The sequence below is a fragment of the Papio anubis genome, chromosome 5 (assembly GCF_008728515.1).
Source record: "Papio anubis isolate 15944 chromosome 5, Panubis1.0, whole genome shotgun sequence".
In the NCBI taxonomy this organism is placed as follows: Eukaryota; Metazoa; Chordata; class Mammalia; order Primates; family Cercopithecidae; genus Papio; species Papio anubis.
This window is the reverse complement of record NC_044980.1, coordinates 170269389-170413068: the sequence shown is the minus strand read 5'-3', so window position 1 is coordinate 170413068 and position 143680 is coordinate 170269389. Positions and strand designations below refer to the sequence as shown.

Below are 143680 nucleotides of genomic sequence, written 5' to 3'. Positions count from 1 at the left end.
CAGTGAGAAACTGGCTCTCATTCACCTCAATATATTTAGCTCTGTGCACCTTATGTGCTGAGAAAAACCAATCTCATATCCACACCGTGTGTGTTGTCTGCCTGCATCTCACGTTCTGCCAATACCTCCACATACTCGGGTGCTTGCTGGATTGCAACCAACATGCCTCCATGGGGCTCTCTGTCCCCCATCCCACTCCCTCACTATTGGGAATCCTTGGATGCTGGTGGATGCACCACTAACACACACCTGCTCTGCCCACTGTTTCCCTCACTGCCCTGCCTCCTAGGGTGCTCCAACCCCACTACCAAGGGAGCACAGCAACCAATGCCAACTCCTCCATGGCCAGGAACAGAGGGAAGGAAATGACAAGCAGTCCAAGAAGAGAGAACGGAAACAGAAAGGGAAGAAGAAGATTTTCTCTGGATATAAAGCTCAGGGATGAACATTCCTTTCTTTCCTGTCACTACCCCAAGACTGCATGGCTCAAGGGGCAGAGCCAGAGTTCAAATATAGATGGGTCTGATGGCAGTTAGTAAATATAGAAGGAATGATGAAATTAGAATACCACTATTTGGCAATCACCGTAGAAATAATAAATTAATCACGTTTGACATCTATTTTCATATCACTATACCCAGGTTAATCTCCTTTTCTTTCATCCCACAAAAGTAATTTTGATATATTTAATTTTTGTGACTCTAAGTGAATTACAAATGCTTACAGTGGGTTCACATGCCCTAGACAAGCAAAGTCCAATGAAATATCTCATAAATTTTGTTATGAAGAAAATTTTGTCATTTAAGCTGAAAGGTATAGGGCGACTTATGTATTTTCTCCTACAGACTTGAGGACAATAAACCTCACCCATCGAGGGCCTCTTCTCCAACAGAGGGGAGCCACGGAGGCAGAAGCTGTGTCCACTTTCTAAATGCAAGGGCTTCTCAAGACAGGTCAAGCAGATAGGATGTTGGCTTGGTTCTTGCACTGCTCAGCTGCACCACATTCTGGGGACCACGGCAAGAATCTCCCCTTGGTGGTACATTCCTTGGTTCACCATCCCCTCTTCCCAGTGCCAGATTCAGCACCTCCGGCCCTACATGTCTGTGATGCTAAACAGGCCACGGGAGCTCCTTTTGGCCCTGCCACCTGGCCCCCCAAAGGTCATGGCCGCATCAGTGACAGGGATGAAGCTCCTACTTTCTTCATTCCTCAGACTATGGGAAAGTACAATCATGAAGTACTTTGTGAGATATCACACTGTTGTCTGTCCAAAGAGAGTGTCTATAAATGCTCTGCAGGAGGACTGAACCCAGCCACTCACATGGGCACCTCCAGGGCACTGGTCACCCACATGCTGAAACAGAGGCAGAGGGATGGGGGATCTTAAGGATCAACAGGCAGAGTCCCATGCCCTGGGTCCTGGGAGGAGCAGGAGGTCTGATGACACAAGTGAGCCTGCCCCTCCACCCGGACCCTCCGTGCCATCCAGACAGAACGACTCCACATTAAATGTGCACAGCTTCCTGCAGCATGTCATTGTTGTCCCCTAATAAGACTTGGTCCTTCCAACATCCCCACCAACCCTGCCACCCTGTCTGTGCATTTTAATTTTAAAAATCATATGCTGTGCTAAAACAAATGCTCTCACTTTAGTATATTCTAGCACCAAATGCTTACAGAAGATACTCCTTTGTAAAGAGTAAAAAGACTACACAAACACACACACACACACACATATATATCTGTTTTCTTTTTTTTTTTTTTTTGAGATGGAGTCTCACTCTGTCTCCCAGGCTGGAGTGCAGTGGCACGATCTCGGCTCACTGCAAGCTCCGCCTCCCGAGTTCACACCATTCTCCTGCCTCAGCCTCCCCAGTAGCTGGGACTACAGGCGCCCGCCACCTCGCCCGGCTAATTTTGTTTTTGTATTTTTAGTAGAGACGGGGTTTCACCGTGTTAGCCAGGACGGTCTCGATCTCCTGACCTCGTGATCTGCCCACCTCGGCCACCCAAAGTGCTGGGATTACAGGCGTGAGCCACCGCGCCCGGCCTCCATCCTCTAGGTTCTCCATCTCTTCCCCTGGATGCAACACAGGAGACTTTCTTGCGATCTGGAAGGAGGAGAACAATTGTGCATGTCTGGGTGGGGCCCAGCGCTTCGGACCCCAGCCTGGCCTCCCCACGTGGGCCATTCAGGGTTGCTTAGCACCGTTCAGTGCTGCAGCCTGGGGACCAGAAACCACGGCAGTGCCAAGAAAGTGCGGGGGAGGGCTGCGGAGGGATTTTATAGACACTGAAGACCCAAGGACGTCAACTGCCGAGATGAGAACAGGTCCCTCAAGAAGACAATTATAAAAGAGGGGAAGAAGGAGGGGGCGGAGCTCAAAGAGAAGCCCACGAGTCAGAAAGAGAGGATAAAAAGAGGAGAGGCTGGGTGGGCTCACGCTTGTCATCCTAGCACTTTGTGAGGCCCAGGCAGGCGGATTGCTTGAACCCAGGAGTTCGAGTCTTGCCTGGGCAACATGATGAAACCCCGTCACTGTTTAAATTTTTTTTAATTAAATTTTTTTTTAAAAAGAGGAGGTGGGCCTGGTGCAGTGGCTCATGCCTGTAATCCCAGCACTTGGGGAGGCCTAGGCGGGCGGATCACGAGGTCAGGAGATTGAGACCAATCTGGCTAACACAGTGAAGCCCCGTCTCTACTAAAAAAAAAAAAAAAACACACAAAAAATTAGCCGGGCTTGGTGGCGGGTGCCTGTAGTCCCAGCTACTCAGGAGGCTGAGGCAGGAGAATGGCGTGAACCCGGGAGGCCGAGCTTTCAGTAAGCCAGGATGGCACCACTGCACTGCAGCCTGGGTGACAGAGAGAGACTGTCTCAGAAAAAATAAAAATAAAAAATAAAAAAGAAGAGGGGATGAAGGAGATGAAAGAGGAGACAAATTACATTCCGATGGTGGCCTCTTCTGTCGGCATTAAATTGGCCATATGACCTTCAGGGTGTCCGGAGCAGCAGCGGTGATGGGGCAGCCATGGGAAGGAAAGGGGAGAGTTGGAGTCAGGGGGGCATTTGGGCCCCTCTGTCCTGGGGCTGTGACGCCAACCCCAGAGGCTCTAGTGTGCTCTTCTCTAGAGTCCCGTCCACAGTCTGGATCACCTCCTCTCTGCAGCGAGGGAGGGCCCTCGGGTTTCCCACATGCTTTCCTGGCCCTCAAATTCCATAACTGTGCCCAGGGAGAGGAGGCCCGTGGCATCCCTTTCCCCAGGAGGTGGCCACTGTCTCCATGATGCTCTGTGCCTGGCACGGACTTCCCTCTCTGCTCTAACCGTCAGAGCCTGATTTTGTTCTCCTGATTGATGCCCATTTCCTTTCTCCTTGTCAACCTCCACCAGTGCTACTGGTCTCCAACAGAACAATGTTGGAAAGAAGGGCACGGCACTGCCAGTCGGCCAGGCGCGGTGGCTCACGCCTGGAATCCCAGCACTTTGGGAGGTTGAGGCAGGCGGATCATGAGGTCAGGAGATTTGAGACCATCCTGGCTAACACGGTGAAACCCCGTCTCTACTAAAAATACAAAAAAATTAGCCGGGCGAGATGGCGGGCGCCTGTAGTCCCAGCTACTTAGGAGGCTGAGGCAGGAGAATGGCATGAACCCGGGAGGCAGAGCTTGCAGTGAGCTGAGATCGTGCCACCGCACTCCAGCCTGGGCAACAGAGCGAGACTCCGTCTGAAAAATACAAAAAACAAAAAACAACAACAACAACAAAAAGAAGGGCACTGCCAGTCCCTCCGGTAAATCCATGGATCCCAGCCTAGGTCGGGGATGTGGCCACAGGCCTGGGTTGTGTTGGGATCTGTGAGAGATGATAATGACCAAAGCCTGGGATGACCTTGGAAATGTGAAATATTCAAGCCTCACAAGAATCCCACTAGCATCTCAATGGTTGGCAAGGACGAGCGGGATTCCAGGGAAAGCCCCTTGTCCCATTGCCTTAATCCGCAGTTGAGACTGCGTTGTTAGCACATGAATGAAGGGGTCCTGCCAGGGTTTGCCTGAGCTGTGGGAGGACTGGGCGGGAGGGCACCTGACCGGCCCATCACAGGGAACAAGCCGGGCCTCATGGCAGCGTGGGGAACAGAACAAGGCTGTCGGGCCAGAGCAAAGGGCGTGACAAAAAAGTGACCCCTGTGCCAACTGCCCAGTGGGCCTGTCCTGCGTGTGGTGGATTCCCGGAGCCAGGTCACGGGAAGGGTGAGAGCCAGTGCCTGCAGCGACACAGCAGCCCCTCCACGCATGTCCCCTAGGATTCCTGCTGGCCATGGAGGGCCTTGGTGACAGCTGGACACTGACTTCTCAAACGAAACCCACTTCAGGCTTCATTCCTAACCCAGGGATTTGGTATTGGGTGAGGAGTGAAGGCCAGCAATGTGCTCAGGCATGGGTTTCCGCTCGTGTCTCTATGGTGGGGGGCGGGTACATATTAATCCCAGAGGAAGGATTCTCTGCATCATCCAACCCTGTGAGCGCCCTTCAACCTGGAGCCGATGGTGAGGCCGGGACAGGAAGGTGCTGCTGCTGGTCCCAAGAGTGCAGAGGGAGAGGGTGGACTCCTCCCACCTCGTGACACACACATGGAAGACTTTGTCTCCAGGGAGACTTAGGGGCTGTGAGGGGCTGGGTCCCACATCACTCCCTGCATGGCACCAAATGCCACACCTACATACTAATCGCGTGTTCTGCATTCACAAAGGATGCCAACCCATCAAAACCCAAGGATTTAGTGTTTTCTGTGGCACAGGCAGGAAAGGTCTGGTTTTCTGCAAAAGATCATCTTAAAACACCAGAGCAAGAAATGAATACGACAAGCAGAGCACACACAATGTCCGTGCAAACACAACCTCTTAGGACTTGGTCTTAATTAAAATATCAAAGGAGGCCGGGCTCAGTGGCTCATGCCTATAATCCCAGCACTTTGGGAGGCCGAGGTGAACAGATCACTTGAGTCCAGGATTTCAAGACTAGCCTGGGCAACATGGCGAAACCCTGTCTCTACAGAAAGTACAAAACTTAGCCAGGCGTAGTGGCATGCACCTGTATTCTCAGCTACTCTGGAGGCTGAGGTGGAAGGATTGATTGAGCCCAGGAGATGGAGGTTGAGCCACAGTGGCACCACTGCACTCTAGCCTGGGTGACAGAGTAAGATCCTGTCTCCAGAAAAATAAAAGGAATAAATCAGACTTCTGCACCTACACCTATTTCCTTTTCCATTTACTGATTTCATAGTCTCCATCCTACTGACCCACAAGAACCCTCTGCACGGGCCCCACCTGGAGTGCCTTCTCTACCTGAAGAGGCTTCATCCTCATGGCTGCACTCAGGCAGGCTGTTCTTGAGCCCATCTGTAGAGACACAAACCTCAGCAGAAAGGTGATTCCAGAAAGTTACTCACCCAGCTCTTCTACTCTGTGTGCAACCACGTGGAGGACACAAGGTCCCCTGCTCTGTCCTCTGTGTCCTCAGATTCTCCCTGTGCTCTGTGGATTCAGAGGCTGTCAACAAGGCACGCTTCACAGTTGAGAGCCTTCAGGTGAGAGGGAGGAGCTGAAGACATTTCCTTCCAACTTTACACTTCCACTGGACCATTACGGCTCTCACCCGCAGTCCGATAACCCTGAAATTCCAGCTTTGATGCATGTGCCTTGAGCTAGATGAGTTCAGTGAACAGAATCGATGTCAGGCTCACAGAAGCTGCATGACAGAAGGTTCTGGGAGGATGGAAATGTTTTCTGCGGTACAGACATATGGCTACTGTGTACTCAAAGTATGGCTCTGGTGAGGAGGTCCTGAATTTTAAATTTTACTATTTTATTTTATTTTTGAGACAGAGTCTTGCTCTGTCACCCAGGCTGGAGTGCATTGGTGTGATCTCAGCTCACTGCAACCTCCGCCTCCCAGGTTCAAGCAGTTCTCCTGCCTCAGCCTCCCAAGTAACTAGGACTACAGGTGTGCACCAACACACCCGGCTAATTTTTGTGTTTTTAGTAGAGATGGGGTTTCACCATGTTGGCCAAGCTTGTCTTGAACTCCTGACCACCCACCTCGGCCTCTCAAAGTGCTGGGATTATAGGCGTGAGCCACTGCGCCTGGCCTCCTCCTGAAACTTGTACAAAACATTTTGTTGACCAAGAACAGTACAGAAATTTTGTCTCCAATATTCAAATATGCATGTCAAGGAGGAAAACAAACTCTAAAGGAAGTTTTTAAAAAGGCAACTACCTGAAAAGTTGTGATAAAATATGTATAACGTGAAATTTCCCATCGTCATCATTTCAAGTCTTCAGTAATGTTAAGAACCTTCGATTAGAGTGTGCTACCATCACCTCCATCATCTCCGGAGCTCCTTCCTCATCCCCACTGAAACTCTGCCTGTTATAACAGCCACTCCCCTTTCCTTCCTCCCTCTAGCCCCTACTTCCTACCATACCTAGTATACTTCAAGTATGCCCCTGTATGCTTCACAGAGACACATTCTACTTTGTGTCTCTATGAAGTATACTAGGTACCTCATATAAGTGGAAACATACAATATTTGTCCCTTTGTGTCTGCCTTATGTCACTCAGCATGGTCCTCAATTTTCATTTATGTTGAGGCCTGGGTCCAAACGTCCTTTTTTTGTAAGGTTGAATAATATTCCATTGTATGTACATACCACATGTTATTGATCCCTTCGTCTGTCCATGGATATGAGTTGGCTCCCACCTTTTATCTACTGTGAATAACACAGCTATGGACATGGGCGGGCGAGTGTCTCTTTATTTCCTTGCTTTCAATTTTGGGGGGATATATACCCAGAAGTGGAATTGCTGGAGCGTCCCTAGGTGTAATTTCTCGAGGAACTGCCATACTGTTTCCTAGAGGGGCGGCGCTATTTTACATTCCCACCAGCAGTGCACAACGGTTCCAGTTTCTCCACATCCTCACCCACATTCGTTATTTCCTGATTTTCTTTGTTATTAGTCAATGTAGTAGGAGTGAAATGGTATCTCATTGTCATTTCCATCTCCCTAATGATTAGTGATGCTGAGTATGGAGAAATGTCTGTTCAAGTCCTTTCCTCATTTGCTTTTTTTCTTTTTTTAACGACAGAGTCTCACTCTGTCACCCAGGCTGGAGTGCAGTGGCGCGATCTCGGCTCACTGCAACTTCCACCTCCTGGGCTAAGCAATTCTCCTGCCTCAGCCTCCCGAAGAGCTATTACAGGCACATGCCACCACGCCCTGCTAATTTTTGTATTTTTAGTAGAGACAGGGTTTCACCATGTTGGCCAGGCTGGTATGTGAACTCCTGTCCTCAGGTGATCTGCCCGCCTTAGCCGCCCAAAGTGCTGGGATTACAGGTGTGAGCCACTGCACCTGGCCTTACTCATTTCTTAATTTGATTGTTAGGTTTTTGTTGTTGACTATTTTTTTTAATTGAAGTATAATATACATACAGAGAAACCACCAATCCCCAGAGGGCAGCTTAGTAAATTATCATAGAGTGAATACGTCTGGACACCAGCCCTCAGATCAAGAAATAGAATATTACCAGAGCCACCCTCCCCCAGAGCACTAAGATAATTGCTGTCCTGACTTCTCACCAGATGTTTCTTTTGCTTGTTTTAGAGCGTCACAGAAACAGAATCGTGCAGTCCGCATTCATTTGTGTCTGGCTGCTTCTGCTCAGCATTATGTTGCTGAGATTCACCAACTGTGCATGGCAGCTGGTCATCCATTTTCAGTGCTGTAAGAATTTTACTCTATAAATACACTGAGAGGTACTTATCCATTCTCCTGTTGGAAGCTGGGGCTACTGTGAATTGTGCTGATAAAACACTCTAGTGCACATCATTTGGTGAACACATGTACAGTGCACAGTTCTTTTGGGTCTATGCATAGGAGTGGAATGTGGGGATCACAGGTGTGGTCTCCTTTAGTAGGTATTACCCAAGGGTTTTCCAAAGTAGTTGTGCTATTTTACATTCCCAAAAGCAGTATATGAAGTTTCAGTTACTCCACACTCTTGCCCAAACGTGGTATCAACCGTGTTTTTAATTTTAGCCATTCTGGTAGGTGTAATATTGGTTTCTCACTATGGTTTAAATTTGATGGCTTACGAGGTTGAGCATGTTTTATATGCTTTTTGGCCATTTGGATGTTCATTTGTTCTTTCCTCTCGCTTCCTCCCTCCTCCCTCCCTTTCTTCCTTCCCTTTTTTGTCCCTCTTCATTTATTTCACCCATTGTCCTATCGGTCTGCCAGCTGTTTTCTTAATTTTTTAAAAAATTTTATTTTACTTTAGGCCGGGCCCAGTGGTTCACACCTGTAATCCCAGCACTTTGGGAGGCCGAGGTGGGCGGATCACGAGGTCAGGAGATTGAGACCATCTTGGCTAACACAGTGAAACCCCGTCTCCACTAAAAAATACAAAAAATTAGCCAGGTGTGGTGGCGGGCACCTGTAGTCCCAGCTACATGGGAGGCTGAGGCAGGAGAATGGTGGGAACCCAGGAGGCAGAGCTTGCAGTGAGCCGAGATCACACCACTGCACTCCAGCCTGGATGACAGAGCAAGACTGACTCAAAACAAAAATTATTTTACTTTAAGTTCTGGGACACATGTACAGAACGTGCAGGTTTGTTGCACAGGTAAACATGTGCCATGGTGGTTTGCTGCACTTATCAACCCGTCACCTAGGTGTTAAGCCCCACATGCATTTTTCTTATTAATGTGTAGGAATTCTCTTTATACTCTACCCGTGATTTATCTTTTCACCCTTCTCCAGTCCTGCCTCTTTTTTTTTTTTTTGAGACAGAGTCTCACTCTATCGCCCAGGCTGGAGTGGAGTGGCCGGATCTCACCTCACTGCAAGCTCCGCCTCCCGGGTTCACGACATTCTCCTGCCTCAGCCTCCCGAGTAGCTGGGACTATAGGCGCCTGCCACCACGCCTGACTAGTTTTTTGTATTTTTTTTAGTAGAGACGGGGTTTCACCGTGTTAGCCAGGATGGTCTCGATCTCCTGACCTCGTGATCCGCCCATCTCGGCCTCCCAAAGTGCTGGGGTTACAGGCTTGAGCCACCGTGCCCAGCCCCACCTCTTTTTTTTTTTAAGAGACAGAGTCTCACCCTGTCACCCAGGCTGGAGTGCAGTGGTACAATCATGGCTCACTGCAGCCTCAACCTCCCAGGCTCAAGTGATCCTCCTGCCTCAGCCTCCCAAGTATCTGGAACCACAGGCATGCACCACCACGCCCAGCTAATTTTTCATTTTTGATAGAGACAAGATCTTGCTAAGTTGCTCAGGCTGTTCTCTAACTCCTGACCTCAAGTGATCCTCCCACTTTGGCCTCCCAAAGTGCTGGGATTACGGCATGAGCCACCACACCCGGCCCCATCTCTTTACTCTCTTATTGATGAAAAAATTCTTAATTTTACTATCGCCCAACGTATCAATCATTTTCTTTGGGGATAGTGTTTTGTCTTATTGAGGACATTTTTACATGCCTCCTAAGGAGCCTTAAAAATCGCCATATGCCCACAAAGTCCCACTGTTCTAATGCCTATTTTGTGCTAGAAAATAAACGAGGCACTGTCCCAGAGGCTACGTCTATCTTGTGGGAAAACTGTCTTCATCATCATTTGCCAAGCCAGGATATGATCAGGATGAGGACAATTTCCATGGCTCCCGGCATCTGAAACGCTTCCTGCATTAGAGAGAGTGGGCCTGATGCCACTGTGGGCCAGGCGGGTGCCCCATCCCAGCCTCACCTGCACCCCACAGGGACAGGGCATGAGGAATGGAGAAGGTGTGGTGTCCTTGGGCAGAGCCAGGCCAGACACGTGGTTCTGCAAACAGAATGAGGGTACAGATGAGTCTGCCTGCATTGCCATGGGGCTCCAGGGGCTGCAAGAGGTGGGAGAGAAGCAGGTAGAGGAGGGATCCAGCAGGAAGAAGAGCAGAGCATTCTCCCTGGGAAGGGAGAAAGAAGGATGCACCTGGCCAGGCGTGTTGGCTCAGGCCTGTAATCCCAGCACTTTGGGAGGCAGAGGCAGATGGATCATGAAGTCAACAGATGGAGACCATCCTGGGAGGCAGAGGTCCCAGGAGACTGGTTACACCCCGTCTCTACTAAAAATACAAAAATTAGCCAGGCATGGTGGCGGGCACCTGTAGTCCCAGCTACTCAGGAGGCTGAGGCAGGAGAATCGCTTGAACCTGGGAGGTGGAGGTTGCAGTGAGTCGAGATTGTGCCACTGTACTCCAGCCTGGGTGACAGAGCGAGACTCCATCTCAAAAAAAAAAAAAAAAAAGGATGCACCTTTCGTTTAACAGCTCAGTGTTCCGGGGACCGGAGGTGAGGTCGCACCTGCTGGTTCCACAGCGCCTGTCTCTGGCATGAGTTGTTTAGATGTCAGAATTGGTGAAAAGTTTGAGATTGTCCCAGCTGGTCCAGGAAAGGTAATAGGGGAGCTACAAAGCTTGTAGAAGGGCAGTCAGGGCTGTCCTGTGCACAGGGGCTCCAGGGCACGTGAGCCACACTGTGGTTAGGGCCGGCCTCCCAGGAGTGACCCAGACCAGCCTTTTCTTTCTCATTCTCTCACTCTCTGAATTCAAAAGCTTACGCATGCCATGAAAGTTCCACTGGATAAAAAGAAAGTATTTGCCTCCTGGGCTCAGAAATGGTATTAAGGAAATTGCAAATCTACTGACTGTGACAGAAAGCAAATCAGTGGCTGCTTGGGATGGGGTGGGGTGGGAGGGGCTGTAGGGAGGGATTCCAAAGAAGCTCGAGGAAGCTTTGGGAGTCGTGCTGCTCTTGGTCTTGACTATTGTCATGGTTTTGCGGGTGTGTACGTGTGTTAACACTGATCAAAAAAGAAATTTTTTCTTTTTGAGATAGAGTTTCACTCTTGTTGCCCAGGCTGGAGTGCAGTAGCGCGATCTCAGCTCACTGCAACCTCCGCCTCCCAGATTCAGGTGATTATCCTGCCTCAGCCTCCAGAGTAGCTGGAATTACAGGCATGCACCACCATGCCTGGCTAATTTTTTGTATTTTTAGTAGAGACGGGGTTTCACCATGTTTGTCAGGCTGGTCTCGAACTCCTGACCTGAAGTGATCCACCCGCCTCGTCCTCCCAAAGTGCTAGGATTACAGGCGTAAGCCACCACGCCTGGCCTTGTTCTCTTGTATGTCAGTTACCCCTCCGTGAGGCTGCTAAACATCCTCCCGGCACACACACGCACAGACACACGCCTGCACGCCCTCACGCAGTTTGCAAGGCAGTTGTTCAAATTACACGTTAATCCCTCAGGCGTGCTCATCTTGCTCTCCGAACCTGCCCTCTTGCAGGATCTATGGTTCTTCCAAGTGCCCTGGTCACAAGGCAGCTGGATCAACACTCAGAGGTACAGAGCAGGGCACAGTGTGGTCCCTGCATCTGTCTCGCCCCCACGATCTTGACACACAGAGACCTTCCCAGGAGCTGTGACTTGAACTTCACAATCTGCAGGGCCCACCCAGGAGCCGTGTCCTCCTCACAGGCAATGGGATCCCCTCCTCTCTCCACCTGTGTGGGAAGATTGGAAACAAAACATAGAGAACATGGGAGGAAAACACTGAGGGGGTGGATGGGCCACACCTGAGGGTCCCCAGGACAGAGGGAAACACTGAGGGGGTGGATGGGCCACACCTGAGGGTCCCCAGGACAGAGGGAAACACTGAGGGGGTGGATGGGCCACACCTGAGGGTCCCCAGGACAGAGGGAAACACTGAGGGGGTGGATGGGCCACACCTGAGGGTCCCCAGGACAGAGGGAAACACTGAGGGGGTGGATGGGCCACACCTGAGGGTCCCCAGGACAGAGGGAAACACTGAGGGGGTGGATGGACCACACCTGAGAGTTCCCGGGACAGAGGGACACACTGAGGGGGTGGATGAACCACACCTGAGAGTTCCCGGGACACACATAAAAACTATTGGGATAGACCAAACCTGAGAGTCCCCAGCATGAGGTAAACACTAAAGGAATTAATAGACACACCTGAGGGTCTCGAGGATGGAGGTAAAACACTAAGGGGATGGATGGGCCACATCTGAGGGCCCAGGACAAAGGTAAACACTAAGGGGATGGGCCACACCTCAGGGTCACCAGGACAGAGGTAAACACTAAGAGGATGGATGAACCACAACGGAGAGTCCCCAGAACAGAGATAAAACACTTTGGGGATCGACCACAACTGAGGGTCCCAAGGCAGAGGTAAACACTAAGGAAATGGATGGACCACACCTGAGGGTCTCCAGGACCGAGGTAAACACTAATGGGATGATGGATGGCACCTGAGGGTCTCTAGGAAAGCTGTAAAACACTAAGAAGATGGATGGATCACACCTGAGCATCCCCAGTACAAGAAAAGCACTAATAGGATGGACCACTAATAGGATGGATGTTTGGAGGATCTCCAAAACAGAGGGAAACGCTGAGGGGGTGGATGGGCCACACCTGAGGGTCCCCAGGACAGAGGAAAACACTGAGGGGGTGGATGGGCCACACCTGAGGGTCCTCAGGACAGAGCGAGGGACGGCTGTTGTTGGGATGATAATTCCACATCTTTGGAGAACAAGAATTCCAGGTAGTTCTCTTCTCTCCAAACAGCGTGGTTATGAACTAGCTCTCACTCCAGGAGGCTTTAAAGCTTCAGATAACATCTGTAGTAATAAAGGAAAACAGGCCAGCTGCCATGGCTCACACCTGTAGTCCCAGCACTTTGGGAGGCCAAGGTGGGAGGACCACTGAGGCCAGGAGTCTGAGACCAGCCTGGGCAACATAGTGAAAGCCCATCTCTAAAAATAATTTCAAAAATGTAAAAAAAAAAAATAGTGGTAACTGTCACAACTAACATATTGTTACAAACAAAAATTTACATGAAGGTGAAAAAAACCAACTTTTTTTTTTTTTTTTTAACCAGAACGATGCCTCAGTCTAGGGAGCGGTGTTTCCTCTCCGGAAGCAGCTGAAGCCCTGAACTGCTGTCCACAGGCGGACGGACTCTCCCGGAGCCCCCAGTGGGCCTCGGCTCCTCCACATCAGCTCCTCTCTTGTCCCTCTGCTGGTCCACGGGGGCCGCTGCAGCTGGCCAGGTCTCCTGGGAGTCAGAGGGGGCCGTGGTTCCACCCCAGGGCCCACCTCATCCGCACTGTGCTCTCACCATCTGAGCACCAGCCCAGAGGAAAAGGAGAAAGAAAGGGTGAGGCTGATCCCCCAAGCAAAATGGAAACGCCTCCACCTCCCACCCTCAAAAGCACCCAACAATGGGCCCTGGGCACAGGGGGCCTCACAGGGAGTTGTTTGCATCACAGTAAAATCTACAACGTTCCCACGGCGTGTGAGTGGATGCTTCCTCAACACAGGCATGTCCGGCTGCCCCAAGGAATCTCCGGTAATGTCGAGATCTTTGAATAGGAGCAAGGGATCAAGGCCGATGGCATCTCTGAGGGCCTCAGTTTCCATCCATGAGGGCAAGCTCCCCTTTGGGAATCTGGGTTATGGTTCCCGAGATGGGGACAAGAGGCCTCCACTGACGGCTGTATTTACAAAAATCCATCACGTAAACACGCCTGTGAAAGTCCAAGCAGCACAGGAGCTCATTGGAAAGGTGAAAGTTTCTCATCATCACACCCATAGAGATAATGGGGGCGGGGTGGGGGCAATCCCATCGCACGTGTGTGCTCTGTGCACTCACAGCCGCCCCCTCCTCTGCTCTCTGGCTCCCGATGTGCGTAGTGAGAGGCAGACACCAGGCTTGAATCAGGAGGGCCAGCGCCTTGTCCCAGTGAGTTTGGGTCTTGAGACAGTGAGTAGCAAGGGTGCAGAGAGGAAGGGATTTATCGACAAAGTTATCTGACTTTGATTCTCGAGCTCAATAGGGAGAGTTTGAATAACAAGGGACACCGATACTAATACACGTGTTAAACAGAGAAACTGCTTCTCATATTTGATAGGCAATAAATGTCGCATTTATTTACACTTCTAAGCAAAGTCTCATTCTCACTTGCTCATTTTCAGAGAGTGAGAAAGCCCAAGATCTCACGGCCCTTCCCCTTCCTCGGGTTATGGACACCAGGGCCCTGGGGACTGCAGAGCTGGGGAGGTCTCCTGGGAGTCACAGGGGGCCATGGAGGAGAGCGGAGGAGAGAATGCTGTTCTTGGGTGTGATTAGGTGGCTGTCAGATCCCCGCTCCTACATTCAGTAGGGAGTGACCTTCGGAAAATTATGTAACCTCTCTAAGTCTCGGTTTTCTCATCTGAAAAATGGAGCTGATGGTAATAATCCTCATCCAGGAGAACAGTATTTGTTGATCATCCTCATGGCATTCTTTTTAAGAGCTTCACAGCACTCCATTATATGGGCATTAAATCGTTAATTTATTGTGTACAATCTCAGCTCACTGCAACTTCCACCTCCCGGGTTCAAGTGACTCTCCTGCCTCAGCCCCCCGAGTAGCTGGGATTACAGACATGCGCCACCACGCCCGGCTAATTTTTGTATTTTTAGTAGAGATGGGGCTTCACCATGCTGGCCAGGCTGTTCTTGAACTCCTGACCTCAGGTGATCCACCCACCTCAGTCTCCCAAAGTGCTGGGATTACAGGCCTGAGCCCCACTCTGGGCCCATAGACCTAAATATAAAACACATTTGTTGAACGCCACGAAACCAGCAGCTTTGCTGTCACCACCAGAGGGACTCACATGATTTGGAGAATTTTCAAACAGGGATATTGATGCAAACAAACAGGAAGGACCAGTGGCTCTGCTCATCTCCCCAGAGACCAGAACCTGCCCAAACCACCCAGCATCCCTGACTGATGACAGTGCCTGAGCGCATGTGAAGAGAAGACACGGCGAGGGGAGATGCCTGTGGAAAGCAGATGGCCTGAGCTCTGTGTGCACGCCCCAGTCCACGGGGAGATCCATCAGCAGCAATGGAAGCCTCACCGACTCAAGGTGTTAGTGCACAAATTCACACAACTGTTGGCGGAATACCATGCATGCAGATAAAGGAGCGGTTCCTGGGAAGCCATGCATAAGAACAGAAACAAACAAAAAATGAGCAGAGGCGGCTGTGGCTACACACTGCTGACCGAATTTACAAATTTAGTACAGGCAGGTTACAAACAAATGAACAAAACAGTAACAACAATTCTCAGGAGAAAAGAATCAGAATCCAGCGTAGAACAGTCTATAACCTAAAGCATCCAGTGTTCAATGATAAGTTACAAGACTAGGCTGGGCAGTGGCTCACGCCTTAATCCCAGCACTTTGGGAGGCTGAGGCGGGCGGATCACGAGGTCAGGAGATCGAGACCATCCTGGCTAACACGGTGAAACCCTATCTCTACTGAAAATACAAAAAAAAATTAGCCGGGCGTGGTGGCGGGCGCCTATGGTCCCAGCTCCTCAGGAGGCTGAGGCAGGAGAATCGCTTGAACCTGGGAGGCAGAGGTTGCAGTGAGCTGAGATCGGGCCACTGCACTCCAGCCTGGGTGACAGAGCAAGACTCCATCTCAAGAAAAAAAAAGAAAAGAAAAGTTACACAACAAAAAGAAACAGGAAAGTGTGGGGGGAACCAATTACTAGAAACTGTCTTTACGTGTCCTTAGATGTCACACTTAGCAAACAAAGACTTCAAAACAGTTACTGTATGTTAAAAGAACTAAAAAAGGGCTGGGCACGGTGGCCCATGCCTGTAATCCCAGCACTTTGGGAGGCCAAGGCAGGTGGATCACCTGATCTCGGGAGTTTGAGACCAGCCCGATCAACATGGAGAAACCCTGTCTCTACTAAAAATACAAAATTAGCCGGGCAGGGTGGCGCATGCCTGTAATCCCAGCTACTCGGGAGGCTGAGACAGGAGAATCGCTTGAACCTGGGAGGCAGAGGTTGCAGTGAGCTGAGATTGAACCACTGCACTCCTGCCTGGGCAACAAGAGCGAAACTCTGTCTCAAAATAAATAAATAAATAAATAAATAAATGACTTATGAAACATCAAGCATATGTGGAATGAGAGTCTCAGAAAGAAAGAAAAGAAGAAAGAATTATTTATAGAAATAATGGCTGAAAACTTACCAAATTTGATATAAAACATTAATCTATAGAATCAATGTTTACTTTTAGTAAGATAAAAAACGAAGATATCCACTCGTACACACCTTGTGTCAAGCTATGAAAAGACAAAGAGTAAACATTGAAAACAGTAAGACAAAAACTTCTCTTGATGTACAAGAGCACCACAATAAAATTAGCCACTGATTTCTGATCAGAAACAATGGTGAGACCAGGCACAGTGGCTCACGCTTGTAATCCCAGCACTTTTAAAAAGAAGCCAAGGCGGGTGGATTACCTGAGGTCAGGAGTTCGAGACCAGCCTGGCCAACACGGTGAAACCCCATTTCTACTAAAAATACAAAAAATTAGCCGGGCATGGTGGTGGGCACCTGTAGTCCCAGCTACTCAGGACGCTGAGGCAGGAGAATGGTGTGAACCTGGGAGGTGGAGCTTGCAGTGAGCTGAGATTGCACCACTGCACTCCAGCCTGGGCGACAGAGTGAGACTCCAGCTCAAAAGAAAACAAAACAAAACAAACAAAACAAAAAGATATGCCTTCGCCTGGTCGATTTCCAAAATTCTGGTATCTCTTTTGTAAAACAGTCAATATCAGATTGTTTGCAGGTGGGGTAGCCCAAGGGGTCCTGCACAGGAAATGTCCAGTGCTAGACAAATGTAAAATGGCCAGTACTGGGTCATTGCCGAACGTGTAAAATGGTAACCCCTTGGCGAAGGGCCTCTGCTTTAGCCTAAATTCAAATGATCTGGTTTCAAACCGGGACTTTGGAAATGCCATGCATTCTTCCCCAGTCTCAAATATGCTGGTTGTGGTAAACCACACAGAGATAAAAACCACTGTTGAGATGGAGTCTATCATCGCTTTGTCAGTGGATCCCTTCAGAGGAGATTTCAATATTACTACACAGCGTGGCCAGCTATACGTCAGTCCACAGAGTGTTCCAGCTATACGTCAGTCCAGAGTGCTCCAGCTATACGTCAGTCCACAGAGTGCTCCAGCTATACGTCAGTCCACAGAGTGCTCCAGCTATACGTCAGTCCACAGAGTGCTTCCGTGTTGTTTTATCATGTCATGAAGTCCCTTAGTCACGTGACCAACACATTAGCCAGCCGTGGTATCCTTTAACACTCTAAAATTGGATTACATTAATACATCCATATTTGTACAGATTCTCCTGGCCCCCTGAGGCCAGTATTTTGACTTCTCAGACAACCACCCAGTGAGACCCTGTTACTTCATTAATGATGAATGTTACTAACTTGTGCCCAGACTATATCTTCATTTTTTCCTATATTAAACAGCAATTCAAGTATATTCCTAATGATGCAGACATGATGGGCACCACTTTAGTTCTTCTAGGTAAAGACAGTCTCTCAGAGGTTATACATTTTTTCCAAGTGAATTCTGCCGTAATAAGGAACCGATCCTAGGGACCCGGCATGTTTTTGCAGATTATTGCCTATGTGTGGCAACTGTTTTTAAGTGATGCCATTTCAAGGAAAATAAAAATTACCACTGACTGATTCTTCAAATCTAAGGCACATATCCATTGTAATAAGCCTAATTATTTTATATACCATGAAGAAAGAAAAACTCTGACAATTGAACTATATCAACATAACTTAGAATTCTTCCTAAGTACTTATTGAAAGAGATCTTTTAGACTTATTTAGATCTGGATTTTACCATTATGCTTTTTTTTTTCTTTTTGAGATGGAGTCTCACCGTCTCTCCCAGGCTGGAATGCAGGGGTGCGATCTCAGCTTACTGTACCCTCCACCTCCCAGGTTCAAGAGATTCTCCTGTCTCGGCCTCCCAAGCAGCTGGGACTACAGGCGCCACCACCACGCCCGGCTCATTTTGTACTTTTAGTAGAGACGAGGTTTCGCCTTGTTGGTCTGGCTGGTCTCAAACTCCTGACCTCAGGTGATCTACCCACTTTGGCCTCCCAAAGTACTGGAATTATACAGGTGAGTCACTATGCCTGGCCACCTTTATTCATTCTTGTATGTGCATAACAGGAAAACAGAAGTGAAATTAATTGGTTAAGATATCCCAAAAACAGCCAGACGTGGTGGCTCACGCCTGTGATCCCATCACTTTGGGAGGCCGAGGCAGGCGGATCATGAGGTCAGGAGATTGAGACCATCCTGGCTAACACAGTGAAATCCTGTCTCCACTAAAATTACAAAAAATTAGCCGGGTGTGGTGGTGGACGCCTGTAGTCCCAGCTGCTGGGGAGGCAAGAGAATGGCGTGAACCTGGGAGGCGGAGCTTGCAGTGAGCCGAGATCGTGCCACTGCACTCCAGCCTGGGTGACAGAGCGAGTCTCTGTCTCAAAAAAAAAAAAATATATATATATATATATATATCCCTAAAACTTTTTCACACATCGAATTTGAATCTTCCAAATCACTTCAACTCAAAATTGTTGGTGTCCATGTGTTTTCAATTAGTAATGTCCTCTTGGGACATGGCGTTTTTTGAAAAGAGGACTCCACCACAGCCACTGACTCTCACTCTGCACGTTCTTAGGACGGCGCTTTCTTGGTCTTACCAGAAGCGGCCAAAAAATGGTTTCCACAACAAATACAATGTTCCTTCCTCAAATGAACCTAAAAGAGCACTTTGGGAGGCTGAGACGGCCAGATCACGATGTCAGGAGTTCAAGATCAGCCTGACCAATATGGTGAAACCCCGTCTCTACTAAAAATAGAAAAATTGGCTGGGCATAGTGGTGCACACCTGTAGTCCAGCTACTCGGGAGGCTGAGGCAGGAGAATCGCTTGAATCCAGGGGGCAGAGGTTGCAGTGAGCTGAGATTGCACCACTGCACCCCAGCCTGGGCATTTTTTGAAAAGAAGGCTCCATCACAGCCACTGACTCTCATTCTGCAAGTTCTTAGGACGGCACTTTCTTGATCTTACCCGAAGGGGCCAAAAAAAAAAAGGTTTCTACAACCAATACGAATGTTCCTTCCTCAAATAAACCTAAAAGAGTTTGTTGACTGGAACATAGAAGGGTTGTAGTTTTCCAGCCAGGCTGCCAGTACTTATATCCAACTTCGCAAACATGTGGACAGTGACTAGTCATTCTGGCCTCTCTCTGGCTGTTCACAACTGTAAAAGGCCTTCCATTCATTGTAAGGTACATCCTGACCTCAGAAATCACAAAATGTGAAAAAGGATGCTGTGAAAACTGATCTGGAATCAGTAAAATATGGCATTAACTACTGCGTGCTGGACACTTTAAACTTTCACATAGGGTCAGATGTGCTCATAGTTTTGCAGAGAGCTTGGCATTACATTCCTAAGGCTCCCAGAGATTACGTAATTTTCCTTGGGTTGGCTAGGATGAAGAGGATTCAGGATGCAAGTCCAGGTGTGAAGTAAAATGTTTTATAAAACATTCTAAGGAGTCCTCCTTTACACCTAATAGTGACAGTTTCATAAATTCCTATAATGGATGATAAATCCTTTCATTCCACCAAAGCAAAGATTTACTACCACTTTGGGTAACATATTAATACCTTGGTGTGATACTAGGTAAATATGCTTGCTCTTGAAGAAGTATTTAATTACTAAACCTACTTTTAAGTTGGATGATGATAATGTCCAATCTTTTAGAACAATTTAGCTTATGCCAATTGTCCTGGTGTATTTCTTGTGTTTTAGAATCCTCTTTTTGGAAACAATCACGAACTTACACAAACTTACAGAAAAGTTCTAATTACTCGGGAAAGTAATTTGCCAAACTGATGACCGTAATTTCCAAAAACATCTGTGAGTATTTCCTACAAACAAGGGCATTCTCTTGCATAACTACAATACAACCATGAAATTAGGAAATTAATATTGATACGCTACTGCTTTCTAATCCTCAGATCTCATTCGCGTTTTCCCAAGTAACCCAAAAACGTCCTTTATTGAAAACAATTCAGTTCAGAATTGTTCACTGCATTTATCACGTCTCTTTAGTTTCATTTTTCTGAGATAGTGCCTCAGTCTTTCCTTGACTTTTGTCGCCCTGACACCTGTGAACAGTACAGGCCGGCTATTTTGCAGAATGTCTCTATCTTAGTTTGATGTTTCCTCATGATTAGATTCAGGACGCTCATCTTTTGCTGGACCGTCGACAAGGTGGTGTTGTGTTCCTACTGCATTCTATCAGATGGCACATGATTTAGACTTGTCCCCTTACTAATAGTATCCACATCAGTCACTCAGTTATGGCTGTATATGCCAGACTTTTGTATTGAAAAGTTACTTGATTTTGCTTTGCAATGAGTAAGTCTTTTGTGAGGAGTTGCAGTGAGACTATGTAAGTATTCTGTTCTTAACCGAACTTTCAAATTTTTTCCACCGCGACAAAAGCATTTCTTTCATATAAATCCCAATGCTTTTGATCAGAAACACTGGCAAAATCAGTAATAGGATTCTGTCTGAGATAAGTTGGCAACCCAGGAGGCAGAGGTTGCAGTGAACCAAGATCGTGCCCCTGCACTCCAGCCTGGGCAACAGAGCGAGATTCCGTCACTCTGTCTCAAAAACAAAAGAAACCAAAAACATACAAACAGAAACCTGTGGCAATGCCAGCAGCTACCTGGTTAAGGTCACCTTTTCTGATTGGCCTTGCCCTCTACACACTACCCATTCATGTTTCTTTAATAAGTGCTTTTTAAATAAGCATTAAGGCAATGTGTTTAGATCTGACTTTGTTACACCATAAGTTTTTCTCTTATTATATAAATGAATGGCCGGGCGCAGTGGTTCATGTCTGTAATCCCAGCACTTTGGGAGACTGAGGCGGGCAGATCACGAGGTCAAGAGATCAAGACCATTCTGGCTAACATGGTGAAACCCCGTCTCTACTAAAAATACAAAAATTAGCCGGGCGTGGTGGCACACGCCTGTATTCCCAGCTTCTTCGGAGGCTGAGGCAGGAGAATCTCTTGAACCCACGAGGCAGAGGTTGCAGTGAACCAAGGTCACACCTCTGCACTCCAGTCTGGTGACACTCTGACTCCAAAAAAAATAATAATAATGTACATTTTAGGGAATCTTGATAATACAGAAACATTATGAAGAAGAAAAAAGTCACCTGTTAATTCCACCTTACCATTCACAAGAGAGCGATGTTAACATTTGTTTGTATTCTGTTCCATGGTTTTTTTCTATGCCTTTTTTCACTGGACTCAAATTTTGTATTTTGCTTTTTTGCACTTAACTTTGTAACCTGGCATTTTTGTTTGTTTGTTTTTACGAAATAGCCCATAAGCATAATTCTTTTTAAAATTTTATTGTAAATTAACAATTTATAGTTGTATATATTTATGGGATAAAAAATGATTTTATGATGTATTAGGCTTGATACCTGGGTGATGAAATCTTCTGTACCACAAACCCCCATGACACAATTTACCTGTATAACAAACCTGCACGTCAAGTGACCCTGAACTTAAAAGTTAAATTAAGTTTTTAAAAATGTATATTCTGTCCAGTACCATGGAATCTGTTCACTGAAATGGATATTTAACACTAAAGGTCCAATTAAAGCATTTCCAGAACTTAGAAAACAAATATTTTTCCTTTAGTTAAGTTCTATAGCAGAAAAAAAGACAAATAAATACAGTTAAATTTTAATGTATACAATGAAATAATGTTTTATAGTATTATTTAAAACATACCATTGTCTAATAAAATATTAATAACTGTATAAGAGATTTTGGCTATTCTTGCACCTAGTCTCAGATTTTTAAATAAGCCCTTTTTAGATTTAATAAATAACATTGAAGGAAGGTCTATAAGAACTTACTCTCAGAATTAATATAAATGGCCTCATGATCCACCCGCCTCGGCCTCCCAAAGTGCTGGCACTACAGGCACGAGCCACAGCGCCTGGCCTGCACATTCTTTATATACCTAATTTGTTGAGAGTTTTCATCACTAATAGGTGTTGAATCTGTCAAATGCTTTTTTCTGCATATATTTAATGCTCACAGAGTCATAAGGTTTGGATCTCTGTCTCTACCCAAATCTCATGTTCAATTGTAATCCCCAGTGTTGAAGATGGGGCCTCGTGGGAGGTGACTGGGTCATGGGGGCAGTTTCTCATGGTTTAACACCATCCCCCTTGGTGTTTTCTTGGCAATAGCAAGTTATCATGAGATCATGTTTGAAAGTGTGTCGTGCCTGCCCCTCCTCCTGCTCCAGCCATGTGAAGTGCCAGTTTCCCCTTCACCTTCCACCATAATAGAAGCTGAGCAGATGCTGCCATGCTTCCTGTACAACCTAGGGAACCATGAGCCAATTAAACTTCTTTTCTTTGGAAATTAACCAGTTTCAGGCATTTCTTTATAACAATAGAAGAATGGACTAGTGCCAAAATTGGTGGATTGAGTAAGCAATTGCTCTTTGAAGATACCTTAAAATATGGAAGCAGCTTTGAATCAAGTAATAATCTGAGGCTGTAAGGGTTTAGAAGGCTCAGGAGACAGGAAGATTAGGAAGAAAATTGAACTTCCTGGAGACTTGTTAAATTGTTGTGACCAAAATGCAGATAGATAGTGATATGGACAATGAAGTCCAGGCTGAGTAGGTTTCATATGGAGATAAAATCCTTATTGGGAACTGGAGTAAAGGTCACTCTCGTATGCTTCAGCAAAGAGACTGGTGGCATTGTGCTCTTGCTCGAAGAATCGGTGGAGCATTGAACTTGAGAGAGGTGGCTTAGGGTATCTTGTGGAAGAAATTTCTAAGCAGCAAACCATTCAAGATTTGACCTAGATGCTTCTAAAAGCCTGTGATCATATACCTGAGTAAAGAAATGACCTGAAACTGGAACTTATATTTGAAAGAGAAGCAGAGCTTAAACATTTGGAATATTTGCAGTCTGGCCATGCAGTAGATAAGAAAAATCCATTTTCATGGGGAAGTAGTAAAGCAGGTTGCAGAAATTTGCCCAAGGAAAGAGGAGTCAATTGCTAATCGACAAGACAATGAAAAAACAGCCTCAGAAGCATTTCAGAGACCTCCGTGACAGTCCCTCTGATCATAGGCCTGGAGGCCTAGGAAGACTGAATGGTTTTATGGGCCAGGCGCAGGGCCCTGCTGCTCTGTGCAGCCTCAAGACATGATGCTCTGCACTTTGGCCACTCCAGCTCCAGCCACGGCTAACAGCGATCAAGGAAAAACTTGGGCTGCTGCTTCCGAGAGTGCAAACTGTAAGCCTTGGCAACTTCCATGTGGCGTTAAGCCTGCAGGTGCACAGTGAAGCTTAGGAACCTCTGCCCAGATTTCAGAAAATGTATACAAAATCCGGAGAACCTCTAACTAGGACGGTGTGGTGGGGAGATGTGGGGTTAAAGTCTCCATATAAAGTCCCCACTGGGGCACTGCCTAGTGGAGCTGTGAGAAGAGGGCTACCATCCTCCAGATCCCAGAATGGTAGATCCACCTGTTACCAGAAAGGGGTCCAAATCCAGACCCCAAGAGAGGGTTCTTGGGTCTCATGCAAGGAAGAATTTGGAGCAAGTGCACAGTGAAAAATGGAAGCAACTTTATTAAAGTAAAGGAGTGAACAAATAGTGACTCCATAGACAGGGTGGGGCATTTCCAAAACTATGAAGAGAAAAGCATCCATCCTACTAGGTACAGTGCATATTTAAAACTACAAATGCTTTTGTTCTCAAAGTATCAAGACATTCCTGGGTCTGTTAAGTCCTGAGTGTGTTTAGGAAACATTATTAATCTGTTCCCTCAACTGTAAACGTCTTAAGGCTAGGAAAGTTTAACCTCCTGGGAATGCAGCTCAACAGGCCCCAGCTTCATTTTTCTTAGCCCTTGTTCAAAATGGAGTCGCTCTGGTTTGAATGTTTCTTACATATTTCCCCCCTCCCTTTTACAAGAGGACCCTTAATCCTAGGGGTTGCAGAAGGATGAAGGTCCGTCTTCTGTAACTTCTTCATGCTGAACAGGGGCGATGACATTTCCACATAACTATTAGGGTCTCTTGTATCCAGGGTAGAGAGGAGCTCAGTCAGAAAGCGTTGGTACGTTAAGCATCGTTTGCAGCTCTGAGTTCCAGCAAGAGGTGAAACCTGGAAGATTAATAAGTGTCCAATTTAAGAAAGTAGCGAGTAAGGTTATCTTGTGTTCCTATACAAAGAGTACAACCATACTCGACAACATCAAAGAAAAATAAGTAAAATTATCCCAGGTAAACTAACAGGAAGGTTTTCCAAAGACTGGGCAGTTGTTGGGATGAAGCCGACATGGAGTTGGCTGACGGTGCATCAGTGGCAGAGAGATACGAAAAGGGTTCTAAAGCTTTAGCCTGCAATATTGGCGTGAATAGTCCTGAAACATGCTGCAACATTTGGTTTTGATCAAAGCACAAGTTCTCGAGCGGCTTTTAAAACGCCTTTGCCATTCGTTTGGTAAGGCCACCTGCCTAATCTTGAGAAGTATCCTCAGGAGGTAAGGGCATGGTGCGACATTTCTAGCTGCAGCCGTGCTTGGCCCAGACCAACTTGCAGCTCAACATTGATCGTGGCTGCCTGTGAAGATGTATAGCCATCTGCGGAAGCAGATGGCTTTGTATAATGAGCCTTTAAGCAGCTTTCCAGTTAGATGGAAGTCGGTTTAATTCAGTATGATACATCCCAGAGGATGTTACCCACCCCTACATACACCTCTTCCAGTCCACTTATAAGGTAAGTGTGACTCAGCTGTATTCCCACACAAGCCCATAACTACCTCAAAGAAGAGGCACTCAGTTTTTTGTGAATTACGCTGGCCATCCCACCTAAGCATCTTTGCTCTGTTAAACATGGTCTTACTCCAAACTTGGGAAAACTACAGCCACCATTTGCCGTGGTCTGCAGCCTGGGCCTCAGGCCAGTGCTATGCTGAGGCCTCGGAGATGAATCTGTGAAATATGGGGAGTCCCCCAAAACCCACCTTACAGTGCACACAAATCCCATTTCCCTTAGGCCTGGCTCCTTTGAGGTGCCCACCTTGGCACAGGAGACGGTGTGACACCTAAGGCTGGTAGTAATTCAAAACTAATTTCTGTGGGGTCTGCTAAATCCACGGGGTGACTGACTGAGAATGAAATCACCTGAGATGCCCGGAATGACCCACGTTCTCCCACAGCCTCTGTAAATCCTCTCGGCTGGCTTTTTGTGTACCAGGCCGCGAGTGTGAGGTGGCATGACTCCTCCTCTCAGCAGCTCCTGTGGCTAGGACAGCATGTCAGCTACTCCTTTGGCAGCCTGGTGGAAGCAGGATCAGATTTGGAATATATGTTAAACAAAGGCTGAATCTAGATGACAGTGCCATCTCAGTTTTCTTCCAGTTCTGTGGCAACTGAGCCTCCCAAATTATGTCTGTTACAACAAAATTGTCCTCCAAAACATTAATTTGGGATCTCTCTCCCTATACATGTAAACAGGATTTAATCTATTTGTCCATATCTTTGATTAATTTTACTGTGTTCCACTCCTAAGAGGGATTAATCCTTCCAAAAGTAAGAGAGAAACTGTTGACAAACTCAATCGAATGTCTGGAGCATGATCCCAAGGGTGGCAGAGGGTTTTACTCTGAAGAATGGACTTCACCTTTTAACACCACTTCACACTGAGGTCCAAATGGCTGCACAGACAGTTTTTAGATCCTGATAGAGAAAGAAATCTGAGTTGAAGATTCTGAATTCAATTATTTTGTCAACTGTTTTGTGTATTTCCTTTGTCCAAAGGACCTTAGCTAGGTGCTGAGGACACAATGATATTCCCACCCTTAGTGCTTGTGCTCCAGAGAAGAATATAGGCAAGGAGAGAGACGATCCAATGCCATCTGCACAGGGGGTGTGAGCGGCCATGGTGCTACAAGCATGCTGTTCACGGGAAATCTGGGAAGAGTGGAGGAAAGCTTCCCAGAGGGAGCCAGCCCAGGGAAGCCGTGGGCAAGCATTCCAGGCACAGGCGTTCACACCGGTGCAGGCAGGACTCTTCTCTTCTTCCCTAAGATCCTAAGAGCAGACTGAACACACGAAAAAGTACTGTAGCCCAGGCAGGGGCAGAAGCCATTGTGTCTCCGAGGAGAGGGCCCTTGAAGCAAGGGTCACCCAAGCAAGCTTGGTACCCTAGACAGGGGAGCTCTGGCTGGAGGCTGATATTCACTTGGGATTTGGAAGCCCAGAATTCACGGGCCCGTAGAAGAAATGGAGAAATACAGCTCAACAGCTGACAAAATCAACAGTTTCTGGGAGAATAAGAAAAGTGAAGGAGAAAAATCAAAATTGTTGTTTCATTGTTTACTTTTGTCAGAATATACTTAAAATAATAATTTCTTAATATCTATTCAGCTGGTTTGAAAGGAGATTCTCAGTAACAAAAAGAAGAAAATCTGAAGCTAAATGAAAGAGTTTACACAGATTCATGGCATCTATTAGCAAAAGTAAGATGTGGACTTTGTCATTCAGATGGTGGGTTTTGAAGCACATCCAAGCGAGTGGCTGTTTTGAGAGATGAGTAAAACCTTGTCATTATACACATATTTATGTTACCTTCCCCCGCAAACTTGGGGATCCTTTGGAGAAAAAGAAACTACAACCTCCTGTTCTTCTCCAGGTCTAATGAATAGATTCTCTGGATCCACTAAAGAGGGACTTCCTCATTCGGGGACCTAAATAGTGACAGAATCATAATTAAATGCTGACTTAGAAAAACGCTGCTTCACTCAGTGACTCCTGCCTTAGATTCCTTTCTCATTTACCAGGAGAGGCTATTTTTCCCTGTCTCCCAGTCCATCACAGGCTCAACTCATCCTGTTCTCTTGGAAAGCTCCTCTCTTCCTTCTTTTTCTTCTATAACAAACCTGATGTCCCACAAACTGCACCCCCAATTTCCTGTCACTAACGCACCCTCACTCACCTTCAGGTCTCAGAAAAGAGGTCAAAGTGTGTGGGTCACTATTCCCCAATTCTAGCCACAGGCTGACATGCACATTTTTCAGAAATCAATCTAGAACTTGCTTTTCACATTCAAGACATTGGAGTCTACACTGAGAGCCCCATAGCATATACTTCATGCTAGAGAAACAGCCAGTGTTTAAAACTCTCAGCGATTCCATCATCTGGTCCTCAGCGCACCCTGAAGGGGCAGGCGGCCCCGGGACCCTCAGAAGGCAGGGAACCCTTCCAGTCTCAGGAAGGACTACCTTATGGTGCTCTGACAATAATTCATACGTTGATATCTAAATAAACTGCAACATTCCCAGCTTTTCTCAGAGGTAAGGGCTGTTTTGTGGATGGAGCCGTGCTGGCCACCAAGTGCATCATCTCGAAGATGGAGCGAGACAGACCTTTCAACAATCTGTCACCATGAAAGTGACATCAATCTGAAAGCAAGACAATGAGGCAGAGGGGAGGACTGAGAGTACCTGGAAGTCTCTGGGAGCAGGAGTTGTAGCTCCTTCTGCCCCTTCTTGGAGATCAACACTTCTCAGAACCGGTGGAGGGTCTGGGCTGTCACCTTTTATGTCAACTCTCGCCACGAAGTCTCCTCCTGAGTCCTGAATCTCTAAAATTCAAAAAGATTATTCTTTCAGTTCAGAGACCAGACACACTGAATTGTACATGCCATCAGCAGTCCAAAACAATGTCTTTAGGGGCCACAGAAAAATGTAGGCAAGAAGATTTTTTAAAGAATTTAAAGAAGACTGGAAATGAGTGGAGAAGCAGAAAAAGCAAGAGCACATCCAACTGATACACGAGAGGAGATCAGTTTAGAGAAAACATCCCAATAGGTCCTCAGTGGTACTTGCTGTGGTCATGCACATTCACCTAGGTTTGGCCCAGAACAGCAGGCATCTGCCTCATCGTCAGAACAGCATAAGATACTTAGCAGATGACTGGAAGCATTCACATTTACTGGCAGAGGAAATCAGTCTCAAATTTGTGGTCTATTTAGACATAGAGAAAAGCAATTCCCAGAAAACATAAACATGATACCCGAAAAGCCGAGTTGCTTCTTTGGATTCTGGAAAAGAACCAAAATTATCAGAAATTCTGGACCTTATGAAATACAAATAAAAAATTGTTATACATTAGTATTAAGATGAAATCTGAATGAAAGAAAAGCAGTTTGGAAAACCTTACCGTTTTTGTTTTGTTTTGTTTTGTTTTGATGGAAAGCCCATCCTCTCCTACCTGTCCCTCATAACAGGCAGGAGCCACGTGGTTGATCACAGAGCAGCCTGCCAGCCGAGGGACCACATCAGTGCAGGGAGCAGCTCCCACAGGAGCTCAGCCGGGTTCCTTGGAAAACGTCAGTCCTTGCCAGGCCACGGTGCTCTGTTCAGAAAGAGAAGGCTCAGTTTCAGTAAAGCCAATAGCAATAAGAATGTGAAATGTGTTAACAAAATCTTTAACAAAAATATTTCAGTTCATAGAAAGAATGTATTGTGTGAACAGCATTTTTTCCTCTACGTTCATACTCACAACACTGAGAATCAGCTTGATTGGTAAGTGGTGTGTGTCCGGTTCATTGCTTTTATTGGCAGGGACCTCCAGCCTCCACAACTCCAGTCACCAAAATCAAGAATGTCTTTCTGTTCTGTTTCTACCTAATTACAAAACAGAAACTGATTTTTAAAAAGCAATATATTAATAAACAGCACTACTTATGTTCATATCACTGCCATTTCTAGCCACAAATTAGGAGCCAGCATGAAGGAGAACTTTCCAATTGCTTATTTTCTACAAAGATAAATGTTAAACTCTTTTTCTGAGGTCTTTTATATACCCAAATAGACCAGAGAATTAAGCTGCTGCTGCTTGGAAAAGACTATATAATCTTCAGATGAAGTGACAATTGTATAAATTATATAGACCTCCTCTCTATTATTAGAAGGTTTTAACAATGAGTCCTACTATTACAATAATGACTTCTCCATTCCGTTCAAAAGTATCCCTTGTATCTTGGCATTGTCCGATTTTATTTTAAAATGTTTAAAATGTATCAAAATAGACGTATTTAAAGGTTACAAAAAGGGCCTATGACCTATTTAAAGATTACAAAAAGGGCCTATGATCGTGAAGAACTGACTTCCTTAATCAGGGGCGACCAACGTAACTGAGACCCCTGAGACCCTCACATACGGGAACATTTGAAGACATGGGAACACCACTGGACACCAGAATCTGCACAAGTCCCTGACATGAAACGGCACAGTACCCGCCTGCAGCCTAGGCACATTCTCCTTCATACTTCAAATCCTTCCTAGATCACTTACAATACTTAATAGAGTGTAAATGCTACGTAAATAGTTGTTATACATGATCGTGCAGGGAACAACAACAAGGAAGAAATGCCCGTACCTGTTCAGTACAAATGCAACCATCTTTTCTCTGGGGCGTGTGGATATTTTTCACCCAAGCTTGGTAGAATGTGAGGATGCAGGACCCACAGATCCAGAGGGCTGAATATATTTAGCACACACACATTTTGCTTTGTCTTATACAACCATAAAATAAAGGGAAAGCAAAGGCCGCCTGGCAAGAGGGAGCTGACTGCCATGGTGGCTCAGCAAGGTCTTGGGTCCAGATTGACCCTCAAGATGGTAAAGCTTTAATACCTTCCAGAGAACAATCGATGTGACTTCAAGCTTGTTGTGGACAGGGAGAGGCTAAAATGAAATTTGAATTCTATACATAAAGCCCAGAAATTCACAGAAGTGTTCTTTTTTTTTTTTTTTTTTTTTTGAGACAAATTGTCGCTCTTGCCCCCCAGGCTGGAATGCGATGGTGCAATCTCACCTCGCTGCAACCTCCGCCTCCTGGGTTCAAGCGATTCTCCTGCCTCAGCCCCCGAGTAGCTGGGATTACAGGCGCCTGCCACCATGCCCGGCTAGTTTTGGTATTTTTAGTGGAGACGGGGTTTCACCATGTTGACCAGGCTGGTCTCAAACTCCTGATATCAAATGATCCACCCACCTCAGCCTCCCAAACTGCCGGGATTACAGGCGTGAGCCACGGCGCCCGGCCCATCTTTATTTTCTTGACGAATTTCCTGGTATATCTATTTCCACCCTTTTGTTTATAATAAAGATACAAAATTAGCCAGGTGTGGTGGCACACGCCTGTAATCCCAGCTACTTGGGAGGCTGAGGCAGGAGAATCACTTGAACCCGGGAGGCAGAGGTTGAAGTGGGCGACATTGTGCCATTGCACTCTAGCCTAGGCAACAAGAGGAAACGCTGTCTCCAAAAAAAGAAAAAAAAAAAGAAAAGAAAAGATGATGCCTAATATTAACACCAGACAAAATTGACTCTAAGACAAAAGGGATAAAGAGAATTTTTATTTCTTTATTTTATTACTTTTAAAGTCTTTTAGGGTCACAGTCTTGTTCTGTCACCAATGCTGGAGTGCAGCAGTGCAATCCTAGCTCACTGCAGCCTGGACCTCCTCAGCCACCAAGCCTGGCTGATTTTTCAAACTTGTTTTTAGAGACAGAGTCTCACTGGGTTGCTCAGGCTGGTCTAAAGCTCCTGGCCTCAAGTGATCTTCCCCACTAGGCCCCCCTAAGTGCTGGAATTATGTTGCTATGGGTTGCTATGTCTGGCCAAGAATTACTTAAAAATTAACCATTCCACACAGAAGACAAAACAATCCTAAACCTAAACATCTGTAACAATATAGCTGTGTAATACCCAAGAAAAAAATGATGGATGTATAATCCTCCTTGTAGGAGAAATTTCAGATCTACAACCATCTCTCAGAGGCTGAAAGGCTAAGCAAACAAAAATATGAGTAATGATTCCGAAGATTTGAACTACAGAGAAATAAGCCAGAGCTAAGTACATGTAAGAGCTCTGCACCCGCGAGAAGAGTCCTTCCAAGCTCACAGGAGACACTGACATCAGCTGACCATCCTAGACCACGGAGTCAACCCACCTGCCTCCGTCCCACACTCTGACCATGAAGCGGGAAATGGGGGCCGGGGAGAAAGCTCAAGTAGGACAAAGACTCATTTACAAGTTGTCACCTTCATAACCTGACTCCCCACAGTAACAGTGAAGCAATAGATATACAAGGAAACTCGTAAAGAAAATAAAGCTAGCAGGCCGGGCGCGGTGGCTCAAGCCTGTAATCCCAGCACTTTGGGAGGCCGAGACAGGCAGATCACGAGGTCAGGAGATCGAGACCATCCTGGCTAACACGGTGAAACCCCGGCTCTACTAAAAAAAAAATACAAAAACTAGCCGGCAAGGTGGCGGGCGCCTGTAGTCCCAGCTACCAGGAGGCTGAGGCAGGAGAATGCATGCGGAACCCGAGGGCGGAGCTTTGCAGTGAGCTGAGATCCGCCACAGACTCCAGCCTGGGCGACAGAGCTGGTGACCGCCTGAAAAAAAAAAAAAGAAAGAAAATAAAGCTAGCATTTGGCAGTGGAACCCAAATGCTAGCTGGAGTGGACTTCACCTTTTAACACCACTTCACACTGAGGCTCAAATGGCTGCACGAATATTTTCCAGATCCTAACAGAGAAAGCAATCTGAATCGAAGGTCCTTGTAGCTAATTATTTTGGCAACTATTTTCTACATATTTCCTCGGCTCCAAGACAGCTGCCATAGGTGCTGAGGATATGATATTCCCACCCTGAGAGTTTATGCTCCAGAGAAAGATAGAGGTAAGGAGAGAGACGATCACAAAGCCGTCTGCACAGGGGGTGTGAGCAGCCGTGGTGCTACGGGAACACTGTTTATAGGAAGTCTGGGAATTCCGAGTGGAGGAAAGCTTCCCCGAAGGAGCCAGCGCAGGGAAGCTGCGGGCAAGCATTCCAGGCACAGGCGTTCACACCGCTGCAGGCAGGACTCTTCTGTTCTTCTGTAAGGTCCTGAGAGCAGACTGAGCACACAGAAGAATTCTGTGGCCCAGGCAGGGGGAGAAATCCCGTGTGTCTCAGAGCAGACTCCGCTTTAACCAGGGGTCACACAAGCAAGCTCAATATTCTTGACAAGAGAGCTCTGGCTGCAAGCTGATATTCACTTAGGATTTGAGGGCCCAGAATTCATGGGCCTGGAGAAGAAATGAAGAAACATATCTTAACAGCTGACAAAGTCAACTAGTAGTTTCTGGGAGAAAAAGAAAAGGTGAATGAGAAACATCAATGCACAGCACGGTGGGGACAGAGAGTCAGGCCCATCACTGTGGTCCCGCAGCTCCACCCCACCCCGACTGTGATGACAGCTCTGGCCACCTCTCCCTTGTCATGCTCAGCGGGGATCTTCTCTTCTACTCCCTACTGCCAAAGACAACACCGCTTCATTCCCAGACTCCTGGGTGTCCCTAAGAAGTCTTCACAGCCCACCTTTCACCCTCAACCCTTTCCTTCAGTCATCTGCTTTTCATCTAAGCTGAGGATCTGAAAGCACAGGGGAAAAGCCAGGAAAGGGGAGGGGGGAGGGCATCTTATTTTACCAGGTAAACTAGAGTCACTAAGAGGCACATGGGAAGACTAAACCCACCCACCAATGCTAGTTGGCAAGTAGCAATCACAAAACCGGGATGCTGAGAAACAGTAGCTGCTGACCCTATTCCCCTCCCCACTCCCTGCCATTCAGATGGTCCTTGTAACCAGGAAAGGAGATGGGGAGTCTGGAGTTACAGCAGCTGCAACTGAGTACGTGAGAGACCCTTGCCATCAGAGTTCATGTTAAAATTGCATTTCCAGGTATTTCAAAAGCTTATGTAAGAAAGTCATCAGATAAATTAGTCAAAAAGAACTCCCCTTTCCAAATGAAGGCATAGCCCCAAGATTAACTTGTTTCTCTCCTTCTCTCTTGTGATAAATGACAATAATCTACATTCAGCCCCATTTTACAAGATTAACAAGTAGAGGGACCAGGACCTCTGAGCTTTCAGTGATTGTAATCATAGTACCACAAACAAATTCATATAATGTTATAAATAAATAATAATGAAATATAAATCATGACAGAAAAAGCAAAACATTCCGTTTTCACTGTACATTTTAAGCACTACAACAAAATGGGGCCTGAGAGAAGATTCCATGGCAATGCCGGCGTGAGGCGGAAAGGGGTAGGGAGAGCCTGGCCCTGAGAAGGGAGAAATCAAGCACTGACTCCTAGTGCAGCTGTCACATCCCAGGAGCGCGGCCTAGAAAGCCGGCTTTTCCCCACTGACACTGATCTGAGGACCCCGATGCTGACCTGCAGCCAGGGGTCGGCTGCACTGAGCACAGATGAAGATGAAGGCGGGTCTGGGAAGCCGTCCCAACACCACAGGCATCACGAAGCTTCCACTCCTCAGACAGATACTCCCTGGGTGAGAATAAGGCACAGTCCACGATGCCAGTGACACCAGAACCCTGACTATTCGCTCAGTCGGTTCAGTGGCAATGAGTCTATGAACCGCCTGTTTGTAGCTCAGAGCTCCAGTTCAAAGCGCCCCAGATGCAGGAGTCCCTGCCCCTGCCTGAGCCTCGGCAGAGCCCTGCCAACATTTTCTTCCTGCTTCCATCCAGTCCAGGAAAAACAATTAAGATTAGATCAAACTCACCATTATAGCCACTGAATTGTTTGATGTTACTGTCATGGCTTCCGTTTCTGTCTCACAAATCATAAGCCACCGCTTAACCTAAAAGAAAACCGCAGAGGCTCGAACTTTCCAGATGTGGAGCCTATCCGATTCTAATACTACCACCCGCCTTTGCCCCATCCTCACGCAGTTGCTCTGGAGGGCAGAGAAGACAGCACCCCGGTAGCATGTGTACCATGTCAGGAAAAGCATCGGTCCCAGCTGTGGGGGCACAGTGACCGTCAGCAAGAGAGAAGCGGCCTCACGGATGCACCTGAGTGCTGCCTCTCCATCACAGCCACCCAGAGACTCACAAGCTGGAAGCACTCGCTCACTCTAGGAATCAACTCTAAACCGGACATTTCCTAGATGAAATCATCACAAAACTGCAACAGCAGAGCAAAAGAGAGGTAAGGAAGACAAAGCCACAGGCAGCCTGTCACTTGCATAGGTGCTAGGGGTGTTCTCAGCCATCTTCGGGAACCCTTGCACAGAAATAGATTGTGGTGGTCTCAGTTTAGGACAAAGCACAAAACTTACAAGAAATTAAGGCCAACCAGTAACTCCTTGAAACAAACTAGCTTTGTGGGGTTATTTGAAAAAATTCAACTGTGAAATAACAACAACAGAGCAAAAGCATCTCACCCAGTACTGATGTCATTCCTGAATCCCATGGTTTATTTCCAGTTTGCACCAATAGAATGCACAGGAAAAAGTTTCGCTGCGCTTAGCAGGTTCCGCTGTGAAGCATTAGAATATGGGTTGCAGATGGAAGAGGTACCCATCCATCCAGAGCAAGTATTTGGTCCCAAATTCCACAGCCGCAGGGTTCTGCACATGCTCTCCCATGACAGCTGGACAGGGACGGCCTCCTGAGAAGCCACAGACTGTGGCCCTGCCAGCCTGGCACTGAGGCAAGGTGACACTTCCAGCTGAAGGTAGTGTTCTTAAATACCTCTGGCTGAAGGAAGCTGTGCTGGGAGGGGTCACATCAAGAGTGCAGGCACCGCAGCAGGCATGTTCTGATCTCAGCTGCAGAGTCATGAATGGCTCCGCTGGGAACAGGTCCTGGCCTCTGAGCTCACTACTTGCAGTTGACGTAGCTTTAGTGATGGATCTTTCATCATCATCTACAGTCTCCTGGCAGGACACAAGGAGGTGTGAGTGGCTGATCCTGTCTGACGACTCAGACCTGACTTGCTCAGGAGAGCCAGCCTGATCGGGTCTACTTCCTTGAGGTTTGACGTCCAATCCACCTCACTGGGTTCCAACAGATCTCCACTTTGGAGGAAGATCTTCACTTGATCTAAGGTTAGGTTTTGCATCTTTAGGCTTGCTACTCAGAGTAGTTGCAGTCATGTTTTCATTTCACAGTTGTTTGCAATCATAGATGGTAATGTTCCTTTATGTTCCTTTTACTATATTCTGAAATGGAACTTTTTCTCTCAATTTTTCCACAGCCTATTCCTCTGACGGGGCTGGGCTGGCTTGAAAAATTGTGGTGCCCATCTCACTAGTGGTATCACTCTGAGTGTGACAAGATTTTAAAAATAATCAGATAAACTGAATACAACAAATTCAAGTCATGCTGGTATAAACTCAGGTAATAAAGGAATCTGCGTGGGTTATCTTTCTGAAATAGATGTGGTCTACACATCTATTTATTCTGCAACTGGGAAATGCAGGTTATTAGAAAATTTATGTTTGTTCCTTTCTAAAACATATAATATGAGGAAAATAAACAGGAGGTATACACCAGTCATATCTGAAGTTTACATAGATAAAGGACAAGAGTCAAGTAAGTTTTTGAAAATTTAAGGGACTTGTGTAAACTTTATAATGAAAACCTAAATATATTAGTCACAAGGCAGAGTGGGGATCGGAGGTGTAGCTGGCTCACAGGGCCCCACCCCACATCTGTCCCTGCTGCTGCCTGTGCTTGAAGAGTAAAGATGTTAACTCTTATGTGGACCCATCCCTTTCCTGTGTCTAAATGCATGTGGCTCTAATAATACATGACTTATCGCGGTAATTCCACACCACTGGACATTTGGGAGAGCTTAGTATAAGCGGTGGGTACTCACAATAAGGCTGGGCTTGGCAGGCCAGGGAGCACCGTGGCTCCTTCCAGTTACAGAGGAGCCCAGGCCCTGCGGTTGGTGGCACAGCGTCTTCACAGGCTCAGGCTCAAAACGCCACGACCCACCGTTCTGCAGACCTAAGCCAGGCTGTACTTGCGCTGTTAGGATTATGATGATCAGCTTCCCTTAATGCCCTTATCCCTTCGGATTTCATTTACCCTTCGTGCCACTTTTCTTCCATCATTTCTATCACACTTCTTAGCCTGTACTCTAAAATGGGCTGGTGTTTACAATGACGCATTTACCAGAACATTTCTTTTGCTCAGGACAGAATTTTTAAGGTGGACAAGCAAAGTCGAAAGTCCCTTCCAGCCCTGCAATACTATGGGGTCTGCACAGAAGCAGAAGAGTGCTCTTCTCACTCAGTGGCTTTGCTTCAAGAAATGGTTCGGCTTCTACAGTGGTGAAGACCAGCTCACTCACACCTCGGTTCCTGTGAAAGTAACTGAAGAGCTTCCAGAATACAATGATAGTCCCAAAGGGATCTGATGTGGCTGAGCAACATATACAGGGCAGCCTCGGAAACGCCATCAGAAACGACGAAAACCACACAATAAATGAGCTCATCCACATACTTACAACCAGATCCCAAGTCTCCAGACGTCTCATCACATTTTGGTTGCTGGTGAAAGATGTGTGACAGGCGAGGTCCATGACCCGTCTGCCCTCTTCATTGTCATAAACCACATTCTGTGTGAGATTCATTTCTAAAAAACAAAATTCCAAAACTATCCGTTGACACATGTAACAACTAAAATGATAAGACATTCTCACATAATTGTTTTATCTAGATGACTGCCTTAGTTATCAACAGCACTGAAATCTGCCCAAAATTTGTTGGAAAAAGAAAAATCCATTTACCAAAATGAAAGTATCTCTTTGATGACAGACAAGCCAGCTGTGCTCATGAAAACAAGTCAATAATTGAGACTGAGAAATAAAGGGAAGAATGCTAGGACATGGAAAGGTATGTGTCCACTGGAACTCTGATGAAAGGTACGATTTCTGAGCAATTCTCCCTATACTAGTATATTGGAAATTTTGTTTAAACTATAAAACACTTAAATATTTCAACTTAAAAGACTGACACAGTCCACATGAAACTATACCCTATCCAAAATGGACAAATATCTGTTTCTTTTTTTATAGTTACAATGGCAGTTTATTGTAAAGGATACAAACGAACAGCCAGGTGAAGATACACTCAGGGCAGCAAGGTCTGGAGGGGTCCTGGGTACAGAGCTTCTGTGCCCTCTTCAGCTCATCTGTCTGTCTAGCACATCAATAGATTCACCAGCCAGGAAGCTCTCCAAGCCTTATTGCAGAGAGTTTTTAGCTAGATTTCATTTTATAGGTATAATTGTTTAAATCACTGACCATGTGATGGGGCTCCATTCTAGCCCCTTTCCTATCCCCAGAGATTGGGAGGGCGAAAATTCCAACCCTCTAATTACAGGATTGTTTTTTCTGGCAAACAGCCTTTATCCTGAAGCTATCCAGCCAGTCGCCCCCGCCCCACATCCGGGAGCCATCTTGCTGGCGTAAATTCATGTATGGTCCAAAGGGGTTTGTATGAATAACGAGAGACACTCTTATTCAGGAAAATTCTAGGGTTTGTGAAGCTCTGAGCCAGGAACTCGGGACAAACCCTAAATGTACTTTTAAAAATTATACCACAAGCTTGGAATTTGGGAGTGGTTAGTACCTATTGGAAGTGGTTGGTATCTATCTAAAAGCCTCCGTCAAAAGTGAGAGGAAGAATATGATTTTAACGTCCTATTACACCGTGAAAGTGCAACAGAACTACTGCAACATAAATGTCAGTTCGGAGAGGACAAATACGGCCTTTCAATGTGGGCGTGATGAGTTTTAAATGTTCTTGGATTTTTTTCACCAAGTTAGGTGTAAGTGAAAGGACATGATGCGAATCAGTGAAACTTGCTGAAACTTGTTGAAAAATTACCTTCCTGGTAACTAGAGACATATTTTTCATGTTTGTTGTAAACACCCTGTAGGTACTGCCTCCGGTGAACCAATTTAAATAAGATTCCCTGGGTCTCGAAACCATGAGAACAAGGGAATATATTGAGAAGGATATTTTCCTACTTTGAAAGGTTTGTGCTTGGAATCTATGCGCTTGTAAATCTTAAAAGAAGTTAGGAAGGGAGTAACTTATCTGTTAATAGGAATACCGGAGTCATCCGCACTTCTGGTGGGGAAAAAGGGAGTGAGCAGAGAACCACTTAATGAAAGTGGAAAAACCGTAATAGTGTTCCTCTGAGACACATTTTTACTGAAAGTATGTTTTCTTTTTGTTTGAAAATCAGAATCAAAAGCATATTTACAGCAAAAACAGCTGTTTATAATCACTGAGTCTCTCAAATGTGATGTTACAAATTTAGATAACATAATACAGTTTCTTCAAAGTAATATAAACCTGATTGTATTCACATGTTTACAGATGAGCAAAAGTGTTTTAGCATCTAGTGACTCATTTAGGTGGAAGGCAGCTATTCCTTAACTGTATCGTTTTAACCTTGATCAAAATGAAAACTTGTGTTTCTTTTATTCTGTTTTTTCAAGGCCACTTACTGTCTTTTTTCAATGGACTCGTGACATTCACATGTTCTCTTTTCACAAGTTGGTGACTGAAGGATACTAGTGGAATTAATTCTATGGTCACTAATAGGCTTCAGAGACACTGTGTCCACATTTTCTTGAACGGACGCTGAAGGGATCTCAGTGTGTAACATCCATCCATGTCCAAAACTGTCTCCGCATCTGATGCCACGTGCTTATGCTGGTGAGGAGACTGTGCCTCCGCGTACAGGGTCAGTCAGGTCAAAACTGCTTTTGTGGGCATTTGTGTCATGAAAGTGAACAGAGCTGAGTGTCAAACTAGCTGCCTGAGGGTCTTTGCTGCAACAGCTTTTCTTGCATTTTCCTTTAAGAAAGAATCAGTAACAGAGCAATAGTAAATTTTATGTTTCATAACTCATACTAAAATGTATGGGAAAAATTGCATAGTTGATATAAAAGTTGTATTATATGAAGGAACAGTATACGCTATTTACTGTATTCCAGACCACATGTGAACCAAACACAAGCAGTTGACCAAAACCAAAAGTTATGACGTGGTCATGAAAAATGTTCTTGGGCGGTAGGGGGGAAGATAAAGGCCAAAATCAACACTACATCTAAGCATATTATTTTCAAACTACATAAAATCAAAGATAAAGAAAAATCCTAAGGAGAAGCCGTGTGGCGCGGTGGGGAAGAAATCACCTTACTTACAGAGAAACAAAGAACTTAACACCTGAAATCTCCTCAGAAACTATTCAAAGCAAGAATTGAGTAAAATGAAATATTTTAAAGAGATGAAAGAGACCACCAGCCTGTAATTCTGTTCCGTAATAAATTATCCTTCAAAAGTAAACAAGAAAAGACCTTCTCAGACAAGCAAGATATGAAGGTATTTGTTGCCAGTAGACCTGCTTTGCAAGAAATGTTTTCAAAAAGTTCTGAGAGAAGAAAAATAATATAGCTCAGAAGCTTGCATTTACAAAGAAAGAATGATCATCAAAGACAGAATAAATAAAGAATAAAACATGGCTGGGTGCGGTGGCTCACGCCTGTAATCCCAGCACTTTGGGAGGCTGAGGTGGGTGGATCACGAGGTCAGGAGATCAAGACCATCCTGGCTAACACAGTGAAACCCCATCTCTACTGAAAATACAAAAAATTAGCCGAGTGTGGTGGCAGGCGCCTGTAGTCCCAGCTACTCGGGAGGCTGAGGCAGGAGAATGGCATGAACCCGGGAGGCAGAGCTTGCAGTGAGCTGAGATCCCTCCACTGCACTCCAGCCTGGGCAACAGAATGAAACTCCGTCTCAAAAAAAAAATAAAAGAATAAAACATAAACTTGTATTTTTCTTATTTTTAATTGGTCTAACAAATAAAAATGTGTGCAAAATAATACTGGCAATAATGTGTGCAATTATGTAGAGTTATGTGTTTATGTGTGTACATATATGAGGGTGGGTGGGCACAAATATATGTGTGTATCATATATATATGCTTATGTACACTTGTAGGTCAGTAAACTGAATGACAGCAATGATACAAGGAATGGTAGAGAGGAATTAGAAATCTTTTGTTACTATGAGGTACTCAAACTACTGTGGAAGCAGGATAATGTTATTTGAAAGTGAGCACAGATTAATTGTAAATGTATATTGCAAACACTAGAGCAACCACTAAAAAAGTGGGAACAAAGAATTATATCTCATATGCTATAAAAGAGAAAATGGAATCATATAAAATGCTGAACCAAAATCATGTAAAGCTAAAACCCCTCAAAGACGCATTTAGTTCATCTTCTTATATCCATGAAACATATATTTAATTTATATAACATTAAATATTTAAATTAGATTTGCCAAACCAAATTCTGATTACTTGCCCATAACGTTAGAAATGAAAAGATAACAAGAAGTGACATTAGGAAAGATGATAGCAAAGTAGAAAGTGCCAGAAATGTGTGTCTCCACCTAGTCAACAACCATAGTGTGCTGTAAAAAGACTCTGGAGTCACTGTCAGAACTCTGGGGTCTCCTTGAACACTTCCAGCTACCAGGGAAAAAGCTCAGCTGGTCAACTGCAGTGAATGTGGACCAACTGCAGGCTTCAGCATAACAGTGGCTCCCCAGCCCCCAGCCCCAGGCTCATGGCCAGCAAATGTAGGGAAGGGAATCCGTATTTCTAGGGCAGATGGCTGGAGCCACATTTGGCAACAGAACCTTGCCTCTGCTTTATCAGGGTTCTATGTCCTGACTGCACATTGCTGCTTCTGATTGCCCGGGATAGGTGCACAGAAGCTGCCCATCACTGTTTCTAACCCACTGGATGAAGCAGCCTTTAGAAGACTTAAAGGAGCTGCAATTTTTTTTTTTTTTTTTGTATTCAAAAACCACCATCTATACAGGGAGAATTTAAGGCCGGGTGTGGTGGCTCACGCCTGTAATCCCAGCACTTTGAGAGGCCAAGGTGGGCTGATTGCCTAACGTTAGGAGTTCGAGACCAGCCTGGCTAACATGTTGAAACCCCGTCTCTACTAAAAATACAAAAAAATTAGCCAGGCATGGTGGTGGTTGCCTGTAGTCCCAGCTATTCGGGAGGCTGAGGCAGGAGAATCGCTTCAACCTGGGAGGCGGAGGTTGCAGTGAGCCAAGATCGCGCCATTGCACTCCAGCCTGGGAGACAGAGCGAGACTCTGTCTCAAAAAATAAATAGATATACAAGGAGAATTTGGACAGCCTACACACGTACAAAAGGAAAGATGCTGATTCTCAGCCCAGATGCACCCAACACAATTTTGTAAAAATCCTAAACCTTGGAGGAAAGTAAGAATCTGACTTCCTGAGTTATCACATTTTAAGATTAAAATGTCCAGTTTCCAACAAAAACGAATCACAGGGAATACAAGGAAACTGGAAAACACGGCCTGTTAAAAAGAACTAAGTAAGTGAATATAAAGTGTGCCTGAGGATGCCCAGACATCAGACTCACTAGACAAAAACTTGACCACAATTCTGCAAGATGCACAAGAGCTGAAGGAAGACGTGGACAATGACAGAAAAATGACATACAACCAAATGAGAAAGTCAATGAAGAGATAATACTAAAAGGGAATCCAAAAGAAATTCTGCAACTGAGGCCAGGCGCAGTGGCTCACACCTGTAATCCCAGCACTTTGGAAGGCAGAGGCAGGTGGATCACCTGAGGTCAGGAGTTCAAGACTAGCCTGGCTCACCTGGTGAAACCCCGTCTCTATTATAAATACAAAAAATATTAGTTGGGCATGGTGGCAGGTGCCTGTAATCATATCTACTCAGGAGGCTGAGGCAGGAGAATCACTTGAACCCAGGAGGTGGAGGTTGCAGTGAGCCAGCATTGCACCATTGCACTCCAGCCTGGGCAACAGAGCGAGACTCTGTCTCAAAAAAAAGAAAGCAAGAAATTCTGCAACTGAAAAGTAGAGTAACTGAAATAAAAATTTACTAGAGAGCTTTAAAAGCAAATTTGACTAACTACAGAAACAAATAGCAAATTTGAAGACAGAACAATTGAAATGATCCAGTGTCCAGAACAGAAACAAAATGGCTGAAGAAAAACCAACAGATCCTAAGGGACCTGTGGGACACCACGAAGTGGACCAACAACAGTTTGCGAGAATCACAGAATGGGGAGAAAAAATAATATTTGAAAAAATGGTGAAAATGTCCCCAATTTTATTTAAAATGTTAATATAAATATCCAAGCTGGGCACAGTGGCTCATGCCTACAATCTCAGCACATTGAGAGGCTGACATAGGACATTTGCTTAAGGCGAGGAAATTTGAGATCAGCCTGGGTGAAATAGACCCTGTCTCCACACATACAAAAAACAACTAAAATTAAAATTAAAAATTAGCTGGTGTGGTGGTATGCATCTATAGTCTCAGCTTCTCAGAAAGCTAAAATGGGAGGACTGCTTGAACCCCTTCAGCCTGGATGACAAAGTAAGGCTTGTTTCAAACATTTTCTTAATTTTTAAAATTTTTTCTAAAAATCCAAGAAGTGCAACAAACTCAAAATAGGATAAGTGCAAAAAATCTCGCCCTAAGACATGTTATCATCAAGCTATCAAAAGGCAAAGACAAAGAGACAATCTTGAAAAAAGCAAGAGAGAAGCTACTTGTCACATACAGGGAATCCTCAGTCAGACAGTCAGCAGATTTCTCATCAGAAGCCTTGGAGGCCGGAAGGCAGCCAGGGTGACAGATCAGTGCTGAGGGGCAGGGGGGAACCTCTCAACTAAGAGTCTTAGGTCTGGGTCTAAGGGTTTAAATGTGTTTCTCAAAGTTTATGTGTTAGAAACTTCATGCAGAGGTGTCTGAAGGGGGAACCTTAGAAGGATTAATGCCATAATCATGGGGGTGGATTCCGCATCAAAGGACAAATGTGGCCCTCTCTGGCTCTGGTTCTTTCCCACCCTCTTTTGCCCTTTGGCCTCCCACCATGAGGCGATGCGTGCGAAGGCCTGACTTTCCCAGTCTGTTGTGTTCCATTACAGCAGCACAAAAGAGACTAAGACACTGGCAATTGTTCTTCAAGGGAAAAATCAGGACACTACCAGATAAGCAATGGCTAAGGAAATGTATTACCACTAAACCTGACCTGCAAGAAAAGCCTGAGAGGGTTCTTCAGGTTGAAATGAAATAGCACCAGACGGTTAACTCAAAGTCATATGAAGAAATAAAGATCTCAGGTAAAGGTAAAACATGGGCAATTACGAAAGCTAATATTATTGTCATTTTGGTTTGGAATTCCACTTTTTAATGTCCTGTATGATTTTAAGTACAAATGCATTTTAAAATACTCATCTATGCTGTTAGGCACATAGTGTATAAAGATGCAATCTGTGCCATTAGTAACAAAAAGGGAGAGAATGGTGCTGTCCAGAAGCAGACACTTCATATGTTATTGAAGTTGAGTTGCTATAAATTCAAATTAGAGTGGTTTAACATTAGGATGTTGTGTTAGGCCATTCTTGCTGCTATAGAGAAATACCTGAGACTGGGTAATTTATAAAGAAAAGAGGTTTAATTAGTTCACAGTTCTGCAGGCTTTACAAAAAGCACGATGCTGGCATCTGCTTCTGGGGAGGCCTCAGGAAGCTTTTAATCATAGAAGAAGGCAAAGGGGGAGCAGGCACATCACATGGCCAGAGCAGGAGCAACAGGGAGCAAGGGGGACGCATCACCCTTTACAACAAGATCTCATGAGGAACACACTGCACCAAGCCATGAGAAATCCATCCCCATGATCCAGTCACCTCCCACCAGGCCCCACCTCCAGCACTGGGGATTATGATTCAACATGAGATTTGGGCAGGGACAAGTATTCAAACCACATTAGACGTTACATATAATTTCCATGATAGCCACAGAAAAAAACAGCTGCAGCATAGATACACCTATAGAATACAAACAGCAAAATGGCAAAAGTAATTCCTTATCAGTAACTACTTTAAATGTAAATGTATTAAACTCTCTAATCAAAATACAGAGACTGGCTAAATGTAGAATAAAAACATAACCCAACTACAATCCTGGCTACAAGAGACTCACTTTAGATCCAAAGTAAAAGAACAGAAGAGGATACTTCATGTAAATAGTGACCAAAAGAGTGCGGTAATATCCGATTTTTGAAACTATTAAACCAAATATCATTATAAGAGACAAGGAAGGAAGTCACATATTTTTAAAGATTAAACATAACAAGTTATAACAATTATAAACATTTAAATACCTAATAACAGGCATTCAAAAGAAATGAAGCAAAAATAGGACAGAATTGAAGGGAGAAATAGGAAGTTCTATAATGCTAACTGGAGACTTCAATACCCACTGTCAATAATAGAGAGAACAACTAAGATCAGATGGAAATAGACCGAAATAACACAACGCATCAGCTCTACCTAACAGACATGGACAGAACACTCCACCCAACAACAGAATCCACATTCTTCTCAGGTTCACATGAAACAGTCCTCAGGATGGACCATGTGAGGCGACAAAACAAATCTTAATGGATATTAAAAGATATACCAAGTATCTTCTCCAACCACAATGGATTGAAGTTAGAAATCAATACAACGGAAACATTCACAACTATATGCAAATTCAAGAACAGAATTTACAACAACCAATAGTTCAAAGAGCAATTACAAGAAAAGTTAGAAAACAATTAAGAGACACATGAACACACAGCATTTCCCACAGTGCTCAGAGGGAAGTTTATAAGTTTTAAATGCCTACGTTAAAAAGAAGAAAAACATTAAATTAATAACCTAACTTTAAGCCATAAGGAAATGTAAAACAAGAGCAAACTAAACCCAGGGCTAACAAAAAAGAGAAATAAGAGAGACTGAAATGAAGATGAATAAAATAGAGAATATTATTAAAATAGGGAAAAATCAATAAACCAAACAGTTGGTTCTTTGAAGACATTAGCAAAACAGACAAACTATTAGCTGGAGTAACACTTCCAAAAAAGATATAAGACAAAAATACCTATAATTGGAAATAAATGTGGAGACATTACTATTGACTTTACATCATATAAAGAATAATAAGAACACTATAAATTTTCTATAGTCCAACAAATTAGATAACTTAGAAGAAATGGACAAATACCCTGAAACACCCAAATCACCTAAACTGACCTACAAAAATAAATAGAAAATCTCAAGAGACTTTTAACGAGAGCCTGAATCAGTAATGACACAACTCCCAACAAAAAGTAGTCCTAGATCAGATGGCTTCACTGATGAATTCCATCAAACACTTAAAAAAGAATTAACACCAATCCTCCTCAAACTCTTCCAAAATATTGAAGAGGAAGAAAACTCTTCCCAATTTATTGTATGAGGCCACAATCACTCTGATACTAAAGCCCAACAAAGACTTCACAGGAAAAAAAAATTATAGACCAATATCCCTCAATAATATGGAAGAAAAAAACCTCAACAACCAGCAAATCAAATCAAACAGCATGTAAGAAAAGTATTCAACATAACCAAGTGGGATATATTCCAGGAATAACAATATGGTTCAACATAAGAAAGCCAATAAACATAATAAATCACATTAATAAAACTATATGATCACCTTAAACAATGCAAGAAAAAGCATTTGATAAAATCCAACCCCTTTTTATAACAGAAACTCTCAGAAAACTAGAAATAGAAGGGAAATTCCTAAACATGATAATGGGTTTTTTTTTAACCCACAGCTAACATCATACTGAATGGTAAAGATGGAAAGCTATCCCTATAAGATTAGAAACAAGAAATGATGCCCAATTGCTGATATTGAATAGTGTACTAGGAATCACAGTCAGCTATTAGAAGGGAAAGAAATAAAACGCATGCACATTGGAAAGAGGTAAAAGTATCTCTCTGCAGATTACATCATCTTATATGCATAAAATCCCAAAGAATCTACAAGAGAGCTACTGGAGCTACAAAATAAATTCAACCTTGAAGGGCACAAGATCAATACACAGAAATCAGACGTTTCTAAACACCAGTAATAAACAATCTAAAATATAAATTAAGAAAGTGATTCCACTTGTAATAGCATCTAGAAAATTAAGTATTGGGGATAAATTTAGTCAAGGAAGCAAAAGATGCTGAAAACTACAAAACACTGTTAAAAGAAAGAAACCCTAAACAAATGGAAAGGCATCCATCCTGTGTGTTTATGAAGACTTCATCCTTCACAACGCTGAATTTCACAACAACTTCATGGATATGACAACAAAAGCACAGGTAGCAAAATAAAAACAGATATTAACTCTACATACTACATCGTAATTAAAAACTTTTGCACATGAAAGAATAAAATCAAGAAAGTGAAAGACAACCTACAGAATGAAATAAGATATTTATAAACCATGTATCTGTTAAGGAATTAATATCCACATGATATAAAGAACTCTACAATTCAAAACAAAAGCCAAACAACTCACTTAAAAAGTGAGCAAAGGGCTTAAATGAACAGCCCCCCAATGAAGTCACACAAACGGCCAGTAAGTACGTGGAAAGATGTTCACCATCACCAGTCATCAGGGAAATGCAGATCCAAACCACAATGGGGTACCCCCACTTCACACCTATTAGGATAACGATAATAAAAAGAAGGGGGTAAAAGTGTCAGTTGGGATGTGGAGAAGCTGGAACCCTGCCGTTTTGCTGGTGGATGGAAACTGGTGCAGCTGCTGTAGAAAATGGCATGGCAGCTAGTTTTTAAATTTTTTGTAGAGACAGGGTCCTGCTATGTTGCCCAGGCTGCTCTCAAACTCCTGGCATCAAGCAACCCTCATGCCTCCGCCTCCCAAGGTGCTGCGATTACAGGAGTGAGCCATCATGCCTGGTCCAGGTTAAATACTTTCTTAGGAGATGGACTAGAAATGGATCATCAGAAATTATGTTTTTACTCACACATGATGAATTCCAATAGCCAAAAATGTTTAGAACTCAATCAGAACTTGAGAACTTCTTTCAGCAGGTGCTACATGATTCAATGACTAGGATCCTGCTTCAATCAAGTTATTTTACAGTTATCCAAGTATTTCTTTTGTTTTTCTACTAAGTTTTAAGCAGGGAGATTATCCACATATGGCCTACACCACCAAGCAGCACACCTACCACTGAGAAGGCTCCTGACCATTCTCTCATGTGAAACGACCTGACCAAGATTCCCCAACAATTTGTGAGACTCAACCATATTCAAACAAAATACATTGTTTTCAATAGTCATTTAATTTATCACATAGTTGCTGTACTGTAGCAGAACAAGATCTTAGCCCAAAATTAAGTCACCACAGATTGACCTATTTATAAAGCTTATCAAATCACAGTTTGACAAAAATCAAAACTAATAGATGCTCTCTCTCTTCTGTTTTTCCTTTTGTGAGATAGGTTCTCACTCTGTCACTGCAGCCTCCACCTCCTAGGCCCAAGTGATCCTCCTGCCTAAGCCTCCCAAGTAGCTGGGACTATAGCCATGCTGTGTGTGTGTGTGTGTGTGTGTGTGTGTGTGTGTGTGTTTGTGTGTGTGTAGAGACAGGGTCTCCAAAGCTGTCTTGAACTCCTGGGCTCAAGCAATCCCCCTACCTTATCCTACCAAACTGCTAGAATTACAGGTATGAGCCACCATGCCTGGCCTGTTATCTCTTTCTTATTCCTAATTTGCTACCTCCAACTGGCTGAGGGCTGGACATCCATTAACTAAATATATTAAAATAGCAAATCTCTGCACTGTTGCCCACACATACACATCAATGATTACGCACATGTCCAAGTGTCTACAGCCCAGCACTGGGAGGAAAACCCATGGACTCTGGAACACTCATCCTGGCTGCCTGAGAACATGGCTTTTTATTTTATGTCTACGTAACTGCCTCTTCTGGTTAATTACAAATTCTTGAAACTGCTGAATAGGCAACTTCTAGATAAGTGTGCATTTCTGTCCATAATAAAGTACTACACTGTGGAATACAATTACTGTAATAGGAGTTCAGATCAGTTAATGTGGTCTAGAATGATTAAAAACTAACCCAAGACATGGCCTAAGACTGGCAAGATGGTTCTAATTCAGATTAGGGACAGAAGGGAGAAAAATGTGGAAAGTAAAAGAGACAGATAACGTGGGACCGGATGACACAGTACCTTAAGAACTATTAATTTGAAACATAGGGACACAGAGAATATTATACACAAAAAAGTCACTGTAACAAGATTAATCTGCTGGTTTCAAGCATGACAGAGTAGCGAGACACTGTCTATGGGACAATGAATTAGATGTGGTAATTAGCACCTTGAACTTGAATTGGTGTAAATGAAATAAACAAGAAAGAACAAATCTTTAAGGCACAGGCTTGAGGCTGTACTGACAGGATTTAGGCCTTCTGAACCTCATCTCCCTTAAGATGACAATCCCGTCTCTCGCTGCTTGAGTCCACTCAGAATTCTGTGAGGATAGAACGACTGTCTCCATAGCACACACACTCCCTCCAAATAGTAAACCCCATTCTACAGTCGTGAGTCGTACGTTACTAACAAAGGGTATAATGAAAAGGTAAGGGTCAGAAATGATGACCAAGTTTCAAGCACAGAAAACATGGGGTGCTATTAACCAAGAGAAAAAAATAGAAACAATGAAAAACAAATATTCTTGAGCGAGGTAAAGGTCTGTTTGCTTTTTATTTGTTTTCACGCTCGGCCAAAGAGCTTTCCACGTGAATGATCTAAACACAAGACATTAAATATTTAAATATAAGAAAATTATGGGAAAGAAACTTACAAACATATGAAACATTATTGGTAGTAATTTTTATACTTTTTCTGTAGTTTTCAGATGTCAACAGCAATTGTTTCTTTGGAAATAAACTGATATCATACAAACGCAAAGGACTCCTTATTCCCTTTCATAGGACGTCTAAGGAAAAAGCGTAACTTACTCTGTTAGGAGCTGGAAATACCACTCACAATTTTCTGCCATTTCTTTCTCAGTTATCCAAGTACTAGAGGGAAATGGCATGATCTGTGTGCCTTCTACTACCTCCAGTAACTACAGAATTACCTGAAAAATACAGTTAATGGAGCAATGTCCAATCTGAGCAATCTAATGTAATAACTGCATCCTTCTCATCAAAATATTCTTTTATGTAACCCTAATACTTAGCATTCATATGACAAATTGCACAATTTGCCCAGAGAGAAAATATGCAACAGTAAGAGGCAACAATAAACATGATAAACTGCTACCATAAGAGAGAATTCACATCTAATTCTTGATGTCTGGGTAGAACACAATCATTCATAACATTCAGCCCTAAGAAATATCGACTATGGTATTTCTAATAACATCAATTTACTCAGGTATTATTAAATTCTTTTGAAAAGTTTTAGACTTGAGAGAGTGGAAGGGTTAATACATACTAAATCATACCAAAGAAATACTTTTTTAAAGGTAAAGTCAAACTTAGAATTTAAGAACAAAAGAACCGTTTCAGTACTTACTAGTCCAAGGGAGACAAATAAACTGGCCCGCTGATAAGGGAGAGCTGCTTCCTCAGGCTCTTTGTGAGTTGTTTCCGAAGAGTGTGAGCCACGGGAAATCCAGGAGCTGTTAGATCCTGATTGAAACTTAGAGTTTAAACTGTGGTTTTCATTTGCCTATTGAAAGAATATCTTGGCTGTATTAATCTTTTAAATTAAAATTGAACATTTTGCAGGGGAAACTGTAGGGAGCGGGCAATGTCTGCTTCACTGAATAACACAGGCAGTCAACGTAGAAGGAATTTGAGAAATTCCCACCGTCACGTGAGTGTAATCAATGTTTCCCAGAGGCTTCAGCAGGGCGCTGAACCCAGCTCTGAAGGGTTGTCAGGGAACAGGATGTTCACAGGGCTTTGATGTCTCATCCCAGATGACTGACTGATAACAAAGGGGAAAGGCCACCTTCACAAAGAGATGTCTAGCTAACTCCACCTTAACCAAAATTACCTAATACAGCACCAGAAATCATGGGACAGACAGACACAAATGTCTCCTGGTGTGAGGCAATGAGAAGTACACCACGCTGCCCATGTTTAATCTGAATCCACTCCTGAGGAAACTGTTTAATCTGTATTCTTGCAAAAAAGGTTTAATCTAATCTAGTCAAGGCAGGGGAGCAATCAGATGTATCTAGATTGCGAGTCACTCTGAAAAACAAAGAGCCTAGATTCTACAAAATGTTTCATGTCATAAAAGAAAGACTCCAAATTAAAAGAGAATACAGAAATATGACAACCAAAGGTGAAGTTAATCTCTGATTAAACTGGGAATCGAAAACAATAAAAATAGAGGACATTTGGGAGATAATCACATAAATTTCAATGTAGACGGTACATTAATTTAAATTATTTTATCAAAGTTAGATAACAGAACTGTGATTATGGAGAAAGATGTCTTGATTCACAAGAGATAGATGCTGAAGTGTTGGGGTAAGATGTCATGTTCTCTGCAATTTACTTTCAAGTGATTCAGGGAAGAAAGTATGAAGACAGAAAAAATGCAAAGGTGGCAAACACTAGCAACTGTGAATCTGCATGAAGAATATGTAAATCTCCATTGTGTTAGCCTTTGAATTTTCTGTAGGTTGAGAGAGAGGTAGGAAGAAGGAAAAAAAGGCAGGCATTCCTCATCAATTCATACCTGGAAAAAAATGGAGTCCAGAGAAAACCAGAGGCTTAAATTTCATGTGAAATCAATAAGAACAATAGTGATTTTCTAATGTCAGATTTCAGAAAAGCCACAAAGACTGGAACATTCCTGACTAGGAGCACTTGCAGGTAATGTCAATCTTTTTCCTGGAGGCTTCAGTCCTTCTAGATCTTCATATGTTTAATTCCATCACTCCTGGAATTGCCAGTTGTTCAAAATAAGCCTTTAACGGTCATCATCAAACATTTCATCATCAATATCATCATCTATTAGTAAACCTTAGGAAAAAATGGGACACACTTTCAAGTGTTGACTGAACAATAATTTGTAATAAAAACAGCTGGTAAGACATAAGTGAGTCGATGAACTATATGATTTTGTTTTTATATTTGACATGAGAAAACTTCTCAATTATAACTCATTATGAAAATTGAGAGGACAGGAAAGAAAGATCCTGGCATGTTATCAAAACTTAGGATGCGGCTGGGCACAGTGGCTCACGCCTGTAATCCCAACACTTTGGGAAGCCGAGGTGGCTGCATCACCTGAGGTCAGGAGTTCAAGACCAGCCCGGCCAATGTGGTAAAACTACATTGTTTTACCTGTCTGTACTAAAAATATAAAAACTATATTATATATATATATAGCCAGGCGTGGTGGCATATGCCTGTAATCCCAGCTACCCAGGAGGCTGAAGCAGGAAAATCGCTTGAACCCGGGAGGCAGAGGTGGCAGTGAGCCGAGATCACGCCACTGCACTCCAGCCTCAATGACAAAGTGAGACTCTGTCTCAAAAAAAAAAAAAGAATGTGATAAATGTGGCATCATAAATAAATGGGAAGAGAGCAGCAGGTTCTTCAGAAAATGAGAGCCTGTCATAGGAGAAGTAAAAGGAAGAAAGAGAAGAACCAAGGAAGAGAGGGAGGGAAGGAGGGCAGGGGTGAGGGAGGGAGAGCAGGGGGGCGGGAGGGAGAGAAAGAGGACACTGCAGGGGTTTTCGATGTTGTAACACCCAGCTCTGCAAGGTCAGGATAAAACAAGAACTCTCAATCAGTCATGGTCTTCTAAGCTGGCACTGCCTTTTTAGTGGTTAATTTTGCAATTAAGTCTCAACAACACTCATCACCTTGACTTGGCAATTTCACCTCCAAGAATCTAGCATACTAAAACAATCAAAGATCAAATACATTCGGGTCAGTCATTCTTTATCCACAATTACACAATCCAGCAAAGTCTGAAAAATCCTTTGGCAGCAAAACCTGTCCTCAGTGGAGTTGATGCTGCTTATAGTTTCTATTGATCCCACTCGACTCAACAGACTGACCTTCTACGTCCTGCATTATTTGGCCCCAGCCTGCTTTTCCGGGCTTATTTACCAGTGCAGCCTCCTACAGGTGCTGTAAACCTGCCACACAAAACCCCTGGCTGTCCCCCAAACACAGCCCATGTTCCTCACAACAGTGCCGTTGCTGAGGCCACTGCCGCTTCCTGTCAGCTCCTCGTCCTCCCACATCCAGGCCCTGGCACAGACCCCATCCTCCTTCCGGAAAGCATCAGAGATACCTGCCTCAATCAGAGTTAATTTCTCACCCCCATGATTCCAGGCACGTTCTGGTACTGCTGGATGTAAGTCACCCAACCTCACATTCAGCTCTGTGTCTGCTCTTTGCACCTGGCTGAGTCTCAGAGAGCAGAGGCGAAATACTTCACCGGCTCCCTGAATTTCTAAACACAGGGCTATATACTGAGTGGCATCTGTAGGTGACTACTTTGCACCCTAACGATGATAAACTGAGTGAAACTGTATCAGGTTTAATATACAGAAAAAAATTCTGGAATTCCATCACTTAATAGGAGTGGTCATTTGAGTGCCAGCAGGAAGGAAGAAAAGGGGGAAAAAAACAAAACGTTGTGGCATTATAGCTACTGCAACAGAAAACGAGAATAAAACGGAGTGGCAAGGTGAAGACCAGGGAAATGCGGGTGACTACAGGACCACAAGAATCTTCCAAGCCTGTTGATAATGCAAGTTTCTCATTTTCTAATCAGCTAGTGTGGCCTACATCACTGTTTGGAGTCTTGTCTTCAAATTGTTTTCCAGCATCAAGCACAACAATCTATAAGAACCCAAATGGTGAGTAAGAGAAGCACACTCACGGCTCTGAAGAGCACAGCACAAGGCTACAATAAAGACCCAAGTATGTTCTCAACCTGCAGTGTGCTCAGTGCTTGCAAATCAAACTCAGGTGATGAAGGGATGGCAGTTTTATATGAATTAATCAGTTTCCTTCTTAGCCCCATGCCATCTCCCCCACCTGACTCACCCAAGAAAACACCCTGAAAAGACTTCTCTCAAACTGCTTACACATATTAAGCTTCTCGCAACAGTGCCTGCACGTGCTCGGAGAAGCTCGCAATACCGTTAGTGTGTTAATACTCACACAGCTGGACTTCAGCAACACAAGGCTTACTAGAAAGCGAAGACAATAGCAAAGCTGAGCCCCGCAGCCGTTCCCTAAGGAACTCTTCACCCGTTACATTGGAGCAATTGACTTCTCTGCTCCTCAACCAGGAACCGTAGAGCCCTAAAGGGCACACAGCCAGTTACTAAAGACTCAGGGCCTGGAATGAAAATGTGATATTTTCCTCCAAGTGCTTATATCTGCTATAAACCAGTTTAATTCTGCTATAAACCAGTAGACTTCTAACTAATATTAATATAAACAAGCACTTTTTGTTTAGAGACAGGGTCTCACTCTGTCACCCAGGCTGGAGTGCGATGGTGCGATCATGGCTCACTGCAGCCTCAACCACCTGAGCTCAAGCAATCCACCTGATTCTCCCGCCTCAGCCTCCAAAAGTGCTGGGATTACAAGTGTAAGCCACCATGCCTGGCCATTAACACTTATATATACATGTGAAAAGATGTACAGAATATACGCTATTTAAAAACATAAAAAATACTATGTCTTTTTTTTTTTTTTTTTTTTTTTTTGAGGTGGAGTCTCGCTCTGTCACCCGGGTTGGAGTGCAGTGGGGCTATCTCGGCTCACTGCAAACTCTGCCTCCTGGGTTCACGCCATTCTCCTGCCTCAGCCTCCCGAGTAGCTGGGACTACAGGCGCCCACCACCACGCCCAGCTAATTTTTTGTATTTTTAGTAGAGACGGGGTTTCAACATGCTAGCCAGGATGGTTTCGATCTCCTGACCTCGTGATTTGCCCACCTCAGCCTCCCAAACTGGTAGGATTACAGGCGTGACCCACCACACCTGGCTGAAATACTGTCTTAATATAACTTACTGTACTATGGATTTGTTAAAAACTAAGGTAAAAGTCATTAAGAAAATGATACAAAGCATAAAAGAACACCTATCAAAATTACAAAAACTCTAAAATGAGTGGACAAAGATCCAAAGAAACCTAATAAAACAATGGGAAAATTACTTCAGCAATAAAATGTAAGCTATGATGACACAATGACAGCTTCTGTCTTAAAAGTAAACATGTTAAAGTAAGAATATTTTTTAAAAAATTAAAGAAGGCCAAAAAAAACTACAGACGAAGGGGATTCTCCAATACTCGCACGATCCAGAGGGCTGACGGGCCAGGGAAATCTACCGAGTTTCGGCCCTTCCGGAGGTTGACAAATCTGCAACACAGACAGAGGTTCGAGGGTCACTGGGGGGCACAGAGGCTGGAGGAAGGGGGGCTCCTTAGGGTGGGTGTGCAGGTCTCAGAGGGCTCCTCCGGCCCTGGAAGGTGGCCTTGGGCCCTTGGCCTCCCCAGAGTCTGTCCACAGGGCACCGAGGCCTGTGTGCTGCTCTCTGCTGAGGGGGTTGTCTGTGCCTTGGGGAGTGTGCTATAAATGTGTGTGTCCTGCAGGAGGCACTGAGCCCCGGAGGCATGCACATGGGCGCCTTCAGGGGCTGGACCTCCCAGATACTGAAACCCCACAAGGGAGGGAGGTTCAGGATCAACAGGCAGGTCTCATGCCCAGGCCCTGGGAGGAGCAGGAGGTCTGATGACACAGGATGGGGTGGTGACCTGCCCCTCCACCCAGACCCTCCATGCCATCCAGACAGAAGAGCTGCACGTTGAATGTGTGCCGCTTCCTGAAGCATGTCATTGTTATCGCCCAATAAGACGTGATCCTTCCAATATCCCCACCAACCCTGTCTATGCATTTTCATTTTAAAAATCATTAATGCTTTGGTAAAACATACATTTCACTTAATACATTCCAGCATAAAAGATTACAGAAACCACTGTTGTAAAGAGTGAAGAACAGGGTGTGTGTATACATATACATACATATACACACATATATATAAAATACACAAAAAAATACACATTCATATTGGAATGAGACCACCACTTCTCCGCCTGTCCTTCCCAATTTCTCCCCCACCTCCCCTTTTCCCTCGTTTATAAGACAGGAGAAAAAGGAGAAAGCAAAACGTTGGAAAGAAACAGAAGTAAGATAAATAGTTAGATGACCTTGACGCCATCACCAGGCCCTGGTGGTTAAAATAATAATAATAGTATTAACCCCTGACCAAAACTACTTGTGTCATCTGTAAATTCCAGACATTGTATGAAGAAACACTGTAAAACGTTTTGTTCTGTTAGCTGATGCATGTAGCCCCCAGTCACGTTCCCCATGCCTGCTCCATCTATCACGACCCTTTCACATGGACCTCTTAAAGTTTTAAGCCCTTAAAAGGGCCAAGAATTTCTTTTTCAGGGATCTCTGCTTTTAAGACGCAAGTCGGCTGATGCTCCCAGCCAAATAAACTTCTTCCTTCTTTAATCCCGTGTCTGGGGAGTTTTGTCAGCGGCTAGTCCTGTTACAATATGTATATCAAGGGTTTCTTTGTTGGCATCTGACACAGACACAGAACCACTGATGCCCAAACCAGTGTTCTCCACACATAGAAACCTCCAACCTCATCCTGAGAAATAGGGCCATGAGGCCACCTGAGGCACCAAGGGCTCCACGGAGACTGAGGGGTCCCTGGGACTGGGCACATCCCAGCGAGTCTTGGATCCTGGCCCTTCCCCTTCTTGATGCCAGGCCCTACTGAGTGCCCGCAGGTGTACAATGCTGGACTGGGTGGGCTGCTTGTGTGGCAAGAAACCTGGGGCTGCCTCTCTCCCTCTCACACCTTTCCCAGGAGGCATGAAACAGAGGGATTCATGATCAACCCCAGTGGCTGCTCATGCTGAACCGGTGATGCTCCCTCCCCGTTGTCTTCTGGGGACAAGGAGGGCACGGCTGGGTCCCCTCAAATGAGCTTAAGTGGCACTGCAGACAAGAACGTAATGCATGGCCCTCAGAATCCTGCATGTGGTAGCCTGACCAGCACCTCAGCCCCTCCCTCATTAAAGCAGCCTATGGAGGGCTCAGCCCAGTGGGCTCAGGGGCTGCTATGGAGAGGGTGTCTGTTCCCTGGAGGATGTTCTCAGGGCATCCTTCACTTGCCTTTAGGGATTTCCACCATCAAGTACAAAGGCCAGAACAGGTCGAGTCAGGCTCTTCAGCATCCTCATCCTCCTCGAGCTCACTAGGTTTTCTGAGGGCACAAGAGAGTGAGGGCAGCCATGGGCACACAGGCATTGTCTGCCTTCCCCTGGTCATGCCACCCCCGCACACTCACATTTCTTCTGCCTGTTCAGGGTTTGTCTCTATTGCTTTTTCTTCAGGTTCCGGGAGAGGACTTGTTGGTATCTGGGAGGAAGAAAACAACTGCGCATGTCCAGAGACCCCAGTGCAGCAAAAGCCCCCGGGCGGGGGAGGGGGGCGGCCAGAGCAGACCCAGATGTCACTGGGAACCCTTCCTGCAGGGTGGGGCCAACTCTTCTGACCTCAGCCGGGCTCCCCGCCTAAACCCTGTGGGGTTGCTCAACAGGATTCAACGCTACAGCCTGGGGACCAGGAATCGAGGCAATGCCAAGGCAGTGGGCAGGAGGGCTGCAGAGGGACTTTATAGACACTGAAGACCAGGACATCGACTGTCACGACGAGACCAGGTCCTTCGGGAGTGTAGGGAAAAGAAAGAGAGATCAGAATGTTACTGTGTCTATGTAGAAAAGGAAGGTAAGAAACCATTTTGACCTGTATTCTGAACAATTGCTTTGCCCTGAGATGCTGTTCATCTGTAGCTTTGCCCCAACCTTGAGCTCACAGAAACATGTGTTGTATGGAATCAAGGTTTAAGGGATTTAGGGCTGTGCAGAATGTGCCTTGCTAACAAAATGTTTACAGGCAGTATGCTTGGTAAAAGTCATTGCCATTCTGTAGTCTCGATAAACCAGGGGCACAATGCGCCACGGAAAGCCGCAGGGACCTCTGCCCAGGAAAGCCAGGTATTGTCCAAAGTTTCTCCCCACTGAGATAGCCCGAGATATGGCCTCAAGGGACGGGAAAGACCTTACCCTCCCCAAGCCTGACACCCATGAAGGGTCTGTGCTGAGTAGGGTTAGTAAAAGAGGAAGGCGTCTTGCAGTTGAGATAAGACGAAGGCCTCTGTCTCCTGCCTGTCCCTGGGAACTGAATGTCTCGGTATAAAACCCGATTGTACATTGGTTCTATTCTGAGATAGGAGAGAAGCCGCCCTGTGGCAGGAGGCAAGATATATTGGCAGCAATGCTGCTCTGTTACTCTTTACTCCACTAAGATGTTTGGGTGGAGAAAAAGCATAAATCTGGCCTACGTGCACATCCACACATAGTACCTTCCCTTGAACTTATTCATGACACAGATTCCTTTGCTCACAAGTTTTCTTTTTCTTTTTTTTTTTTTTTGAGATGGAGTCTCGCTCTGTTGCCCAGGCTGGAGTACAGTGGCACGATCTCGGCTCACTGCAAGCTCCGCCTCCCGGGTTCACGCCATTCTCCTGCCTCAGCCTCCCAAGTAGCTGGGATTACAGGCGTCCGCCACCACACCCAGCTGATTTTTTTTTTTTTTTTTGGTATTTTTAGTAGAGACAGGGTTTCACCACATTAGCCAGGATGGTCTCGATCTCCTGACCTTGTGATCCACCTGCCTCGGCCTCCCAAAGTACTGGGATTACAGGCGTGAGCCACCGCGCCCAGCCTGCTCACATGTTTTCTTGCTGACCTTCTCCCCATGATCACCCTGTTCTCCTGCCACATTCCCCTTGCTGAGATAGGGAAAATAGTAGTCAATAAATACTGAGGGAACTAAGAGACCGGTGCTGGTGCAGGTCCTCCGTATGCTGAGCGCCGGTCTCCTGGGCCCACTGTTCTTTCTCTGTACTTTGTCTCTGTGTCTTATTTCTTTTCTCAGTCTCTCGTTCCACCTGACGAAAAATACCCACAGGTGTGGAGGGACAGGCCCCCTTCATCTGGCACCCAATGTGGGGCTCGAACCCACAACACTGAGATTAAGAGTCTGCTGCTTATGTTGAACTGATGATACTCCCTCCCTGTTGTTTTGTGGGGACATGGAGAGCAGGGCTGGGTCCCCTCAAATGAGCTTAAGTGATACTGCAGGCAAGAACGTGGTGCATGGCCCTTGGAATCCTACATGTGGTAGCCTGACCGGCACCTCAGCCCCTCCCTCATTAAAGCAGCCTATGGAGGGCTCAACCCAGTGGGCTCAGGGGCTGCTATGGAGAGAGTGTCTGTTGCCTGGAGGATGTTCTCAGGGCATCCTTCACTTGCCTTTAGTGATTTCCACCATGAAATACAAAGGCCACAACAGGTCAGGCCACAACAGGTCAGTTCAGGCTCTTTAGCATCCTCATCCACCTTGAGCTCACTAGGTTTTCTGATGGGACAACAAGAGAGTGAGGGCAGCCACAGGCACACAGGCATTGTCTGCCTTCCCCTGGTCATGCCACCCCTGCACACTCACATTTCTTCTGCCTGCTCAGGGTTTGTCTCTTTTGCCTTTTCTGCAGGTGCCGGGAGACGTCTTGTTGGTACCTGGGAGGAAGAAAACAACTGCGCATGTCCAGAGACCCCAGTGCAGCAAAAACCCTGGGGCGGCAGGTGACGGCGGCCACAGCAGACCCAGACGTCACTGGGAACCCTTCCTGCAGGGTGGGGCCAACTCTTCTGACCTCAGCCGGGCTCCCTGCCTAAACCCTGTGGGGTTCCTCAACAGGATTCAGCACTGCAGCCTGGGGACCAGGAATCGAGGCAATGCCAAGACAGTGGGCAGGAGGGCTGCAAAGGTACTTTATAGACACTGAAGACCAGGACATCGACTGTCATGATGAGACCAGTCAAAGGAACCCAAAATAAGGAAAGGACAAACCGTATCATGCTAAAAACATATGTTTTTTTCCTGGAGGATGTTTCCTCTAACTCCATGTTGCTTGGGAATTAAGTGATTTTGCCCCAAGGAGAGAATCAAGCTGCTAAGGAAAAAGCTCACTGCTGCTCAGGGCGTGGCTGATGCTGTCATTTTCTCCTGCCATCTTAAATCAAACCTCAGTGGGGAACAGACTCTCACTCTAAATTCTCCCTACCAAGGACACTGTATAAGTCACCTATAATACATATAGGTGTATTATATCTTATATAATTCTCATATCTTATTTTAATTCAAGAAGATAAAGCTAAGAAAGTAACTTTTTCTCTGACAACAGCAGGTGGCCTGACCTTCAAATATTGGGAAGCGTCCTCAGCTGAGCCTTTCTTGCTGTCTTCCAGGGGCTCCTTCCTGGAACCTAGGAGGACAAAGAGCGATGGTCAGCGGGTGCAAGGCAGGAGCAGGGAAAAATGGCTCTGTAGCCCCAGGCCACCTCATCAATATGAAATAACCCATATCGAACAGGACACACCACCCAGGGCAGGCTGTGCGTCCCTGCAGCCTCTCAGGGCTCCTGCCTCTTAATCTGACCTGAGCTCACTTGCCCTCCCTTCCTGAGTCCTTCCAATGCCATTTCCTCCCTAGAACCCACCTGTAGTGCCTTACTGTAATATCAGTCATTCTAGAATATTTTATACTTGGTAAAAAGCAAACTTTGTTCTGAGAGATTTCATTTCAGCCCCAATATTCTATACATTCACCAATCTTTTGTGTTAAAGACAATAAATCAGAGCTTTGAAAATACTCAATTATCCCCTATTTAAAGATAACCCCACTTAGCAAGTGCTGGCCGTCCTTGCACTCAGCCTTCTCAATGCGATGTCTGTGTGTCGGGGTCCCCTGCTGCTCACACGCACACTGGCTCTGACACTGGGACGGCACGTCATGGGCAGCAGGTGGCAGCACTGACGATCTCCAACCCAGCGGTGCCGGAGGTTCCAGCAGGGGAGACGGTGGGAGGCCAACACACAAGTTGTATCTGGAGACCATATTTGGCGCTGTGTCTCCATTGTGTTTTACTACTCAGCTGAAGCATTTTTTCTTTCTTTCTTTTTTTCCTTTTCTTTTCTTTCTTTTTTTTTTTTTTTTTGATAGAGGCTCTCTGTAACCCAAGCTGGAGTGTAGGGACATGATCTCTGTTCACTGGAACCTCTGCTTCCTGGGATCAAGTGATCCTCCCAACTGAGCCTCCCAGGGGCTTCTGGGACTACAGGTGTAAACCATGCTCCAGGTAATTTTGTATTTTAGTGATACGGTTTCATCATGTTGCCTAGGCTGATCTCCAACTCCTGGACTCAAGTCATCTGCTTGTCTTGGCCTCTCAAACTGCTAGGATTACAGGCGTGAGCCACTGTTCCTGGCCAACCGGAGACATTGTTAAGGCTTGTGATAATCATGTTATTAAATACAATAGAGCATGTTCCTGAGTATTCCCTGCTTTTGACCATGAGCTGAGAAATGACCCCACCACTACTGCCAGAAGCCTGTGAGCTCGCTCTGTGTGTTTCACACTAATGACCACACCAAAGTCCAGTGTAAAATGTCTTGCCTACTGCTACCCTGGAGTTAGAAGTAGCACAGAACTTCTGCCTACAATGACTTGTTGGTGGTGGGACTCTGCAGGCTCTCATCCTTCCACATGCACACACAGATGCTGGAACTCCCTGGACTAATGGTGAGTTATACCAGGGCTGGCTGGTGAATGCACAATAGTCACCCACTGTACCAATCCTCCTCCCATTCCTGAGTTCACATTCGCCTCTTCCATTTAGGAGATTGAGAGCCTGGGAAATTCATCTCTGCACCGTCTCTATCTGAGGATGAGGATATAAAATTGACCTTCAGGTACAGCTGTGGGGGAGGATGAATGCGTTCATTTATGTGAAGTGTGCAGTGGTGATGCAACTTCTTAGAAACATTGCTCCTTGGGTTGTGCTCTGCACAGGGGAACATGCTTTCTGGGGAAACGCCCACACACTCCCAAAGACATTCCCAATCACTCCACATGACTCTCTCCTCCGTATCTCCTGACCCTGAGGCACAACACACTGTTCCATCTACATGACAATCCTGCCTCCCCGGACTCCAGTGATGGTCACAGGTCTCTACTGGACTCAGTGTTTTTTATACCAAACTGTCCAAACCTCATTTCTGTCAGGAAGCTCAAACCAAAGTGGCTCTCCAGCAAAAGCAGGTGAGCAAGTGCCACCTTTTGCAACACTGACGATCTTTTCTTAGCAAAGGGCTGATTCCAGAACACACACCTTTTTCTTCAGGCAGTCTGCCGGCCTGCATTTAGAGAGAGAAAAACACTGTGAGTCTCAGACCATCCTGAGTCCCGTGTGCACAGGTCTTTTCTTCACTTGGTGGCAGTAGAAAAGCAGATGGAAAACAGTGATCAAGTCAAGGGAACACAAAAGAAGAACAGGACAAAGCAACTCACGCTAAAGTTTTGTTTGTTTGTTTGCTTGTTTTTATTTTATTTTATTTTTTTTTTTTTGAGGCGGAGTCTCACTCTGTCCCCCCAGCTGGAGTGCAGTGGCCAGATCTCAGCTCACTGCAAGCTCCGCCTCCCGGGTTCACGCCATTCTCCTGCCTCAGCCTCCTGAGAAGCTGGGACTACAGGCGCCTGCCACCACGCCCGGCTAGCTTTTTGTATTTTTTAGTAGAGATGGGGTTTCACCGTGTTAGCCAGGATGGTCTCGATCTCCTGACCTCATGACCCGCCCGCCTCGGCCTCCCAAAGTGCTGGGATTACAGGTGTGAGCCACTGCTCCTGGCCTTGTTTTTATTTTAAGACGGAGTCTCACTCTGTTGCCCAGGCTGGAGTGCAGGGCAATCTCAGCTCACTGCAAGCTCCGCCTCCCGGGTTCATGCAATTCTCCTGCCTCAGCCTCCCGAGTAGCTGGGACTACAGGCGCCCGCCTCCATGCCCGGCTAATTTTTTGTATTTTTAGTAGAGACGGGGTTTCACCCTGTTAGCCAGGATGGTCTCGATCTCCTGATCTCATGGTCCGCCTGCCTCGGCCTCCCAAAGTGCTGGGATTACAGGCAGGAGCCACCGCGCCCGGCCTAAAGTTTCTCCTGGAGGATGCTTCCTCTCAAGGTCATGTTCCTTGGCAATTAAGTGATTTTGCCCCAAGGAGAAAATCAAGCTGCTAGGGAAAAAGCTCACTGCTGCTCAGGGCGTGGCTGATGCTGTCATTTTCTCCTGCCGTCTTAAATCAAACCTCAGTGGGGAACAGACTCACTCAGAATTCCCCCCACCAAGGACGCTGTGTAAGTCACCTATGATATATACGGCCAGATTCTCATATCTTATTTTAATTCAAGAAGATAAAGCTAAGAAACTAACTTTTTCTGTGACAACAGCAGGTGGCCTGACCTGCCACTGTCGTGGGGCCTCCTCATCTGATTCATAGATGAATTTTTCCACGGGACCCTCCATGGGACCTAGGAGGACACAGAGTGACCATCAGGAGGTGCAGGGGAGGAGCAGGGAAGGCTTTTTGATCCTCCAGGCATACCATCAATGTAAAATAGCCCATCTCGAACAGGGCACACCACCCAGGGCAGGCTGTGTGTCCCTGCAGCCTCTCAGGGCTCCTGCCTCCTCATCTGACCCGAGCTCACTTGCCCTCCCTTCCTGCATCCTTCCAACGTCATTTCCTCCCTAGAATCCACCTGTGCTGCTGCTGTAAATATCATCCCACCTAGCAACCTTTCTTTAAAGAGAAGACTTAATTGTAACCAAAATATTCTAATTATTTCCTCGTCATTTTTGAAGGCAATGAAATAAAGCTTTGAAAATACTCAGTTTTCTTCCTATTTAAAGGTAACCCTATTTAGCACCTGCTATCTGTCCTTCCACTCTCTCTTTTCCATACGTGTGTGTGTCCGTGGAGTCTGTTGCTGCTCACACTTACACTGGCTTTGACACTGGGACAGCCTGTCATGCGGGCAGCATGTGGGGGCGCTGACCCTCTCTAACCCAGCTGTTGGAGATTCCAGCAGGGAAGAGGGGGCACCAGGCTGACACCCAAGTTGTTTTTGACACCATATTGGGCGCTACTTCTTGGGTGTGTGTGTCACTAAGCTGGAGCATTTCTAAGGCTTGTGGTCATCATGATTTTGGTTTGTTTTTGTGGCGGGATCTCACTCTGTTTCCCAGATGGGATGCAGTGGCACAATCATGACTCACTGAAGACTCCACCTGCCAGGCTAAAGCAATCCTCTGGCCTCAGCCTCCTGAGAAACTGGGACTATAGGAGCACGTCACCACGCCCGGCTAATTTTTGTGTTTTGTGTAGAGATGTGGTTTTGCCATGTTGCCCAGGCTGAATCACAGAACTCCTGGGCTCAGTGGTATCCTCCTGCCTCAACCTCCCAAAGTGCTGGGATTACAGGCATAGGCCTCCCCAGTGGGTCAATCATACATCTTTAAACACCAATAGGACATATCCCTGATTATTCTCCACTTGCAGACAGCAGCTGAGAAATGACACCACCGCTGCAGCCAAGAGCCTGTGACTCCCTTGTGTTTCACATGAAGGACCACCCAGACTCCACTGTGTTGCTACCTGCCTTTAGCCATCACTGAGGATATCTTACAGTGCTGGGCGGTGTTGGGATCTCTAGGCTGTCGTGCCTCCACATGCACACACACACAGATGCTGGAACTCCCTGGTGTGGTGACGAGTTATACCAGGACCACGTGAGGACTGCGGAGCAGCAGCCCATCACGTCACCCTTTCACCTTCCTGAGTTCACATTTGTCTTTTCCATTCAGGAAATTGAGAGCTTGGGAAATTCATCTCTCCACCGTCTCCAATCTGAGGACGGGGGATGTTCAACTAACCTTCCGGTACAGCTGTGGTGAAGGATGAAGTGTTGACTGATGTGGGGATGGAATGTTGTTTCTAGAACATTGATCCTTGGGTCGTGCTTTGCACAGAACACGCTTCCCTGAAATGCACACACACTCCCAAGGCATTCACCATCCTCCACATTTCTCTCCTCATACCTCTCCTCCCCACCCCGATGGCCTTTATTCTATTTAAATGACATCACTGCTTCTGGAAACTACCGTGGATGGCCACAGTTGCTGACTCAACTCTTCATTTTTTTCACACCAAACCGCCCAAACCTCATTTCCAGCAGGAAGCTCAAACCAGCAAATGCCGGGAGGAAAGCGTCACCTTTCTCAACACTAAGATATTTTTCTTATATGAAATGGGTGACCCACTTAGATACATACCGCTTGCCCAAAACAGAGTCCTCTGCAGAAAGGAAAACACCGTGAGCGTCAGACCAGGCTGTGTCCTGTGTGCACAGGTCTTTTCTTCAGTGGCTGACATTAGAAAACCAGATGAGAAATAGTGTTTGATGCAATGGCCCCAAAATAAAGCCTAGAAGACACTTGTGGAAAGGCAGGCACGAGAGTTTTGTCTAAGACTTTCGATATGATTTTTGTTGCAAATTCACCATTGTTTTCAAACAGTAAGCACTTCTCCTGAGGAAAAGGTTACCTGCACACAGTTTGTAACTGAAGGTGTCATCTATGCGCACCATCATGACCTAGCTGGTCATGAACTCTCACATTTTCCCACCAAGAAATTCTGTAACTTATCTATAATGTCCATGGTAAGGTTTGCATATCTTAATTCCAATGAAATAGGAAGAAGCCAAGAGAAATACAATTCCCATCTTAGTCAAAGAAAGATCTTACTTTGAAAACGGCCAGGACTTTCTCTGTGGACTTCTCTCTAGGAAGCTCTGCTGCAAGAAACTTGAAACCTAGGAAACACGAGAGTCACTGTCAGCGCATGGGAGCTGCGGAAGGATCCCTCAGGCAGCCTTGGGTGCTGTGGACAGGGGGCTGGCGTGTGTGGAAAAGGTGGGTTAACAGCACGGGCTGAGCTGCTGCTGGCCGTCCTCCTTCGTGGAGAAGGAAGGCAAAGGAGACCATCAGGAAGGCCCTGGGAGACAGAGCCTTGGTTCTCTAGCTAAGCCACCCTCATCGGTGTGAAAGCTCATCTCAAACAGGGTACAGCATACAATGTGGCTGTGTTTCAACAGCGTCTCAGGGAGCCTTCTATTCAAACCTGAGCTAAGTTGTACTTTTTTCTTTTTTTTTTACTTTCTTTTTTTTTTTTTTTTTTTTTTTTTTTTTTTTTTTTTTGAGATGGTCTCACTCTGTCACCCAGGCTGGAGTGCTGTGGTTCAATCACGACTCACTGCAGCCTCGATCTTCCAAGCCCAGGTGGATCCTTTGCCTCAGCCTCCAAGTCGCTAAAACTACAGATGCCCCCATCGTGCCCAGCTGATTTCTTGTATTTTTTGTAGAAATGGGGTTTTGCCAGGTTGCCCAGGCTGGTCTCGAACTCCTGGGCTCAAGCAATACACCCACCATGGCCTCCAAAAGTACTGGGATTACAGGCGTGAGCCACAGGTCCCGGCCTGTGCTGCCTTCCTGATCCCTTCTTAGGGCACTTACTCCCAGGACCCATCCGCACTGCTGTGTGGATCACCCCTCCTATAAGATTTCTTACTTCATAAAATCAGCCCTTCTTTCAAAATATGTAATTCAGCCAAAATATTCTATAACATTTATCTGTCAAACATCTGTTTTAAGGAAAATTAAAGATTTGAAAATACACTTATCCTACCATTTAAACATGACATGTCACATGTGCTATCTGTCCTTCCAGTCTCCCTTTTCAACATGTGTCCAGGGAGTCTGCTACTGCTCAGGCTCCCTCTGGCTCTGACACTGGGAGAGCCCGTCCTGGAAGCAGCAGGTGGGGGCGCTGACCCTCTCATCCCAGCTGTGCAGGAATTCCCGCAGGGGAGACGGGCACCAGGCTAACGCCCAAGCTGTTCCTTGAGCTCCTGTTTGATGCTGTGCCTTAGGTGTGTGTGCTAGTGAACTGGAGCATTTCTAAGGCTTGTGGTTACTATGTTCTCAAATACGACAGAATGTGTCCCTGATTATTCTCTGCTCTTGACCGGGGGCTGAGGAATGAACCCATCATGCCGCCAAAACCCTCTGAGCTCTGCAAGTGTGCCTCACATTAATGACCACACCAGCTTCCACTGTAAAATGTAGCTATTCCTACCCGGTGTCAGGTGACCACTAAGACCGTCCTGTAATGACAGTGCTTAAAATCTCTGCAGGCTAGCACACCTCCACATGCGCACATAGGAGCTGGAACTCCTCGCACGGTGATGAGTTATGCCACGGCTGTCTGATCAATGCACAATAGTAGCCCGTCGCATCCATGTTTCACCCATTCTTGAGTTCACATTTGTCTCTTCCACTTAGGAGACCAAGAGCTTGGGATATTCATGTCCACACCATCTCTATCTGAGGAGTGAGGACAGGAAACTTACTTCAGGTACAGCTGCCATGGAGGATGAAAGGGTTGATTGATGTGACGTGTACAATGGTGATGAATTTTGTGTTTAGAACGGTAATCCTTGTGTTGTGCTTTGCACATAGGAACACACTTTCTGGGGAAATGCACACACGCTCCCAAAGACATTTATGATCCTTTTACACAGACTCTCTCCTCCACACCTCCCAACCCTGATACACACCACCCTCTTCCATCTAAATGACACTACTGCTTCAGGGACTGTGGGGGACCCCCTGAAACTATTGCTACAGAATAAAAGATGAAATGCCCCTGATTATTGTAAATACAAAATTGCATGTGGGATTGTGTAAAGCCAACGCCAGGTTGGGCTGCCAGAATGAGCCAACAGCGCGTGATGTGCTTCCCCCTGCAGAGAGCCTATGAATGGACATGCAGTCAGGGAGGTTTCACATCACCAAGATTCCTATCCCAGAAAAGCATAGTTCATAGTTCTGGGAATGGAATGCAACCCTTGTGGAGAGCCTATAAACGGACACATGAGCACGTGCCATCATTATTCACCTATCACATTGAATCAATTGTCACGTACGATGCGGGGCTTTTCTGGAAGGCTGGCGGTTCCCTCCCCAAACAAGGTCCCAGAGAAGTCTAACGCTTCCTCTAATCACTCCACCATCCTTACCACCCTGTGCTACCACCTTGAGTAGTGAGGGATCGAGTTACTTAATGTTCTTTCTCTTTCATTTTCTCTAAAATAAATACAAATTTTTAAAATGCTACTTCTAGATCTGTCACAGTGACTCACACCTGTAATCCCAGCAATCTTGGGAGGCTGAGGCAGGAGAATCACTTGAAACCAGGAGTTTGAGACCAGCCTGGGCAACACAGCAAGACTCCATGTCTATAATAGGTATTACGCTGTATTTGCTACAGATTTTATTGACAATCATTTTTATACTTTCTTGTAATTCGCACACCTTCCTTTTAGAATCTACATTTTATGTTATATGTAAGATATAACATAAACTACTTCATATCAGATAAATATATTTCAAATAATATTCATAGTTTATAAAGTACACAAGGATATCTGAACATCTATTTGTAAAAGGGACATTATAAGAAAAAGAAACTGGGGAGGAAAGACAAAAAAATTCAGAGAGAGTGAATAGAATTATTTTCAGTATTCTAGAATAAGAAAATTGGATGCTATTTCACTCGTTCTAATAGTTTATATTGGTGGAATATTATCTATACTATCTTAGCATGAGTAAACATCCCACCCAACAATATGTTTTATTTTTTCTCTCTTGTACATATTGTAATTGTTATTAGGTTAAGTTTGTATAAGACCTTCAGGTTAAATCTGAGAATAAAAGAAAAATTAATTGGAAAAAAAAAACGGACACATGAGGGGCACCTGTTCATATGGATAAGATAGGGCTATAAACGCCCTCATCTTGCTGCAGCTCTTCAAGGCCTCTTTAGGGTTAAGGCGTACTCGCTTCTGAGAATTTCTGGTCTAACCAGTTGTCTAGCTTCATGCTCTGTTTCTATGGATTGTTTGTAACCAGCTTTTGCTGCAACTGTTACATCTGATTAATATCTTGCTAATCATAGGTTATGGAAACACTGTGTTTCTGTTTTAAGGCTCTGTTAGAAATTACTGATGCACACACTATACTGTAAATTCTTATCTCTGTGTACTGTACTTCTGCATACAGATGTTGTGTTAAAGAATGACTTCATCCCCATGTGACCATCTCACCTGATAATCAAAAAACCCTAAATCTCTCACTAACCTACCCCTGTCCTCACTAAACTTAATAACAAATGCTGGCATATCCAGTGCACTGGTGGCATTGTGGGACCAGAAGGCGGTGACCCCCCTGGACGCAGCCTTTCCTATCTTGTGTGTCTATTATTTCTCGACCTACCGATCTACTTGGGAACAAAAAAAGTGCCCCGTTGCATTGCGGACTGTTGGCCAGATCCCACAATAAGGGACTGGACTGTGATGCTCACGGTTCTTTACTAGACTCTTAATGTTTTCTAACCAAACTGTCCAAACCTCATTTCTGGCAGGCAGCTCAATCCAAAGTGGCTCTCCAGCAAAAACAGGCTAGTAAGTTCCACCTTTCTCAACAATGAAGATTTTTTCTTAGGAAAGGGGTGCGTCCAGAATACTTACGTCCTTTCCTGGGAGGTCCTAGTCCTGTTCGCTGCATATAGAGAAAGGAAAACATTGTGAGAATCGGCCATGCTGTGTCCTGTGTGCACAGGTCTTTGTTTACATTAACATTAGAAACCCAGACAGGAAATAGTGCCTGAGGCAATGGCCCCAAAATAAAGCCTAGAAGACATTGTGGAAAGGCACAAGAGTTTTGAGTAAGATTTTCAAAATGATTTTGGTTGCAAAGTCACCGTCATTTTCAAGAACGAATTTCTCAGGAGGAAAATGCTCTCTGCCATGCCGTTTGTCACTAAAGCTGTCACCTATGGGTACCATCTTGAATCAGCTCTTAGTTGGTAATGGACTCTTACTTACATTTGCCCACCAAGAAATTCTGCAATTCATCTATAATTTCCATGGTGAGATTTGCATATCATAATGAAATGAAATGGAAAGAAACCAAGAGAAATAAAATTCTCATCTCAGACAAATGAAAGGATTTACCTGCAAAGAGCCAGGGCCACTTCTGGAGTTACCACACTGGCCTCCGTCACTGGAAACATGAAATTAGAAGCTGTCAGCCGTGGGGGCTGCTGGAGACCTCAGCAGCCTTAGTGCTGAGCACACAGGGCTGGCGTGTGTGGAAGAGGAGGTGGGCGAGGCTTACGGGCTGAGCTGCTGTTGGGCCACCCTCCTTGTGGTGGTGAAGGAGGCAAAGGACACCTCATCAGGAGCCCTGGCAGACAGAGTCTCGGGTCTGTGGCTAAGCCACCCTCATCACTGTGAAGTAGGCAGTGTTCACACAGGCAACACACACAAACACCCAGGAGACATCACTCCGGGACAGGGTCTCCTCACAGAAAGAGGCCTGAAGTAGAAATGTCTCCTCTTTTTTGTAAAAATGTTACTATATGTTACTTAACTTTCCTAAATAAACCTATGCTCCTACTGCAGTTAACATCCATTTCATTGGACTTTAAAACATTATGGTGAGCTATGCACAATATTTATTATTTTAATCCTTAATTTCACACTTCAGGAGCAGACAGGACCACAACAGCAAACGCAGAGGGGAGCCCACGCACTTCTCCCGACCCTGAATCAGAATCCACACGGGAACCTGGATTTGTGTGGGACTCAGCAGACTGCAGAGGGTGAGCAGGAAGCCTTTTCACACTCGTGGTCTATCTCAGGACAGGGCTGTGTGCATCACAACATCACTGGGGCCCCCAAGATGGGCTGCCCAGGGCTGAGCTCTGGGATGAGAACCAACAAAAAAGACACAGCGCCTGCCTTCACAGTGACCAGCCATGGCCAAATCCTTCCACCCATGGGTGAAGAACACAGACTTTGGGACTGATGATTCCAAGCCTATCTCAGAGAACCAAGCAAAGTGATGTCTTGTGGGTCACAAGGGAGATTTGCAAGGAACACCTGGCCTCAGGCAGCCCCTCCCTTTGCTTAGCTCATCCCGCACTGGAGCTGGCTCCCCTCCCGCTGCTGCAGCTAGTGTGGGCGGCACGCACAGCCAGGGCACCGAGGAGCTCCCTCCAGTTAAATGTGATTCTGGGATAAATCAACCTTGACCAACAGCATCTACACAAGGACCAGCTGTCAGGTGACTTCCGGAAGCTGGTGAAAAGTACATGCTGTTCTCTGTCCCAGCCACAGGGAGAGCAGAGGCCTGAGGACGGCTCTGTGCCTGGCCTGACTCTGATGTCCAGCCCTGCTCATCATATCCCCGCGTCTAAGTCCAGGTATTTTGGGGAATTCACTCCTCTTCTTTGCCTCTCACTAATTTCTGATTGTGTTGCCATCAACACAGAAAGATGGAGAAGAGAAATGAAAACGCAGCTCCTCTCTCCAGGCTCTTGGAAAGATGGCCAGGCAGTGCTCATGCCGGCGCTGAAGTCCAAGCTCTGCTCCTTCCCATCTCCTTCGGTCAGATGGGCCCGAACATCCTGGCTGCGCCCAGGGCATGACATTGGCCTGACTCTCCTGACCTTTCAACCTTGGCTTTCCCCCATGGCTTGGATGTCCTCATGTCTTCTTCCTGCTCCTCGAACTCATGTTCCCTTTCAGGCCCAGGCCCAGGCTGTGCTCTGCTCTCCCATGGAGCCCACTGGGCAGCTGGCCGTGAACGTTCAGAACCTCAGTGTTGGCAACACTGATTTGTACCTCTAATCACACACAGCAGAAGGGCCACCTCAGTGCCACAGAAAAACTGTACTCTAGAGAGGAAAGATGACTAGGGGAATTTGGTTATGAGGACACACTTTCTGGGGCAAACAAGGGACATTTTAAAATCACACAGCCTCATTTATTGAAAAGTAGAAAAACACTGTCATCTACGCAGCAATCCAAATGACATATAAGAAGTTTCTACCAAACGCACACTCCAAAGAAACTCAAACCAGAGTTGGCTCATTTTTTAGATCCATGTGGACTGAAACCAACCACCTTGACTTGTTTTTTGCACAGGCCTTCAGAGGCAAAGAAGAACCTTTGTCAACAGTGGGGGCAACGGGAGCATCACGGAGCCTCTGCTGTCCCACAGCTGTTTGTCTTTCCCCACCTGCAAGTCACGAGCCACCCTCCATCCTGCTGGGAGGAGGCAGGTATGCCCTACCTCTCAAGACCCTCAGGGGCAGAGCCCTTGGTTCTCTTGTATATTTGCTGTGTTTCCTGAGCCGAACACACAGAGACCATGACTAGGCTGAGTGCTGCAGGCTGAGCGCTGCAGGCTGAGCCTCTACATGACCCGGCATTAGCTGTTCTGGGCCACATTATCTGATGGTCAATAGGATGCTGCAGTGAGGACAGTCAAGTGATTTTACCCCAACCCTGCCTGCAGGCTCCTCTTTTCTCAGTCTCCTGCCAAAACTGGTCATGGCATGGGGCTGCCCAGGGTCTCCCTGCAAAGAAAGAAGCCCCGCCTCCCCATGCTGAAGACGGGTCGTGGAGGATGAGTTCTGATGACTCCAGTAGAAAAGGCTTGTGAAGGAGGGAAGTGGCAACAGTGAGGTGACACGACCACTCCTATGCCAGGAGGAAATGGAAAGGCCTGTTACCAGGTGAGGTTTATTGAAAAATGAGGTTTGGAAGGGGATTCCCATTGAAAAATAAAAAAGAATTAGTAGGAATCCTAAGACAGTTTTGTTCTGTTAGTACCCAGTGAACATTTGCTGGGTGTTGACGGGATTTCCTTTGGATTAACTGAAGTGTTCTTTGCATGCAATAAACTACACACATCGTAGCTTACATTTTCACTAATAACTGCCTGTGCCTCTCATCAGGCTGCAAGACTGATGGCATTTTTATACTAAGAATGTGGACACTAATAAGGGGGAGACATGTGTTAGGGACACACACGCACCCCAGGCACAGTCAGCATCACACTACACGCATTCACACAGACACACACCAGTCCCGTGCACACAAACCCACCCCACACATAGAGAATGCAGGTCCTCTCAGGGACTGCAGAATGTGCCCACAGGTCCTTCACCAGAGCAACCACTTCTCCATGCACAGCCTGGGTCCTCCAGTGACAACAGGAGGCTCCACTCCGGCTGCCTGTGTGCAGGAAGCCAGCGACACAGCCCGGCACATTCCTCATCACCTGGTTCTCATTCTGGGAGGGATTCCCCCATACATACCACTCTCCTGCTCTCTCCAGGCCTCCTGTAATCACAGAAAACATATTGCTGTGAGCGCCAGACCATGCTGTGTGCTGTGTGCACAGGCCTTTTCCTCACTTGGTGACATTAGAAAACCAGATGGCAAACAGTGCTCAAGTCCAAGGAACCCAAAAGAACAGGACAAACCGACTCATGCTAAAGACACAAGTTTTTCTTGGAGGATGTTTCCTCTAAGTCCATGTTGCTTGGTAATTAAGTAATTTTGTTCTAAGAAGACAATCAAACGGCTAAGGGAAAAGCTCACTCCACACAGTGCGTGGCTGGTGCTGTCATATTTTCCTGCTGTTTAAAATCAAGCCTCTGTGGGGAACAGACTCTCCCCCTAAATTCTCCCCACCAAGGACACTGTGTAAGTCACCTGTGATAAATACGGTCAGATTCTCATCTCTTAGGCTCATTCAGAAAGATAAAGCTAGCAAAGCAACTGTATTCCTCAGATAAATGCAGGGGTCTGACCTTCACTTTCCAAGGAGGCTTTTCCTGGAGATCCTCGGTGGAATCTAGGAAGACAAAGAGTGACGGTCAGCAGGTGCAAGGGAGGAGCAGGGAAGAACAGCTTTCTAGCCCCAGGCCGCCTCATCAAGTGAAATAGCCCATCTTGAACAGGGCACAGCACCCAGGGCAGGCTGTGCGTCCCTACAGCCTCTCAGGGCTCCTGCCCCCTGACCTGACCTGAGCTCACTTGCCCTCCCTTCCTGAGTCCTTCCAATGTCATTTCCTCCCTAGAACCCACCTGTGGTGCTTCTGTGTGTATCAGTCATTCTAGAATATTTTATCTTGGTAAAAAGCAGCCTTTGTTCTGAGAGACTTCCTTCTAGCCCCAATATTCTATACATTCACCAATCTTTTGTGTTAAAGACAATAAAACAAAGCTTTGAAAATACTCAATTATCCCCTATTTAAAGATAACCCCACTTAGCATGTGCTGGCCGTCCTTGCACTCCAGCCTTCTCAATCACGTGTCATTGTGGCCGGGGTCCCCTGCTGCTCACACGCACACTGGCTCTGACACTGGGACGGCACGTCATGGGGGCAGCAGGTGGCAGCACTGACCATCTCCAACCCAGCCGTGCCGGAGGCTCCAGCAGGGGAGACGGTGGGAGGCTAACACCCAGGTTGTTCCTTGGGATGATACTTGGCGCTGTGTATTGATTGTGTTTGCTACGAACTAAAGCATTTCTTTCCTTCTTTCTTTCGATAACGGGTCTCTGTTACCAAAGCTGGAGTGCAGTGGCACGATCTCTGCTCACCGGAACCTGTGCCTCCTGGGATCTAGTGATCCTCCCCACTCAGCCTCCCAGGTAGCTGGGACCATGGGTGGGTCACCACGCCCAGGTAGCTTTTTTTGTAGTTTTGGTGAGTGCCAGTTCCACCACTCTGCCTCCCCTCATCTCCACTCCTGATCTCAGGTGATCCACTTGCCTCGACCTCCCAAACTACTAGGATTACAGGCGTGAGCCACTGTTCCTGGCCAGCTAGAGCATTTTTAAAGCTTGTGATACTCATGTTATCAAATACAATAGAAACATGTGTTCACAGTATTCCCTGCTTTTCACTATGAGCTGAGAAATGACCCCACCACTACTGCCAGAAGCCTGTGAGCTCGCTCTGTGTGTTTCACACTAATGACCACACCAAAGTCCAGTGTAAAATGTACCTACTGCTACCCTGGGTTAGGCAACCTTTGAGACCTGCCTACAATGACAGACAGTGTTGGGACCTCTCTAGGCTCTCATCCTTCCACATGCACACACAGATGCCGGAACTCCCTGGACTAATGGTGAGTTATACCAGAGACTGGCTGAGTGAATGCACAATAGTCACCACTGCACCAATCCTCCTCCCATTTACTGAAGGTTCACATTCGCCTCTTCCATTTAGGAGATTGAGGCCTGGGAGGTTCATCTCTGCACGTCTCTATGGGAATTGAGGATATAAAATTGACCTTCAGGTACAGCTGTTGGGGAGGATGAATGCATTATTTTATGTGAAGTGTGCAGTGGTGATGCAACTTTATTTTAAGGGAAATTGCTCCTTGGGTTGTGCTCCACACAGGGAAGCATGCTTTTTGAGTAAACGCCCACACACTCCCAAAGACATTCCCAATCACTCCACATGACTCTCTCCTCCGTACCTCCCCACCCTGATGCACACCACACTATTCCATCTACATGACAATCCTGCCTCCCTGGACTCGAGTGGACGGTCACAGTTCTTTACTGGACTCAGTGTTTTTTATACCAAACTGTCCAAATCTCATTTCTGTCAGGAAGCTCAAACCGAAGTGGCTCTCCAGCAAAAGCAGACTAGGAAGTGCCACCTTTTGCAACCCTGAAGATCTTTCCTTAGAAAGGACTGATTCCAGAATACACACCTTTCTCCTCGGCCTGTTCCCCTGCCTGCATTGAGAGAAAGAAAAACATGAGCTTCAGATCATCCGAGTCAGGTCTTTTCTTCACTTGACATTAGGAAACCAGATGGAAAACAGTGCTCAAATCAAAGGAACACAGAAGAAGAACAGGACAAACTGACTCATGCTAAAGTTTCTGCTGGAGGACGTGTCCTCTAACTCCGTGCTGCTTGGCGATTCAGTGATTTTCCCCAAGGAAAGAATCAAGCTGCTGAGAAGAAAGCTCACTGCCGCTCAGGGCGTGGCTGACGCTGTCATTTTCTCCCGCCGTCTTAAATCAACCCTCAATGGGGAACAGACTCACTCAGAATTCCCCCACCAGCGACACTTGTGTAAGTCACCTATGAGATATAGGGTCAGATTCTTATGTCTTGGTACAACTCAAGAAGATAAAGCTAAGAAAGTAGCACCACAGACAAAACCAAGATGGCCTCACCTGCACTTTTAGGACGTCTTGCTTGCATCTCTGGTTTTTCTCTTTGAGGATTTCTTGACAGAGAATGTCTTGCCACTAGAGGACACAGTGACCGTCAGCAGGAGGTGCAGGACAGGAGCAGGGGAAGACAGGCTTTCCAGCTGCCTCATCCATGCAGAAACAGCCCATCTCGAGACAGGGGCACACTTAGGGCAGGCTGTGTGTCCCTGGGCTCAGCCAGCCTCAAAGTCAGCTCCTCAGGAATCAACCCTCTAGTGAGTTTTTTCTACTTGACCAAGCAGCAGCCTTTCTTTACAGAGAAGATTTAATTCCAACCAAAACTTTCTATTTTTCTCACTACCCCACCATCTGTTTTAAGGACAATGAAACAAAGCTTTGAAAATACTGTTTTCTTCCTATTTAAAGATAACTCCTATTTAGCACGTGCTATCTGTCCTTCCACTCTCTCTTTTTCCACATGCGGTGGCCCATTATTGTCCGTGGAGTCTGTTGCTGCTCACACGTACACTGGCTTTGACACTGGGACAGCCTGTCATGCGGGCAGCATGTGGGGGCGCTGACCCTCTCTAACCCAGCTGTTGGAGATTCCAGCAGGGAAGAGGGGGCACCAGGCTGACACCCAAGTTGTTTTTGACACCATATTGGGCGCTACTTCTTGGGTGTGTGTGTCACTAAGCTGGAGCATTTCTAAGGCTTGTGGTCATCATGATTTTGGTTTGTTTTTTTGTGACAGGATCTCACTCTGTTTCCCAGATGGGATGCAGTGGCACAATCATGACTCACTGAAGACTCCACCTGCCAGGCTAAAATCCTCTGGCCTCAGCCTCCTGAGAAACTGGGACTATAGAGACACGTCACCACGCCAGCTAATTTTTGTGTTTGTGTAGAGATGGTTTATTATATTTTTAAGGCTGATCAAACTCCTGGGGCTCAAGTGATCCTCCTGTCTCAGCCTCCCAAAGTGCTGGGATTACAGGCATGAGAGCCTCCCCATTTAAGGGTCAATCATATCTTTAAGTACAATGGGACATATCCCTGATTTCTCCACTTTTTGAACAGCAGCTGAGGAGCTGACACACGCAGCCAAAGCCTGTGGCTCCCTGTGTGTGTTTCATGAAGGACCACCCAGACTCCACTGTGTTGCTACCCTGCCTTTGGCCCATCACACAAGAGACATCTTACAGTGCTGGGCAGTGTTGGGATCTCTAGAACATCGTGCTTCTACATGCACACACAGATGCTGGGGCACTCCCTGGTGTGGTGACGAGTTATACCAGGACCACGTGAGGACTGCCGAGCAGCAGCCCATCACGTCACCCTTTCACCCCTTCCTGAGTTCACATTTGTCTTTTCCATTCAGGAAATTGAGAGCTTGGAAATTCATCTCTCCACCGTCTCCAATCTGAGGACGGGGGATGTTCAACTAACCTTCCGGTACAGCTGTGGTGAAGGATGAAGTGTTGACTGATGTGGGGATGGAATGTTGTTTCTAGAACAGTGATCCTTGGAGTGGAAACAGAGTGCTTTGCACAGGGGAACATGCTTTCTAGAGAAATGCACACACACTCCCAAACGCATTCACCATCACTCCACATGGACTCTCTCCTCCATACCTCTCCACTCCGATGCGCTTCTTCTATTTGGTAGCATCCTGCTTCACCAGAGCTACCGTGGATGGCCACAGTTGTTGACTCAACTCTTCATTTTTTCACACCAAACTGCCCAAACCTCATTTCCAGCAGGAAGCTCAAACCAGCAAAAGCCGGGAGGAAAGTGTCACCTTTCTCAAAGCTAAGATTTTTCCTTATCAAATGGGAGATCCCAGAGTACATACTGTATTCCTCAATTGCTGAGAATGTCTGCAGAGAGAAAGGAAAACACTGTGAGGGTCAGACCATGCTGTGTCCTGTGTTCGTGGGTCTTTTCTTCACTTGGTGGTGTTAGAAAACCGTTTGGGAGGCCAGGCACGGTGGCTCACGCCTGTAATCCCAGCACTTTGGGAGGCCGAAACGGGCAGATCACAAGGTCAGGAGATCGAGACCATTCTGGCTAACACGGTGAAAACCCGTCTCTACTAAAAAATACAAAAAACCAGCCGGGCGAGGTGGCGGGCGCCTGTAGTCCCAGCTACTTGGGAGGCTGAGGCAGGAGAATGGCGTGAACCCAGGAGGCAAAGCTTGCAGTGTGGTGAGATCGCGCCACTGCACTCCAGCCTGGGCGACAGAGTGAGAATCCATCTCAGAAAAAAAAAAAAAAAGAAAGAAAACCAGTTGGGAAATAGTGCTCGAGTCAATGGCCCCAAAATAAAGCCTAGAAGACACTTGTGGAAATGAGTAAGAGTACTGCATGAGATTTCCAAAATGATTTTTGGTTGCAAAGTCACCGCTATTTTCAAGAATGCATTTCTCCTGAGGAAAATGCTCTCTGCCATGCAGGGTATCACTAACGCTGTCATCTATGAGTGCCGTCTGGAACAAGTTCCAAGTTGGCAATGAATGGGCTCTCACATACCTCTGCCCACCAAGAAATTCTGTGGCTCATCTGTAAAGTACGTGGTAAGATTTACATATCTTAATTCAGAGAAAGTAGAAAGAAACCAAAATAAATGAAATTCGCATCTCAGACAAAGAAAGAAGACTTTACCGAGTGTGCTGCCCGGATCAGGTCCCAGGAAGTCACCGAGGGCCACTGCCACTCCTGGTGGTAGTCTAGGAAACAGAGTCACTGTCAGCCGTGGGAGCTGCTGAAGGACCTCTGGCAGCCTTGGGTGCTGAGCACACAGGGCTGGTGTGTGTGGAGGAGGTGGGCGAGAAAACGGGCTGAGCTGCTGCTGGGCCACCCTCCTTGGTGGTGAAGGAGGCAAAGGACACCCTCAGGAGAGCCCTGGGAGACAGAGCCTCAGGTCTGTGGCTAAGCCACCCTCATCACTGTGAAGTAGGCAGTGTTCACACAGGCAGCACACAAATGCAGGAGACATCACTCCAGGACAGGGTCTCATCACAGAAAGAGGCCTGGTAAATATCCTTTATTTTTAAAAAAGGCACTATGTTTAACATTCCTGACTCTACATATGCTCCTTCTGCACTTATCATCTCTATTATTGGATTTTAAAGCGTTATTGTGGTGAAAAATACACAATATGTGTTATTTTCATTATTAAGTGCAGACTTCAGGGCATTAGTTCTATTCACAATGCTGTATAGATAACTAAAAACAGGCCAGGTGCGGTGGCTCACACCTGTAATCCCAGCACTTTGGGAGGCTGAGGTGCATGGATCACCTGAGGTCAGGAGTTGAAGACAAGCCTGACCAATATGGTGAAACTCCATCCCTAATAAAAATACAAAAATTAGCCAGGCATGGTGGTGGGCACCTGTAGTCGCAGCTTCTAGGAGGCTGAGACAGGAGAATCACTTGAACCTGGGAGGTGGAGGTCGCAGTGAGCCAAGATCGCACTACTGCACTCTAGCCTTGGCAACAGAGCAAGACTTTGTCTTAAACAAACGAACCAACAAAACTAAAAACCATCTTAATTCAGTTTTCTTACCTTCCACCTTAGGGAGCTAGAGAAAAAAACTATAGTATAATGTAAACCAGACATAAAAATAGAACAAAAAATTATTTGCAGAAATCTTTATAATAGATATGATAAAATAAACAAAACCAAGGGCTGCTTCATAGGGAAGATAAATAGATTTGATAAACCTCCAGCTAACCAACAAGAAAAGCTAGGAGACACAATTTACAAATAATATAAATCAAAGGAAGAATCATTCCTGCTGATCCCATTAATATCAAGCAGATAATAAAAGAATAATTTAGAATACCATGCCCACACCTGATACAACTTAGGTAAAAATAACAAATTCCTTCCAAAGGCAGAACTATAATTACATAAGTACCCAAAGGAGACCTCCTGATAATCTAAGTAGGCTTTATATTCATTTATAGAAATTGGAATCAATAAGAACTTTTAAGAAAATGCACAGGTGGGTCAAGGCAAGTATTCACTCTTCGTAATCACAGCACTTTGGGAAAGTGAGGCGGCAAATCATCAGGTCAGATCGAGACCATCCTGGCTAACGAGTGAAACCCCGCCCTCACTAAAAATACAAAAAATCAGCCAGGCATGGTGGCGGGCACCTGTAGTCTCAGCTACTCGGGAGGCTGAGGCAGGAGAATGGCATGAACCCAGGAGGCGGAGCTTGCAGTGAGCCGAGATCACACCACCGCACTCCAGCCTGGGTGACAAAGCAAGACTCCATCTCAAAAAAAAAAAAAAAAAAAAAAAGCACAGGTGATTTTACTGAATTCTACCTGATTCTTACAAGGGAAAACATAGTCTTACTATATAAACAACTGACTAAAATTCTAAACATTTATACAGTTACATTTTAAAATTACGCCCATTGCAAAATCTGCATGAGAATGAGGGCAGCTATATTCGTAATTGCCTGAACTGGAAGCAGTTGAGATACTTTTCAGGCGGTGAGTGCACCAAACCACATTGTTACATGAACCCAGTGGAATATGATTCATTGATTAAAAATTAGTAAGCAGTTAAGCTACAAAAAGATATGAAAAATCTTGCATGTTGGACAGGCACAGTGGCTCACGCCTGTAATCCCAGCACTTTGGGAGGCCGAGGCGTGTAGATCACGAGGTCAGGAGTTCAAGAGCAGCCTGGCCAGGATGGTGAAACCCCATCTCTACTAAAAATACAAAAACTAGCCGCGTGTGGTGGAGGATGCTTGTAATCCCACCTACTCGGGGGGCCATGGCAGAGAATTGCTTGAATCCATGAGGCGGAGGTTGCAGTGAGCCGAGATCACGCCACTGCACTCCAGCATGGGTGACAGATTGAGACTCTGTCTCAAAGGAAAGAAAGAAAGAAAGAAAGAAAGAGAGAGAGAAGGAAAGAGAAAAATCTTGCATGTGTATTGCTAAGTAATATCAGTTAGTCCTAAGTGGCTGCATACTTTATGATTCCAATTCTAAGAATTTTGGGAAAGAAAATCTATAGAGGCAGTGAAATAAATGATCTATGGTAGTCAGGGGTCCTAAGAAAAGAAGAAAGGGACTAAGAGGTCCCTTTTGTTGTTGCTGAACAACACCTGGTGAGCCTTACTGCAAACTCTAGACGTTCATTAAGAAGAAGATATCACTATTGCTTCAGCCACTATAACAAATGCACCACATTCATGTAAGATGTGATCACAGAAAAGATACTGAGGGGTGAGAGTATATGCGAACTTTCTGTAGTATTTCCATTTTCATGTTAATTTACAAGTTTCACATGATGTCCATTTTGTTTGAAAATGCAGCAACATTTTATCAGGAAGAGTTCCATTTTAGCCAATGTCTAACAATCAGCTAAATATCTAAACCTTGCATTGAGATGTTCTTTACTATTAAAAGTGAGCCAAACTTGAAGTGGAAATACATCTTCCGCATTTGCAGGACTAGTGATTGACTAGTACTACACTAGTCAATGTGCACACATGAAATAAAGAAGATACAGTGTAGCAATGTCAGAGTGGTCTGAAGTGTGGGACACTGAAGAATCTGGAATCCTTATGCCTGCAAGGGTAACTGAATTTCCACGGTACCTGTATATAGCTGACCTTCAGGGGGCAAATCAGATCACGTACATACGCGCCTAAATCTGGCGCGTGGATTTCGCCCATCGGGCAAATAACCCGGGAAATGCATGTGAAAATAAAGATAGCCAAGTTGACATCTTGCTGCAGAAGACCACAGAGAAATGAGGAATCGTTTATTCACAGTTCAACTCCATTTGGTGCGTTCCCGAGAAATATACACTTTGTTTCCATCGATAGTGTGTGGCCTGTTAGGAACCGGGCTGCACAGCAGGGGGCCAGCAGCCGGCTGGGAGCAAAGCTGCATCTGTATTTACAGCCGCTCCCCATCACTGGCATCAGCGCCTGAGCGCCACCTCCTGTCAGATTAGCCACCGCGTTGGAGTCTCATAGAAGCGCAAACCCTACTGTGAGCTGCACAGGCCGCGGATCCAGGCTGCACGCGCTTTATGAGAATCTAATGCCTGATGATGGGTCACTGTCTCCCATCACCCCCACATGGGACTGTCTAGTTGCAGGAGAACAAGCTCAAGGCTCCCATTGATTCTACATTATGGTGAGTTGCATAATTACTTCATTAATTATTACAATGTAATAATAATAAAGTGCACAATAAAGGTGCAAGAATCATCCTGAAAGCATCCTTCCACCCCACTCTCGTCCTCCGAAAAATCATCTTCCGTGAAACTGGTCCCTGGTGTCAAAAAGGCTGGGGACCACTGGGTTCAACGTTTGATCCATTGTCCACTGTCACCATCTGCAGAGATAAGCCTCCTGAATCTGAGTTGGGCATTAGGAAGAACTTGCACTGTTGATTGCACTTAAAATGGTGCAGACCGATTGCGCAGGCAAATCCCTGTACTGAGATAAGGCAAGGTAGAAAGGCGGCAGATGGGAGTGACCAAGAGCACGGGGAACTGGTGCATGAAGGTCTGGGCTCAAGTCCTTATTTGGAAGCTACATGAACTGAGAAGATCTATAGACCCTTCTGTGCCTCAGTTCCCTCTTCTGAGTAAGGAAATGTTCATAATGGCCTATGTTGTGTCCTAAGGCTAAAAGTAATTAAACAGAGGTAAAGTCTGAAGAAACTAGGTGCTTCTTGAGTGCCATAAAGTGTTCAATCATTACATGTCTGAAGGAATAAGCCAGGCCCGTGACAGTGGTTAATATAGAGAAGGCACTTGAGGGGCTCCAGGGCAGTAGAGGATGAAATTTCCTTTCTCCTTCACATGGGCCCGACGCTTTAGAGCTCGTGATACTTTCTGTTCTTTCCTGTGATGCCCACATCAGCCTGGAGGGATGGGCGGGGCAGGGGCTGCCACCCAGAGTTGACAGCTCAGGGAAGTGAAATGAGGGATTTGAAGCGAGTTGCCCAGAGTCACAGCACTCAGGAGTGATGGATCTGGGACAAGAATGTAGATGGTTTTCTGGGGACAGAGGTCCCTGAACCCCTGAGGCCTCTAAAGCATGGCCTGGACCCTGAACCAGGAGCTCTTTCCACTGCCTTTCTCAACCCTCCTGCCCCAGGTCTCTTCAGGAAGGTGGATGCCTGGAGGTGGCTAAGTCCAGAGAAGAGCTCAAATCATTCAAACAAAGCAAAACTTCTGTCTCTAGATTTTCATTCTTCACTGAAAATATGGCACTTGCCTGCAAACAAAGCCTCTCTGATGAACAAATTCAAATGTCTGGCCATCGTTCCCCAGCAGCTTCACACTGCCAGCTGCCTGGTGGTGAGCACCCCCATGACCATGACCACCCCAAGGGACCAACGGTCTGCTTGGTCCCCAAGATGGCTCGGAACTCAGAACATTCTAAGCCAACCGCCACCTGATGGCTGTGCCGAGAATCAACTTCCCTTCCACTGACCAACCCTGCATGAGCAGTTCACTGAAAATGTGGCCCTCAGGGCTGGTGTTTAAGTGATTTAATGAATTAAATCTGTGACCCCCACTGTCTCACTGACCACTCATCTGAGCAACTATCTGAGCAGGACGAACTAAGGCCTGCCTGAGAATGGGCCGTATTTGAATGAAACCTATTGAATAACTTGGAAGTCACACCTGATGAGAAGGGTACTCGAATTTAATGAGACACAGCGTGTGTTCAATCATGAGTGAATATTGTATTACAGAGAAATGTAAACAGAAGTGCTAGTAACTTGAGCAGGGGGATACCTGGCTCTAACTAACAGCATGGGGAGGTTTCCTGATCACCTAAACAAGATACAGCAAAAAGGCCAAGAGCATAAAAATCATGCTACATCCGGGAGACAAACACAGTATTCTGACCTTAAAATAAGTACTTTAGGCATTACGAGCAGCAGAATTAGAACCTGGGGCCACGGGTCAAAGGAACTCATGAAAATGGAGATGAAAATGTAAATGAAAATGGAGATGAAAATGGAGATGAAAATGTAAATGAAAATGTAAAGAGTTATCACCCAAGCCAAGTACAAGATGTGCCTTTTCCAGGGGAGAAGCTAGAAACAGAAGGCTTCTTCTCCCCTGGGGCCTGTAAATTAGGTGTAAAGAGACAGTACATGTGGGGCCTGTAAATTAGGTGTAAAGAGACAGTAAAACTCGAACCTCTGGGGCATAAATCTGCGAAGTTTAACAACAACAACAAAAAAAACAGATTTCAGAATAAAAAATTATTACTTCTTATAATTTCATTGAGAACAAATTATCTATCTTAAAAGCTTATTTTTAAACCAAAATTTTAGTTTGGTATTGCTGTATTTTTAATATTGTAGCTAATTTTAATAAGACCTTATCAATAAACCTATCTACCCCAGTCAGTTCTGACAACAAAGTAAGATTTTCATAAATCTTTTATAACCTCTAATAATTTTTTCTATTTTGTAACTTTGTATATCCACTTGATTTTATTTGTTTTTAAAATGTCTTTAATTTAAAACAATCCCTCAAAACCTCTTAACTAGGCTACTGTGTTTCCCATCAGAAAACCTCAGTTTATTTTCTAAAAATCTCTGGATTCCAGCTGTTTCAACATTTAAGATTTTCACGTCTCAATGTAGAAGACGTCGGCCTGTCATCTGCCTTTCACGGAGCGTCTCACACTGTAGTTGGTACCGAGACCTCCTGACATGATGAAGGAAATGCTGCTGCGTTTCTTCTGGGTCTATTCTATGGAAGTGTGTATAAAATTGGCCTTGGAAACAGAACATTTTTCTAAACAGAGGAAAATATTTAAGGCCAAAGGCTTGATAGAATCAAAAATGCAAACTGAGTCATAAAACTCTAAAACCAATTTGTAAACTCAGAGACAAAATCCGGAGTTGAGGAAAAAATAAATAAATCAGGAAGACATTTTAAGTACAAGTGGCCCATGTGAAGAAGCTGCAGTGAGAAGACGGACGTGAGCCTACCTTCACCATATAGCAGAGGCTTCCATTCCTGAGGTCCAGCTGCAGTTCAAACCCAGCTGCAGTTGGGGTGAGACAGGGATACGACCACACAGCATGACCTCAGCCGACAGGTCATCAGAGACGTTCAAATGAACGCAGGAACACGCCAGCCATTAATTTCCCAGTCCAACTGCCGCCTCCAGACCAGCGACTTCACAGGACAAGGCCACTCAGAGTCCATGCCTTCCATTTCAAAATCTGAATCCCACACCCACAGTACTATTCCCTGTGTATGAGATAAACGTTAAATGAGGAAAAAAGACCCACCTTCCAAATATATTTGATAGTGAAAATTTAAGGGTGAAGAGGGTCAAAACACATTCAGAATAAAATGAGGTTCCTTCCTGGATTTGAAAGACTATCCCCACCCATTTTACTATTTCTGAGTCATCAGTAATTTCTGTATTCGGCAATTTTAAATTTGTCTCAGATGGAAAGCATAAATGCCTTAGTATAAGTCATTTTTTTCCTGCATAAGAGTCGTTCCTGTTTCAGTGGTGCTTTTGGAGTCCAGTGGTGCGATCTTGGCTCGCTGCAACCTCCTCGGGCCCCAGATTCAAGCTGCATTCTCCCAGGCCCCAGCCCTAGTAGCTGGAACTGAAGGTAAGTACGCACTCCACCACACCTGGCTAATTTTTGTATGTTTAGTAGAGATGGGTTTGAAGTGTTGGCCAGGCTGGTCTTGAACTCCTGATCTCAGGGGACCCACCAACCTTGGCCTCCCAAAGTGCTGGGATTACAGGAGTAAGCCACTGTGCCTGGTCTAAATTTAATTTTTAAAAGTCAATCTCTAAAAATATAACTCATAGTAATTGTATAAACTCTCTTATCAGCTATCTGTATTATCTACTGTTTTTCTCTGTATGCAACTAAGTTGCATACTTACTGATTTCTGAATCTCTTTGAGTTCTTGAGATATTTGGTGTGAATGTATACATGAAAGACTGGCTATTGACTCAGCTGCATGAACAAAAAAGAAGCATTATATGTTCAACAATGTAATATTGTCTGGAAATACATAAAGGATGATTTTCTAAATGGAGAGTTCTGATAACCTCAAACTCCAGGATTAAATGTGTTTGGCTCATCAATCAACACAGAAGGAGGGGGAGTTGGGGCAGGAGCTTTATGCTGGACAGGCTAGCTGAATAGAAACCTTCCACAGGTTACGGGGGAGCTGTGAACATTCGTGAGGTTGGTCCTGATGCATGCATACCAAACATACATACATGCAACATAATGCAATCTACGTTCACTATGGGGTGGAGACCTATTATCAAATGTATTCACAATGAGTCTCACAATTCCCCGTGGAAGGTCTTCGAGACACAAGGCACACAAGTGCACGGCCTCTGTAAACCAGCCAAGTGCACAGCCTCTGTAAACCCGCCAGAGCCAGCCCGTGGTGGGTGGTCTCTTCCCAGGAGTGAGTTACTGAAACCGGTTTCCTGTCCAGTTGGAGCTGCAGTTACGGCTGCTGGAACAGGGCTTGGGGGCCAGTTACTCGGTGTCTGGTGGTGCTGCTACAACTGTTCATAGTGCTCATTTAGCTGCTAGAGAGAAAGAAACTCCATGGCAGTCCGAACGGTTTATTCCTTGTTTAGGGGCGTGTGGATCAGCCCTGCCTGGCATGGCTGCAGGTGCTGCTTGCACGCTGGTACTTTACTGCCACAGAATCTGCTCCTATCCGCCTGGGTGACCTCCTCGGGATTGGAACATGCTGCTGGACACCGGCTGTGTCTTAAACGTGAGGAAAGGAAGGGCAGTGAACGCAGGCATCAGGCTCACCCGCCATGGCCTGATGCCCAGCACTGGAGCAGGTGTGAGAGGCCTGGGGGCTGGAGACGGGATGGTCCACAGGAGCCTCACTCTGGGAGCAGCGGCCCCAGCTCACGGGCTCCACTGCCCAGCTGCACTCATCTACAAAGCCAAAGTGCTCCACTCCGGCACCCCTGCTGACAGCCTGTCCTGTCTCCCAGTGCCCCTGAGTTTTAAGCATCTCTGCCAAAACCATCAAGAAAACTCCGGGCTCTGCAGATGCATGAACAGCCTCCAAGTGCATACACTGCACTCAATAAATGCCAAGGATAGCTACTCTCCCTGGTGTCCAATGAGACAACAGTCACTCACGCGGCAGTGCAGTCTCAGTTCCAGACTTAAATTCCTCTTCCCAACGGTGGAGTGGGGGACCCGCAAGTGCAGGGCCTCTGCAGACACCTCTCCTCCTGGGCCTCCCCAGCCAGGACTCCAGTGGCCTGGAGGAGCAATGGGAGGAGGGAGCAGAGCGGAGGGCCAGCTCCTGGGCCTCGGGGCCTACCTATCCCTGCACACACAGGCACAGCCCCTCTCTTCCTCAAGGCTCTTCCTCCAGCACCCGGCCTGAGCCACCCACTGGAGAACACGGACATCCCTCCCCCATTCTGTGCAGGGAAACGAAGGCCCAGCACTCGCCTCTTACACTCATGGTGAAATTCGTACCCAGACCTAAGTCTCCTGACACCCCTACTAACGACATGTAGCCCTCTGCGTGGGGAAGGGTCCAGGCACAGTTGAGGCCTGGGGGAAGGAGGTCTCTGACACGTTCCTGTGGGTTCCCCAGGATGGTGGCGGATCGCCCAGGAGAATCAGATGATCCCACGCCCTCCTCAAAAGAGACCTGGGGCTCAGGCACTGATGAAGACGCCTCTGGATGAAGCTGCTTGATGGTTTGGGCAGAGAAATGCTTAAACTCAGGACACTAAAAATGGGACAGGCTGTTGGGTTTTCCAGATGTAGACAATGGGCAGAGGGCTCAAAGAAATGCCATTCCAATGAGATGCAACTGGCCAGCAAGCCCAGGAAAAGATGCCTGGCAGCACTGTCACCAGGGAAAGGCAAGCCAGAGCCACAGTGAGATGGCACTGTGCACCCACTGGATGGCCAGAGTTAGACCAGTGGTCTGAAGACTGAGCGAGGAAAGATTTGAGCCCTTCCTGGGTCATGACTTTTCAAAGCTCTGTGGGGCATCCTGTGTGTGACCTGCCAGAGGAGTCTCCTGCAGATGACCTGGGGGCTGCCCACTGGTGCTGGGTCCCACAGCCAAGGATGGCCCCTCACCATGGCAGAGCACCGTGCCCACATCCCCAAGCACCTGTGAGCCCCATTTCCCCAGGTGAAGAGGGCCGGGCCCAGAGCCCCACTGGGCTCAGTGTCAGGCTGGAATGGGCTTCCCGGGGTGCAGGAGACACCCCACAGGCCATGGTGGAGGAGCAGAAGAGGGAGCAGACCAGGACGACACCCCTGGTCCACTCAGGACCAGCCCCTGTCTGCCAGGTCTGTGCCAGCTTCAGTGGCAATAAAAGTGTGAGGAAGAAACGCAGTGAGCCCTCTCCCTCACTCGCCCACCCCAGCTCATGCTGCACCCCCAGCTCACCACCCTCGGGTCTTGGCACCCGGAGTGCACACCTCCCCCAGTATCCCCCAGGTCATGACTTAAATTCTAGGAAACTACATTTTTTCTCTCAGGAACACAAGGGTGAGAATTTTCTAGAGTCATGGAGACACAGGAGGGACCTGGAAGTGACTGGGCTGGCCCCTGTCCTGCCTCCCCTGCCCCCTGCCCAGGGCCACACCACCCCTCAGGTGCTTCCCTGGAACTCTGGGCTCTGCAGAACGCAGACATCAGCAGTCCAGGGCACCGAGGAGCCCAGGGCCAGGACCGGAAGCACCACTGCCAGCACCCAAATCTGGAAAGTGGCTCTGGTGCCCCAGGACCTGGGCCTGCAGGGCCGCAGACATCTCCCCTGAGCTGGCCCCAGTTCCTCTGGGATCACTGGTGTCAAGGAGGAAAGCTTGCACCAGGTGGGTGCACACCTGTCCAGGTGCACAGGAGACCTGTGGTGGTGACTGGGCTGCTATAATTTGTGGAGCCACCCATGAGGCAAAAGCCAACAGAGATGTTTGCTCAGGGCTAAACACCAATCCCTCCAGGACCCAGGTGAGCCTGAGCTGCGGCCCTCAAGGTCCTGCCTGCACCGTGTCCCTCCCTGGGCTCTCTAGGGGGCAGGAGCCAAGCAGAATGGAGCTTCAGGAACAAGGACACCTCACCGCCTGCTCTTGCCCAACCCCTGCCTTGCTGAGGGTCTCAGAGGGGACGGCTCAGGGATCCACAGGCCTCATGGCCTTCAGGCTCAGGGGCAGAGGGCAGTGGGTTCCCTGAGGCCTCCAGATCACACAGCTGTGAGGCCAGAGTTCCATGGAGGCCCAGGGATCATCTCAGAGCCATCCACAGGCCTAGGCCTGACCTTAGAGCTCCAGGAGGGAGGCCAAGGCTGGGAGAAAGGGCAGGACCACAGGGGCTGCCGAGTGTCCTTGAGCCTGGGTCAGGAGAGGGCCTGTCTTCTGAGGTCCCCTGGGGAAAGCGGAGCCTGCCTCAGGGGCACAGCATCACCTCCCTCAACCCCAAGCCTGGCTGCCTTTCTGATGGGGGAGCCAGGTGGGCTCTGGGAGGCCTAGAACCTTCTCACCCCTCCCAGCCCCAAAGGGTACAGTTCCTGCATCATGGCCCCCAGGGGACTCCTGACCGCAACCTCTCCGAGTCACACTGAGCCGCAGCCTCCCAGGGGCCGAAGATCCCCACCCCATGGAGCATGGAAGGCGGCCCTGGCAGACCCAGGTACAGACAGGCACCAACCCCGCTGCCGGCCGGCGCCTGCTCCTGCAGGAGACCTGCCATGGCCCCTGCCTGGGGCCAATGTTCTCCGAGCTGAGGCCGGGTGGCCTACGACGCTCAGCCCGCTGCCATCACAAGGAGAAAGGCGCTTCTCAGGGCTTTGTGTGCACAGGGCCACCTTCGCGCTTCGCAGCGGCAGCAGCACCGGACGTCGCCTACACCATCGCCCTTGCGCATCAGGATCGCTGCAGAAAGGACGGTGGCTCTGGCCGGCGGGTCTCAGGGGCGGGGTGCGGCGCTCAGCCCAGTCGCCCCATGCCTGCCCAGGGCTTGGCGGACCCGAGGGACACTGTGGGCATGGCACCTCCGGGCAGGGACCCCTGGGCAATCTGAGCTGCTGCACGCCCTGCTCTGGTCTCTGCCCGTCAGGCGAGCGCCGTGCGCGAGAGGAGGGGCAGGGACAGCACGCAGGCGGCATGCAGGAGAGGAGCGCGGGCTGTGCAGGGGCGGAAGCGGGGCGGGGGCCGGGCAGGGGCAGGGGCAGGGGCGGGGAGGGGGCCAGGCGGGGGCAGGGGCGGGAGCTGGAGCGCGGCGCGGGCCAGGCAGGGGCGGGGTCCGGAGCGGGTAGCCGGCCGGTCAGGGGCAGGAGCGGGGCGCGGGCCAGTTAGGGGCAGGGGCGGGAGCGGGGCCAGGGCCAGACAGGGGCAGGGGCAGGAGCGCGGCGCGGGCCAGGCAGGGGTAGGATTCTCCTGCCTCAGAGTCCCAAGTAGATGTGATTACAGGCACCCATCACCATGCCCAACTAATTTTTTTTGTATTTATAATAGAGACGGGGTTTCATCAGGTTAGCCAGGCTAGTCTCCAAGTCCTGACCTCAGGTGATCCACCTGCCTCGGCCTTCCAAAGTGCTGGGACTACAGATGTGAGCCACCGTGCCTGGCCTCAGTTGCAGAATTTCTTTTGAATTCGTTTTTTTATGTGTATGTAAAGGTTACAGAATGGTGGATTTTATGATGGTTTAAAAATCGTGATATCCATGTTATAGAAATGTTTGCTCTCACAAAAAGAATGAAGGAGAAACAAAAACTTTCTGCGGGCCAGGCACGGTGGCGCACACATGTAATCTCAGCACTTTGAGAGGCCAAGGCAGGAGGATCGCTTGAGCCCAGGAATTTGAGACCAGCCTGGGTGACATAGTGAGACCCCAACTTTACCAAAAAATTAAAAATTAGCTGAGTGTGGTAGCACGCTCCTGTAGTCCCAGCTACCTGTGAGGCTGAAGTGCGATCCCTTGAGCTTGAGAGGTCGAGGCTGCAGTGAACCATGTTTGACCACTGCACTGCAGCCTGAGTGACAGTGCAAGACCCCGTTTCAAAACAAAAAACAAAAAACTTTCTCAGACAAGCAAAAAAATGAGAGTTATTGCCAACCGATCTGCCCTACAACAAATGTTAAAAGCAGCTGTTAAGGGAGAAGGGAAGAGATGTAGGTTAGAAACTCAGATCCACATAAAGAAAGGAAGCGTCAGGAAAGGAGTACATGAAGGCAATAGAAAATCTTTTATATTTCCTATTCTTAGTTGATATCGTAGGTAACTGCCTGGTTAAAGTAATAATAGCAACATTGTGTTGGGGTCCATAGTAAAGGACAGGTGAAATCAAGAATAGCACTCTTACAAGGGTGAGGAGAGAGGAACTGGGAATATTCTGCTAGAAGACACTGGCACTGCCCATGAAGCGGTAAAGTGCAATTTGAAAGTGAATGTAGATTAATTGCAAATCTGTACTGTGAACTCTAGGTCAACGAATTAAAATGTTTTGAAAGAAGTATGATTACAATGCTAGAAAGTAAAAAGAGTAGAATCATGTAAAATTCTCAATTAAATGAGAGAAGACAGAAAAATAAGGGAAGGTAAGAAAAACAAGGACAAGTGCACCTGCTAGAAAACAGCGGCAGACATTGTAGATAGTAATCCAACTATCTCAATAATCATTTTAAATGGGAATGGTGCTAAATATACCAACTAAAACACAAAGACTGTCAGTAGATTAAAAAAACAAGACCCGGCCGGGCGCGGTGGCTCACGTCTGTAATCCCAGCACTTTGGGAGGCTGAGGCGGGCGGATCACAAGGTCAGAAGATCGAGACCATCCTGGCTAACACGGTGAAACCTCGTCTGTACTAAAAATGCAAAAAAATGAGCCGGGCGTGGTGGCGGGCGCCTGTAGTCCCAGCTACTCGGGAGGCTGAGGCAGGAGAATGGCGTGAACTCCGGAGGGGGCAGAGCTTGCAGTGAGCCGAGATCGCTCCACTGCACTCCAGCCTGGGCAACAGAGCGAGACTCTGTCTCAAAAAAAAAAAAAAAAAGTTATGAGCAGCTCTGTACCCACAGACCCAAAGCTTAGGTGAAACAGATCAATTCCTTGAAAGGCAACCAACCAAAACTCACACATGGAAAACAGATGATCCGAATAGGCCTGTGTCTGTAACAAACTGAACCAATAAACAACCTTCCAAACAAGAAAACACCAGATGGTCTTGTTGTCAAATCTCGCAAACATTATGGAAGAAATGGTACCAATTCTCTACATTCTCTTCCAAAAAATAGAAGTGAAGGGAATAGGCTGGGCGCGGTGGCTCACGCCTGTAATCCCAGCACTTTAGGAGGCTAAGGTGGGTGGATCACGAGGTCAGGAGATCAAAATCATCCTGGCTAACATGGTGAAACCCCGTCTCTACTAAAAAATACAAAAAATGAGCCGGGTGTGGTGGCGGGTGCCTGTAGTCCCAGCTACTCCGAAGGCTGAGGCAGGAGAATGGCGTGAACCCGGGAGGCGGAGCTTGCAGTGAGCCGAGATTGATTGAGCCACTGCACTCCAGCCTGGGCGACAGAGCGAGGCTGTGTCTCAAAAAAAAAAAAAAAAAGAAGTGAAGGGAATACTTCCTAACTCATTTCAGGAAGTTAGCATTTCCTATCAAAATTAGATAAAAACTTTGGAAGAAAGGAAAACTACAGACCAATACCTCTCATGAACATAGATCAGTGGTCTCCAACCTTTTTGGCAACAGGGACCAGTTTCATGGAAGATAATTTTTCCATGGGACATGGTGGGTGGGGCAGATGGTTTCTGGGTGAAACTGTTGCACCTCAGATCATCAGGCATTAATTAGATTCTCATAAGGAGCTTGCAACCTAGATCGCTCAGATGTGCTGTTCGCAATAGGGTTCACACTCCTATGAGAATCTAATGCTGTCGCTGATCTGACTAGAGGCAGATCTCAGGTGGCAATGCTGGCTCACCTGCCACTCACCTCCTGCTATGTGGCCTGATACTGATCGTTACTGGTCCCAGGCCTGGGGGTTGGGGATCCCTGATATAGACGCAACTATTAGCAAAATATTAGCAAATTGAATTTATGAATAAATGTGAATCTGTGAATACACCACAATTTAACAGGATTTATTTCACATGTGCAAAATAGGTTCAACATTTAAAAAACCAATCTGGCTGGGTGTTGTGGCTCACGCCTATAATTTTAACACTTTAGGGGGCCAAGATGGGCAGATCACCTGAGGTCAGGAGTTCGAGACCAGCCTGGCCAACATGGCGAAACCCTGTCTTTACTAAAAATACAAAAATTAGCTGGGCATGGCAGTGCACGCCTATAGTCCCATATACTCAGGAGGCTGAGGCAGAAGAATCGCTTGAACCTGGGAGGCAGAGGTTGCAGTGAGCCGAGATTGTGCCACTGCACTCCAGCCTGTGTGACAGAGCGAGACTTCATCTCAAAACAAACAAACAAACAAAAAAACAATGTAATCTGTGCCATCAGCAGGCTTAAGAAAAACTAGGCTGCGTGTGGTGGCTCATACCTATAATCCAAGCACTTTGGGAGGCCAAAGCGGGAGGATCACATGAAGATGCTGGGATTCAGAAAGAGAGATGGAGGGAGAGACAGAGAGAGACTGAGAGGTTCATTGTAAGGAATTGGCTCATACGATTATAAAGGCCAGCAAATCCCAAGGTCTGCAGGGTGAGTTGGCAGGGTGGAGACCCAGGGGAGCCAATGGAAGCCAACTTCAGTTCAAGTCTGAAGGACTGAAATCCAGAAGAGTCAAAGGTGTGGTTCCAGTCTGAAGGCTGGCAAGCTCAGACCCAGAAAACGCCAATGTTTTGGTTTAAATCCAAAGGCAGGAAAAAAGCCTTTTTGTTCTATTGAGGCCTTGCATTGATTGCTGGAGGCTGCTCCCATGATGAAGGGCAATCTGCCTTACTCAGTTTACTGAGTTAGATGTTAATCTCATCCAAAACACCCTCATGGAAACACCTAGAATAGTGTTCAATTAAATGTCTGGGCACCCTGTGGCTCAGTCAAGTTGCCATAACATTAACCAGCAAACCTGGGAATCCTGAGCCCCAGGCTCTGTCAGGGCGCTGGTGACTCCAGCGAGGGAAGGGCCCTTCACCTGCTCACCTCTGTGGCCTTTACACGTTTTTTGTTTTCTTTTGTTTTTGGTTTGTTGTGTTTGAGACAAAGTCTTGCTCTGTTGCCCAGGCTGGAGTGCAGTGGTACAATCTTGGCTCACTGCAACCTCCATCTCCCAGGCTCAAGCAATTCTCCCTGCCTCAGCCTTCCAAGTAGTTGGGATTACAGGTGCCTGCCACCATCCCCGGCTAATTTTTATATTTTTTAGTAGAGACCAGGTATCACCATGTTGGTCAGGCTGGTCTTGAACTCCTGACCTCAGGTGATCCGCCCACCTCAGCCTCCCAAAGTGCTGAGATTACAGGCGTGAGCCACTGTGCCCAGCGGCCCTTGCACTTTTGACCGGCCATCTTATTTCCATGAGCCGACTGTTAAACTGCAAAAACTCTCTGCACTCACTATGTGGCCATGATTGCCCATGCTAAACTCCTGCTACCACAGTCCTTGATTGGCAGCGGCCCACCTGTATTTCACTGAGGCCACACCTCCTGCTGTTGACTCAGAGCGACTCATCATCAGAGCGGCTCCTTTGTTGGCAGGGCAGGATAGGATGCTGTTACCCAAACAACACCTGCTTTTTTTTTTTTTTTTTTTTTTTGAGACGGAGTCTTGCTCTGTAGCCTGGCTGGAGTACGGTGGCGCGATCTCGACTCACTGCAAGCTCCGCCTCCCGGGTTCAAGTGATTCTCTTGCCTCAGCCACGCCAGGTTAATTTTTTGTATTTTTAGTAGAGACGGGGTTTCACCATGTTAGCCAGGATGGTCTTGATCTTTTGACCTCGTGATCCACCCACTTCGGCCTCCCAAAGTGCTGAGATTACAGGCATGAGCCACCACGCCTCGCCTACCTACTCTTCCTCTCATTTTATGGTCAGACTTCCACCACAATCTGACATTCTCTGGGAATTTGACTTCAGTCTTACAGACCCCACTTATTTCCAATGTTACTTAGAGCAGCACTTCCCTCCTTAACCTCCTTCTGTGAAGTTATTTCATACATTTGTAATACAGACAGATTCTCTTGTCATAGTCTACGTTCCTTCCTGGGATCCTCTGACCTCCTAAATAATCATAATAATAATAATTATTATTATTATTATTGTTGTTGTTGTTGTTTTGAGATGGAGTCTTGTTCTCTGTTGCCAGGCTGTAGTGCAGTGGTGCGATCATGGTTCACTGAGACCTCTGCCTCCCAGGTTCAAGTGATTCTCCTGCTTCAACCTCCCGAGTAGCTGAGACTACAGGCACATGCCACCACGCCAAGGTAATTTTTGTATTTTTAGTAGAGACAGGGTTTCACCATGTTGGCCCGGATTGTCTCGATCTCCTAACCTTGTGATCCACCCACCTTGCCCTCCCAAAGTGTTGGAATTACAGGCATGAGCCACAACACCCAGCCGTAAATTATTTTTTAAAATTTGCATACACAACGGTTCACTCTGTGCTAAAGGGCCTCTGAAGTTTAACAAAAGCGTCATGTTATGTATCCACCATTACAGTATCATACAGAGTAGTTTAATGACCCTAAATTATCCCCTTACCTCACCTATTCAACCTTTCTCCTGTCTCCAAATACCTCTGGAAACCACTGATCTTTTTACTGTCTCTAGTTTTGCCTTTTCCAGAATGTCATATGTGATTAAAATCATATACTACATAGTTTTTCAGACGTGCTTCTTTCACTTAGCAATATATATTTAAGGTTCCTCTATGTCTTTTTGTGTCTTGATGGCTCATTTCTTTTTAGTGTTAAATAATATTCTACTGTAGGAATATACCACAGTTTGCTTATCCCCTCACCTGCTGAAGGACATCTTCGTCACTTCTAGTTTCCAGGGATTATGAATAAAGCTGTTATAAACATTCATGTGCAGATTTTTGTGTGGATATAAGTTTTCAAATCAGCTGGGTAAATATCTAGGCATGAAATTGCTGAAATACGGCCAGACTATATTTAGCTTTGCATGGAACTGCCAAACTTGAAGTGGCTGTACCATTTTGCATTCTCACCAGCAATGGTAAGAATGGTTCCTGTGGTTCCACAGCCTCACCAGCATTTGGTATTATCAGTGTTTGGGGATTTTAGCCATTCTAACAGGTGTGTAGTGTTATTCCACTGTTGTTTTAATTGGTAATTATTTCATGGCAAGCAATGTTGAACATCTTTTCATATGCTTATCTGCCATCAGTATATTTTCATTGGTGGAGTGTCTATTCAGGTTCTTTCCCCTTTTTTTTATTTGGGATGATTTGTTTTCTTATTGTTGAACTTTAAGATTCTTTGTAGGCCGGGCACGGTGGCTCAAGCCTGTAATCCCAGCACTTTGGGAGGCCGAGACAGGCGGATCACGAGGTCAGGAGATCGAGACCATCCTGGCTAACACGGCGAAACCCCGTCTCTACTAAAAAATACAAAAAAACTAGCGGGCGAGGTGGCGGGCGCCTGTAGTCCCAGCTACTCGGGAGGCTGAGGCAGGAGAATGGCGTAAACCCGGGAGGCGGAGCTTGCAGTGAGCTGAGATCCAGCCACTGCACTCCAGCCTGGGCGACAGAGCCAGACTCCGTATCAAAAAAAAAAAAAAAAAGATTCTTTGTAGGCCGGGCGCAGTGGCTCACGCCTGTAATCCCAGCACTTTGGGAGGCCAAAGCGGTTGGATCACGAGGTCAGGAGATCGAGACCATCCTGGCTAACACGGTGAAACCCTGTCTCAACTAAAAAAAATTAAAAATTAAAAAATTAAAATTAAAAAAAAATTAACCAGGCATGGTGGCAGATGCCTGTAGTCCCAGCTACTTGGGAGGCTGAGGCAGAGAACTACTTGAACCGGGGAGGAAGAGGTTGCAGTGAGCCGAGATCGCACCACTGCACTCCAGCCTAGGCGACGGAGCGAGACTCTGTCTCAAAATAAATAAATAAATAAAAAGGAGTTGGGCATAATGTTTACTGTAACTTCAAGACAGAGGCTTTAAATTCCTCTAGTGTCTTTGGTTTTGTCTCCTTGGTTGTCTTCAGGTTTCCCTAAGAGCTTCTTAAATACTGTGTCTAATAGCTCTCTCAGCTACAATCCACTACTGTTACACTGGAGCCCCGTTGATGTGGTAGCAAGGTTTACGAAAGGGGGAAGCACATTGCTAATTTTATGATTAAATCTTGGTCTTTTAGTGCGTCCATATCCCTGGTGTCTTCACAGGTGTCTTAGCTTTGTCCCACCTCCTTAGGTGAGACAGGAAGGCTAGAGGCGGCTGGAGCTGGGTGGCTGTTGTAAGGCCTCGGTGAGACAGGCTCTTTTCTCTTGGAGAGTAGGCTTTTGTTACGGAGATTGCTCTTGGTGTTTTTATTTTATTTATTTATTTATTTAGAGACGGAGGTTCGCTCTTGCCCAGGGTGGGGTGCAATGGCGCAATTTCAGCTCACTGCAGCCTCCTACCTCTAGGGTTCTAGCGATTCTCCTGCCTCAGCGTCCCAAGTAGCTGGGATTACAGGCTCCCGCCACCATGCTCGGCTGATTTGTGGTTTTTTTTGTTTTTTTTTTTTGTGTGTATTTTTAGTAGAGATGGGGTTTTGCCATGTTGGCCAGGCTGGTCTCAAACTCCTGGCCTCGGGTGATCCGCCCGCCTCAGCCTCCCAAAGTGCTGGGATTACAGATGTGAGCCACCGTGCCTGGCCCACTCTGGGTGTCTTTAAATGGTTAGTTTTCCCTTCCTCTGTCAGAGACAGGAGGGGATTTTTCTTGGGTCTTCACCAGGAGTCCACATGCTGACTTTGTCAACATGACCGCTTAAATATTCCTAACCAGTGTGTGGCTCCAGCAGCTGCTTCTCTAGCTAAGGATCCGCCTGCCTCTCCAGATTGTGGAAGACGGTTTGCCCTGCAACCTCATTTCTCTGACGGGTCTAAGATAAGGAGTTGCTTTTCAGTCCGTTGCACTTTACTTCTTGTTGAAAGGATGGGAATGATGACTTACAAGCTGTTTACATGTTGATGCTGGAGCCGAAAGTTGTTTTTCTCTTTTTTTGTTTTGTAAAAAACGTTCTCAAGGCATGAGGGCTGAGATGGCAAAAAGGCCATGTGTACATCCATTTGGCCTTTTGGGAAACAGTCTGCAGCGGAGTCGACCCTCCGTGAAGGGAACGCCTGATGGCGTCTGGTTGATCCCACTAGGGAGGGCTCCTACTGGCTCTGGGGGCTTAGCTGGCCTGCATCCCCAACCCCGCTCCCTTGCCTCATTCTGGCTTCACCATCTCTTCCTTGGACTGGGCTCTCTGCTTCCTCAGACTGCACCCTGCAGTCCACCCTGGGTCCCCCAAAGGATCTTTGTTATCCCCCAAAGGATCTATGTTATAGAACACAGGTAAGTGTTCAAAAGTTCTCCCCTGGCCAGGCTCACACCTGTGATTCCAGCACTCTGCGAGGCTGAGGTGGGCAGATTGCGAACATAGTGAAACCATCTCTCTACTAAAAAATACAAAGAATTACCTGGGCCTGGTCCCGCATGCCTGCAATCCCAGCTACTCGGGAAGCTAAGGCAGGAGAATCTCGAACCCGGGAGGCAGAGGCTGTGGTGAGCCAAGATCACACCACTGCACTCGAGCCTGGGCAACAGAGTAAGAGAGGCCCTGTCTCAAAAAGAACAACAAAAAAAGTTCTCTAGTGCTTGAAACTCCTCAAAACCCCTGCACCCCTAGAATAAAGTACAAGTTGCTTAGTGTGGCATTCACAGATCCTCATGGCTCACCCCAGCCTTCCCTCTGCTGCCCACCTCCCTACTTCTGCACAGTATTGGGGGTGCCAGGAACACCTCGAGCTCCTCCCAGGTCACTGACACACATGCTTGCTCCGGGCTCTCTGCCTTTGCACATGATGGTCCCTTCCCTTTCCTGCTGACAAATTCTCCACCAGCAAGACTTTGCCTCCTCGGGGAAGACTTCCCCAAGCACTCTGTACAGCCCTCATTTACAGTGCCGCACTCTGGGTCCCACTAATGCCCCGTCAGTGCTCCTCAGCACCAAGCAGCAGAATCCCTGTCTTCCTCGAGGCAGCGGAGCCTGAGGCACATCCTCTGCACCCCCACCGTGGCCCTGTTTTCCTCCCAGCCCTCCCCATCTGCCCTTTCCAGCAGGGGAGAGGGAGGCCTGTGGGGAAGGAACACCTGCTCACGGGCACCTGCTACACAGGGCGGGGGGGAAGAAATCTGGCTCTGAAAGTAGATTCCAGGCGTTCCCAATACCAGCCCCCCACCCCTTACAGCTCTGGGACCTTGGGCAAACTACTTGCCTGTCTGTGCACTGCCTTCCTGATCTACAGAACCGGTGAATTAGGACCCAGCTCTTAGGCAGGGAGGCCTAAGTGAAACGCAGTGTGAAGAATTTTCTATGTGGTGAATGTTCAACAAGTGATGGTTTTTTTTTTTTTTTTTTTTTTTTTTTGAGACGGAGTCTCGCTTTGTCGCCCAGGCTGGAGTGCAGTGGCACCATCTCAGCTCACTGCAAGCTCCGCCTCCTGGGTTCATGTCATTCTCCTGCCTCAGCCTCCTAGTAGCTGGAACTACAGGTGTACACCACCACGCCCGGCTAATTTTTTGTATTTTTAGTAGAGACGGGGTTTCACCATGTTAGCCAGGATGGTCTCGATCTCCTGACCTCGTGATCCGCCTGCCTCGGCCTCCCAAAGTGCTAGGATTACAGGCGTGAGCCACCGCACCTAGCATGATGGTTATTATTATTGCAAACACCACCTCACTGGCCAAGCACTGTGCCCAGTGCTCCTACATCCTGGCTAGGTTTCAGCCACGCCCTGGCCAGCAAGGCAGGGATGTCAAGTCCATTCCACGAAGGAGGTAAGTGGGGCACTGAGGCTGCAGGGGACTGCCGCTTCTCCTCGCCACCCGTGGCTCAGGCCTCTCCCACTCTCCTGGAGAGTGGTGGGGGCCCAGGATGCAGAGTGAGGGAGCTGCAGATCTGGAATGCGCCAGGCCCAGCCTGGAGTGCCCAGCATGGCCTTGAAGATGGAGGTGGAGGTGGCGATCAAGGGAAGTAACAGGCTGCAGGGATAGGGATGCACCTAAGCCCAGGTGTCAGCTGATCTCACAAGGCGAAGGAACCTTCGCTTTTCTTCTGCTCATTGCACTCCCCCAGTGCAGGTGGAAAGGAAGGAACTCCATTTTCTGAGGTCTTCCTATGTGACAGGAGAGTGCAGAGCAGGGAGCTTTGATATTACACTCATTCCCAGCAACTCCAAGAGCTGGTGTTACTGCCCGGAGTCCATGTCAGTCCAAGATGAGGCAGCTGGGATTGTCCAGGGAACTGGCACAGTCCCCTCTCCACCACCCTTGCACTGGAGTTGAGGCCCATCTGCCCAACGCAATAGTGGGTATGGTTGAATCAATGGGCAAAGTCAATTTAGGATCACAAAGACCCTGGGCTAAACACCTGAACCTGAAGCTTTACCCCAGCCATCTCTACTTAAATCCCTTGGCTTATACACAGGTCACACAGTGCACAACCCACACAACTGCACACAGCAGCCCTGATCATCCTCACTGATCATCCTCAGAGGAGAAGTCTTTGAACCAGAGCTGTGGATTCTACCTTCCTGAGCTCTGGGACCACAATCCCTTCCTTCTCCAGGACTCCAGGTGTCCTGGTGTTAAAACAAATCCACATTACTGGGGCCTGATGGTCTCCTCTGCCTTCTGCCTTGCATCTTTGGCAGCTAAATGCCTTGGAGTGGCCTACATGCAGGGTCCTTTGCCTCCCACTCTCATGAGCTCTGGGCTTCCCTCCGAGTGATTCCCCCAAGAGCACTCCCCAGTTCCGTGTCTTCTCACTGCTCCTGGGCATTCGGTGACCACTATAATCTCTGTGCTGAGGGACCACCACAGGGATCCTCCCACTTCTCCCCTTCTCCCTCCTCCTGGCTCAAGCCATGACCCGAGGCATCAGCTTAGTGCCCTGCCTACTTCAGTCCAGTCGTGTGGGTGAATCTCCTCAGCTGCTCTCCCTCCTCCGTGTCTCAGGGAGGCCGGAGGAAGCTCACCCAGAGAGAGCCTGAAGGTGGTCAGACTGCTCAGAGGGGCCTCCAGGGGGCTGCCCAGAAGCCTTGGTGGGGTGGAGGTGGTACAGGAATCCTCATGCCTTTGGCTTCTCCTCCCCACTGGACTTGTCATCCCAGCCCCACCCCAATTCCTCACCAGCCTGTAACTCACCCCTCTCCCTGCCCCTCAGCCAAAAGTGACATGTGAGAGAGAGGTCCATGACACATTTTGTCTGGCCTGCCATACTTTTTGAAAGTTTCATTTAGGTGCTATCATTTAAAAACCAGAAGGTTTCACTTAAGAATCCAGCATTCTAGTTTCTTTTGAAAAATCAGAAGATCTGGCAACACTAGGCCCACATTCCAGCACGGCGACCACCAGCTAGACGGTGCTGGCTGTTCCCTCTGTGGGGCTTGTGCTCTGGTTTCCGGAGTTCTAACCCTCCCAGGCCCAGCTGCCACCTACGCCAACTGCGTGGCCCCTGCGCTGTGTCTTTGCACAAGGCGGCGCAGCAGGAAGGAACAAAATCAGGACTGATGAGAGGTTGTCCTGTTCAGCCCTCCCCACTGCCCACAGGCCTTGGCACGTGAAGGAGGCCAGAGTAGGGTGAGCAGGAAGGCAGCGGGGATCCTGGTCAGGACACACCCCAGCCTCCCTCTGATCACTGTGCACGGCTAGCAGCGTCCCAGGCACCCCACGTGTCCTGGCCCAGCTCAAGCCTGCCTTGGCGGCCAGCTGGCTGCAACTGAGGAGCTTGCTGTCTTGGTTGTGGCCACCCCACATCCTGTCGGAGCTGGGCCTGGGACCTGAGGCCTTGTCCTGAGCCTTAGCAACGTGGCCTGCAGGTACAGGCTTCCTCATTGTCCATCTAACTCAGCTGAATGTGCACCAGGGCGTGGCGGTCTTGTCACAGTCCAACATGATGTTGAGGACAGTACAGGGGGCCCCGCCCACGGACAGGGCAGTGCGGGAATCCACATGGTACTTCACAGTGTTCAGGCCTCCCTCCCTGTCCACCTTGAACTGCTCCTGGGAAGGAAGGGAGGAAAGAGCACGGACTCAGGGCTGCATGAGTACCAGCTACCCACCGACCCCACAGCCTCGCCATCAGAGGCCCTGTGGTCCCCACTGGAGGGGAAGAACCCAGAGCTCAAAGCAGTGAAGCCTCTGGCCCAGGGCTGTGCCCCACTAGGAAGCAGGAGAGCCGGGATCTCCTGTTGGATGCATATGCCTCCTAGAGAAGGGGCTGTTTGAGGGCAGGATCCTTGCATCCCAGGTGTGGCTCCCCAACCCCACTCTGCCAGCCTGCATGGACCCTGAGGTCTGGGCTGACCCACAGTGCCCAGGGTGCCCACAGCAGCCACCAGAGCAGGGCACAGTGCCCAAAAAGAATGCCTGTCGACTGACCTGGGCCAAGCAGGGAAGGATGGGGCTGTTTGGGCCAAGGAGAACTTGGTGAAAGCTCGGGCCTGCTGGCTCCCCACATCACCACCTATTCGTCCCCGATGAGGAGCCCTGCCAGCACCTGTTTTTGAGCCGCGATGCGCTTCTGGTCCCTCTTCCGCCAGGCTGGGTCATGCAGGTGGTGAAACGTCTTGTACCCCGTTGTGATTCCCGAGGGGCGGAAAAGCTAGGGAGGTCCAAGGAAGTCAGGGTCAGGCTGCCCTTCCTGGAGCCCCAGCCCTCACCACCAGCTCCTCTGAGGTCCCACAGGCAGGGGCCTGCACTCCCAGCCTGCAGGAGAGGAGACTGGGGCCCACAGGGCAAGGAACTGGCTAGATGACCACGCAGGGCAGGGTTAGGGCAGGGATCAGAACCAGGGCCATCTCGAGACCCCGGGAGCTTCATCTGAGGAAACAGAAGAGAATCTCTGGGCAGCCACCATAGCTGAGGTGGTGGCAGGGCCCCGGGGAACCTCACCTGCAGCCCAGCTCCTTTAATGCGCCGGTAGAACTCATCGTCCTCGCGGCCCCAGCCCCAGAAGCGGTTGGACATCCCGTTGCACTGACACAGAGACAAGCAGCATCACTCGGCCCGTCCTCCCGGGGGGCCTTTGGTCTCCTACTGCTTGGGAGTGCCCCTCTCCCCGGGCGGTTCTGAATAAGCACCAGGTGCTTACAGGCTCCTCCACCTCTGCAGTGCTGGGGGCGGCAGGAAGCAGTACATCCCAGTCCCTCTCCCGTTCTCATGGGGCCTTGAACCTGTGTGAGATGCTCACCTTCTCAGAAATGTCTGGCTGGCCCGAGGGGATCTCCTTAGGGAACTATCGATGGGCAGAAGCACCAGCTCCTCCTTGATTTCTGCTTCCCCCATTTCCCTTTCCCCTGGTGGCCCTGCCCTCATCTCTTCCTGTGTGTGTGTGAGAGGGGTAGCTGGGTTCCATGACACACACCCATTCTTGTACCTGGCTCAGCGGCTTCATTTACATAAAGCTGGCTCCTGCCATGGCCTGGAGAGGAAGAGACCCAGGCCTGAGCCACCTGGTTCTTCCTGCCTGCCCGTCCACCAGCCAGTGACTGGCTCAGGGGTGGGCTCAGCACTCAAGCTGGCCAATCAAGAGCCAGTGCAGCTCACTGCCGGACTCCTGCCTGAGCTATGAGGGAAGGGCCCCATTTCCCACCAGGCTGGGGCCCAGATGGATACAGACTGCAGTGACAACCACCATCTTGCCAATAAACCCAGTGTAGGGAAGGCAGAGCTGAGAGATGGACAGAGAAATAGGGTCCTGGTGACACTGTCTGAGAGGTGGGCAAGCTGCACCTGAACTGCCCCCTACACTCGTCAATGTTAAGGGCCACTAACTCCCCAGGTTTCTGAAGCCAGCTTGCAAGTGGTTCTGCCGCTGCAGCTGACTGGCTCGCCTGCTCCTCGCACTCTGGCTGCTCGTAGGTTCCCCTGCTAGGCCTGGGCAGGGCTCCATCTGCTGGGCCCCAGAGGCACTATCCCATCCTGCCCACCGCCTGCAGCCCAGCGGGAGCTCCTGACTCTGAGCAGAGCGGGCTGTCAGGGCCTCACCAGCTGGTAGTGCTGCTTGGAGAGCAGCAGGATGCCGCCGACATAAGTCTTGTAGTGGTAGAGAGGGTGGAGCTCCGGGGAGGCCACGTGGAAGGGCCCAGCCTCAGGAAAGCCATAGTCCAGCTCCTCGTTGAGAGGGAGCAGGTCAACGTCATGCATGGCAATGTAGTCCGTGCTGTTGCTGCTCTCCAGGAAGCCCACGTTGATAAGCGCCGCCCGGTTGAACCTGTGCAGGGCGGCCAAGGCTGGGCAAGGGCAGCACACGGGCTCACTGCCTGGGGCTCAGCACCCACCTGGGGGTCCCCGTGGTACCTATGCTGCCCTCTGGCCCAGCACTGACTTTATTCAGCCTGTGGAGCTGTCCCCTCCACTCATTGCACAAATATTTACTAGGCACCTACTATGTGCCAGAAACCATTCAAAGCACTGGAGGTACAGCAGTGAGAAACCAGGCCCTGCTCTCAAGGAACTGAGATTCCAATAGAAGGAAACAGAAACAAGCAAGCAAACACAAAGCGAGGCTGGGAGTGGTTAGTGCTGGGGGAAAAGCAAAGCAGGCGAGGAGGGTGATCTTGCTGGGGTGGAGGTGGCTCTTGTCCTCGATGGGGCTGTCAGGGAGGGCCAGGGGAATTGAGTGACAGAAACCTGAAGGCCTGAAGAGATGACCCACCAGGCAGTGGGTGCCTAGGGCTCTGCATGGGGGAGACAGCACTGCCACAGCAGGAGGCAGGAGCAGACAGCAGGCAGCTGGGCAGGGCGAGGGTGGAGAAGGGGATGTTGGGGGTGACACAGTGACTGCACGAGGCCCAAGGGCCACTGAAGGACAGGGCTTTGACTCGGGTGAGATGGGGTGCCATGGGGGCTCTAAGCAGGGGTGGGGCGTGCTGTGACTTATGTCTGGATAGGACCGCCCTAGCTGTTGTGCTGGAAGAGACTGTTGGAGCAGGGGTGAAAGCAGGGAGACCAGCTGGGAGGCTATGGCAATAATTTAGGCGAGACCCCGAAAGATGAAGATGGCCTAGCTCAGGAGGTGGCAGTGGCAACAGTGAGAAGCGGCAGATTCTAGATGGATTTTGCTGACGAATAGGATGTGGTGTATGACAGAGAAGGAGCGGCTAAGGATGACCACAGGGCTTTTGGGCTTGAGCAATGGGAGCAAAGAGCCTCCATGCCCGTGGGGAAGAGGGCAGAGCTACAGGTCTGGGGCAGGGCAGGCCACCAGCAATTCAGCTGTGATCATGAAAGCTTGCAGTAGCTCTGAGGCCACCACATGGAGGGACTGTGTAGATGGCTGGGCTGGTGAGCCTGGAGTTCAAGAGAGAGGTCTGGGCTGGAAAGAGCCTCAGGAATCATCAGAGTAGAGAAGGGGTTTAATGCTGGGAGATGACATGAGATGCCCCAAGGAACACCTGGAGTTAGAAAAGGGGGGCTGCTGAAGCACTGAGCCCAGAGAAGCCCCGATAGTGAGAGCTTGGGGAGACAAGCAGAATCCACAGACACAGAGGCCCAGCTGGTGCAGAGGGAGGACCAGAGGGTGCTGCCCCAAGCAGGGGCATTTTATGAAAGAAGATGCTGCTGGCAGGTCCACAGGATGAGGGCCCAGCACGGCCTCTGGACCAACAGAGTGGAGATGGCTGGTGACCTCAGTGAGAGCTGCTCTGTGCTACGGTGGGTGTAGGAGTCTGAGCGGAAGGAGTTCAAGAGAGACAAGGAGAAAGAACGGGAAGGAGGTCTGCCAGAAAGCAGAGAAGGGTGACAGCCTCGAGGGATGTGGGATCCAGGGAGTCTTTTTCCTTTGAGAGAGGAGCCACTTCAGTGGGTGTGCTCACGTGTACGCTCCAGGAGAGGAACGCTGATCGAGAGGGAGAGGAAGGGGCCAGCTGTGGAGTGGGGGAAACACTGAGGGGTGGGGATGGTGGAGAGTCAGCTCAGACAGAAGCTGGGACAGCCCTGAGTCCCTGTGCACAGAGGCTGGGAGGTGAGTTGTGGAGGGAACTGGGGAAAGTTCTCTTCCATTTCAATCTGTGTGGCCGCCTCATGTGTTGTCTTTTCTCTCCACACCCTCCAGTGCCCAGGCATAGGTGTGGGACAGACAGCTGGAGTAAGTCAGGCTGGGATTATCCCAGGAGCAACGGGCCAGAGGCTTGAGGGAGTATGCCAGGCCAGGGAGGATTTTAATGGCAGACCTTGGACTCCAGGTTGGGTAAGGAGGAAGTAAGGACAAGGAGGGTGGCAGGGAAAAGGTGGGGGGATCTGAGGATCCGGATCAAGTGGACTTGAAAAGGTGGAAGATCAGGCTGGTGGGCTAAGAATCCATCTTCCAGTGGGAGTTACCTAGAGAGAAAGGAGGTGGGGGCTGGAGGGTGAGATGCCAAGCTGTGGTCAAGGAAGGGAGCACTTTTTGGTAAGGGCAGGGATTTTAGGATAACGCCAGACTCTGGGCAACTTTAAAGCCGTGGCCTTGACCCTCCCTTTCCCTAATCCCCGGGCCAGTCCCCAGGGAGTCCTGTCTGGACTTCCTCCACAGCACCTCTCTCTACCCACCCCCCACCACGCCATCAAGCCACTGTCACTGCAGACCACAGCAGTGACCACCTAACTGGTCTCCCTGCTTCTCCTCTTGCCCTGGTATAATCCATTCCACATACAGCAGCCACAGTGAGCTTTTCAAAATGGAAATTAGATCAGGGCCCTCTCCAAAGATTCCCGTCACACCCAATGAGAGGGGTCTGCCACCTCCCGCCCTCCCGCCCCTGCCCCAGGTGACCTCTCATGGGCCCTGAGAAGCCTGAGCCTGGGAGGGGGTGTCGAGAGGGGAGAGGGCGGGGGCAGGCGCTACCTGAAGTGGTCCACCTGGTTGAGTACATAGATGTGGTGCTGGATCTTCTTCCTGCTCAGGAAGCGGTGCATGTGGGGCACAAAGACCAGGAGCTCCTCGAAGCGTTCGCGGAAGGGCACCAGCACTGCCAAGCGGTGGGGACCCCAGGATGCGTCTTCTTCCCACTGCTCAGGGGGTGGCTCTGGGGGGCAGGCCCGAGGAGGGCCCGAGGTCTCCTGCCCTTGTCCCCTGGCTGCCCGGCCCACATCACCAGAGCAGCTGAGCTGCAGCCAGAGCAGGGAGAAGCAGCCCAGTAAGAGACAGGCCACGAAGAGGTGGAAGACGGAGCATTTCCGAGGGAGGCTGCCGGAGAGCAACCTGGACCTGAGACAAGAGCAGGGACAGGGTCAGAAGGGCAGGGCAGGGCTGGCCCTCTGACAGACACTTTCTCTGGCCTCCCCACGAGGAGGCTGCACATAACTGGTCTACCCCAAGCACCTGGGAATTAGTACGAAAGCAACTTTAATGTTTTTGCTCATGCCACCACCATGCATCAGAATTCTGCTTACCTCTCTAGATCCAACCCATGCCACCCGCTCCTGGGAAGCCCTCTGAACCACTCCCAGGTCCCAGAGCTGCCCCAGCTCCTCCATGCTCTCTTACTTCCTGTGACTAAGTCCTGGTCAGAGCTGCTCAGGACAGGGATGAGGAGGCTCCTGTCACTTGTATGTGCTCCTCCCCACGACAGTGGCTCAACGTCCTGAGCCAATGACAGGAGTCCCCACCTTAGAGATGCAACCCACTGCTTTCCAAACCCACTCCCCTACAGATCCACCCCAGCAGAAACCGTGGCTCCATCCTGCTTCCCAGAATGACCAAAGGCCACCCAGACACGGGTGTGTGCTGGCATTAGTTCAGGTAAAATGACCGATGTTTACTCTGGGAAGATCACACCTGCCCCCGAAGCAATGCAAGGCCCAAACTGCCAGTGGCAGTTCACTGAATGAGCCTCAAACCTTTAGTCCAAGAGGCAGCTCATATAAAAGACGGAGACAGAGAGGGAAAGAAAGATGAGGGCTGGGTACAGCACAGGCACTGATTTCAGAAACCGGAAAAACCGCAGCTGAACATCATAGACACTGGGGTGATGCCAGGAGACAGTCTTTGGTTAGCAAATACAAAGAAACAGAATTCACCAGATTCATTTGCCCCTCCTCTGGAAATTCCTGAGTATGCTGAGAGAGGGGCTGAGGAATCCAGGAAGGGGGAAGCTTCCTCGTACTCCCCCTACCTTCTCCCCAAAATAATCTGCAAAGGAATCCACTTCACAATCTTAATTTAAGAGTCAGCGATTAACTATCAGGTCTTATAAATTCTATCTCAAGGCCGGGCGCAGTGGCTCATGCCTGTAATCCCAGCACTTTGGGAGCTCAAGACCAGCCTGGCAAATATGGTAACACCCTGTCTCTACTAAAAATACAAAAATTAGCTGGGTCTGGTGGTGGGCACCTGTAGTCCCAGTTACTTGGGAGGCTGAGGCAGAAGAATCGCTTGAACCCGGGAGGTGGAGGTTGCAGTGAGCTGAGATCACACCACTGCATTCCAGCCTGGGCAACAGAGTGAGACTCCGTCTCATAAATAAATAAACAAATAAATAAACAAATTCTATCTCCTAAGTCCGCCTCCAATCCTTCCTCACTCATCTGTTCCTTGCCCTGCTCAGACCCCTCCAATCTTCTGAATGACCCTCCTCTGTTTGCCAGACAAAGGCCAAGCCCTTTGGCCCGACAGTCAAAGCCCTCCGTGACCTGGCCCCAACTCCAGGAGCTCCCAAGCCTTCGTCCCATGTTCTCAAGCTAGGCGCCTCGGAGCTTCTCCACTTGCTATTTTCCTTCCTGCTCCAGCCCTCACACAGCCCGCTCCTTCTGCCTGAAATGTCCGTTATCTGCCTGAGGCCCCCTGTTGATCCTTCAGAGCCAAACTCCAATGTCATAGCCAGCACTGCCCCCTGGCCCCATAACACTCCCCCTTTTGTATTCCCACGGCATCTTACTTCCTACTTTTTTGTGACGCCTTGTGTCCTTGCTTCTCAGGCCATGTCAGATTCATATCTGTGGCACAGCAAGCACAGGCCAGACAGCAGAGAGCTTGCCAAGTGAGTTACAGAAAGGGTTAAAGCAGTCAGGGCATGCCTTAAGTCACACGCTAAAGCCAGACTAACTCCTCCCTTTTTCTAGAGAAACAACTGCCAACCTGGAAGCCAGTAGCCTTGAAGCCAGGCCCAGGTTCCACATGCAGCTAAGAGGTGGCCTGGTAGGATACCCCCCAGGGCTTCTGACTTACCCCCCATTATCCTGTGGTGGTGGATTCAGCCGGGGAGGCGCATAGCCCAGTCCTGAGAGTGGCCTGGGAAGGCTGGAACCTCTACAGATTCTCCCTTGCCCTCTGGGCTTTTTCTGGGGGCAGGGTAGATTCTGGAGAGATGGACATGGGGTGATATCCCTTCAGGAAAACAAGCAGTGACTATTATCCAGGCGAACGGCGTGGACTGGGCACTCCAAGCACTTTCACACGCTATTCCCTCGGCCCTGCTCCCCTCTCCTATGAGGAGTACATCCCCACAGGCGTTATCCTGTGCTCTAAGGGCACAAACCGCTGAGCAACTGAATTGAACCCAGAGTCCCAATTCCTCAGGACAGTGGACACTGAGAACAGTTGCTCCTGGTGCCCCCAGGTGGCAAACTCCAGATTTGCAATCCCAGCGGTTCCCAGGCCCAGGCCACCCTGACTCTGAGGGGCAGTTCAGAAGAGGCTTTGTCTCCCTCATCAATCACTGCCCAAGGCTAGTAAGAGGCGGATTCAAACCCAGGCAGGCTGGCTCCAGAACCTACACTCCATAGCTACACTAGCCTGCATCAGTTGCGTGGATCTTTGCACCACCCCTGTGTCAAAAGCACAGAACTGACTATCAGTAAATTTCTCTGGGAACAGTTACGGAAAGGGATCAGGAAATAGAAATGCTCCTCTATTACCTTTCCTTTCTTGTCTCATACAAACCTTCGTACTACAAGGTCTGAATCCTCAGCTGCTCTGGTTACAGCACCTCAAAACTGCAAACGTAACTGGAAGACAACTGGCACCTCCTCTTGTGCCAGGCAGTGCCATGGTCTTTACATGGATGCTCTCCTTTAATCCTCACACAGCCCTGCAGAGTCAATATTGTGACAACTGTCTCAGCAATGGAAAGGCTGCGGTCAGAAAGATGCAGGGGTCTCTGCTCACACAATTAACGAGGACTCCTGCCCAGGTCAAACTCTAATCCATGCTTTCTATTATATTCCTGTCTTCTCCTTTCAACACCAAGTCTGAAAAACCCCCAGAAGTAAAAGTTGTGCCCACTAAATTCCAGACCTTTTTTTTTTTTGAGACGGAGCTCTGTCGCCCCAGGCTGGAGTGCAGTGGCGCTGATCTCGCTCACTGCAAGCTCCTCCCAGGTTCATGCCATTCTCCTGCCTCTTGCCTCCCCGGTAGCTGGGATCAGGCGCTCACTCGGCTAATTTTTCTATATTTAGTAGAGACGGGGTTTCACGGTGTTAGCTGTGGATAATCTCTGGATCTCCTGGACTCGATCCGCCTCGCCTCCCCAAAGTGCTGGGATTACAGGCATGGAGCCACCGCTACCGCCACCCTCTCTGTAGGGAATCTTATGGCACCTGACAAACTTAAGACACATGAAGGAAATGAGGTGTCATTCACTGGGAGGAGATCCTGTCATGTGTTAGGTGAGAAGACTTGCAGGGACACATCTCAAGCGCCCCCCAAATGGAGGCAGTCAAATCGCTTTCCTCATTCTGCTTTAGTGAGAAACATCATTAGCTAAGGTGTGGGCCAAGCTCCCATCTTTCACGTAGGGCCAATACAGCTGCACAGGAAACGGACTAACGGGTGTATGAGGAGTGTCTAGTACGTGCCAGGCAGTGACCAGCCAGGCAGAGCACGGAGCTTCTCTGGTGGGTTCTGCTGGCGGCCTGCGAAGGATGGGGGGGGAGCGTTAAGGAGGGAGGGTAGGGTCTGAGGCTATATGGATGTGATGAAGGAGGCAGAGACCCGAGAAACGGAATAAATGCCCTCAGGGATCAGAGACAGATTGAGAAACACAAATCCATGGTGAGAGGTCAGCGGAGTCAGAGACCCGCATGCAGACAGAGGGAGGCTGGTGGAGACACAGACACAACGAAACACATAATCAGAGAGACCAGCAAAGAGGGGATCAGAAACTCACAAAGGGAAGTCAATGGAGACACACAGACCCACGGGCGCGGGGGAAGGTGCTGGAGGAAGAACCAGTGCAGCGGTGAGGCAGAGAGGGGGCGGGGAATGGCGGAAGGCGGGAGAGGCAAAGACCCACACCGACAGACAGAAACCGGAACAGGGCGCCAGGGACCCACACGCCCTCACAGAGACCCGCAGACGTGGAGACGTGACGGCCTCGGGCTCCCAGATTCCGCGGGCGGCCGAGAAAGGAGCGGCGCCCGGGAGGACACGGCCCGGGCCGGCCGCCGCCGCTCACCTGCCGTCCTCCCAGGGCAGCTGCGCCGCTTTCCTCCGCGAGGGGAACATCGTGCGGGGAGGCGGCGGCGCATGGGGCAGGGGCTCGCAGCCCGGCCGGCCCGGCCTCCCGGGCCTACGCGGCGCCTCCGCCTCCCGCTCCGCCCAGACCCGTCCGCCCCGCCCCCCGGTCCGCCGGGTCCGCTGCTCCGGCCGCGCCGCCCGCTCCCGGAGCCGCCGCCTCCAAGGTTCTGCTTGCGAGCAGCGTGGGCGGGCCTCCCTCGCCAGGCGGCTCCTTCCTAGCAGCCCTGAGACCCGCCTGACAGCCCGAGAAACTGACGCCCAGACGCCTAGGGCCTCCCAAGTCAATGGGCTGGGACTGGACCTAAAAGTCTAGACTTCCAAACCAGCGCTCGGGGAGAATCTGCATCTCCGTCCTCTTCCCGAGAGGAGGCGGGAGCGTCCGAGGGTCCCCGTCTCGGCCCAGGCGGCGCGTTCTCCTCCGCACAAGCTTGGAGGGGCAAAGCCAAGCTCATGCCTCGGCGCTGAGTTCAGCTGACAGCCCGAGCAGACGTTAGGAGCCGAGTTCTGAAGGCAAGTTGACTGAATTTGAAACTCGACTCTGCCAATTCAGCTGTGTTTTGAGCAAGCCACATCTCTGCATCTGTTTCCTCACCTGGGTATATCCATGGCTCCTATCCCATATGGTAGCTGTGGGGATTCAAGGGGAAAGTGCAAACACTTGTACAGCGCTAGGCACACAGTTCAACGCCATATAAATGACAGCTGTCATTCAGGAAAAGGGTACTTTGGTGGAGCTGAGAACTGAAGAAGGGAATAGGAGACTGAGTTCCCATATCTGCCCCGTCACCGTGGGAATTTAACCATCCCCCTCATCCCAAACCCCTCCCCACCCCTCCTGCTAGCCTCCTACCTTGGAGAAAGAAAGCGGCAGTTGTTAGACTTGACCTTCTCTGCTCTTCGAGGCAAACTTTAAGTTTCCTAGTAGATAGCAAACATCTGTTAAGTTCTTATTATGTGCCAGTCCTTGTTAATAGTTCTTACTGCATGAAGGTTATCTCAGGTAGTCCTTATCGGTAGGTGCTTATCCCCAAGTTAAAGTTGAAGGAACTGAGCCACAGAGAAGCAAATCAGGTAATTTGGTTGCACAATCTATATGGGTTTTGGGTTTTTATTTTGTTTTTTTCTCCCCACAATCTATGAGCTTAATCACTCTGCTTCAGAGAGAACGTCACTCTGGATGGGAAATGTATCATTCCCAGTAACCCCTTTACCCCTTAAACCTGGACGTATATAATCTACCCATTCCCCTTCCTGTTGACTCCCCCAGGGCACTGCAGACCCTACACCAGAACCTTGACCAATCCACAGCCCATCTAAGGGGACCACTCCATCCGGTTAAATGTTACTACATCAGGATGAAGTCCTACTTCAGATTGTCAGATTCACTATCTCAAGAAATCAGATCTCACATAAAACCCAAATTATCTATTTTTTTTTCTTTTTTTTGAGACGAAGTCTCACACTGTCGCCTGGGCTGGTGTGCAGTGGGGTGATCTCGGCTTGCTGCAGCCTGCAGCTTCTGGGTTCAAGAGATTCTTCTGCCTCAGCCTACCGAGTGGCTGGGAATACAGGCGCACGCCACCATGCCCGACTGATTTGTGTATTTTTAGTAGAGATGGGGTTTCACTATGTTGGCCAGGCTGGTCTCGAACTCCTGACCTCGTGATCTGCCCACCTCAGCCTCCCAAAGTGCTGAGATTACAGGCGTGAGCCATCGCACCCAGCCCCAAATTATCTAATTTTTAAATGTGATATCCAGCTATAAGCCATGTTGATAATGACACTTCAACTCTGGTGTCTTTTGCTTTTGTTTTTTGTCTTTGTTTTGAGACAGAGTCTCTGTCGCTCAGGCTGGAGTGCAGTGGCACGATCTCAGCTCACAGCAACCTCTGCCTCCCGGGGTCAAGCAATTATCCGGCCTCTGCCTCCCTAGTAGCTGGGACTACAGGTGCCTGCCACCATGCACGACTAACTTTTGTATTTGTTAGTAGAGATGGGGTTTCACCATGTTGGCCAGGCTGGTCTTGAACTCCTGACCTCAGGTGATCTGCCTGCCTCTGCCTCCCGAAGTGCTGGGATTACAGGCATGAGCCACCACACCTGGCCTGTGGTCTCTTTTCAGAAAACCACAACCCTAGTCTAATCATGAGAAAAACATCAGACAAACCGTAGCTGAGAAATTGTACAAAATACCTGACCTGTATTCCTCAAAACAGTCAAGGAATCATCAAAAACAAGGAAGGTCTAAGAAACTGGCACAGCCAAAAGGAGCCTAAGGAGACACAGTGACTAAATGTGATGTGGAATCCTGGAACAGAAAAAGGACAGTAGGTAAAAACTAAGGAAGTCTGGATAAAGTAATGCATGATGTTAATAATAGGGAAAATGTCTTCACAATTTTTCTGCAATTTTAAAACTGTTCTTTAAAAATACTTTTTTTTCTTGACACAGAGCCTCGCTCTGTTGCCCAGGCTGGAGTGCAGTGGCACCATCTTGGCTCACTGCAAGCTCCGCCTCCCGGGTTCAAGCCATTTTCCTGCCTCAGTCTCCCGAGTCCCTGGGACTACAGGCGCCCACCACCATGCCCAGCTAATTTTTCATATTATTTTTAGTAAAGACAGGGTTTCACCATGTTAGCCAGGTTGGTCTCAATCTCCTGACCTCGTGATCCGCCTGCTCAGCCTCCCAAAGTGCTGGGATTACAGGCGTGAGCCACCGCCCCCGGCCTTTTTTTTTTTTTTTGAGACAGAGTCCCACTGTAGCCCAGATTGGAGTGCAGTGGTACAATCTTGGCTCACTGCGACCTCTGTCTCCTGGGTTCAAGCGATTCTCCTGCCTCAGCCTCCCGAGTAGCTGGGATTACAGGCACATGCCACCACACCTAATTTTTTTTATTTTTAGTAGAGATGAGGTTTCACCATGTTGGCCGGGCTGGTCTCATGGTCTCAAGCCATCCACCTACCTCAGCCTCCCAAAATGCTGGGATTACAGGTGTGAACCACTGTGCCCGGCCAAAAACCTTTTTTTTCATGTGGAAGAATTAGTTGGCAGCATGAGCCCAGAGTGCATCCTCCCAGCAGGGGAAGCAGCCCCCAGACTTGTCTTCTTCTTCCCAGTCTTTCTCACACACTGCTGTAACCTTCCTCACATTTCTTGTCAGAAGGTTCTTCTCAAAACTTCCTGCCCATTTGCCTCCCCCAACCCCCAACAGCAACCTCACATCCCTGATCAGAAACACTGTGATTCGGAGGTGCCAGTAGGGCTCTCAGTGGCTTTACCAGCCCCTGGGTGATTACTGCAAAGGGCCCAGAGGCCAGAGGGAGGGGGCAGGCATTTACCCACCACCTGCTCAGTATTAGCCAGCCAAGCTGCTGCCTTCAGCTTGTGCCTGTGGGTGCCTGCAGCCCCTCTTGAAAGGTGGGCATATCCAAATCGCTTCCCTGGGGCTCAAGGCTTCTCTAACTCTAATCCAACCTTCCTTTCCAGCTTCCTCACAACACCCTCTGCAGCCGAAACAAAACACCCATCCACCTCCATTCCAGCTGTTTACCTCCACTTCTCCAGTCACCTCTGTCCTGCCATCTCTTTCCAGCAGAATCCTTCCTCTCCTTCGTGGTCCTGGTTGAAATCACTTGCTATTGGTTTAGCCCATCAACATCCTTGTGCCTGCCAGCCCAGGGTGGCTGTCCTGTAGCACTCCCTGCTCAATGAACCTCCTTACCAGGCACTTCCTGGCAGCACCCGTGACAATGCTGCTGACTCCAGAAACAGAGGGGACTTCACCAGGGAGCTGGCACGGGGGAAAGGGTGTAGATTTGAGCACCAGCCCAATTTACTTGTTGTATAATCTTGGACAAACCTACTATTCCCTGCCACAGGAAGGCCTGGAGAAGAAGGAAAGAATGAAGCCGACTGGCGGGAATTCACTTTGGAATGTGAAGTGCTTTGCTCTTTGGAAGAACTGACATTCTCTGAAGCTTCTTGCAGTTATGCCCACTGATGGTTGAGTAACTTGCACTGGACAAGTTTTTTTTTTGTTTGTTTTTTGTTTTTTTTTTTATTGGGAAACTCATGTAACAAACCTAAATTTATTGAAAATGAAATCAGTAAGACTCTGCAGGCTCCACCTCAACCAGCACCAAGGCCTCTACTTGGTCTGGTCCCAGTTCTTTAAGCCCCAGAATGGACAACCATGTGAAGAAGCTGAGGTCAAATGCAGGGCCACATGCCCACACTGCAAACCCCTCCACCCACCCTCAACTCACACACACACTGGGATCAGCAGGTCTAGGCTGAAATAGAGAACAGTGAAGTTCCCAGGGTGGCAGGTAGGTATGACAGGCACCATACCCCAACCCGCTCAAACCCTAAGTTAGCAAAGGAAGACAGAAGACTGGCTTGCCTGCCCATCCCCCTCCCCCCACCCCCGACAGCAGCCTCACATCCCTGATCAGTAACACTGTGATTCGGAGGTGCCAAGAGGAGGGACATTACCAGCCCCTGGGTGATTACTGCAAAGGGCTCAGAGGCCAGAGAGAGAGGGCAGGCATTTGCCTCACCACCTGCTCAGGATTAGCCAGCCAAGCTGCTGCCTTCAGCTTGTGCCTGTGGGTGCCTGCAGCCCCTCTCCCTTCCAGAACAGGTATGGCTGGAAACCAGTCCTCCTGCCAAAAGTCAGTTCCAGGAGGTCCTTTCTCCCCCAGCCTGGGAGGATGGGTTGTGACACCTGGGACAGCTACACAAGCTTCTTGGCTTCAAAGAAGCTCTTGAGGTGCCGCATCTGCCAGACACCGATGGCCACGAGGATGAGGGTCTGCAGAATGGACCACCACAGCACCCGCTGGTTGGTGCTCTCACTGGTCTGCCGGAAGCGCTCCTCTCGCCACTGTAGGGGAATATAAGGTGAGCCTGAGTTGGCTGGGGCTGCTAGAACCGCTGCATTCCCAGCCCAAGAGGATGCCCAACGTCAGCCAGCTTTTCCCAGGTTCCAACCAAGTGCCTGCAAAGTGTCACTCTACCTGGGGACTATCTTTACCCTCAGGCAACCTACTCATTCTCCCAAGTCTGTTTCTTCATCTGTCAGGCATAGTCCTCACCTAGTCCTGCCCTGGTGCCTGGGAGAGAGATAAGGTAGTTGTGGTATCACCCCACGAGGCAGAGCTGTCCTGGAGCATGCAGGAGTGGACGTGCTCTATGCCCTCTGCCTAGGTCTCCAGGCTGCTCCTTGAAGATGTTGGGCACAGGCTGTAAACTGGCAGGCTGGGGGCTGGATCTGGCCTTTATGTATGTTTTGTTGGGCTCACACAGTGCACAGTCTTTTGTCAACATTTAAAACCCAGACAATTTGTGCAGCAGCAATAGAAAAAAATAAAAAATAAATTAAAATGTTCACATAAAAATCTTGGCTATTTCCTCTTAAAAAAAATGGGACATCTGCAAACTCAAGGCTGGTATTTCTGCAAGAAGGCCCCCAGGTGACACTGAATAGTGGCTGTGCTTGTTTAGATGGGTCACTGCCCTGCTAGTCCTTCAAGTCACAGATTCATTCATGGTACTCTCTGGTTCCTGGTCACCGGTAAGTTTGAGACCCTGGTCCTGGGAGCATGTGGACCCACTGAAACAGCACCCAAGGTGTTGGTATCAAATCCTACTGTGCCATTCTGTAACTGTGATTTAGGGAAATGACAGCTTCTTATGAGTCTGTATCCCCAATTACAAGGTGGAGTTAGTAATACCCACCCCACAGCCTACAATGCAGTTCAGGTCAGTCCCTTGGGGGTCTCAGAATGAATCTGATGTGAAATTCCTGACTGAGCCAGTGGGCAGCTTCTAGGGAGAAGCCCACTGCTCCTGGCCCAGTCACTCACCCGCTGGTAGTTCTGCTCTTTCTGGATCTGCTCTACTTGTTCCACCAGCTGTCGCACTCGTAGCTGCAACTCACTCAACTTGTCTTTAGCGGCAATTTCTGCATAGTCGTTGGCATGTTCACCTACCTGGATGTCCAGGTGAACTCTCTGAGGACAGACAAAGGAGATAAGGGAAATCTGGCAGCCCTGCTCCATCTTCCTGCCAGAAACTGACAGCTCATCCCCGACTTTCCTTCATCTGTTCGTTTAGCCAACAGACTGGGCCCTCTTCAGTGTCTTAGCCCCATGGGGCTCTGGGCACACAAGCATGTATTAAGCTTGGGCTGGTGCTCTGAACGAGGCATATACAAAGAGCTCAGTCATTGTGTCCTGGATACCCACTAGAAACCCAGCGTTCTTAGGAGACACAAAATCTGACACGATCCTCTCACACCCACAGCACCACCAGTCCCCCAGTCCTCACCAAGGGATGAAGGCTGAAAGCTGCAAGTCTCATATAGGCCCACTTATCAGCATGCCTCCAACAGAGGGAGAACTTGGGGAACTGGAGTGAAGACAGACCTGGTGCTCTCCAGGGGTATGTGAGGTGAAACTGAATCTGCCCTTGGAGGCATACAAAGGATGAAGGCTGAAAGCTGCAACTCCCATGTGGGCCCACTTACCAGCATGCCTCCAGCAAAGAGGGAGAACTTGGTGGAATTGGAGTGAAGACAGATCTGGTGCTCACCAGGGGTATGGGAGGTGAAAGTGAACCTGCCCTCGGAGCCATACTGCCGGGCCAGGATGACCTGGAGGAAGGGAACAAGCTTCAGTCAGTGTTATGGTAGGGATGGGAATGGAGGAAAACAGTGCTTAACACTCTAAGTACCGCAAAAGTTGACAAGCACAGCCTCTGGCACCTCACAACACTAAAAGATCCAAAGCTGCTCAGCAGCTCTTGCCATATACTTGTCTGAGAACTCTCTGGGGCAGGTGTTTAGAGTCTGAGAGACTGACATCAGGGTGGCAAGTAACTGACTGCTCTTGGGAAAGGCTTTCCTTTATAGTTCATGCCCTTTCAACTCTTCTGGTGTGAGTTGTTTTTTGGGTTTTTGTTTTTGAGACAGTCTCACTCTGTCGTCCCAGCTGGACTGCCATGGTGCTATCTCAGTTCACTGCAGCCTCAGCCTCCCAGGTTCAAGCGATTATAATGCCTCAGCCTCCCAAGTATCTGGGATTACAGGTGTGTGCCACCACACCTGGCTTTTTTTTTTTTTTTTTTTTTTTTTTGTATTTTTACCAGATACGGGATTTGCCAGACGGGGGTTGCCCAGGCTGGTCTTGAACTCCTAGCCTCAAGTGATCCACCCGCCTCAGCATCCCAAAGTGCTGGGATTACAGGCATGAGCCACCACACCCCCCGTGAGTTTGTTTTCTAATGAAAGTTGACAGAAGGTGACAGCTGAAGGATTTTGCCGTTCGTTTTCATATCCCCTTATTTGTGAAGATTAAAAGCAGCTCATTTTGTGGGGAAAGTATCATGTTCTGTGAAATCTTAAAGTCTAGATGGCTTTAAGAGTTGACAAAACTCTTTGATTTTTATCACCACAATTAATCCGCCCATTTCACAGACCGGGAAAATGGTTCCGGGAAGGTAAGTAACTTGGCAGGGTCATGCAACAGTCAGGATATTCCCACAACATCAACTGTCTCTCCCACTGTAGCAGATGCAGGAACTAGAAGAGGAAGTGCCAGAGCCTGCCTGGCTGAAAGCTTGATGGAAAGGAACGGGGGGGATTGGCTCACCTTGTCCTCTGGGTCCTTCACCTCCACAAACATGCCAAGCCCCGGGGTGGCCGGCTGGTACTCCTCCCGCTGCTTGTCATACAGCTGCGTCCGGTAGTTTCCTGGAGGGAAGCAGGGCGAGCCCAGGTCAGAGGAGCACGAGGTGGCATGGGCTCCCCGACCGCCTGGGCACAGCGAGGCCGTCTCCTCTCGGCTCTAGAGAGCTGACTGTCGCGCATCCCCTGCCCCAAGACCACGGTCACGTCCCAAACTCGCCCCTTCCTCCCCGCCCCCGCACCTATGACCATGGTCTCGTCCGGGATCTCCTCAATAAAGCACTTCTTCTCCGTCTCTCCGATGTGAAAGTAGAGCGCGCTTCCGCGCGTCGCCAACCACAGTAACAGCAGAAGGGTCCGCATCACTCTGCCCAGCCCGGTTCCGGGCCAGGGCCGGACAACCAGCACGCCCAGCTCCACAGCCATCTTGCTCCACCAGCCTGCGCAGCCGCAACCGGCCGCGCCACGTCGCCCTGCCGCCGCCGCGGTGCCTGCCGGGACCGCGAGTTCCGCCGGTGGACCACAAATCCCGAGATGTCCCGCGACCCTGGCGCGGCAGTACCTGATTGGGGCGCGGCTCTTACCTGAGAGAGAGCAGATGCCCTAGAATAAAAACTTATTTCAGTTGACTCTCTTCACGGCCTGGCAACTGACGATGGTTACCAGCTTTTTATAGATGAAACTGAGGTCGTTTGTTTGAGGTCGCGGAGCGAATTGCGAACGGGGACAGGATTCGAACCTAGGATCCCTGACTTTCCTTGGCACAGCATTTACCACTCTTGATTTGCTTCTACCTTTAAAAAATGAATTTAAAGAGAACGACGAAATAATGCACAAATGTATTATCAAACGAGATTAAAAGAAAAAAAAAGGTCTCCCATTACCACTTATTTGTCCTCATACCCTCTCAAGCATTTCTCCGACCACCAACACACACACACACACACACACACACACACACACACACACACACAGAGCCTCTGCTGCCGGATCCCGACTGCAATAACTCGTTACTATCAATTCTACAGAAATAGGATCATAAGAGAGTACTATGAGCAAATATAAGCCAACAAACTGGATAAAGTAGATGAAATAGACAAATTTATAGAAATGCAAAACTGACTCAGAGTAGATAACAGAATCCGAATAAACCTATAACTAGTGAGGAGATTGAATCAGTAATAAAAATCATTCTTACTTAATATAGTTAAGATGTCAATACTACCCAAAGCAATCTACAGATTTAATGCAATCCCTATCAAAATCCCAATGACATTTTTGTAGAAACAGAGAAACTCATTCTCCAATTCATATACTCTCAAGGGATCTTGATTAGCCAAAACAATCCTAAAAAAGAAGAATAAAGCTGAAGAACTCACATTTCCTCGTTTCTAAACTTACTTCCAAGCTTCAGTCATCAAGACAGTGTAGTACTGGCGTATAGACAGACACATAGACCAATGGAATACAATAGAGAGCCCCAGGATATGCCCTCCCATATATGGTCAAATAATTGTTAACAAGGAGGCCAAGCCCATTCAATGCAGGGAGGAGGGACAGTCTTTCCAACAAATGGTGCTGGGAAAACTGGGTATTCACATGCAAAAAAGTGAAGGTGGATCCTTGTCTAACGCCATATATAAAAATTCTCTCAAAAAGACCCAGAACTTTAAAAATCCCAAAGCATAAAACTCATAGAAAATATATAGCAAAGGCTTTACCACATCGGATTTGGTAACAGACTTCCTGGATATGACACTAAAGGCACAGGCCACAAAAGAAAAAATAGACAAACTGGACTTTGTGAAAAGTAAAACATTTTGTGCATCAAAAGACACTGTAGCAGAGTAAAGAGGCAACCCACAGAATGGGAGAAAATATTTGCAAATCATATATCTGACGAAGGATTAATATCTGGAATATGCAGAGACTTCTAAAACTAGCAACAAAAAAAAGAACTATCTGATTCAAAAATCACAACAAAGGACTTGAATAGACATTTCTCCAATGATCAACAAGTGGCGAGTGAGCACACAAAAAGATGCTCAACATCACTAATCATTAGGGAACCACAAATCACAATGAGATAAAAAACAATGAGATACTACGTCATATACCCATTAAGATGACAACTAGAAAAAAAAAAGGAAAAGAAAGAAAGTACAAACATTGACAAGGATGTGGGGAAATTGAACCCTTGTGCACTGTTGGTGGGAATGTAAAATGGTACAGACACTGTGGAAAACAGTATAATGATTCCTCAAAAAAGTAAAAATAGGCCGGGTGTGGTGGTTTATGCTTTTTTTCTCTCTCTTTTTGAGACGGAGTCTCGCTCTGTCACCCAGGCTGGAGTGCAGTGGTGCGATCTCGCTCACTGCAAGCTCCACCTCCCGGGTTCGCCCCATTCTCCTGCCTCAGCCTCCCAAGTAGTTGGGACTACAGGTAGCCACCATGCCCAGCTAATTTTTGTGTGTGTGTTTTTAGTAGAGACGGGGTTTTACCGTGTTAGCCAGGATGGTCTCGATCTCCTGACCTCGTGATCTGCCCGCCTCGGCCTCCCAAAGTCTTGGGATTACAGGCGTGAGCCACCGCACCCGGCCAGCTTAGGTTTATAATTCCAGTGCTTTGGGAGGCAGAAGCAGGAGCATTGCTTGAGTCCAGGAGTTCGAGACCAGTCAGGGCAACATGACAAAACCCCATTTCTACAAATAATACAAAAATTATCTGTATCTGGTGGCATGTGCCTGTAGTCCCAGCTACTCAGGAGGCTGAGGTGAGAGGATTGCTTGAGCCTGGGAGGTCAAGGCTGCAGTGAGCTGTGATCATGCCACTGCACTCCAGCCTGGGTGACAGAGCAAGACGCTGTCTCAAAATAAATAAATAAAAATAGAATTACCATATGATCCAGCAATTCCATATCTAGATATGTGTTCAAAATAATTGAAAGTAGGGTCTCAAAAAGATATCTGTACACATATGTTCACAGCAGCATTCTTCACAAGCAAAAAAACAAAATGGAAGTGACCCAGTTGTTCATCAGTAGATGAATGATGGATAAGCGAAACATGGTATATCCACACAATGGAAAATCCTTTCAGCCTTAGAAAGGATGGGAATTCTGACACATGCTGCAACATAGATGAACCTTGAAAACATTACGCTAAGTGGAATAAGCCAGACATAAAATGATAAATACTGGGTAATTCTATGTATATGAGGTACTAGATACATCAAAATCACAGAGACAGAAAGCAGAATGGTGGTTGCCAGTGACTGGAGGACAGGGAGAGTAGGAAGTTATTGTTTAATAGGTATAGAGTTTCAGTTTTCCAAGATAAAAAGAGTTCTGTAGACGGATGGTGGTGAGAGTTGTATGGCAACATAATGTACTTAATCCCACTGAACTGTACACTTAAAAACAGTCAACTTTATGTTATGTTTATTTTACCACAATAAAAACAATTGGAAAAAATCCACTAAGTAATAACCATTGTATGATGTGCCACAGTTTGTTTAATCATTAATCATTGAAGGACATCTGAGCTGTTTCCAGTTTGGCACTGTTATAAATAAAAATGCACAGTGGTGGCCGGACTCGGTGGCTCATGCTGTAATCCCAGCACTTTGGGAGGCTGAGGTGGGTGGATCACCTGATGTCAGGAGTTTGAGACCAGTCTGGCCAACATGGTGAAACCTCATCTCTACTAAAAATACAAAAAGTAGCAAGGCGTGCCAGGCCTATAATCCCAGCTATTCAGGAGGTGGAGGCAGGAGAATTGCTTGAACTGGGGAGTTTGAGGCCACAGTGAGCCATGATGGCACCAGTACTCTCTAGCCTGGGAGAAAGACCCTGCCTCTAAAAAATAAGTAAATAATAACAATGACAAATAAGCCTATGAAAATATGTTCATCATTATATGTCATTAGAGAATTGTAAATTAAAGCAAAATGACATAAATACTAGTATGCTCCAATTACAATGGCCAAAATCCAGAACACTGACAACACCAGATACTGGCAAGGATGTGGAGCAACAGGAACTCTCATTCATTGCTGGCGGGAATACGAAGTAGTATGGCCACTTTGGAAGAGTTTGGCAATTTCTTACAAAGCTAAACACACTCTATGCTTTTTTATTTTTTTGGTTTTTTTTTTTTAATGGAGACAGAGTCTCGCTCTGTCGCCCAGGCTGGACGCTCACTGCAAGCTCTGCCTCCCGAGTTCATGCCATTCTCCTGCCTCAGGCTCCCAGGTAGCTGGGACTACAGGTGCCCACCACCACGCCTGGCTAATGTTTTGTGTTTTTAGTAGAGACAGAGTTTCACTGCATTAGCCAGCATGTTCTTGATCTCCTGACCTCGTGATCCGCCCACCTTGGCCTCCCAAAGTGCTGGGATTACAGGCGTGAACCACCGCGCCCGGCCGGGAAAGAAAGTTCATGAGGGATTTAATAATAGAGGGAAGTAGAGACGGTGGCAGTAGGAGAATATGAATGTGTGTGTGTGTGTGTGTGTGTAATTTGGAACATAAGTATATAAGTTGTTCCAGAAATGTGTTCAAGGAAACAGGGAATTAGAAACTAAGGGCAGGGCACGGTGGCTCACACCTATAATCCCAGCACTTTGGGAGGCTAAGGTGGGCGGATCACGAGGTCAGGAGATTGAGACCATCCTGGTTAACATGGTGAAACCCTGCCTCTACTAAAAAAGGTACAAAAAATTAGCCGGGCATGGTGGCAGGCACCTGTAGTCCCCGCTACTTGAGAGACTGAGGCAGGAAAATGGCGTGAACCCGGCAGGTAGAGCTTGCAGTGAGCCGAGATTGTGCCACTGCCCTCCAGTTAGGGCGACAGAGCAAAACTCCATCTCAAAAAAAAATAAAAAAGAAACTAAGTAAGTCAGTGTTGATGGTAAATGGAGATCTTAATGCAAAGTACCTGAGTGTATTCAAATTCTGCAGACATGTGACAGGACAGCCTATAATAGTGAACACTGTGCCAGGAAGTTATTTTAAGTTACGTCTAGCTAGACAGTAATTCAATGGCTGACAAGACCTACTGTAAGGTTTTTTAGTGAATTATAAGATAACTTTAATGACAGCACGGTGGCTCACATCTGTAATCCCAACACTTTGGGAGGCCAAGGCGGGAGGATTGCTTGAACCCAGGAGTTCAAGACCAGCCTGAGCAACACAGTGAGACCCTGTCTCTACGATAAATAAATAAAACTTTAATAGATTATTGACTCACATAGACAAAATCTTTGCACGATTGTTCAAGTTGGTTTGGCATGTTATTAAAAGAGTTGACTCCAAATACTCCAGTATTTTGAAACTTATACTTGAACAAGTATGTTCTTGCTTTTTGTATCAATAGTGTCTTTTGCATTTATTTAGATCTTCCCAAATTTTTTAAACCAGCTTTCTTGTAGTTTTTAGCATATATGTCTAGTGCATTTTTGCTAGATTTATACCTACATATTTTACCTTTTAGGGTTATTGTAAATAGTATTTGTTTTCATTTAAATTAATTTGGCACTAACTGTTTTGATTTAATTTAATGTAACTTAATTTAGGAGAGCTAAGTAATTAAACATGAGGCCAAAGTACATAAGAAAGTGGCAGTCTTTTATTGCAAATATGCACACACTCTCGGACGAGGTTCTCTGGTCCTCAGGTGTGGGGGGCCAGGGAAGTCGCGCCGGCGCTCTCGGGTGATGTTCTCCGGTCCACAAATGCGGGGGCCGAAGAAGTCACGCTGGCTCCTGCCAGTGGCAGACTTTTATGCATTGGTACTGGAAGGGGGAGGGCAGTGGGCAGGATAAGGGCGTGATAGGGGCGTCTCCATAGGCGTGGCCGGGTAAGTTTTGATCTCTTCGGATTGACATCACCTGGAGCATGCTCGGTTGATCTGCATCTTCCCACGCACGGGAAAGTTGGTGAGGAAGAACCCGGAAGCAACATGGATTATGCCTTCTTGTTCACCTTCCTCCATCTTGTCCTTTCTCCTTCACCCAAACAGTATTCTACTTTAAATTGCTGTGTTCATGTGTGAATTGCTAGTATATAGATATACAATTGGGTTTTTTCTTTGTCTTACATCCTGCAAACTTGTTAAACTCATTTATTAGTCCTAGGAATATTCTGTAGATTTTCTGAGATTTTCAGTGTAGACAATCATGGCATATGCAGATAGAGACAGTTATTTCCACCTTTCTTCTCCTTTCTTTTCTCTTTTTTTTCTTCTTAGACATGGGATATCACGACAAAAGTGACTCCATCTTGGATGCTAACCTGCCATGTTGACTTTTGATTAGTCCCAGTCTCAGGAATGCCTCCTGATTCCTACTTTATTTACTGTCCTTAGTGTCCCTAGTTTACTTGTCAACCTTGATGTTATCACACCAATTATAGGCGATTATGCATACAGCATTATTGCCTGTCCTGGCGGGTTGCCTCCCATTGCCTCCCTGGAGCACATATCCCCTTTTCCTATGATATATAAGCCCTGGATCTGAGGAGTAATTGTGGAGAGCTACCTGTTTTGCAGCTTCCCAAGACCATGCTACTACCTGTAAGTTCCCCAATAAATCACCCAATACTGACAAACAGGATTTGTGTGCCTCCTTCTTTGATTCCCTGGTTCTTTTGGCATTTGGAGATCATTTTGCGTATAAGGCCCTTTCATGGAACACAGGGTCTCACTCTGTCACCCAGGCTGGAATACAGTGGCGCCATCATAGCTCCAACTCCAGCTTCAAACTCCTGGGCTCATGGGATCCTCCTGCCACAGTCTCCTGAGTCTCTGCTATTACAGGAGCATGCCACCACGCCCAGCTAATTTTTTGTTTGTTTGTTTGTTTGTTTTAACAGAGATGGAGTCTCCCTCTGTTGCCTAGGCTGGTCTCAAATTCCTAGCCTCAAGTGATCCTCCTGCCTTGGTCTCTCAAAGGGCCGGGGTTACAGGCATAAGCCACTGCATCTGGCCCTATGTCTTCCTTTCTAATCTGTATGCCTTTATTTCCCTTTTCCTGCACTACAACTATAACTATAACTTCCAGTACTGTGTTGAATAGCAGTGGTGAGAGCAGACTTCCCTGCCGTAATGCTAATCTTAGGAGGAAAGCCTTCCGTTTTACACCTTTAGGAATAATGTGAGGTCAGGCACGGTGGCTCATGCCTGTAATCTCAACACTTTGGGAGGCCAAGGTGGGTAGATCACTTGAGGTCCGGAGTTCGAGATGAGCCTGGGCAACATGGCGAAAACCCGTCTCTACTAAAAATACAAAAAATAGTCAGGCGTCGTGGCATGTGCCTGTGATCCCAGCTGCTTGGGAGGCTGAGGTGGGTGGATCACTTGAGCCCAGAAGGTCAAGGCTGCAGTGAGCTGTGATCGCACCACTGCACTCCAGCATGGGTGACAGGATGAAACTATCTCTCAAAAAAAAAAAAAAGTGAGCTGTAGCTTTTTTATAAATTTTTTTTTCCAAGTTGAGGAATTTTCTCTCTATTCCCATTTTTTAAGAGGTTTTTTGTTTTTGTTTGTTTGTTTTGTTGCCATGAGTGCATGTTGAATTTAGTCAAATGCTCTTTTTATTTTTTGCATTGATATGATTGTGTGATTTTTATTCCTTAGGCTGTCAACATGGTGGATTACAGTGATTAATCTTTGAATATTGAAATAGTCCTTCATCCCTAGAATAAATCCCCATCCAGGTCTTGGTATATAATTCTTTTTATATATATGGCTGAATTTGTTATGCTAATAACTATGCTAATATGTTAAGGATTCTTTTATCTAAATACCATTAGTCTTCAGTTTTCTTTTGTTACACTGTTTTTGTCTGGCTTTGGTATCAGGGTATTTGTTACTAGCTTCATAAAATGAATTGAGAAGTATTTCCTCCTCTTTTATTTTCTGGAAGAAATTGTGTAGAATTGATGTCAATTTCATCTGAACAGTGTGGTAGAGGCTGGGCGCAGTGGCTCACGCCTGTAATCCCAGCACTTTGGGAGGCCGAGGTGGGCAGATCACCTGAGGTCAGGAGTTCGAGACCAGCCTGACCAACATGGAGAAATCTCGTCTCTACTAAAAATACAAAATTAGGCTGGGCGCAGTGGCTCAAGCCTGTGATCCCAGCACTTTGGGAAGCCGAGACGGGCGGATCACGAGGTCAGGAGATCGAGACCATCCTGGCTAACACGGTAACCCCGTCTCTACTAAAAAATACAAAAAACTAGCCGGGTGTGGTGGCGGGCGCCTGTAGTCCCAGCTACTTGGGAGGCTGAGGCAGAAGAATGGCATAAACCCAGGAGGCGGAGCTTGCAGTGAGCTGAGATCGCGCCACTGCACTCCAGCCTGGGCGACAGAGCAAGACTCCGTCTCAAAAAAAGAAAAAATACAAAATTAGCCAGTGTGGTTGTACATACTTGTAATCCCAGCTACTCAGGAGGCTGAGGCAGGAGAATCACTTGAACCAGGGAAGCAGAGGTTTGGTGAGCTGAGATGGCGCCTTTGCATTCTAGCTTGGGCAACAAGAGGAAACTCTTTGTCTAAAAAAAAAAAAAATGTGGTAGAATGCTCCAGTGAAATCATCTGGGCCTTGAAATTTCCTTTTGGGGAGTGTTTTAATTATGAATTAAATTTCTTTGATAGCTATAGGGCTATTCAAAGTATCTATTTCATATTGGTAAGTTGTGATAATGTGTGCTTTTTGAGTAATTGATCTATTTGCCTAAATTGTTACATTTATGTATGTAGGGGTTCAGTCAGGATGGTGAGGAAAATTATAAAATAAAACACAAATCTTGGAAGGCCAAAAAGTTTTTGCATAGCTTTAGATAGTTTGGCTGAAGGTAGCCTAATCCTCTTTGAGTGATAGCAAGGGTAATTAACATAGGAATGTAAAGGAGTCTATCTAAATAGCTTGTTTACTTGTGTGGTTCTAAAAGTAACCTTTAATCATTTGCCGGCAGGATGGGGCTGGCAGGATGGCGCTCTCGGGGAGGCAGGGAAGGTGACCAGGTTGATTACCCTCTAATGGTGTTTACTTGAGACTTGTTGATTACCCTCTAATGGTGTTTACTTGTGTTTGATGTGTGCTAAATAAATGTGGAGAAGGCCAGGGAGTTGGGACCACGGTTGCAACTGTTTACAGCACCCTCCTCAGGGTCCGTAAGGGGCCCAGACACTGGGCCCGACTGACAAGCAGAATATCTGTGTCGGTGTACGTTATTCATCCTTTGTTGAGTCAAGGTCTGCAGCACAGAGCCCCACATACGTATGTAAAGTTGTCCATGGCTTTATTCTCTTATGATCTTTTGAAGTGGGCAGGGTCTGTACTGATGTCACCCGTTTCATTACTGATACTGGTAATTTATGTCTTCTTTCTTTTTTCTTCATCAGTTTTGTTAGAGGTTTGTCAATTTTATCAGTCTTTTCAAAGAATCAGCTTTTTGTGTCATTTATTTTCTCTGTTGCTTTTCTGTTTTCAATTTCATTGGTTTCTGCTTATTTTTTCCTTTTCTGCTTGCTTTGAATTTACTTTGTTCTTTTTCTAGTGACTTGAAGTACGACTTTGCAGTTTTTTTGTTTTGTTTTGTTTTGTTTTTTGAGACAAGGTCTCACTCTGTCACCCAGAATGGAGTACAGTGGCAAGATCTTGACTTATCGCAGCCTCCACCTCCCAGGTTCAAGCTATTCTCCTGCCTCATCGTCCCAAATAGCTGGGATTACAGACATGTGTCACCACGCCCTGCTAATTTTTGTATTTTTAGTAGAGATGGGGTTTCACCATGTTGGCCAGCCTGGTCTCGAACCCCTGACCTCAGGTGATCCACCATCTTCAGCCTCCCAAAGTGCTGAGATTGCAGGCATGAGCCACTGCACCCAGCCAGAAGTAGTTTAGATATTGATTTGAGACTTTTTTAGTTAGGATTTTGGTTGCACTTAGCTGGAGGAATGGAGAAAAGTATGTCTATATCATCTTCTCAGAAGCAGAAGTCCTAAACTATCAGGTATGTTTTAAAGAAAAAATTATTCCAAAATAAATTAAATCCTTATTCTCTCCATCCCTTTCCAGATGCAGCGGCTTTAATAACTCTGATTTGTATCTATTCCACTAATAAGGAATTTCAAAAACAGGCTGGGCATGGTGGCTCACATGGGTAATCCCAGCACTTTGAAAGCCTGAAGCAGGAGAGCTGCTTGAGGTCAGGAGTTCGAGACCAGACTGGGCAACATGGTGAAACCCTGTCTCTACAAAAAAATACAAAAATTAGCCAGGTGTTGTGGCTCGCACCTGTAGTCCCAACTACTTAACCAGGCGTGGTGGCGTGTTCCTGTAGTCCCAGCTACTTAGGAGGCTGAAGTGGGAGGATTGCTTGAGCCCAGGAGGTCAAGGCTGCAGTGAACTGTGATTGTGCCACTGCACTCTAGCCTGGGTGACAGTGAGACCCAGCCTCAATAAATAAATAAACAAAAATAAATTAAAAGAAATAAATTATGGACCAGGCGCAGTGGCTCATGCCTGTAATCCCAACACTTTGGGAGGCCAAGGTGGGTGGATCATCTGAGATCAGGAGTTCGAAACCAGGCTGGCCAACATGGTAAAACCCAGTCTCTACTACAAATGCAAAAAGAAAATTAGCCAGGCATGGTGGCACACACCTGCAATCCCAGCTACTCGGGAGCGTGAGGCAGGAGAATCGCTTGGACCTGGGAGGCGGAGGTTGCAGTGAGCTGAGATTGTGCCACTGCACTCCAACCTGGGCGACAGAGTGAGACTCTGTCCCAAAAAACTAAAATAAAATAAATTATGGCACACTTCTATAATTAAATATCTTATAGCCATGAAAAAAGAATGGGCAGGTTTATAGGTACTAATTTGGCAGATCTCCATAATAAATTATTACATTAAAAAATAATATAAATGCATACGTATATAATTGTGCATAATGCAGTGTTCCATTTATGGAGTAAACAAAGGGGCAGATATATGCATATGCACATACTTGTATAGACAGAATATTTCTGATTAGCAGTAAGAACTGGTGACTGTGCTTGCCTATATAAAAGAGGAACATGGGTTTGGGGATTTATAGTGGGAGAGGAACCTGCTTTGTAAATGTTTTACTGAAGCATAAAACAAATGCAGAAAAGTGCATAAGCTAAATGTTTACATCTCAGTGCATTTTCATAAACTGAATACAATTTGTGAAAATACCAATACCAATACCAGATGCCATGAATTTGTTTTTTTTGGGTTTTTTTTGTTTTTTTTGTTTTTGAGACGGAGTCTCGCTGTGTCGCCCAGGCTGGAGTGCAGTGGCCAGATCTCGGCTCACTGAAAGCTCCGCCTCCCAGGTTCACGCCATTCTCCCGCCTCAGCCTCCGAGTAGCTGGGACTACAGGCGCCCGCCACCACGCCCGGCTAGTTTTTTGTATTTTAGTAGAGACGGGGTTTCACCAAGTTAGCCAGGATGGTCTCGATCTCCTGACCTCGTGATCCACCCGTCTCGGCCTCCCAAAGTGCTGGGATTACAGGCTTGAGCCACCGCGCCCGGCCATGAATTTGTTTAGTTGCTGCCTCTGCATCTATTTTTAGGTCTGACATAAGTTGTCTGAAACCCAGCCATACTCTTTCACCTTTGGCCTAGTTAAAACTTCCTGTCCCCATGTAGTTGCTTGTGATATAATTCACTCATTCCTCTTCCCACTGACTCAAAACCCAACACACCCATAGCTGCTGACCATGATAAAACCTAATGGTCATCACCAGGGTCATGTAAATGTTTCCCCCTTCATGCATGCTTTCTTTAAAATGCTCAACATCACTAATGATCAGGGAACTGCAAATCTAAACCACAATGCAATACTATCTTACTCCTGCAAGGATGGCCACGATCAAAAAATAATAGATATTGGGAGGATGCAGTGAACAGGGAACACCTCTACACTGCTGGTGGAAATGTAAACTAGTACAACCACTATGGAAAACAGTGTGGAGATTCCTTAAAGAACTACAAGTAGAACTACCAGTTGATCCAGAAATCCCACTACTGGGTATCTACCTAGAGGAAAAGAAGTCATAATACAAAAAAGATACTTGCACATGCATGTTTACAGCAGTACAATTCACAGTTCCAAAAATGTGGAACCAACTCAAATGCCCATCAATAAAAGAGTGGATAGAGAAACTGTGATTGATAGATATATACACACACACACACACACACACACACACACACACACACACACGATGGAATACTACTCAGCCATAAAAAGGAATGAATTCATGGCATTTGCAGCATCCTGGATGGAACTGGAGACTATTATTCTAAGTGAAGTAACTCGGGAAGGGAAAACCAAACGTCATATGTTCTCACTTATAAGTGGAAGCTGGCCGGGCGCGGTGGCTCAAGCCTGTAATCCCAGTACTTTGGGAGGCCGAGACGGGAGGATCACGAGGTCAGGAGATTGAGACCATCCTGGCTAACACAGTGAAACCCCGTCTCTACTAAAAAAAATACAAAAAACTAGCCGGGCGAGGTGGCAGGCACCTGTAGTCCCAGCTACTCGGGAGGCTGAGGCAGGAGAATGGCGTAAACCCGGGAGGCGAAGCTTGCAGTGAGCTGAGATCCGGCCACTGCACTCCATCCTAGGCGACAGAGCGAGACTCCATCTCAAAAAAAAAAAAAAAAAAAGTGGGAGCTAGGCTATGAGGCTGCAAAGGTGTAAGAACGACACAATAGACTCTAGGGACTCAAGGGGAAAGGGTCCGAAGGGGGTGAGGAATAAGAGTCTACAAATTGGGTTCAATGTATACTGCTTGGGTGATGGGGGCACCAAAACCAAAATCTCACAAATCACCACTAAAGAACTTACTCATGTAACCACCTGTTCCCCAAAATCTTATGGAAATTTAAAAAAAAAGAAACTTTTTTAAAATAGCCAATTCACACTGCCTGCAGGAAAGCCTAAAGAATAAAGTCCATTTACTTAATAAAGGCAGGTCCACAAGTCCTGTCTCATGCACCCCCACCCCACCCACTGGGTGCGTTCTCCACTGTCTCTGGACTTCCCAAAGGACTTCATGGCACCACTCTTCTCTCTGGGGTCTGTGAGTAATCAGGTGCCACTGCTATTTCATGTGTTTCATTGTGCTGTCCCTGCTGTGTCTCATCCGACTGACACACCCAAACCCAACTCTCCTGACTAACTTGCTAGGAATAAGCTGGACACAGTTCAGACAAGAGCCACAAGGGTGTGTGCCAGTATAGACAAGTTTCCTGTGACAGGGACACCAGTCGCAGGCTGGACACTTGAGTGTCCATCTGCCAGGATAAAAAAAAGTACCCTGGCTGGGCGCAGTGGCTCACGCCTGTAATCCCAGCACTTTGGGAGGCCGAGGTGGGCGGATCATGAGGTCAGGAGATCGAGACCATCCTGGCTAACACGGTGAAACTTCATCTCTACTAAAAATACAAAAAATTAGCCAGATGTGGTGGTGGGCGCCTGTAGTCCCAGCTACTCGGGAGCCTGAGGCAGGAGAATGGCATGAACCCCAGAGGCAGAGCTTGCAGTGAGCCGAGATCATGCCACTGCACTCCAGCCTGGGCAACAGAGTGAGACTCCATCTCAAAAATAAAAATAAAAATAAAAAATAAAGTGTCCTGTGAGTCTGGGCGCAGTGGTTCATGCCTGTAATCCCACCACTTTGGGAGGCCAAGGCAGGAGGATTGCTTGAGATCAGGAGTTTGAGACCAGCCTGGGCAACACAGTGAGACCCTATCTGTACAAAAAATAAAATTAGCTGGGCATGGTGGAATGCACCTGTGGTCCCACCTGCTTGGGAGGCTGAGGTGGGAGGAGGGCTTGAGCCCAGTAGGTTGAAGCTGCAGTGAATTGTGATCATGCCACTGGGCAACAGAGCAGACCTTGCCAGAAAGAAAAGAAAGAAAGGAAGGGAGGGAGGGAAAGGAGGGAGGGGAGGGAAAGGAGGGAGGGGAGGGAGGGAGGGAGGGAGAGAGAATCTTGTGAAAGGTACACTGTAAACAGCTCCCCCAGATTCCCATCAGGGCAGGGCTAGAACTTACAGCCACTTCCCAGAGAGAGACCTCAAGACCAAATTCCAAATTGGAAGAAAATATAACATCAGATCAGGAGAGATCTTTGTTTTTAAGCACATACTCTTTTTTTGTGTGTAAGGAATTTTTTTTTTTTTTTTTTTTTGCCATGGGCATCTTTTCTCTCTTTTCTGTACTAGGGTCTTGCTGTATCACCCAGGCTGGAGTCCAGTGGCTCAATCATCACTCACTGCTGTCTCAACCTCCCAAGTTCAAGCAATCCTTCCACCTCCGCCTCCCAAGCAACTGGGACTACAGGCATGCACCACCATGCCCAGCTAATTTTTGTATTTTTTTTAGAGATGGAGTCTCGCTATGTTGCCCAGGCTGGTCTTGAACTCCTGGGCTCAAGCAATCCTCCCACCTCGGCCTCCCAAAATGCTGGGATTACAGGCGTGAGCCACTGCACCTGGCCATCTTTCACATTTTCGATGAAAAAAGAAGTTAATTTTTAAAAATCAAAGTTATCAGTGGCTATTGTAAAAAAATATAGACAAGTTGACTCATGCCTGTAACCCCAACACTTTGGGAGGCCAAGGCAGGCAGATCACAAGGTCAGGAGATTGAGACCATCCTGGCTAACATGGTGAAATCTCGTCTCTACTAAAAACACATACACAAAAAATTAGCCAGGCTTGGTGGTGGGCGCCTGTAGTCCCAGCTACTCGGGAGGCTGAGGCAGGAGAATAGCGTGAACCCGGGAGGTGCAGCTTGCAGTGAGCCAAGATCGCACCTCTGCACTCCAGCCTAGGAAACAGAGCGAGACTCCGTCTTTGAAAAAAAAAAAAAAAAGTATAGACTAGTCTTTGAATATCCCAAACCTCAGAGACAGACATTGTTTATAGAATTATGTCAGAAAGACAGGTCCTAACTTGAGTTTCTGGCCTTCGTATCTCAAGCATGTCCCTGCAGAGACTTGGTATAATACGTGCAAAGGCAGACTCCTGGCTGTGCATGGAACTCTCTGTTGGTCCTTTCAGAAACCTCTCTCCTTTCTTTGGTCAGGATGATTTTCAGTGAAGAACTTCTGACCTCAAGGTGGCTGCCCCCCAGATTGGTCAGGAGACAGTAACCCTTCCTATACTCACCCTCAACTATGAAGAGCAGGAATCAAAAGGGTTTGTGGTTTCTGGGATACAGTACAATGCATGCATGAACGTGGGCTACAAGGCTGAATGTCCCAACTTGCCCTACTACACAACAGGTTGATGTCTTAGCAATAGTAACATTTAACTGTGACTTTTTGAGCTCAGATATGAGATTGAACTTGTTATCATTGAGAAGAACTGTCCTCAAGCACTGTTACTGAAAACGGAATGGCTTTTGAAATTAGCTTTTGCTGAAGACTTGATCATGTTTCCTTTTTTGACATAGGGTCTGGCTCTGTCACCCAGGCTGGAGTGCAGCGGTGTGATCACAGCTCATTGCAGCCTCAACTTAAGGAGTTCAAGCAATCCTCCTACCTCAGCCTCCTGAGTAGCTGAAACTACAGGTATGCAACACGATGCCCAGCTAATATTTTTGAAAATATTTTGTAGAGATAGGGTCTCACTATGTCACCCGGGCTTGTCTCAACTCCTGGACTCAAAAGATCCTTCCACGGCAGCCTCCCAAAGTGTTAGGATTACAGGCATGAGCCACCACACCTGGCCATATTTCTTTATCGATTCAACCTAAACTGACAAGGCAAAACAGATCTTCCATTTGAAACTGTGTTGGGGGTCCCCGAGACCACTCTCAAGTTCAGTGATTCACTAGAAGTATTCATAGAATTCAGAAAAGTTGTGGTACTCATGGCTATGGTTTATCACAGCAAAAGGATACAGATGAAGATCGGGAAGAAGGGCAGAGATCAGGAGAGACTGCGTGCAAGCTTCTCGTGGGCCTCTCCCACTGGCGTTACACAGACAGCACTAGTTCACTCAGTAATGATGTCTGACATGTATGAGTATTGTCAGCCAGGGAAGCTCGCTTGAGCCTTGGTGTCCAAGGATTTGACCTCATGGGCAATGTGGCTAATTCCCCAGAGGTCAAAACTGATACAGGCCAGGTGCAGTCGCTCATACCTGTAATTCCAGCACTTTGGGAGGCCAAGGCAGGCAGATCACTTGAGACCAGGAGTTCAAGACCAGCCTGGCCACCATGGTGAAACCCCATCTCTATTAAAAATATAAAAATTGACTGGGCGCGGTGGCTTATGCCTGTAATCCCAGCACTTTGGCAGGCCGAGGCGGGCAGATCACAAGGTCAGGAGATCAAGACCATCCTGGCTAACACGGTGAAATCCCGTCTCTACTAAAAATACAAAAAAAAAGGTAGCCAGGCGAGGCAGGGGGCGCCTGTAGTCCCAGCTACTTGGGAGGCTGAGAATGGCGTGAACCTGGCAGGCGGGGCTTGCAGTGAGCTGAGATCATGCCACTGCGCTGCAGCCTGGGCGACAGAGTGAGACTCCATCTCAAAAAAAAATTAAATTAAAAAAAAGAAAAAATTAGCCAGGCATGGCCAGGTGCAGTGGCTCACGCCTGTAATCCCAACATTTTGGGAGGCCAAGGTGAGCTGATCACTTGAGGTCAAGAGTTCAAGACCAGCCTGGCCAACATGGTGAAACCCTGTCTCTACCAAAAAATACAAAAATTAGGCAGACGTGGTAGCTACTTGGGAGACTGAGACAGTAGAATCATTTGAACCCGGGAGGCGGAGGGTGCATTGAGCTGAGCTCATGCCAGTGCACTCCAGCCTGGAGAAAGAGTGAGACCCTGTCTCAAAAAAAAAAAAATTAAGCCGGGCGCGGTGGCTCAAGCCTGTAATCCCAGCACTTTGGGAGGCCGAGACGGGTGGATCACGAGGTCAGGAGATCGAGACCACCCTGGCTAACACGGTGAAACCCCGTCTCTACTAAAAAATACAAAAAACTAGCCGGGCGAGGTGGCGGGCGCCTGTAGTCCCAGCTACTTGGGAGGCTGAGACAGGAGAATGGCGGGAACCCGGGAGGCGGAGCTTGCAGTGAGCTGAGATCCGGCCACAGCACTCCAGCCTGGGCAACAGCGTGAGACTCCGTCTCAAAAAAAAAAAAAAAAAAAATTAAATTAAATTAAATTTAAAAGAAAATCTGATCATGTGCTTGGATGTCATACCAATGTCAAATGTCTATAAAAATTTCCTAAACAATTACTTCCAACCTCCTCTCCCCTTCCCTTCCATTCCCTTTCTTGAGTCAAGGTGCCACTCTGTTGCCCAGGCTGGAGTGCAGTGGCACAATCATGGCTTTCTGCAGCTTCGATCTCCCAGGCTCAGGAGATCCTCCCATCTCAGCCTCCTGAGTAGCTGGGACTACAGGCACATGCCACCATGCCCGGATATTATTATTATTATTATTATTATTGTTATTATTTGTAGAGATGGAATTTTTCTGTATTGCCCAGGCTGCTCTCAAGCTTCCGGGCTCAAGCAATTTTCCTCAACCTCCTGAAGTGCTGTACTGCAGGCGTGAGCCACTGAACCTGGCTCAAATTTCTATACTTAGCTTGTTGCAGACCTGTAACAAACTTGAGAGACCAGGGCTGGCCTGCAGATCACACTGTGTTTTGCACAGTGCCATGGCAGTGGTCCAGTGGTCAGACTGCCCATAGAAATACCCTAAAGGGATAAAAAAGAAAAATTCTTTTTTTTTTTTTTTTTGAGACGGAGTCTCGCTCTGTCGCCCAGGCTGGAGTGCAGTGGTCGGATCTCAGCTCACTGCAAGCTCCGCCTCGCGGGTTCACGCCATTCTCCTGCCTCAGCCTCTCGAGTAGCTGGGACTACAGGCGCCCGCCACCTCGCCCGGCTAGTTTTTTTTTTGTATTTTTTAGTAGAGACGGGGTTTCACTGTGTTAGCCAGGATGGTCTCGATCTCCTGACCTCGTGATCCACCCGCCTCAGCCTCCCAAAGTGCTAGGATTACAGGCGTGAGCCACCGCGCCCAGCCGGCATTTTTTTTTTTAAATTTAATTTCAGGGATACATATGCAGGATTATTCTGATTTGTTACATAGGTGAACATGTCCCATGGCGGTTTGCTGCACCTATTAACCCTAGGTATTAAGCCGTGCATACATTAGTTACCTTTCCTGAAGCTCTCTCTCCCCACTCCCCTGCCCCGATCAGTTTTATTTTTTATTGGATTTTACAAAAATACTCGTTTGTGAGGGGTTGGGAATTTAAACAACCATGGCCGGGCGCCGTGGCTCACTAAAAAGACAAAAATTAGCTGGACGTGGTTACAGATGCCTGTAATCCCAGCCCCTCAGGAGGCTGAGGCAGAAGAATCTCTTGAATCCGGGAGGCAGAGGTTGCAGTGAGCCGAGATCACGCTACCGTGCTCCAGCCTAGGTGACAGCGAGACGCCGTCTCAAAAAAAAAGAAACAAACAAACAAACAAACAAACAAACAAAAAACAAAAAACACGCCACCCCACCCGCCACCCCCACACACAGGTTTTTTATACAGTTGATAGTACCAGTTTAGAATGATTCAGGACCATGGACAGCGCCTCATTCTCCCTCCCAAACCCTATCGTCATTGCCTCTGCTGTTTCCAGCTCCAGTGAATACCACTGGTGAGCTCCTAGCTACCAAATCCTATGGGTGCTTTTCAGCACGTGCCTTAATTGACGTTTCTAAAGCGTTTGACTTTTAACAACATCTGCATCTGTCATTTTTGTTTAACAATAATTCCCAATGAAATAATAGAAAACGTTCCCCTAGGATTATCAAGATGCCATACCGCTAGAATGAGCGGACAGGTTTTGTAGCTGAAACATATTATTAATCTTAAGACACCGTATTAACAGTTTCCATGTACTTTTTAGCGGGTTCTTGGAGGCGGGAGACAGATTTTATTCAATATTGTATTCAACATGTATCATGAGGCCTGGCCCAGAGTTTGTGTGAGCAAATGCCTGCCACTTATCAGCGGGATGACCTTGGACAAAATATTACTAAACTTCTTTTTGATGCTGTTTGCCCCGTTATAAAATTATTATGATAATAAAGTCTATCTCATGGCATTGTATTTAAGATTAAATTAGTTAATACCCTTAAAAGTGCTTAGAACGGTGACTGAAACAGAAGGATAAAAGATATTATAATTTTAAGCCAGCCACGGTGGCTCATGCCTGTAATCCCAGCACTTTGGGAGGCCGAGGTGGGCAGATCACCTGAGGTCAGGAGTTCAAGACCAGCCCGGCCAACGTGGTGAAACCCCAACTCTAATAAAAACACAAAAATTAACCGGACGTGCTGATAGGCACCTGTAATCCCAGCTACTCGGGAGGCTGAGGCAGGAGAATCACTTGAACCCAGGAAGCAGAGGCTGCAGTGAGCAGAGATGGTACCACTGCACTCCAGCCTGAGTGATACCGTGAGACTCTGTCTCAAAAATAAATAAATAAATAAACAAATAAATAAAATAAAATAAAACCTGGGAAATTTGACTCAACTTTTGGCATTCTTTTCTATCCTCCAAATACTTTTCTCCAGGTAAAGGAAAGGCCGCATACAAAGAGGTAAGACTCACTGCCTCTGTCTTTAAAGAGTTGGCCATATCAGGGGGAGTATGTTCATTCTTATGGCTTCTGTAACAAATTGCCACAAACTCTATGGCTTTTCCATTATTCTCTCACAGTTCCGGAGGTCAGAAGTCCAAAATCAAGGTGACAGTAGGGCTGTGTTCCCTCCAGAGGTTCTAGGGGAGAATCCTTCCTTGCTTCTCCCAGCTTCTGGTGGCTCCAGGCACTCCTTGGCTTGTGGTTGCATCACTCTCGTCAGTCTCTGTCTCCATCTTCACACGGATTTCTCTTCTGATGTCTCTTCTACTCTTCTGACTCTTATGAAGATTCATGTCACCTGGATTTAGGGGCCACCCAGGTAATCCCGGGTAATTCACCCAGAATGATCTCATCTCAAAATCTTTATATTAGTCATATTTGCATCTAGGTGCAGTGGCTCATGTCTGTAATCCCAGAACTTTTGGGAGGCTGAGGTGGGAGGATCACTTGAACCCAGGAGTTGGAGATCAGCCTGGGCAACACAGTGAGATCAAATCTCTACAAAAAAAATTTAAAAATTGGCTAGGCATGGTGATGCATACCTGTACTCCCAGCTACTTAGAGGCTGAGGTGGGAGGATCACTTGAGCCCAGGGGGTCAAAGCTGCAGTGAGCTGTGATCTTGCCACTGCACTCCAGCCTGGGTGACAGAGAGGGACCCTGTCTCAAGAAAAAATTATTATTATATTTGTAAAGACTCTTTTTCCAAATAAGGTCATATTCAAAGGTTCTGGGGGTTGAAGCATGGCCATATCTTTTTTGTAATCACTAGTCAACCCATTACGGAGAGCAAGAAGTGTACACATGATAAGGTACCCAGTGACATTAAAAAATGGAACAATTGGCTGGGTGCAGTGGCTCATGCCTGTAATTCCAGCACTTTGGGAGGCTGAGGCAGGTGGATCATTTGAGGTCAGAAGTTCAAGACCAGCCTGACCAACATGGTGAAACCCCATTCTACTAAAAATACAAAAAAAAAAAAAAAAAAAATTAGCTGGGCATGGTGACGCATGGCTGTAGTCCCAGCTACTCGGGAGGCTGAGGGAGGAGAATCACTTGAACCCGGGAGGCGGAGGCTGCAGTGAGCCGAGTTTGCATCACTGCACTCCAGCCTGGGTGTCAGAGCGAGATTCTGTCTAAAAAAAAAAAAAAAAAAAAAAGCAGGGAAGGGGGGCAGCAATAAGAACTCACAGAATTCAAGATGGGGTGAGACTCGGATGGATGGATGGATGGATGGATGGATGGATGGATGGATGGATGGATGGAAAACGAATGTGAGTACAGCACTGAAACTTGGGAGGGTTTGAATCTGAAGAGAGGGAAAGGAATTCCAGGTGGGGAGAAAGAAGCCTGCAGAGACACAAAGGCAGGAAGGATCTTAAGAGCACTTGAAGTGGCTTAACCCTTAATTACATAACATGTTAAGGTTAGAGGCTTTTTCTGAGACAATTGCAGCCTCAGCCTCCCAGGCTCAAGCCGTCCTCCCACCTTAGCCTCCAGAGTAGCTGGGACTATAGGTGCATGCCACCACATTCTGGCCAATGTTTCATACTTTTTTTGTAGGGACAGGGTTTCCCTATGTTGCCCAGGCTGGCCTCCAACTCCTAGACTCAAGCGATCCTCCCACCTTGGCCTCCTAAAGAGCTGGGATTACAGGTGAGGGCTATCATGCCTGGCCAAGATAGAGGCTTTTTATTTTTCTTTTTTTCTTTCTTTTTTTTTTTTTTTTGGAGAGTCTCTCTGTCATCCAGGCTGGAGTGAGGTGGCATGATCTCGGCTCACTGCAACCTCTACCACCCAGGTTCAAGCGATTTCCTGCATCAGCCTCCTGAGTAGCTGGGACTACAGCCACCTGCCACCACTCCTGACTAATTTTTGTGCTTTTAGCAGAAATGGGGTTTCACCACGTTGGCCACGCTGGTCTCGAACTCCTGACCTCAGCTGATCCACCTGCCTTGGCCTCCCAAAGCGCTGGGATTACAGGAGTGAGCCACCGCGCCTGGCCAATAGAGGCTTTGAAAAGGAATGGTTCAGCCGGGCGTGGTGAATCCTAGCACTTTGGGAGGCCAAGGCGGGCAGATCACGAGGTCAGGAGATCAAGACCATCCTGGCCAACATGGTGAAACACCATCTCTACTAAAAATACAAAAATTTATCTGCGTGTGGTGGCGCGCACCTGTAGTCCCAGCTACTCAGAAGGCTGAGGCACAAGAATCACTTGAGCCCAGGAGACGGAGGTTGCAGTGAGTCAAGATCACGCCACTGCACTCCAGCCTAGCGACAGAGTGAGACCCTGTCTCAAAACAAAACAAAACAAAAAGTAAAATTAGCTGGGTGTGGTGTCACATGCCTGTAAGCCTGTAGTCCCAGCTACTTGGGAGGCTGAGGCAGGAGGATCACTTGAGCCCAGGAGGTCAAGGCTGCAATGAGCTATGATTGTGCCACTGCACTCCAGCCTGGGTGACAGAGCAAAACCTGTCTTTAAAGAGAAAAGTACACGTGGCCAGGCGCAGTGGCTCACACCTGTAATCCCAACACTTTGGGAGGCTGAGGTGGGTGGATCACCTGAGGTCAGGAGTTCGAGACCAGCCTGGACAACATGGTAAAACTCCGTTTCTACTGAAAATACAAAAAATTAGCCGGGGATGGTGGCAGGCTCCTGCAATCCCAGCTACTCGGCAGGCTAATGGAGGAGAATCACTTGAACCTGGGAGGCGGAGGTTGAACTAAGACTGCACCACTGCACTCCAGCCTGGGCAACAAGAGTGAAACTCTGTCTCAAAAACAAAAAAATAAATACAATAAAATACCACATGTTGAAATGATAATATTTGGAACACATTTAGATAAATAAATTATATTAATAAAATTAACTTCACCTGTTTCTTTATATTTTTTTTAATGTGGCTACTGGAAAATCTTAAATTAATATATACATCTTATTCTGTTCGAGTTGAATAGTGTTGCTCTAGCTCTCCAGCCACCTCCTGAGGTCTCTCCTCTGAGCTTTGGGAGCTAGAAAGTTGACAACATGATTAAAATGAGCCTTAAGGCAGCTGGGATAGGGAACAGAGTAAGGGTTTGGATCAGATCCTGGATTGACTTCCAGGCTCTGCAAGTCTCTAGCAGCATGCCTTCCAGTGAGACACTTACCATTCCTGACCTCGTAAATATAGTCTAAAGGTTCCATGGGACACGAAAGGCAAAGCACCGGGCACAAGACCTGGCACGTAGTAGGGACTCAATCAGCAGGAGCTACTTTCCATCACAGAGGGCACTGCTCCAGTATCCGTTACTGTGCAAATATAACTAGACTGCAAATACAGGTCTAGACATGCAAATTTAACAGGGATCTGAGAGTTAAGAAATCCATTTCCTGGCCGGGCACGGTGGCTCACGCCTGTAATCCCAGCACTTTGGGAGGCTGAGGCAGGCAGATCGCCTGAGGTCAGGAGTTTGAGACCAGCCTGGTCAACATGGCGAAATCCCATCTCTACTAAAAAATACAAAAATTAGCTGGGAGTGGTGGCAGACACCTGTAATCCCAGCTACTTGGGATACTGAGGCAGGATAATTGCTTGTACCCAGGAGGTGGAGGTTGCAGTGAGCCGAGATCACGCCATTGCACTGGAGCCTGGGTGACAGAGTGAGACTCCATCTCAAAAAGGAAGAAAAAAGGCCGGGCGCGGTGGCTCATGTCTGTAATCCCAGCACTTTGGGAGGCCGAGGTGGGTGGATCACGAGGTCAGGGGTTCGAGACCATCCTGGCTAACACAGTGAAATCTCGTCTCTACTAAAATTACAAAAAATTAGCCGGGCGTGGTGGCGGCGCCTGTGGTCCCAGCTACTCGGGAGGCTGAGGCAGGAGAATGGCGTAAACCTGGGAGGCGGAGCTTGCAGTGAGCTGAGATTGTGCCACTGCACTCCAGCCTGGGCGACAGAGCGAGACTCCGTCTCAAAAAAAAAAAAAAAAAAGGAAGAAAAAAGAAAAAAAGAATTCTGTTTCCTAAACTGGGACAGCTTCCAAACCCCACTGGAGCGGGCCCGGGAACATCCTGCAGGAGATTGGGCAGCAATTCATGTTTCAAGTTTCCTGTGGCCTCAAGTGAACAAAAGATCAGTTCACAGGCGGGGCACTGGCTTTGGGCAGGTGAGAAGCAGGCAAAGATGTGTGAGGTCAGTCTGCCTTGGGAGAGGTGACATATCCCTCTGATATGGCCCGCTAAGAATAAGGGGGAGCAGTTTAGGGATCTTAGGCAGAATGATGTCTTCAAGTAGCCACTGAAGAGAATGATACCTGAGAAGAGAAAAATAGGACTGCTGGGTAGGGCTTGTAAAAAGTAAAGTAGAGGTTCCTCTTCAAAGACTTTCCTTCCCATCTAATTAGGAATAAATAGTAACTTCTCTTAGAAGCAAAATTTATTCAAAGACCTGTGCTAACATTCTTAAATATCTGCTAGCCGTAATAGAGAAATCAATTGACTTTATGTTCTTAGCTCCCACAATTTAGCCTGAATATTTGCCCTGGCATGCTTATACTAGTCCAAGCAAGCATTAGGTCATAGCCTGTTCCTCTTCCTTATCTGAAGGTATTTTTACCTTTCTCAGCATCCCACAAGTTACTTCCTCCTTCCTTTGTTCTCCTCTGTCTTTGCCTCTTTTAAAAAGTTCTAAGTTACTAGCCAATCAGGACAAATACAAAATGTGAGGTCCCGTTTCAGCCAATAAAAACTGGACACAGTAGGAAGGTGGACGCGTCAGGTTATAAATGACCCTCTCTCCTTTGTTCAGTGTACTCTTGTGGCAAAACTGCTGGCGAGTGTACCCTTTCTGCAAAAAGTAAAATTATCTTTGCTTGAAGAATGTTCAATTCATATTAAAGTGCTATTTCTTTTACAGCACCAAAGGACAAGCATTTCTTTTTGAGACGGATCTCGGCTTGTCACCCAGGCTGGAGTGCAGTGGCCGGATCTCAGCTCCACTGCAAGTCTCGGGCCCCTGGTTCACGCATTCCCTCCTGCCCCTAGCCTCCCGAGTAGCTGGGACTACAGGCTGCCTGGAGCACCTCAGCCCGCTAAGTTTTTGTATTTTTAGTAGAGACGAGGTTTCACTGTGTTAGCCAGGATGGTCTCGATCTCCTGACCTCGTGATCCGCCCGTCTCGGCCTCCCAAAGTGCTGGGATTACAGGCTTGAGCCACCGCGCCCGGCCAGGACAAGCATTTCTAACAGGCTGAAGGTCAAAGGAGAGACTGACCTTCTAGATCTCTCCTCAGAGCTAGATCTGCAATGTGGCCAACCCACAGATTGCCTGCAAAGTCAGGGGAATAGAGCGAGCGGGATGCAGAGGTGGGCAGAATCCTGGGGAATACAGCGAGCTGGGTGAGGAAGTGGGCAGAATCCTGGGGAGGAAGGATGATTAGGGAGAGCTCAAAAGAGAGATGGCAATCAGGAGAGTGGTG

The 143680-nt window shown here is 47.4% G+C and overlaps 2 protein-coding genes and 2 long non-coding RNA genes across 10 annotated transcripts; all 4 read right to left on the bottom strand.

Annotated features, from left to right (window-relative positions):
- Positions 1–25656: 25656 nt before the first annotated feature.
- Positions 25657–51292, bottom strand: LOC103885631. Of its 6 annotated transcripts, none has more exons than XR_004183930.1 (11): positions 50714–51292; positions 49535–49690; positions 38498–38849; positions 34410–36612; positions 33747–33824; positions 28667–28791; positions 28325–28519; positions 28010–28205; positions 27607–27746; positions 26732–26850; positions 25657–25840 (listed from the first exon to the last, which is right to left on the bottom strand). It is a non-coding gene; the product is annotated as an uncharacterized LOC103885631 (long non-coding RNA). The 6 variants fall into 6 exon arrangements; XR_004183931.1 differs by having other exon boundaries at positions 28010–28519; positions 34410–35291; positions 35849–36612; XR_004183932.1 differs by having other exon boundaries at positions 28010–28519; positions 34410–35291; positions 36485–36612.
- Positions 51293–69133: 17841 nt separating this feature from the next.
- Positions 69134–74761, bottom strand: LOC116274998. The gene is made up of 4 exons (XR_004183927.1): positions 74692–74761; positions 72774–72817; positions 72276–72300; positions 69134–69169 (listed from the first exon to the last, which is right to left on the bottom strand). It is a non-coding gene; the product is annotated as an uncharacterized LOC116274998 (long non-coding RNA).
- A 25832-nt stretch (positions 74762–100593) lies between these two features.
- Positions 100594–110919, bottom strand: B4GALT7 (beta-1,4-galactosyltransferase 7). Its single transcript, XM_003900601.5, has 6 exons — positions 110766–110919; positions 106217–106579; positions 103378–103603; positions 102283–102366; positions 101888–101992; positions 100594–101391 (listed from the first exon to the last, which is right to left on the bottom strand). The coding sequence occupies exons 1-6, from the start codon at positions 110813–110815 to the stop codon at positions 101236–101238; spliced, it is 984 nt and encodes a 327-aa protein (XP_003900650.1). The 5' UTR covers positions 110816–110919; the 3' UTR covers positions 100594–101235.
- Positions 110920–114875: 3956 nt separating this feature from the next.
- Positions 114876–119002, bottom strand: TMED9 (transmembrane p24 trafficking protein 9). 2 transcript variants are annotated; one of them, XM_003900602.4, is made up of 5 exons: positions 118757–119002; positions 118480–118580; positions 117357–117482; positions 116695–116841; positions 114876–115712 (listed from the first exon to the last, which is right to left on the bottom strand). In XM_003900602.4, exons 1-5 carry the CDS (start codon positions 118938–118940, stop codon positions 115563–115565), a joined length of 708 nt encoding a protein of 235 aa, XP_003900651.1. In that variant the 5' UTR covers positions 118941–119002; the 3' UTR covers positions 114876–115562. The 2 variants fall into 2 exon arrangements, with proteins under 2 accessions (XP_003900651.1, XP_021795716.1); XM_021940024.2 differs by lacking the exon at positions 116695–116841.
- Between the last annotated feature and the right edge of the window lie 24678 nt (positions 119003–143680).

Bases quoted from the DNA above. Each gene is read 5' to 3' on its own strand.
- B4GALT7 (XM_003900601.5), bottom strand. From the start codon at position 110,815: ATGTTCCCCTCGCGGAGGAAAGCGGCGCAGCTGCCCTGGGAGGACGGC. The intron at 102,367-103,377 runs GTGAGGCCCTGA...TCTCTGTGTCAG, and splicing joins CCAAGCAGCACTACCAGCTG to TGCAACGGGATGTCCAACCG. The intron at 101,392-101,887 runs GTGCTGGCAGGG...CTTCCTTCCCAG, and splicing joins GCATCGCGGCTCAAAAACAG to GAGCAGTTCAAGGTGGACAG.
- TMED9 (XM_003900602.4), bottom strand. From the start codon at position 118,940: ATGGCTGTGGAGCTGGGCGTGCTGGTTGTCCGGCCCTGGCCCGGAACC. The intron at 117,483-118,479 runs GTGAGCCAATCC...CCCTTCCTCCAG, and splicing joins TGAAGGACCCAGAGGACAAG to GTCATCCTGGCCCGGCAGTA. The intron at 115,713-116,694 runs GTGAGTGACTGG...ATTCCCCTACAG, and splicing joins AAGAGCAGAACTACCAGCGG to TGGCGAGAGGAGCGCTTCCG.